Raw genomic sequence first — 140,644 nt, forward strand, 5'->3', positions numbered from 1 at the left:
TTTTGTATTAAATTATTTTCAATTTATGTTCTCAAATATTGAAACATATTAAAATGTACTTTTTGAAACGTTTTTGTTTATGAATGGTTTAACGTACAGTATATACACAGTATGTTTATTGTTACATTTTCTATCAGGGATGAAAACAGTATAGCTAACAGATTGGTCACTGAAACAACCGTTTTGTGGCTGAGATTACTATGGGATGTAGACTGTAGAAATATGTAACTTTTGTGACCTTATAATACATATATAGTTTTGATGACACAGACATTAATTTGCACAAAATCTGCTACTTCAGTGTTTTTAGATTTTTTTGTCAGATGGTATACTGAAGTATAATTACAGGCAAAGTTTTTAATACTAGATTTAAAAACACATAAACCACAGTGAGCTTTTTGCTTTGTTACATTTTTTTCGGCAGGGAGGCCAGCTTTAAGACCATCAAGATGAGCCGTAATTTCAACATAAAGACTGAAATATACTTTAAACATGTATTTACATTATCAGTCAGCAACATTGTGAGTGTACTGTATTTGTTCACATACTGTACTTGCCTATAGACTAACATGTGTTTCATGAGGATTCCAGTAGGGGGCACACTGGTCATTTTACCAAACATTTTAGCATGAACTACTGTAAGCACACATGGAGACACAGATTAGGTTATTGGTGATGCTAGTTCTTATCACCTCCAACTGTTTTCACACGTGTAGCAGTAAAGATACATCATACATGTGGGGTAATTAAAATAAAAAATAAAATACAACCAGACTCAGATTATCTCATTATGCCTATTTCTGTTGCGAGTGTCCTCCAGTGCATCCATCAAACCTACATCCATCCATTAGACAACTATATAGTAAAGCGTGATTCAGATTTTTTCACTGTTTGCTTCACACCACTCCTGGTGACATTTGCCATTGATCTTAGATCTTGGCTGCAGCTGCCCAGCTAAGGAAAACCATTTACAAAATATTTTAACAACTTCTTCCATAAGAAATAGTGAATGATGCAACAGAGGATCATACAGTCTGACATCTTGTATGGTCTATCTCTTCATGGCTGAGCTCTGTTGCTTCTATATGCTTCCATTGCACATAAATAACTCTGACAGTTGACCAGGCAGATCTAACAAGCCAGAAAATAGTTTTTATGAACTAAAGGAGCTCTGTGGTTCAGTGTTAGACTAAACAAGGCCTAGGTTTGTGTTCCAGGTAGTACTTCACACCCAGCAAGTGGGGGTGCAGGACACCCTTAGTGCAGGTCCTTAACCCTCATTAAAAACTAAAGGGGTTGTATTAGGCACAAACCGAGCCCATGTTTAAGGGGAAAAAATGCATGTGGTGCATACAGTTCTCTAATAAGAGCAACAGAGTCTATGAACTAAACAGCCCTGTGTGAACTGTTCCTCTGCCATGACAGTTTTTCTAGCTTACTCCTCTTACCACAGCGACTCCTCTTACCACAATGCTTGCCTCAACACAATCATCAGAGCATATGCACCCATGCACAAATGCAGGATATTGACCCCTTGTTATGTTGTAGGATCTCCAAAATGTTACATAATCAGGTTATTCAGTTGCCAGAGTCCATATCAGTTGACTTAAAGTCAAATGACTTTATTTTTTAGTTTATTGTTATTAGTCAAGTCATTATGGTGCAAAATACTTTAACAAAAACAAACACACACACCATTCAGTCTAGCATTTTCAGGCTGTGTTGACAGTCTATCTAGAAGACATCAATATGGCATCCAGGTTAAGGTGTCTTACAGAGTTCAGTAAAAAGTATTTAAAACACAACTATGGAATTCATTTGATATAATCACATTTATAACATTTGGAAGATGTCCTTATCCAGAGCGACTTCCTTTTTTTTTTTTTTTACCTCGTTATACATCTGAGCAGATGAGTGTAAAGGACCTACCTTGCTCAAGGGCCCAACGGTGGCATGTTGGTGTTGCTGGGGTTTGATCCTGGGACCTTCCAGTCAGTAGTCCAATGCCTTACCAGAAAAGGTAAAGTTTGCAAATGAAATTCTTACCACTTAACCGCTGACATCTGCCACTAAAGATCAATGGTTAAGACTTCATTCACAAGCCACACATGAGCATGTTGATTCTTACTGCTGATTGGATGAGACATCTGTCATTCATCTGTCATTTTCATGTGAAGCTGCAGTACTTCTTGTATGTCTTGAGTAACAGATGTCTTTTCCAATCTGCGATAAGAATTTAATTCACAGACTATACCTACCGTTTCCTTTTTGACTGAATTGTCATTGAGTTTTCTTAATGTATTTTGTTTCTGGATATATAATTGTGTTTTCTGATTTGTTATGTATGTATTTGGTTTTATTATTTTGTTTTTGAATTAGTTATTTTGTATTTGGTTTCATTATTTTGTTTTCGGATTTTTCATTTTATTTTTGGTTTCATTATTTTGTTTTCGAATTTATTTTGTTTTCGGTTTCATAATTTTGTTTTCAGTTTTCATTTATTTTTTCGTTTTTTTGTTTTTTTGTTTTTTTGTTTTTGAATTTTTCATTTTGTTTTTAGTCTTTTTATTTTGTTTTGAATTTGTTATTTTGTTTTTGGCTTTGTTATTTTGTTTTTGAATTAGTTTTTTTGTTTGTTTCATTATTTTGTTTTCAGATTTTTCATTTTGTTTTTCGGTTTTATTATTTTGTTTTCGCATTTATTATTTTGTTTTCCGTTTCATAATTTAGTTTTTACAGTTTTCATTTTGTTTTTCAGTTTTGTTATTTTGTTGTTGAATTTTTAATTTTGTTTTTGGTCTTTTTATTTTGTTTTTGAATTTGTTATTTTGTTTTCGGGTTTTATTATTTTGTTTTCGGTTTTGTTATTTTATTTTTTAATTTGTTATTTGGTTTTGTTAAATTTTTTTTTTTTTTCGGTTGTTGCTTAACAGAGTTAAACTTTAACTTATTATGTTATGTATTCTTGACGTATTAATTAGTCCCTCTTCTAGTGTGGGCTGTGGAGACTTGGCAAACTGCCAGGGTAGATAAACAAACCCAGAGTTATGGAAGGACTTTAATCAGCGTCTTATATATGAGATTTGCCCGCAGCAGGGAAGCAGCAGGTATAAGCTGTGAGAATGGTGGGCTTCTGGCATCTAGCTGTGTTTTGTGTCTGCCTCTTCTTCCTCTTTATGAGGACCGAGAGACTTAAGAACTTCTCTCCTGGAACTACAAACAACTATCAACAAACTATCCCTATATTCGGCAACCTATTGCAAGTCAACATCGACAATGCTCTGAAAGATTTTGAGAGGGTATAGTATCATTCTGTTTTATCTCAAAATCACACACTTATTGTATAGAAGTGCATCTCAAAAAATAGAATTTCATTCAAAACTTTATTTGAATGTATATTTTAGATTCATTAGATAAAGTGAAATTTTTGTAAAAAAAAAAAAAGTCTTAATTTCAATGATTATGTCTTACATCTCATGTCTTAAAAGTTCATAGGAAAGGAAACTACCAGTAGAAAAAGTAAACAAGCAACAGGGATGACCGCAGCCTTAAGAAGATTGTGAAGCAAAGCCGGTTCAAGAATTTGGGAGAGCTTTACAAGGAGTGGAGTGAGGCTACAGTCAGTTGGTGTTGGTCCACTGTGTTTTATCAAGTCTAAAGTCAATGCAGCCATCTACCAGGAGATTTTAGAAGACTTAAAGCTCCTGTCTGCTGACAAAATTAATGGAGATGCCGATTCCTGTATATTGGGAGACCAGCTGTTGTTCTTAATGGTTTAAAGGCGATTAAAAAAGCCCTGGTGAACAAATCGGAAGACTTTTCTGGACGTCCAAGAAACATCCTGGTCACCCATCTCTTGGAAGGTAATGTTCACTGAAGTAATTACACTTTCACCTTCAACTAGCAAAGATACAACTATGGTGTAAAATTCTCAGCCATAACGCAGTACTGGTACTGATTTTATTTTTTTTGTTTTACATATGATACAGAAAATGTATGTGCCAAAGAAGCTACTTCTAAAGTTTATGCAACATGAAAGTGACCAATTTTGCTTTTCTTAAAATTTTACTTCGGCCATTTTGGAGAGATGGTTTTATATCTGCCCTAGAAATGGGTATTTTTCAGCATTATACTTTCTTGCTTCAAACAATAAGCATTAAAATGTACATTATTCATATCTCTTAAGAAGTATTGATCCTAAAATGGCTTGTAATGCCCTATAAAAAAATAAAAAAATGAAGAATTTTTTCCCCAAAAAAATCTTCAGTGTTCGTAACCATGCCAAATTCATGTTGCAATATCTTAACAATTAAGCATTTTAGATTAATGCACTTTTTTCAGGTTTATGTCCTTTTATTTAAACTTTAAATTGGGCAGATTTCATCTGAATTACAATTAGAATCATTGAAAGATTTGAATAAAAAAGAAAAAATTACACATTTTTTATCTGATAAAAATATAAACTTTATGGATATTTACAAAAAAAATGAAGCATGGATCTGGAGATAAGAACCTTTAAGTATTATGAAAAATGGTGTTACATGATTCTTCCTTTAACTTTTTTACCTCAGTAAAACATTTTAGCACCAATACCATGTTTTGGTGTCTCAGATTGGTCAGAAGATGTTTAGATCTGATAGTAGTGCCAGGTGAAATTCACATCACAGGTTGTAATGATTTGCACACATGAACTGTATATGACTTCCTGACACAGAGTCCTGAGTTTAACCTCATTGAAGAGTGGTTTGATTCTCCGTCATTAATACAAGATCTTGGCCACTGATTGATGCAACTCTGCTTTCACATTACACAAAGTTGTTGAAAGTCTTAATCGGTGCTAAAGAAACTTTATGTCTGTACAATAACCACCATATTCAGAAAAGAGCCACAAACATACTGTATTTATGACTTTTTTTCCTGCAGATTTATGATGCTATTCCTGTGGCGAGATATCTGCCCCCTCTTTTTAAAAAGGCATTTCAAATACCAAGATATTAAAGCAAAGGACAGTAAACATGCTGAACAAGCACAACACAACAAGAGTGCCCGGACAGCCTCGAGATTTTGTCGATTGCTATCTGGACGAGATTGATAAGGTGTGTGTTTTGGCAGCTCTGTGAACTTGCATGAACTGTTGAGTAAATACGGTTTCCACCCTCTCAGCACAACTTTATATGGAAGGTAGTGCTGCTCAGACTAAGATTTTCTAGTAGGAGTTTCTAGTTTCAGTGAGATCTGATGCCACTGCTTGGATTAATATTAATCTTTATGTATATGCATATGAACTTGAGTAACATCCAATTTTGGCCCACCCTTTGCAGCTATACCAGCTTCAACTCTTTTGGGAAGGCTTTCCACAAGGTATAGGAGTGTGTTCACGGAAATTTTTGACCGTTCTTCCAGAAGCGCATTTGTGCACTGTTCCATGGTCATGTTGGAACAGGAAGTGGCCGTCCCCAAACTGTTTCCACAGAGTTGGGAGCAGGAAATTGTCCAAAATGTCTTGGTATGCTGAGGCATTAAGAGTTCCTTTCACTGGAAGTAAGAGGCTGAGACAAACTTCTGTAAAACATCCCCACACCAGTTCCAACATGATTGCACACCAGTACATAAGATGTTTAAAAGATCCCAAATTTTAGTCATAAAGACATGGATGAGCGAGTTTGGCATGGATGAACTTGACTGGCCTGCACAGAGTCCTAATAAGAACAGCCTTGGGATGAATTAGAGCGGAGACTGCAAGCCAGGCCTTCTTGCCCTATCGTGGTGTCTGATCTCACAAATGCGATTTTGGAGGAATGGTTAAAGATTCCCATAAACACACTCCTAAACGTTGGGGAAAGCTTTCCCAGAAGAGTTAAAGCTGTTATAGCTGCAATGGGGGCGGGGCCAACATCATATTAAACCCTATAAAATTTGAAGGCAGGCGAGATATATCACTTGGGATCAATCAAAAATAATGTACTCTTTTGTGCTACCTATCTTAAAACAGATAGGAAATATCTTACCCATATGCAATTTTACAAAATCTGATGTTTTTAACAGAAAGGTGAAGGCTTCACTTTTAACCAACTGCAGCTTGTGATTCATATGCTGGACCTGCACTTTGCGGGGACCGATACCACATCAAACACCTTACAGCCTTCTTATACCTTATCAATCACCCACACATTCAAGGTCTGGACTACAAATTAGCCTTTTTGTCTGATACAGTTTAATCTAGTTTTTAGCATGAGATTTAAGAAAACTGGTCGTATTTTTGTTCAGAGAAGTGCCAGCAGGAGATTGATGTTGCTCTGGAGGGAAAAGATCACTTATCGTTTGAAGACAGACACAACATGCCGTACACAAAGGCTGTGGTTTACGAGTCTCACATTTTTTATGTTGTTGGATGTTATTATGTATAAAATCAATTTTAACAAGACCCATGTCTGTATCTGTAGGTCCACGGGCATGTTTAGGTGAAGGTCTGGCTTGCATGAAACTCTTCCTTATCTTGGTCACCTTGCTGCGTCACTTTCAGTTCACTTGGCCTGAAGATGCAGGAGAACCAGACTTCACTCCTGTATATGGAACTACGCTTACCCCCAAACCTTACAAGATGGGGATCAGGCTGAGAAAGGCGGCTAGAGAAATGCAGAATTAAAATATCTGTAAACCACTCTGATCCCGGGTTTAAAAAAAACAAAATGGAAAAAAAAGAAAAGGTTTTATTCTAATCAACAATTAATAAATAAAGGAACTAATTATTTTCTTGGTTTCTCTCCACTGGCTTCATGTTCAATTTTTACTCTAAACATAAAATTTTTTAATAATTTTGATAATTATATAAAACAATATTCACAACAATTTGTGGCTGGAAGTGGAACAGGGGCAGCATTCATCCATTATTGGGGAGGAAAATGGAGAGGGGGAGGGGGAATAGACAAGCCTTCCTTCTTCAAATGTACTTCAAAGTGTGACTTACACCCATTGGTGGTTCTGTTGGCCTTGATTTAACAAAAAGGCCATTTGCATAAAAGCAGATTTTCTTCTCTTTTTTATTTTTAGGTCATTAGCAGTTGTTTAAGCATTTCACTCCATATCATACTGTGTATGTGACAAATAATATTTGATTTGATTTATGTATATATATATATATATATATATATATATATATATATATATATATATATATATATATTTCCTAGATAATTGCTGACATTTCATTATACGTAGGGTATAATATACAGGGCTGGGTAATCAACTTGATTAAAAGTACAGAAGTACTTGCCTTCAAATTTACTTAATTATCAAAACTATTGAGCTTGTATTTGCTCAGCGCAACCTTTAAGTCACAATTAGAGTCTCTCTCTCTCTGTCTAAATGATGTTTCATTACCGTCTCCAATCATCTCCATTTCTGATTTTAAATACCTGCTACATGCTAAGATAATAATGCAGTTATGCATAATAGCCAGCAGGTGACATGACCACTTCAAATACTACTGTACGCACCACTCTGGTTATGTTATGAGACACCATGATGAAATGTAGTAAAGCAGGATATACATATATTGGTTGTATGATGTATTCGAGTAACAGTTAAAAAGTATCCGCTAATAAAAGGTTTGTTAAATAGTATGTGCTTAAAAACAGAAACAAAGAAAATGCACTAATACATACAGAGTCAGCCAAAAAAAAAAAAATTATACACACTTTAGGAAAAAAAAACTTAAATATAAATATTTTAATACTAAATGTATTGCTATACATTATACAGTATATTGAGATATATAAAACTATTATGATAAAATTATTTTATATTACTATAATATAGTATTTTTTTAAATAATTTTTTGGGCTAACTCTGTGTATATATAATATAAAACAAGCTGCAAGCGTTTTGCAAGACAAGCTAAGTTTTTAAATATATTGTAACTTAATAAATGAGTGAGATCTTGATATATACAAGTAGTGCGCATGCGGTTTGTCTGCCCAGCATCACGTGATCACATCTGAGCCTGGTTCTTTTCTCTCTTGTGCTGTGGGATTGTGGGTAATCATCTCCCATGCTCAGTCTCAGTGCGCGTAGGTCACTTGTATAGTCAACATCCGTGCATGCGTGTGCTATTTAACATTGTGACCGTGTGTGTGTGCACGCATAAAGCAAAAGCAAGTGTCAATAGAGAGGTTCCTTGTTAAAGATAAAGTTTCTAGAGTCTCTCTCCCTGTCAGTGTGTGCATGTGTGCGTGTGTGTGTGTGTGTTATTAGAAATGTTTCTTGTTAAATAAGTTTCCTGAGTTTTATTTTTACTTTATATTTGTGGGTTGTGAACATATCATCTGAATGTCCATTACTTCTTATGGGGTAAATTTGCTTTAATATACACACACACCGGAATGAATTATGCTCACAATCCGAGGTTTACCTGTATATCATGCTCAGATACATTATTTAGTAAACATGTACTATACTGCTTAGATTGTTAGAATTCTAAACAAACACAAAAAATCAAAAACATTTTCAATCTCCAATGTGGCATAAAATTTATTCAGCAGCATATTTTTATAAAACATTCATAAATATAATCTGATCATCATATTAAAGTTACAGTTAAACAAGTAAAAGATCGTGCAGCATTCTCAAAGATCTTTTAAAATCCAGACGAAAATTAAAGGTTTATATCACAAATAAAAAAAAATTCAAGTTTGGGTTCTTATGTTCAGTGCATAAACATCTGCTGGTTATTACTGGCTTTTTTTATTTTATTTTTTATCATAATGCATGCAGATAACTTCAAGAAACATCTAGTGAAACAGTCAATGCATCAGTTAAAACAACAATAAGAAGAAAGTTATACAAATGATCCGCGGCTCTAGAGAAACTGTTTTGTTGAGAGGAAGAAAAAAAAACTTGAATTAATCTGGGGGTGCGTACAATCCTGGAACAAGTGTAAAAGTATGCTTTACATTTAAAAATAATGCAATGCGCATCATCTGGATATTTTTAATTCTGGAGAAATAGATAAATAAGGAAAGAAATTCGCTTCTTCTTAATCAAAGTTAAAAGACTTAGAAGAGCTGTGGAAATGGTGTTCTGGATGTAAACTTGTGATTTATGATATTATTTAATCATTTATGTCATCATGATGATAAGCTACTTGGGTAATTCCAGTGCTGTATTAGGATTTTCGTGCGAGTTTGTTGCCAGCGCTGTATGGTGCTCTTTTTTTTGTTGTTGTTTATTTTTCAGTTTAATTACGTGTAGCGTGTACACTGAACCACGCCAAACAAATAAACTAAGTAAAGGTATTAGTTTAACTTTCAACGCCTACTACAAACAGAGCTGTGGAACAGGTGTGGAAATGCCTCAAAATAGTACAAGATATAATAGGCTCATGGTTCAAACAGCCATTGGCTATGGAAACACCCAAGTAATTATACAGACTTTTCATGCCTTTTTTTTTTTTTTTTTAAAGCCTAAGCACTCTTGACGCTTTGATTACCTGAACAAGATCTCAGTGGAAAAAAATATAACTTTTAAAATTAAGTAAACAAAGGCTGTTGACCGCGCTTGGGTGTCTAGGGTGTAACCATTATTTACCGCAGAGTGATGTTCAGACGTAGAGGCAGCAGTGCACGCAGCTGGTTTTGCAGGTCCAGGACTCGGGAGCGGGACAGGGCGCGATCCGGTGACTGGTATGTTAACCTGTAGCACAGACTAGCGTGTCCCATGTGAGGGTGCCGGAACCTGTCTACCAAACGGATGTCCCTTACAGCTCCGCACGTGGCCACGCGGACCGCCTCGTGGAAGTCGAGTTCGTCAAACAAGTCCGGCTCCATCCAGAAGCTCATGTCATGGGTGTAGCTCGGTGGGTAGAGTGAAAATGGCTGAAATGGGGCGGGTACCTGGAGTCCTGGTTCGAAACTCGCCAGGAAACGCGGATCTGCGGTCCACAGTAAGCGCCAGTCGGGGATCGAGAACATCAGGGTTGCTAAGACGTCCAGATTTAGCAGCAAGGTCACAATGGAGCTTTTACAGCGCTGGAGTTCGGATCGGGGGATGGGGACGCAGGTTATTTGGCCGAGGTTTTGGCGCCCGTGGTGCCTGAGCCACACCCGATGCTCTTCGCCTGGTTCCTCCTTTTCGAACGAGACATCGTGATTATCGTGACGACAAAGCAGGGCTTCCAGATGATTCTGAAGGCTCTGGACTGGTTGAGAGTCGGAAGGTAAAACGGCGACGAGGTGAAGCTGATGGAAAACAGGGGAATGGTTTAGCGAGATAGGAACTCTTTGAAAAACCAACCCACTCAGCGCATAGATGGTCCCGGGGCTAAAATCCTCTCGCTGCATAATTTCCTTTGTGTGCATCAACAAAGATGGCCTTAGCATATAGCTACTGCTAGAGAGCTGCTGCTGAAGCTGCTCCTCCAATAGCTCAGTAGCTTCGCACCGGTCAAGGGGATGGGTCTCGATCGGCTTGATCCAGTAGACTTCAGAGGAGCTCAGGTTTGACACACAACCCTGGAGTTTGTCTTGGGAGCAGCTGAGCAACTCTGGGAAGTTGTCGCTCACTGTGCATACAGGCCATGAGGATTTGATCTCTCTGAGCAACTGTTCCAGGACGAGTTTCACAGGATGGTGCGACTGTCGTCCAAGGAAATCCCTGGCACAGAGAGGAAGGATTGACAGCACGACATGACTGTTAAGGCCGATCTGAACCACCTGGCTGGGGTAATTCAAGGTGGCTGAACTTAATCCTCGAGATGTCCCACATGTCCCTAGTTTACTGGTCCTGCTATAAACTCCCTGACATTTACACACTTATGATCTGGGCTGATAAACTTTTACACCAAACTCTATCAGAGGTTTTTACTTTACTATAAAAAGTATATATTATTACTTCTATAGAGACCAGTTGCTGGTTTAGAAGGAAATGTTTAACTAGTCACAATGCCTTTTCAAAGAACAACAGACTAGGACTAATAGTAAAGGAGAAGGAGAACAAGAAAAAAGTAGCCTAGAAATGATAAATTCAGCCATCTAGCCTCTTGCCACGTGTCCAACGTTAAAACTATACTGACATGATAATATTTTTTATAACCACTTTGCTGGACAATACATTTTTGACGGTGACCCTCATGTGACTCTCTTTATACCACAACATTATAGTACTGTAACCAGTTGGCGAATTTCTTCACGTGAATTCACAGGACGTGCATGAATAGTGTAAGATCTGAACACTTACCTGTTCACGTATTCGCACAACTCCTCGGGAAGCTCGAAACTAACCGCCTCCTTCCCGAGTGCAGTGTGCATTTTAAGTTTCTCGGGCGCCGTGTACGGCAGGCTCCGGGTAAAAATGTGGTTGAGTCCCCCTTCCACATGAAAACCTTTATCCTGACTCCTACAGAGAAGTTAAAAAGCATGTCAAAAGTCTCATACAGTTATTCACTTCTACATGCACACAAACACACATCTTTTATACAGTACTGTGCACAAGTCTTGAGCACCCCCATTTCTTATTTTTGTTAAGACTTCAGGAGAGTCAGACTTTATTGTATTTTTAATGTAATCTTGAGGAATAATTCTCCAGCCTGAGGAGTTTCAGAGGAAGGCTTTTTGTTTGTTAAACATAAAGAATAATAAAAAACTAACTTAAGGCATGAACCAGTGAAATTATGCATTGTATACTGCTAATGCTAAATGGTTGGAACAAGAGGGGACGAGAGGGGAAATGAGGTTGCTGCTGAGGTTGTTATATAAAGAACCATTTTTTAAAGATCATACATTTAGGCGTTTTTGCAGCCTGTCACAGTCAAAAACACTTGTTCCTATTTCTTTAATTTCACCTACAGTGGGGCAAAAAAGTATTTAGTCAGCCACCAATTGTGCAAGTTCTCCCACTTAAAAAGATGAGAGAGGCCTGTAATTTTCATCTTAGGTATACCTCAACTATGAGAGAGAAAATAGAAAAAAAATCCAGAAAATTACATTGTCGGATTTTTAAAGAATTTATTTGCAAATTATGGTGGAAAATTTCATCTCAACACTTTATTATATACCCTTTGTTGGCAATGACAGAGGTCAAACGTTTTCTGTAAGTCTTAGGCCCATTCCTTCATGCAGATCTCCTCTAGAGCAGTGATGTTTTGGGGCCGTCGTTGGGCAACATTAAATCTCAGGACCTTCAGTCATCCTGGTCCCTTTACAGAAAAACATGATGTTTCCACCCCCATGCTTCACAGTACTAATGGTACTCTTTGGATGCAACTTAACTTGTTGTGTTTGGAGGAGAAAACATGCTAAGTTTTTACCAAAAAGTTCTATTTTGGTTTCATCTGACCATATGACTTCCTCGCAGTCCTCTTCTGGATCATCCAAATGTTCTCTAGCAAACTTCAGATGGGCCTGGACATCTACTGGCTTAAGCTGAGGGACACGTTAGGGACTGCAGGATTTGAGTCCCTGGCGGGGAAGTGTGTTACTGATGGTAGCCTTTGTTACTTTGGTCCCAGCTCTCTGCAGGTCATTCACTAGGTTCCCCCGTGTGGTTCTGAGATTTTTGCTCACAGTTCTTGTTATCCATTTGATCTTGTGTGGAGCCCCAAATCGAGTGAGATTATCAGTGGTCTTGTATGTCTTCCATTTTCTAATAGTTGCTCCCACAGTTGATTTCCTCACACCAAGCTGCTTACCTATTGCACATTGTCTTCCCAGCCTAGTGCAGGTCTACAATTTTGTTTCTGGTGTCCTTTGACAGCTCTTTGGTCTTGGCCATAGTGGAGTTTGGAGTGTGAAGGTTTGAGGTTGTGAACAGGTGTCTTTTATACTTATAAGTTCAAACAGATGCCATTAATACAGGTTACAAGTGGAGGACAGAGGAGCCTCTTAAAGGAGAAGTTAAAGGTCTTTGAGAGCCAGAAATCGTGCTTGTTTGTAGGTGACCAAATACTTATTTTACCGAGGAATTTACCAATTAATTCATAAAAAATCCTACAATGTGCTTTTCTGGATTTTTTTTTCTTATTTTCTCTCTCATAGTTGAGGTATACCTATGATGGAAATTACAGGCCTCTTTCATCTTTTTAAGTGGGAGAACTTGCTCAATTGGTGGCTGACTAAATACTTTTTGCCCCTTTGTACAACATTTAATTTAATATGAAGAAATGAGCTGTGGCTCCAGAGACTTGCAGCACAGAACTGTGTATTTTAATTATTTGATGAATATGAAATATGAGTGTGTCTATACAAACCATGCTCAATACTGGGTGTATATGGAATACTATTCTTGTGCTTATGGATGGCAGGTTTGTGTGTGTGTGTGTGTGTGTGTGTGTGTGTGTGTGTGTGTGTGTGTGTGTATATGTCTTACAAACAATAAAGTATGTAAGAGATGAATGGCTCATTGGTTTTCCATTATAATCCTCTTGATATATACAAATTAGATTTGGGATATATGGTAGAATGGTTGCATTACAGTAACCAAGCTGGGTCAAGAAAACAAAACAGTAGTTGTTGTCAGTAGAACAACATGCATACACGCAAAAAAAAGAGTGGAGGACAGACGAGCCTCTTAAAGAAGAGGGGAAAAAAAAAAAGATACAGGCACTGCTCAGGGGAAACATTCTCTTACCTGTAACCAGTGCATTTGTAACCTTGATATCTGTCGCGATTGAAAGGACGGATCTCGCTGAGAATGAGGCCGGCCTCGGCTGCCATGGCGACTGCCTGCCAACTGTTGTGCCATTCTCGCATCGGGTTGTCACATGGAGTGCCTCCTTGACCGTTGCATAAAGCCACATGCACTTCTCCGCCAGCTTTGAGCACTTGTGCAGAGCTAGAGAAAAACCATCACAAGAGAACATTGTGAAACATTTTCAGCTTTTACGCAACCCATACACAACCCTTACATAAACTCCAAACACGGCTTTTTTTAAAAAAAGAAAGAATAATCCCACCTTATAAAGAATTTGGCCAGGAGCGTGCGGTTTCTCTTGACGCCACTTTTCCGCCCACAGTGAGGGAAATTAAAAATGATGCGGTCGTAGGCCCGGCGCCGGATGACCTCGTGCTCATTTAGGCACGTGCAGTCGACCTCGAAAAGCACCGTACAGCCTGAAAAACCACACACACACGCATACGTAAACACACAATAATCTCTATGCACTAATCTGCGTGAATGAGAGTATGCATTGAGGCTGTTTCATAGCAACTAACTCCAGGAAACACACTTCACCGGACAAAAGGATGCAAATCCTTGGGCTTATCAGCCTTCACAAGAGGATAAAAGAAAGGCAGTGTAATAAAGCCAATGCACGCATGAGTTTATGAACACGTATTGTACAAACAATTGAAATCACATTGCAAAAATTCCATATTTAAGTCCTTTCTTTTAATCTTTTACAAACGTTATTTTCAGGTAAGACAAACTACTATTTCCAAAGAGATACAAAATTCTGTGCTGTGAATAAATAATTGCCCTTCATGACAGTTTTTTTTTGCACATTTAAATAATTGAGGTCAAACAAACTTTCATATTACACAAAGATAACCCGAGTAAATACAAAATGCAGTTTTTAAATTATTATTTCATTTATTAAGGGAAGAAAAGCTGTCCAAACCTACAGTAACCTACATGTTCCTATGTGAAAAAGTAATTGCCCCCCACCTACTGCAACTGAATTTAAATTTCACTTGCCACACCTAGGCCTAATTACTGCCAGACCTGTTAAATAAAGACGACATTTACATTGAATCTGTCTGACAAAGTGAAGTGCGCTAAAATATCTAAAAAAAAAAGCAACACATCATGACACAATCTAAAGAAATAGTAAAAGTAATTTACATGTATTAGCCTGGAAAGGCTCACAAAGACATTTCCTAGGCTTGGGGAATCCCATCATTATCCACAAATTTCCTCCTAAAGCACAACGACGACTCGCCCAGTAGCTCATAAAATAACCTAGAACAACATCTAAAGACCTGCTGGCCTTACTTTCCTCAGTTAGGGTCAGTGTTCGTGATTCAACAATAAGAAAGACTACATCCATGGAGGAGTTCCAAGGTGAAAGACACTGTTGGCCAAAAACAACACAAAGACTTGTCTCACATTTGCCCCCCAAAAAAAATTCTTGATTATCGCCAATACTTTTGGGCAAATATTGTCAACTGATGAGACAAAAGTTTACCTTTTTGAATGATGTGTTTCTCTCGTTACACCTGGCTTTAAAATAACAAAAGCGTTTAATAAAAAGAACATCATAATAATGAAACACGGTGGTGGTAGTGTGATGGTCTGGGGCTTTTTTACAGCTTCAGGACCTGGATGATCTGCCATAATTGATGGACCCAAAAATTCTGCGCTCTCAAGCGCACTTGGGTTACGCAGTTGAAGATGACTGAATTAAAAGAATTTTACAAAGAAGAGCGTGCCAAAATTCTCCCACAGCAATGTAAGAGACTCATTGCCAGTTATTGTGAAAACACATGATTGTGGTTGTTGCCACCAAGGGTGGAAAAACTAGTTATTAGGTTTAGGAGGTTTAATCACTTTTCCACATGGGGCCGTGCAGGTTTGAGCACCTTTTTTCTTCTTAAAAAATGAAATAATGATTTACATTCTACACTTCATATTTACTTAGGTTATCTTTATGTAATATCAAAATTTGTTTGATGATCTAAATCATTCAAGTGTGACAAATATAAAAAAAAAAACAATTAGGAAAAGGCAAATACCTTTTTCACAGCAATGTATCCAATTTACAGTATACCAGAGTGCTTTTAAAACTCCTGCTGTGCTTAAGGATTGATTTTCCACCGAAGCAGCTCTGACTGTAGTTCTGGCTGGCTGTATTCGAGATGTATTAGAGAATAATTATTTGTACATAATGACTCCTAAATCAGATAAAATAGCTGTAGAGGAATGAGTTTAGAGCAGGTTCCACAAATTAAACACTATGAGCATATAAAAAGCGCTCTGTTATAGTGTTTGATTAATAAAACGTTGTAATTGTTTGCAAACCGATGGGGTCAAAGAAGAATAAAACACCTCAAAACCGTCAGTAAACAAGTCACTTCCTCTTATATGGATTTATGAGGATGTGAAGTGGCGCTCGGGTTTACAAACTCTTTTTTAAGCTTGTTTTAAGACCATTTATACTAATAAAAAAATGACGCATTTTAAATACTGAATTAATTTTTTTAAATTTATTAAAGATTCTTTCTTTAGTGCAAATCACACATTTACATTCGAATGCTGAAAATGTAGTACACAGAATAGAGTGTCACCATGGCAACTCACCTTGGTCACATACTGTGCCAGGTATTGTTTATTATGTTTATTAATAAATGTGATTTATAGTAAGTTTACTCCTTGCCTAAAACAACTTGCTACTAGATATTAGAGACAGAGGAAATAAAAAAAAAATCTATTCAGTTATTTACTGTTGTTCTTGTATCGCCACACTAAGTCCAAAAAAGATACAGTATTATTATACATAACTACAGTATTATTAATTTAATTATGACGACTTCTTGCGTTTCTACAGGTAATGCGCTCTGTTCACACACTGGCAGGCAGGTATGGTAGAAGTAAATTATATATATATATATATATATATATATATATATATATATATATATATTACACAGTGAGGTCAATAAGTATTTGATCACCTTGTGATTTTGCAAGTTCTCTTACAAAACAAGTCTACAATTTTTAGCATAGGTGCTTTTCCACTGTAAGAGACAGAATCTAAAAAGAAAAATCCGGAAATCACATTGCATGATTTTTTAACAATTTATTTGTGAATTACTGTGTCAAATAGGTATTTAATCACTTGCTTATCAGTCAGATTTCTGACCCTTAAAGACCTGTTATTTTGCTTTTAAATAGTCCAGCTACACTCTGCTCATGATTCTAAATTAGTAGCATCTGTTTGAGGTCGTTAGCTGTCATAAAGACACCTGTGCACCCCACAATCAGCCAAAGTCTAAGTAGATACATGAGGTATCAATGATGCTAAGAATGGTGAAGAATCAGCCCAGAACTACACTGGAGGAGCTGGTCAATGCCATGAAGAGAGCTGGGACCATCGTTTCCAAGGCTATCATGAGTAATACACTACGATGTCATGTTTTAAAATCTTGCTTCGCACAGAAGGTTCCCCTGCTTAAGTCAGCCCATGTCCAGGCCCGTCTAAAGTTTGCCAGGGACCATCTGGATAATCCAAAGTAGTCATGGGAGAAAGTCCTGTGGTCAGATGAGACCAAAGTAGATCTTTTTGGTCTTAACTGCATTCGCCGTGTTTGTAGGAAGAAGAATGATGAGTATCATCCCAATAATACCATACCTACAGTGAAGCATGGGGCTGGAAGCATCATGCTCTGGGGGTGTTTTTCTGCACAGAGGACAGGACGACTGCACTGTATTAAGAAGAGGATGAATGGGGCTATGTATTGTGACATATTGGGCAAAAACCTCCTTCCCTCAGTCAGAGCATTAAAGCTGGGTAGTGGCTGGGTCTTCCAACATGACAATGACCCAAAGCATACGGCCAGGAAAACCAAGGAGTGGCTCCGTAAGAAGCATATGGACTATTTAAAAGCAAAATAACAGGTCTTTAAGGGTCAGAAATCTGACTGATAAACAAGTAATCAAATACCTATTTGCCACAGTAATTCACAAATAAATTGTTAAAAAATCATGCAATGTGATTTTTTTTTAGATTCTGTCTCTCACAGTGAAAATTGTAGACCCCTCCATGATTTCTAAGTGAAATAACTTGCAAAATCACAGGGTGATCAAATACTTATTGACCTCACTGTATAAATACTGTTTATAATTAGGATATGATTTACAGTATACTGTATATAATTGGGATATTATAGAATTGCAACACAAACCATATCGGCCTCCATGTATGAACCCACAATACCACAAAAAAAACAACGTTAGAGTAATATACATAGAATATTAACACGCAGGCAGAAAAGTAATTGTTTTTTGTGCTTTAAAAAAAAAAATACTTTAATTAAAGAAATACTTATCTTACTAATTTTAGCAAAGCCATTTAAAGAGTAACCATTTAATGAGTCCATAAGGAAACCAAGTTTACACTACTATCGTTCCTTCTTTAGCCTTTTTTAAAATAATAATTAAAAAAATAAAAAAATAAAAACATTTCATGGCTGATAAGAGTGTATAAAAAAGAAAAAAAGATAAACAAGAAAAAAGAAAAAAGAAGTAGATGAAGCTCCAGGAGCTCAAATGCAATGCAAAAGTACATTTTAATTATGTAATTACTAAATTAATTAATTTTGAATTAAGATTTCAAACGAGACCAAATAAAACACATGACAATGCACAATTTTCATACACAAATGAATGTTTGAATATTTGCAGAATAAAAAAATAATAATCAGAACTACAACAACAACAACAAGAATGAATGAATGAATGAATGAATGAATAGTTGTTGTGGATGATTATTTAGTTGTTTATTTATTTCCATCTCTACTAGATATGGAACTAAACAGTAGAGTTGAGGCAAAAAAAATCTATTCATTTATGAAACTTAATTCTTATGTGTGGCGATTCACGATCTCCAAAATCCGTTAGAATTGTCTGCTTTTCAGTTTGATTGCTCATGACCGCTGATCGAGCGATCAGACTCATATATGAACAATTCTGTACCGCCTTTAAATGCTTTTAAATACTGTTACATTATCGAAAATAGGCGAAAAATTGTCGGAAATCGCGTGCGTTAGAATCCCTAAGAAGACGCACGCTGTGTTGGAAGACGCACGCGCCCATGCGCTCGCATCCACTCAACCCTTGTGCTCACTGTCAAGTTGAGTTTTGAGACTTTGGAGACGTTTGAGTCGGAATTTTTTTTCAGTTCCTTTATAATTCTACAGGCTTTATACTCTGAACTATTCACACATTTTTTTCATCCTCTGCGGCAGGAGTGATTTATTTGCTGTTAACGTTCGTTAGAAATAATAATTATAGGAGATGACACATACAGATACATGCTGTTCAGTTAGCGGGTGCTCTCACCTCGGTCCCGGAGGCGCTGGATGTTGGAGGCTGCGTGTTCCTGGGACACGGCTTGCTCCTCGGTTTGTAAGCAGGACGCAGTGAGGCTCTCAAAATCCCCCGATTCACACACAGCCACGGAGAAGGAGAAGTTCCCTTCTCCAACCAGGAGCACGTCCAGTCTGTCCGACATCTTCACCAGGACACCACTCTGACTGGGACTGCAGCTGGCTTCCCGAGCATCCTGTCTTACGGATTAACGTGTTTCTGAGAAAGCTCTGACCTGTTGAAGAGAACAGGATGAAAACAGGTTTAAAATAAGACTGTTACTGGTTAAGCTTTCACGGCTCAATTGTATGATAAGCCGATGGGGAGAGAGAGAGAGAGAGAGAGAGAGAGAGATGCAAATTCGCTACACGTATTCTCGTTACCTAGTTACCCCGACGCCCACGCGAATGTCGTTCTCCTTCAAATTAATTAAATGAAACAGCAAATGAGACCAAACCTAAAATACAACAAAACACAAAATGTTACAGTAATATAAATGAATTTACAAACTGGCTAAAAACTGTTTTATCGTTTTCTTTTCTTTCTTACTTTTTTTTCTAATTACTTTAATAATAATTGAAAAATAGTTAGCTTACTACTTTTAGCTAATACGTGAAGAGTAACTATGAATTGAATCCGAGTGGAAACCAAGTGTACACTTATATCGTTCCTTCTCATTATATATATGTATATATATATATATATATATATATATATATATATATATATATATATATATATATATATATATATATATATATAGCCTATATGTCTTTTTAAATATCTATTTCATCTAAAGGCACATTTTTTAAAATTATATTTAAACTCATTGAAGCGGCCCAGGCAGATGAAACGTCTATGACCGTGAATGGTCTGTGTCCCAAATGCTGCTTCATTCCTCCAAACCCATTAATGCTGTCAAGAGCACAAGTAGGCCTGTGTACAAGATACTGAATCTGGGTTTTTTCCAGACAATTTGGATCCTCAGATTGTAAGAATTCCACTGGAATTGCGATTAATTAGTTTAAATTCAAGAGTTACAGCGCAGTTCACTATGTAGTGAGTAAAGTTTGGTTTGGGACAGCACCCAGGTTTAAAAGGCAGAAAGTATTTTACAAATAATAATAATAATAATAATAATAATAATAGTAATAACAATTCCTCAGATGTTGTTTAATTCTCTGTAACCTTTTTTGCTTTTTAATGGATTATAAAATACTAAGATATAACATACAAGGTTGTTGTAAATATGTGAATGCAGAAGAGAGTATCGTTTTCACTTACAGGAAAAGAAAAGAGAATCCCGAAACGAAAGCAAAACTTTCCAGAAGTATTGGCACACACATACTACCGGCTGAGTAGAAGGACGGGGGACTGAAAACAGGTCGGTGTTTATTTTTATTTTTTATGACTTTCTACAGATTTTCTGTATGTTGTTCTCTGTAATAATCACTCAGGTATAATTCATTCCATTTTCTAGCTCAAGTTGTATTTATTCTCATGTACAGTCTTATCAGTTAGGGGTCTGTAAGGGTGTATACCGCAGTTTATTGTTTATTCAACCGGAAATCCTTTTAAAGTGTATTCGACTTATAGTTTAACCCTAAGAATCAAAGTAGAAATATATAACCGTTAATGTTTAAGCATTGATTATCATATTTATTTCATTTATTTAAGATAATTTGTATAACGCTCCTGAAATAAAAATATTAAGTTAAAGTTTCCAGTACGAACATTTTCCGGAATGTTCCCGAACTTTCCTCAACGATGTAGTCACGTGACGTCATTCGACATGTTGGAAGGTGAAACATGACTGAGAGTTGAAACGCAAGAGCCACAAGCACACAGTAACAGATTCTGTAAAGACACGTAAAGCAGTGATGGGAAGTTTGAATCATTTTAGTGACTCGGTTCTTTGAATCTCGTTCATCAAAATGAACGAATCTTTTTTTGAGTCATTTAGTTCATTTCACTCTTTTGATCAGAAATAAAATAAAATGTTGCATTTTTAATCAAAAAGACCCCCAATACGTCTACATACACAAATTTTGGCTATAGTCCCAGTAATGAAAATATTACAAAGCAGCTAAGGACATATTATAATAAACAGAATGAGTATCTCACCTCTTATATCTTCCAGTCTGAGTCGTTCGTTCTTTTGAATCTATTGCACCGCATAGCGTCTATGGGCGTCACGTGACAAAAGAACGAACGACTCGGAGTAGAAGAGTCACTGAGAACGAATTGCTCAATTCTGTTTACTGTACATAACTTACAGAAGTTTTGCGATGATTTGTGCATGCGCGCTTAGTAGAAAATGAACGAACCACTCTCCAAGACTACGCGTTCTTCTGAGTCACGTTAAGATTAAAAAGATTTTTTTTAAAAATGAATCTTTCATAAACGACGCATCACTAACGTAAAGCGTCACCAAATCAAACTGGAGTTTACTTAGTAGGCGGTGTAGTGGTTTATCACTGTCCTCTCGCACCTCCAGGGTCCGGGTTTGATTCCCGCCTCGGCATCTGTGTGCATGGAGTTTGCATGTTCTCCACCCATGCTTGATGCGTTTCATCTGGTTGCTCCGGTTTCCTCCCACAGTTTAAAGACATGCAGATTAGGCTCATCAGCGATTATCGCAATATTACCAACTTAATTGCCCATAGTGTGTGAATGAGAGTGTTTGTGTGTTTGCTGTGATGTGATGAATTGGCACCCCGTCCAAGGTATACCCTGCCTCATGCCCTAAGCCTCCTGGGATAGGCTCCAGGCCTTTTACGACCCTGAATACAGAATAAAGCGGTATAGACGATGAGTGAGTGAGTATATCATAAATGTATTTCATCAATTTTGAACCCAATGAAGATCACATGTTTATTATAAAGATTGATATGTAAGTGGGATAAGGTGGGGTTTTTTGGAAACTGTTTACTTCCTGTTAAAAAAAATCTGTTGTAGGGTTCTACTGTCTCCTAGAAGGATGACTAAAGGACACTTAAGAAGTGTTCTACATACAGTATGAAGAGCAGTTTATTCTACCCCCACCACAAGCATTTCACCATGTCCTGGCATACTGTGCACATAAGCAGATAAGCAGAGTTGTCTTGAACTCATGTAGAATGTGCAATGTTACCCTATTGCAATGACCTTTCATTTCTTTTGATGCAGAGAGAATAAGGGGGAGAAATATGTCTGTCACTTTCTATGGTTGGGAAGTGGACTACGATGAGGACCGCCACCTCAGAGCAGAACAAGAGCCTAAATCTGGTAAGCATTACACCATGTACCATGGTACCAACCTCAAGTCAGCAAGGACCATCATCCAAAGTGGCTTCCGTCAGTCCCCAGATGGGATGTTGGGGCCTGGGGTTTACGTAAGCCGCAACCAAAAGAAAGCCGAGCGCTACCCGCTGAACTCGTCCTACAACGACCGCGTGGTCCTGAAGCTAAGCGTCGACTGTGGAAAAGTTAAGAAAATTGACAAGGACAACCACCCTATGCAGAAGACCTGGCATGCCAATGGCTACGACACAGCCTGGGTGCCACCCAAATGTGGTATGAAGGCTGTTCCCAGCGGCCTGGAGGAAGACTGCGTGTGGGACCCTAAACAGATCGAGGTGATCGATGTGGTGCTTGCGCCCAACGTCACCATTTTGAATGAACTCAAGCAGTCAATCGCCCAGAAGTCTCCCCAAGCTGCTGCTGCCGCCGCCAACCCGCAGGTGTGCCAGCTGTGCAAGTGGAAAATAGTTCCAGCGCACAGCGTTCAGACCTGCTGGGGCTGCGGGCAAACCATCTGCACTCTGATGACCAAACACAAGTGCAATCACTGGGGCTAGGAAGCTGTTTTCCCGAAACCAGAGGGTGATGATAGAGCAATATGGCTGGATACCGTTAATGGGACATGACCTGATATAGTGATATATACATTTATTCATCTACAGTAAGCACTTTTCTCCTGGGTCTGAAACCAATCCCAGGGACGCCGAAGGATGTACCCCAGTTCGTTGCTGGACATATAGTGATTATGATTAAGTATAAGTGGCACTTCACAACTCTTCTATGACCCCAAAAGTATTGATGTCAAACTTTGTGTTCTTACAAGGCTATAATGTAACTTACTGTACAAATAAGAGAGGCTTACCTATGGCCAACATATTTGCATCATGCAAAAACCGTAGGCGTGAGTTGCAAAAGAGAATGCTAAGCTGGGATGACGTTGGAGAAGCATGCAAACCATGTTTTGCAGGATAGTCTAATATTGAAAAATCACAACCATGTTCTATGTATGTAACTGCTCTTAATCCTAGTGAGGTGTCACTTGCAAACCATTTAAATCTTTAAAGCACTACCTTATTTGATCCAAAGTTAAAAATTCATCATCATCTTAGGCTAAATCAAGCTCCATACATCTCACACCTACTGTAAAAAAAAAAAAATGTGAAAAATGACAGGATAGCCAAATATCAAAACCATATTTATCAGTTTACTCCAGAACTGATCTAACAGGTCATAAACCAGACCATACATGATGGGGGAAAAATCATACTATCACTATTTCAATTTATAATACCCTAGAAATGTAGTTATTTTTGTCTGTTTTTATAGATACATACAAATACAGGATAGATATCTGCGTGCATAAGTTTGCTTTTTTTTAAAGCAACATTAACAAATCTCAAGGAAAACCAGTAGGGAGAAAGTGTGATTTTATTTAACCTGTCCGTTTTATTCTAGCACTTAAAAATCCTTGAATCCTCCTAGCACTTTTATCTTTTAAGTAGTGATTTTAGATCAAATTCTATTACATTTGAAAGAATTGGATATGGTGCTATGCTGAAACATGTGCCTTTGGAGTTCTTTTTTTATGGTTTGGATGTGAATGCAAGTTTGTAACTGTATGCCTTAAAAATCTGTGCTTACTTGACTTCTACTCAAGCACATTTTACATTTAAGGGACTCTTCGAATCGCAGTCTCATAAATAGGAGTAAAATTTACACCCAAAACAGGGATATTGTAAATGTACAGTATATTGTAAATTCTGGTAACGGATTTGTGATTCGTCACTTTACGATGATGTAAATTTCTACTTCTTGGACTCCACTGTGTATTCAGACAAAGATGCAAGTCTAGAACTCAGGATGGTCGGACTGCACAACCTCTACCGCATAATTAGCCTTAAAGACATGTTGGGATCTGTGCAAGTTTTTTTTTTTTTAGTGTATCTCTGGGTTAATATAAAGTTTACACCAATTGTGTATACACGGACACTGAGAAAATGTATATATATAGAGAGAGGGAGAGAGAGAGAATTTTTTTTTTTTTTAATACTTGTTTTTTTTTCTTTTCACTGCCTTGTTAAATTTTGTCATGCAACAGTGATAAGCCAATAATCTTACAGCAACAATCTTTTATTCCTTTTTTTTTAATCTGATCTGTTCTTTTATCAATTAGGTTTTTGTCTTGACTGTTAAATGTAATGGATTATATCTTCTTTTATGAAATGATAATAAATAAAATAAATGTTAGAAAAAAAACCAGTGTCTGATCATTTTAGAAATGTGTGAAAATTCATGACAAGCAGCACAAGTCTAATTATAATGCATTTATCTTGGTTTAATCTGGTGTTAATAATTCAGCAAACATTAGATATTTAAAATTTACAAGAAGTCCATAAACTCGTCTGGTCCCGGATACAGGGTTTTTTTGTTGTTGTTGTTTTTTCAGTTACACTTTTACAGCTTCAGTGCATATCTGTGTGTGGGAGCATCGTCAAGCCGGTTAAGATGTTAAGACTGATCTTCAACACTTCAAGTTCTTCAGCTGCCCTGCTGCTCTTTGTGCTGTATCACCCCCTTAGCGATGAGATCCGGGATCTCAACAGCGAGCCACGGTCCGAGCTTAGGAGAGAAAACAACGTGACGTCACACGGATGAATAAATCAAATCTGAATCATATAGGTGGAATAAAGATGAGACACTTACTCCCAGCGCCATCAGATGAGCCAGGCCGAATTTCGGCACGTTCCTTGCCCACAACGGTTTGAAGTGATCCGTCAAGCAGATCTTACCTCCTCTTTAAAAAATTTACATTTTAAATTATTTAAAATATTAAAAATTGTTATTGTTAAAAGGTTAATCTTCGAAATGTTTTGGTTACGAAACAGAAAAAGCAAGCAGAACGAAAACTGACCTGTACATCTTTGCCGTTTTGCCGTCTAGCTCAGGGATGGCCACTTCAGGCGCTGTAGCTGGATACGTGACTGGAATCTGAAATGTTTTTTTATTTTATTTTAAATTATTTAATTAGAGAAACCATCAACTTATTCAGGATTTATGAAGGTAATCAACAAACCTACATCAAACTCTATGTCGAATTCATATTTAAGAAGCTCGTGGATGTACCAGCACTTTCCAAACCACCTGCAAAGAAATGTTCCTGTTACATACAGTACTGTGGAAAAGTTTTGACCCTTCATTTCTTCATATTCTGCTTCATATTTCAATGTTCAAGACTTTTAAAAGCTAAAATCATAAACCAGTAAGAAACTGGTGCAGATGATGAGGTCGGTGATTAGTATATTGCTGATGCTGAGTGGATGAAACAGACGAGAGGGGAAATGAGTCTTCTGCTTGAAATGAGGTCATTTCATAAATAATCACTAATAATCTTTAAATTGTACCCTCGGACATTTTGGAATATAATCTAAATCATTTAATTGAATTTATTATAAAGAAAGTGTAATGTACACAACAACTTTATCACATAAATCAGGTCGCTCTTCAAGTCAGAATGGTTTGATGGGTTTTTCCATCTGTAACTGCTTCCTTTTTTTGCCCATTTCCTGATTCTTCATTAACGCTGCTTCATTATGTCAGTGGGGGTTGTTGATTAAAAAAAATATATATATTTTAATATGTAATAGGTAATTTGTCGCACTGCTACTTCCATTTATAAGAAATGTCACGATGGTTTATATTCGGTTTCATATCTTGTATTCAACTCTAGTCATTTGTTATTATCTATTAATTTACATTTAGATTAAACTAGTCTAGGTATTCTACTCTGTTTTATTTCACCTATTTCTTAGCTATAATCTTTTATAAACATTGTAATACACCACAACTCCGATCCAACTGCCTTAAGATGGTCTTAACAATCCATGCTCAAGTAACACCATGATACTTGTGACACCATACGCAATTAGTATCAGTTTGATTTTATTTCTCTTCTTATTCTTTTCTACTCTTTTATTTTATCCTATTTTGTTATTTCTTAGTACAGAGCCCTGTGACCTAAAACTGATCTTGGATCTTACCAATCATAGAGGAGACTGAATTCTTATACCTGATCTAAATGCAAACGGTGGCATTTACTGGAAAAAGATGAGAAAATGCCCGGCCATAAATGAATAAAAAAAAAAAATCACACACACACTAATATTTTGTTGGACCACCATTTGCTGCATTATCGTTTCCGTAACCTTATGCGATGTGATAACATGTAATTCTGTCCAGTTGCACTCTGTGGTGGCCATATGTGAAAACGATGTCTTCCTGAAAGACTCTTTCCTGAATAATTTCTGGCATCCTTATGTCAGAATATGGTCGTGCCATAATGGAAGAAAAAAAAAAAACGGGTTGATGGATAAGCTTGATCATTCAGTATATTCAGGACCTCATTTTTTTTTTAACCTGCACAATGTAAGCAAACACCTGCACCAATGGATATTACCAAGTAAAGCAAAACTGAATATGTTTACCGGGGGAAGTTAATATTTACACTGCTTTCACAAACAACTATCAAGTTGTTTTAAGAAAAAAATGTAATCTTTATCCGATCTACTTTCTGTGATTTAATCTGAGTTTATTTGGCTGATGATAAAAGAAGTAGAAATTAGAGTAAAGAAGGCATAAACATATACAATCTTACAAAATTTTATTTCTTTGTATTAATAAGCTAGAGTTTTGCTGTACAGAAAGAGAGACAGAAGTGTACATGGGCTTAAACCTAAAATAATAATATCATTGATTACATTAACGTTGATCAGATTATTTTTAGCTTTAACCTTTTAACTATTTCTACAAACTACTAATTTCCAATCAACAAGTACTAACGCAAGTTAATAAAAGAATTTCTAAATAAACTGCCCCTGTGCTAGGATTCTAACCAATCAGAGATGAGAAATTGCAAAGAAATTAACAAACAAAATGAACAGTACTTGTCTAGCAGTGACTCGTCTTACACTGAATAATAAACTCAAGTAAGAAGAGATCAAAATTTTACCTTGTACCCTCCTTATTGGATTCTAGCCGAAACCAGTCGTTATCAGCTGTTTTGTTGTTTTCAACATACTGTAACACATGGACCATAGTGACAAGGTTAACTGTGTTTTAAATACTTTTATCTAACATAAATCTTAGTCAGCTGTTGTTACAAACACACTGTACATGTCAGTTAATAAGCCTGAGTCCGACAGCTAAATACAGTACATCATTAATTACTCTCCATGAGCACTACTCTGGGTTTACCATCTATATAACAGATACTGTATATCTTTATCTATAAATAAGACCATGAGCAGGTTGGCTTTCAGCCTGTGCAGGAATGACACGTATCTCTGACATGGTAGAGTTATTAGCAAAACAATACATAAATACGATTAAGCCTTACTTTAATTAGAGACAAATATTCCTCTCGCAGTCTCTGAACCCACAGCTCTTTGTCTCTTGGGCCGGAATTGGTCTTTAAAAGCGGGATTTGAGAAACTACTTTCCTAGTAGCTTCATCCGCCATGTTGACATGGAAACTACCGGAACCCGGAAGAAGCATCACAGGACTAGTCTTCCGGGTAGTTTGGGAAAACGTAAACAAGCAGGATAAAATGAAAACTTTAAACTCCTGTGTAAAAACGTACATTTGTATCCCCGTATTATATACAATATTTTTTAACAATAGTGATTGTGTATTTATTTTATTATTTCTTGATATGCAAAACCGGAAATATATTCGTAGGTTAATTTTCCAGTCGGGAATGTTTTATCGTCACACCCTGCCCCTGACGTCAATTCACAAGATTGGTCATCTGGGCTCAATCCTAAACAGCTCCATGTCTTCTATATTAGTGCACTACCTTGCCTTATATGTGGCAAAGGCTTTTACTACCTACCTAGCGTACTACCTATATACAAACATATCTATTTGGGAATGAGCCTCTGTTCTAGCTCAGAGCTCTGCATCCTGAATCTCTCAGCATCCTCTCCAGTTCAACTCGTTTCCATTGTATTTATTTTAAATATAGATGTTGTGTATAAATATATTTATGTTGTTAGATTATATAATGTTATGACAAATGGTGTTCCATGCTTAAATACAGTAAGTGGCACAAGTGAGTAGTTCAAGTGTTATTTTATGAAGGATGTCATATGTACTCAACCTTTTAATCCTGTTTATTATTCTGCTTCCTTTTTTGTGATTATAATTTTTTTAATTAGTATTAACATTTATTTGTGTATTCTTATGTACTGTATAAACAGTACTGTGCAGAAGTTCTAGACAGGTGTGTAAAATTCTGTATGTATATACAGAATATATATATATATATATATATATATATATATTATATATAACATTAACTAATATATATATATATATATATATATATATATATATATATTAGTTAATATACACACACACACACACACACATTAACTTCATATATGTGTATATTTTCATGGAAAATTCTGTATGTAAATATCTGTATGTATATAAAGATATATATATTAGTTAATGTGTATATATATAAGCAGCTCCAAAACTAATTATATATACATACAGATATTTACATACAGAATTTTCCATGAAAATATACACATATATGAAGTTAATAACACACACACACACACACACACACACACACATTAACTTCATATATGTGTATATTTTCATGGAAAAATCTGTATGTATATAAAGAATATATATATATATATATATATATATATATATATATATATATATATATATATATATATTAGTTAATGTGTGTATGTATATATATATATATATATATATATATATATATATATATATAATTAGTTTTGGAGCTGCTTTGACCCAGTTTTCTAGCCTTCACAATTTGGCCCTTCTCACAGTACCTACAGTTTCAATATCTTCAATATCATGCCAAGTGAACGTTTTGTCCCTGAAGTTGGAAGCAGAACGAATAGGCAAGCATAAGGATTTGAGTGACTTTGACAAGTGACTTTTGATTGTGCTGGCTAGAGAACTGGGTCAGAGCAACTCCAAAACTGCAGCTCTTATGGAATGTTCCTGATCTGCAAAAAAGGTGGTGAGAACTGACTAAAAGTAATGCAAGGAATTAAAACCAGTGAACCGTCAAAAGGGTGACGGGCAGCCAAGTCTCATTGATGCACGTGGGGAGCGGATGTACTTTGATCTGATAGAAGAGCTATTGTAGCTCAAATTTGCTGAAAAGGTTAATGCTGGTCTCCATAGAAAGGTGTCAGAACACACAGGTCACTGCTGTTTTGATGGCGCAAGAGGAACCTAATTAATGTTAAGCAGGTGGTCATAATGTTATGGCTGATTAGTGCATTGACTGTATTGTATATATATTGTATACTAATTTTTTTTATTAATTCATTAAATGCAAAAAAAAAAGCTTAAAATAATAACAGAACAGAAGGAAAATCTACATCAAATCAGTATTTGGTGTGTGACTACGCTTTGGCTTCGAACCAGCATCAGTTCTTTCTTAGGAGGCTTAAACCTGGGTGAGGAACAGCTAGATTCTGCTACATGTCACAGATCAGACGTCAGGAAAAGACCAAGCACAGCAACAAGATACTATAGGTAGTTATACTGCGTCTGCAACGTCTCTCCCATGCGGCAGATTGCAAGATGTGCTATTTTGAATAAGCACAAAGAAGACTCACTAGATAAAACACACATTATGCTTAATGTAGCCATAGTTTTATTTCTTTCCAGAATGTTTCAACATATTGTAAACAATAATTTGATTATTAAATGAATTTGTGCATTTATTCCGACAGGTGATTCGGCCAGGCCAGGCTGGAAGTGAGCGTCTCCTCATGGGCAGCGTGTTGGCCTTATCGTCTCGCCCCGAGCGCCAGAATTCCCCTTTCCCACAGGACCGACCGCTGTCGAGGTGGGACAAGAGGGATGGAAGACTTCCAAACCCGGGCAGCTTTGACGGCCTTCATCGCAGCTGCAAAGGTGGAACAAGTCTCTTTAAATCCATTGCATGTTATACAATCTCTTAATCAGAACAAGTGTCGTAGGAGGAATAAAATAACTGCCAATGTGTCTTTTAGACAGTTCCAGTGAAACGTTTTGACACACCTTCTGAATTCAGTGTTTTTCAATTCCTGCATTCTAGAACAACTATAAAATAACACGTATGAAATTATGTAATTTAGTAACAACAACAACAGTCAGTCGTTATTTTAAGACGTGAACGTCAACAGTTCTGGAATAGTTCCTGCAAGAACAGTATTGTGTCAAGTACATTGGCGAAACCCATCAACCTCCGTGATGAGATCAGATTATGAAGATTAGGTCTGTTATGAAGGATTTACAGAGCATAAGCCAGAGCAGACACATCTCAATATCAACTGTTCAAAGGTGATTACTCTGTATTTTAAATGTCTTCTGCATTTTTTAAAGGAATGTAGAAAGAAATAAAAATCAGTAAAGACCATAGAATTAGAGGGTGTGTCCAAACTTTTGACTGGTAGTATATTTAAAAAGAACCTGAAAATGAAGGAGGGGGATGGCAGGTTTTTTTTGGGGGGGTGCACCTGTATGCAATGTGGCCCTTTTTATATAATCCTACGTATAAGAATAAAACACTTCAGGATGTGCTGCTGTAGGAAACTAATCAACTTCGCACTGATGTTTGTCTCCAGCAAACCACCCTGTTGTTTATTCATTTCGATTTAAGCTGTGGATTATTTGAGATTTGAAATGGCATTTAGTTTTGTGTGTTTGTGTGTGTGTGTGTGTGTGTGTGTGTGTGTTTAGACGTTTTTCCACAGCAGGTCGAAGGAGTGAAAATGGTCATAAACAAAACCCTAAGCAGCTTTTTCAAGGTTCAATTTCTTGCATGTTTCACAAACATATCTGAAAGGACATAAAGTTTTCGTCACTTACTTGTATAACTTTTTAATATTGTTACTAACGACTACTTTGTGTCATCATAAATGTCGTCTTAATCATTTGTTCCAAAGAATTGTTTTGTGATCTGTGATTGTCTTTTTTTTTTTTATAATATCTTTAAATAACATAATAATAATAATAATAAATCCAGGTCAGCCACACATTTCACATCAGCGCTGTGGCGCCGTCGACGTACCGCTTCCATGTCGAGCACCTACAGTCAGATACAGACAGCAAAGACACGGTAAGCTTTGGTTTATCATCCCTTTGCTGGATCGCACTGATTGAGTCGAAGTGACCGAAGTGCCGTCGCTGCCCACAGGGCTCGCCCATGCTCATCGGAGAAATGGACTCCTCCGGCAGCTTGAACGCGCATTCGTTATTCCACCTGAGCGAGCGGATAAGAGCCAAAGCAGTATTTCAGGTTGGGAGCTGACACGGTACAAATGTGGTATTTCGGGTTTGATCCGTCGAAGCATTTCGAAATTCCTTTAATAACACGCTGGCATGTTTTCCAGACCGTGCAGTCTCAGTTTGTCACGTGGCAGTTCGAGACCGAGTACAGAGGCGCCGACTTCACAGCCGCCGTCACTATGGCCAACCCGGACATCTTCAGAGAGTCTGGTGCGTTTCACGATACGGATATCTCAAGGGTGACTGTATAATCTCAGTGAGGATGCTTCACGTGGACACTATTTATTTATTTATTTATTACGTTGTACAACGTTAATGGATAAAACAAATTAAGTTAAAGAACCTTTATCTATTCGATCAGGAACATAAAAGAAAAATTCCCCACATGCTATTATAGAACAAGAGCCAACTTCCTGATTCCGAACACTTAATATCGCACCACACTGGTGTTAATTATTTTCATTAATTTTATTCCTTAATTATCACTGACATGTCTAAAAAATTTTAATAGCTGACACTTGTTATTTTTAGCAAAACACAGCATACAGCCCTGGCTCGTACCAGTAAATAAATCATCATTGCCATCATTTAAAATGCATTCCTTGGTCAGCTTTAAAGGTCCCATATTTTCCCGTTTTTTTTTTTTTTGTGTCACAGCTCCCCTGAAGTGTGCTCCAGCTGAAATAATTGTCAGAAAATAAAAATATATTTTTCTTATACTTTCACTCCTCCTTCAAATGCACTGTTTCAGTGTCCATGTTAATTAACCACTGCTGAAGAACGGCAAAGCTGGGAAAGGGTTTCTTCTTACACTATATGAGGTCACATTAGGAGGGAAAAAAAACTAATTGGCTTGTTTAAGTGGCGACCAAAACAAAAGCTGAAAAGATTCACACATTAAGCCTCATTTAAACGTCCAAAAATGACGAAAACACGAAAAAAAAAGCACATCCCCTTTAAGTGTTTTTTTTTTTTTTCTGGGTCGTTCTTGGAAATATTCTTTCTTGTTTCTTAATGGGACAGTTATCATGGTGGCGCACTTCCTCCAGAGTGTCTCTCCACAGCTGGTTCTTGGAGGAGAGTTGGTTTACCACCGAGGGCGAGCTGAAGAAGGTGGCATCCTCACCCTCGCTGGACAATACTCAGGTCAGCATAACTGGACAGACAGTTGGAATTAAATGTTTGAAGCCCCTACAGAGTGTGAGTGAGCTAACATTCTGTGATTAACACTTATACATCTCTGAGAACAAATGTTTTACTGCGCCAGGCTGCGAAGTGCCTCCAGACACACACACACACAAATTCCTGTTTATGTAACAAACTCAGCAGCGACCTTATTTCACCTCTCATCTGTTCCAACCACTCAGCCCTTTAGCATCACCAGTATATTAATCACCGACCTGATCAGCTGTACCTGTTTATGCACAGATTGTTGTTGTTTTTTTAAGCTTGAATGATTCATAGGTCACTGTGTGACTTAACAAACAAAAAACATTCCTCTGAAACTGATCAGGTACAGGGACCCGACAGGGACACTTTGAAAGTAAAATATGAAGATTTAAGGGGAAAGGGGGGGGGGTTAAGACTTTTGCACAGTACTGTATCTTAGCAGGCGGCACGGTGGCTTAGCGGTTAGCGCTGTCGCCTTGCACTGCCAGGGTCCGGTGGGTTTAGGTGGGTTTCCTCCCACCATAATAATTGGCATTCCCAGATTGTCTGTAGTCTATGAGTGAGTGTGTGTGTGTCCCATGCGATGGATTGGCACCCTTAGCACATCTTAGCTATAGGATACAGTAATCCCTGCAATTTCCATCTAATTGTTTTTATTTTTTTCCAAAGTAATGAAATAAACTAAAGATTTCTCCTTTTTTTTATACTCCAGGTCGTAATTGGGTTGCCACGTTAAATGCTGGCAAAGGAGGTGCCCATGCCAGCTATTATCACAGAGCAAACAAACAGGTACAATGGTCTTTAATGTAAATTCTACAACTTCTTAATTAAGGATATAACAGAAAAACCTGGAAATATGTACTTGATCATGAGAATTATGATCTGCAGAAGTATCATAAAGCCAGTGATGCATGTCATATAAAATTAGTTTAATATACTGTACACACCTGACTCATATGTCACACCCATATGTGGTTCTTCCACAAGGTTTAATACGTGCAATTGGCCAGGTGTCACAGGTGTCAAATCATTCTCCAGAAAGAGCCGGTGAGTGCAGGTTATCATTCCACCCAAACAAAAGACACACGCAGTGATTCCACGTGTATAATTAATTGTTCTTAACTTTCAATGAACTATAATTTGTGGCTTGTGCTTAGTTGGAATGAAAACCTACACTTCCTACGCTTTCTGGAGAAGACTTGACGCCTGTGGTCTTGAACGTCTTTGTGTGCTGTAGAATTGTGGGATTTTCCTTCTAAGAGGCTCAAACCTGTTCCACCATAATGTCCCAAAGCGATTTCCATGAAAACATGTTTCGACAATAAAGGAGTAGAAGTGAGTTGAGTTGAGTGGGCTGAACAGAACCATGGCTGAACACCTTCAGAATGAACTGGAATACTGGCTGGACCCCTGGCCAAATATTCAAACTTAGTTATGGCTGAAGAATGATTGCAAATTCTTAAAGCCGTGCTGCAAAATCTGGCAGAAAGCCATCCAAGAAGAGTGAAAAAACTGGAATAAAAAAGTGGTGGTGGTGATGGGGGTTAAATCTGGAACAAGCACATATGACTGAGATGGTTAAGTGTCTACACCTGTTTGAACATGTAATGAATCACAAGGTATGACTTAAATGCAGCAGGTGGAAAGTAGTAGTTGGTCCATAATGTACGACTTTAGCATTCCACTACACTGCAGTTAGTTGTAATTGTCTTCCCAGATTCAGGTCGGAGTGGAGTTTGAGGCTAGCACCAGAACTCAGGAGACCAAGTTCTCTTTTGGCTACCAGATGGATTTACCAAGAGCCAACATGACCTTCAGGGGTAAGAACTTTCCATTAAGCATTTGCTCTACCACCGATTGCCAGTTCAAGTCCCCATGATGGTACAACCATCCCTGGCCGGGGTGAAACCAAGGGAGCAAAATTGGCCATGCTCTCAGAAAGCAGGGGAGGCAATACTATTGCTCGATCAGTCACAGTGATGCCAGCCAATCGCAACCATGCTGGCACAAGCAGAACTGGAAGTATAGTGCTTCTCTCACTTCTCAGAGTGTTTCTAACCACTCAGTTCAAAAAGACTCATGTCACTCAGAAGAAGTACCTGATAGCCTTCACCCCATCTTGGTTCCTACTGTAGCTGGCTGTATAAAATGTTCCTGTTGGGATGTTTTAGGAGAATTCTATGAAATTCTGCCTTCAGGTATGCTGGACAGCCGGTGTATCATCGGAGGTGTTCTGGAGAAGCGCCTGTGTCCTCTTCCGGCTACACTAATCATGGGGGCCTTCGTCAACCACCGAGGAGACAAGCTGCAAGTCGGCCTCGGAGTGAACGTCGGCTAGATCTCAGGTCGAAACGGGAAGGTTCCGGAAAACGTCCTCAGGTCTGTCCGAACGAACTGCTTCGCAGCCAGACGAGCCCGGACATTAGGCTGCATCTGATGTTTAAAGCATTATATCGATGATAAGCAGGGACGAGAATAATGTCCAACACTTCATTGTTGGTGCTGTCCTTCCTCACACTATGACATGTCTGTCTAACATCTCAGAAGACCTCGTTTGATCCTAGGAATATGCCCTCGCTGATTGAATAAGACACTGATTCATTCTGGAGGTTTTAGAGAAACATGAAGAAGACATATGCAGTTTTAAACATGCAGCGTTATTATTATTATTATTATTATTATTATTTATTTTTATTTATTATTACTTATGCAACTAGGTGTGTGCCAGATTTTCAATTTCAACGTCATTGTTTAAATGAGAGTAAAATACTAGTGTTTGCAAATTCAGCGTTGGTTATTTTACTAGAACCGCAGAACCGTTGTGTTTATCTTTACACATGCTGTTATTGTACGACAAATTCTTGAAGCCTTATCAAAACCAGCTCTACAAGCAAAGCAAATTAAACCACTCTACAGTATATTTAGATAGCATAAGCTGAACATTGCAATACACTGTATAGTGCAAACAGTTTTTGGCACGGGCCCAGATTGTACATTTGCACATGTTGTTGTTTTTGTGTCTCCTTCTTTTATTATGCATCATTTCAAATGTACTAGAATGCATAAGATTAATGCAATTAAGCGATGAAAAGTATAAAATATGTTTAGGCTGGTAAGCTGTAATGCCTTTGAGAAATAGTTATATATTTATTATACTGTGTACAGGCCATTCCTACGGAAGCGTATTGCATTTACAAAAGAAAAAAATGATTTCAACTCTGCGAGGATCCAGAATTTTAAGCAGGTGCCAGATAGTTCTCTAGATGCCTTTAAAATGCATAATTTTTTTGTACCCATGAAGCATTCCATATTGTTTTGTTACGTGGGGCGGTATGGAAAGCCGCACCACGAGATGTTATAATGTGTATAAGGGCCCTAACGCAGGGCTTTAGAGGAGGGCAATGAAATACTGTAGGAGTTGTGAGAGTGCTTAGGATACGCTCTCGAAGACCATTTGGAAATAGCGGGGATTATTAATTAGGACCCTAAAAGGAAACAAAATTTAACTGAAAACACAAAATGACCAGAGCTCTGTCATCTATGCGAGAACGGACGGGGCTCGGGAAACTAAAAATAACTCAAATAATTATGAGATAATTTCTGTGATTTTCTTTTCTTTTGTGAATGCCATGTGCTTCCGTACATTCCAGAAATATTGGCATCCTTATACAAAACAATGTACAACCAACATTCCCTTTACTACAAATAAAAATAATTAATATACAGTCAAATGCTGACACCACTAAAGCATATCTATTCATGCAAATTATTTATCCATTCAAAACTAAATGTATGTTCTTCCTGCTCCCTTTGACTTAACTTTGGCGAAGTTGCATGCATGAATTAATCTCTTTGTCTTCCATCAACACTAGGAAAAAACAAATCAGTAGGAAAATTCGGACGCATGAGCATCCCGAGGAGGACAGGCAAGAAGACAAAAGACCAAAGTTTCAGAGCTGCCCATTTTACAAGATACTCGGGGTTATGAAATTTCAAAATCATTTATCAGATAAGCTGTTTGGAAGGTTTGCATGAAAAGAAGTGACCCACACATTGCACCGTGGTTGGAACTATGGGTTTGTGGGGACATGAACACCATCGCAGGAGAATCGAACATCCTCTAGACAGTATTATGCTGTAAAATGTTCAGCTCAGTCTCAGGTCTATCAGTTGCCTCTGCCTGGAGGTCAAATCTTGACCGACATCATTAAAATTGTGTACAGGAGCACAAAATCATTTGCAACGACCATCTCTTACTGGATTTCTGGATTCGAGCTTTGAAGAGGGATGTCTAAATCTTAGAAACCTAAGAATCTTAAAACGCTTCATAAGAATCAGGTTTAGAGTTGATTTTTTTTTCAAAGACAGACTTCAGGGATTTGGTTGTGGGGTGTCTGTGGAAAAGTAGAAAAATTATTTATTTTTTAAAAACGAAAACAAAAAACGTTTGGACAAATAAAACTATGCAGCATCTGTATACAGTAGGTTTAACTTGAGAACATTGTATTTAATTTGATCGAGGGTGCCAATAATTTTGGAGTCGACCCTGTGAAGTTTGTTTTGTTTGATCTATCTTCGAATTGTATTACTTTTAACATGAAAAAACAGGATGTATTATGTTATACTACAGTGATCATTACCATATTTACTGTTTTATTGATTTATTGATTTATGTTATCAATACATCATATTTTTGGCTGTTAGCCAGTTTAGTGTAACCAGCCTGCCCTTTATATCATGCTCATTATTCTGGAGTTTCTATTTATACTGTACATGAATAAACTGGTAGAAGGTTTCTTTCTCAATAGGCGTAACGTTTTTAGCTCTTCTCAAACTATAGAAATGAGATAGATCTCATCCTCACCAGCACAACACGGACCTCTTTTGTGCCTCTTCAAAGAGGAATTATATGTTATGCGCAGGCCGTGCGCAAAGCCTGACTGGCGGGATAGTTGCACCTACCTGACAGGAAGTTCTTGTTTTGAAGTTTAAGCAGGATGCCACCAGGTGATCGTGACTCGATTGTTTGTTGCTGCTGTTTACGACTAGATCCTGCCTAACCAGAGGCTGAGGATAAAAAAAAAAAAAAAAAGGAGGGAGTTTGCAGGGAGATGCTTTCATGCCGTCAATGTGTTCGAAGGTAATGGATTACACGGATGTGAGTTAAAGGTAATTTCTCTTGAGTGCACGCTCCGTGTCAAATCAGAATCTCCTCCTGTTCGCTTGTTCTTCACGATGCAAATGAAGTCCTGGAGATCGTTTTCGATGGTAAGTGGAAATTTGCTTGACTCTAGCACTGAAAAAAAAAAAATACAGTATGTTTTTGTGTGTGTGTGTGTGTATTTTTGCGAGTGAGCGGTTGAACCAGAATCGTAGATCGTGTCCCCACCTGCAGAACAGACCAGCCTCAACATGCTGCTCGAAATATGCACGGATATTCTTTCAAAAATTTACACTGACATGTATAGTTGGACGGCAAGCAGGATTTAAGAAGTCGTCTAATTGCGTTTGGTGCATGGTATGTGTGTGTTGCAGAGAAGAAATTGTCCTCAGAGGCTCGATGGAAGCTCGACATGACGGCGCGTGTGGCAGCCTCTCTTTTGGCCCTGCTCCTGAATTATCTAGCATCATCTGAAGGTAATTTGGGAATAAGGGTCGGGAATAACTTGACGGAACTCCGGCGTTAGCTGGACGACTTGTGACTCGTGAAGTACAGAAATAATTAGGCAAATTTGGGAATTTAAAAGGCCGGGATAAAAGAAGGCTGTGAGGTTGCACCGTGTTACAGTATGTGGCCCACAATAGACCTCATTCAGTACGAGGTGAATTGTATATACTGAACTATTGGCTGAAATCAAAGCTGTGTAACATTGGGAACTGTAAACTGTAATTATAGCGCTTCATTGCTCTTACGCTCGATTAACTTCAAATCACTTTGCCAGAAATCTAAACCAGTTCACCAGTAACGAGCCCACCACACTTGAGGGATTCGACCATGTTTGTCAAGTTTATCGTTCACTTCCTCGTTTGGCTCTGACTAAACAATAGTTATAACCTGAAAAAAAAAAAAAATCAAATTCAGCAATGCAGTATTTACAGTCAAAACAGGTTCTGTGTCCAAAACATGGTAGTCTATGTTGGCACTAGGAAGCTGCGTATAAAAAAGCGCTAACGGCACAATCAATTCAGCGACTGTCTTCCGTTTTTTTAAACGAATGTCACATTTGCAGGACGTTTCTAATTACTGCTGACAAAATAGTACCCATGTTAAAACAAAAAAAAAAAACTGTTTATTTTTAACTCGCTTGTTGAAGTTGAAGGGCATTTTCACAATTATTTAAATGTAATTTGATATCAAAAGTGCTCGAGGAATCAAATCTGTAACAACAAAATAAATCGCTTCAGGGAAATAATCTGCTTCTAGGTGTAAACAGAACACTCTGATTTAATCGCAACACCTATTGTTGATTTATTAATATCATTATTATTATTATTATTATTATTATTATATTGTTTGTTTTTTTGTTTGTTTGTTTTTTGGAAGCGGGGGAGATTCAGCCAACTAAAAAACTAATTATCAGAGTAAAACTCTCTGGGAGCCCTTTTATCTTTAGCTATTTCCAGTTTAGTACTGTTCCCAGTACTGTTTCTGATTTTTGTAATTTGGTTGTAAAGACGTTGTAACCTTCTTGATGTAGAGATGACGTTCAAGGTTGTGAAAGCCTCGGGACGGTGATGTTTTTGAAAGTTAAAATGACTTTGATAAAATGACGTCGAGGTCATGTTGAATGAAACACAACCTAAAAAGCAACAAATTTTGAACCTTTACTTTATGTGGATTACATACTGTATGTGCTGTTTAACATCCCATGTGGTCCAACCACATCCACGGTCCCTTACGTTTCTAACAGGGTTTATAATTCTGATTGGAGATCGTTAACGACACAAAACGTTCTACCTCACTTTTAGTGTTGCGATGTTACCTCTCTGATTCATTATGATTGATGAAGATGAAGGTGAATCTTAGCTTCAAAAATACGCTAATGTACAGTGTGAATGTCGCTCAGGACATCGTCTTGGCATTAAGGTTTTGCAACATGCGACATGTGGGCAACCTTCAAAAACAACCCAATATCAACATTGTCCCAACATCAGTAGATTTTTTATTGATACTGAGGGAGATTTCAAACATCCAGTAGCAAAGATATTCAAAATTGAAAACCGTCAATTAAAAATTGTCAAAAAATATTTTTATATGTATGCAGATGACCTACGCTTTTACAGATATGACTAAGAGAGAAACCAAATATAATATATAAAATAGATATAAATGTATGTAAAGACCCAAATTCCCTGCCACTCCCAAATTTTTTAAACGATTTGAAAGCAGCAGATACTGTAGACTATTCAATCGAGTGAGTGCGTTCCTCTGAATGTGTCACGCTGCCCCTTTGATTCATATTTGTCATGTACAGTAATACAGGTTTATTTAGCCCTGAGACTTGATCGTTCTCAGCAGTGCCTTTTAAAGACTTTTCACTCACAACCTAATGTTATTAGTGGGAAACCTCAACCAAGCAGAGCTAACACACATGAAAATATGCAGCAAAACAACACCTGACATCATGTAGAAATAGAGTGAAAAGCATAACCGAGCGATGGTTTCTCATGGTTTCAGGGTTGTGCACGATAATTCATAAGGTAAACGACTCTTCAGCTTAATGACTCGAGTGACAGAACTTGTCAGAGAAAAAAACAGCTCATACTGTGTCGCTATTTCTTGTGTTTTTTTTTTTTTTTATGCGACAGGTGAGCTGTCTCCTCCCCTCAACCTGAGTGTGGAGTTACTGGACTTCAGGGCCTTGGCTCGCTGGCTTCCCGGCCCAGGCAACCCAAAAGGAACCAGATACTCCCTTGAGTTCGTAGAAGTTGCACATTAGTAAGTACAAGTCCTTTTTTAACACCACGCTGTTGTTGATTCTTTCAGGTCTCGATTGATCCTTAGATTTCGTTAATGAGTCATAACTATGACTAACTGGGTGAACATAAATTGAAAAACTATTTTTATCGTTCTCATAATTAATTTAATAACTTGGCTATGTGATCTGTCAATCATTAGAAATTGAATTTTGATTTTCAAACAGTCATTATAGACAACGTATTTAAGCTTTGATGGTTTCCATTCTATTTCTATAGAAATTGTCTGGTGACCATTAGAAAATAAACATTAGCCGTCAGGAGCGAGTCCGAACAATGCATTCTATTAAACTACCGTAAAAAAAAAAACACCTTTAAATGCATGAGAGAGAGCAATGGAAATCTCATCTACAGTTTGTAAAGTGAAGATTTGCCTTTCTTCCTCTATTATTTTAACCCTCGATTGCTCTGTCGTATCTGTTGTAGGTCTTGTTCTTTTAACAGAATGTAAGAAAGTTATGATTAATGCAAAGCAAAAATTTTTGTAGCTCAAGGTCGCCATGGAATCAAACCAAAGACTGCACGAACATCACCTTGAAGCAGTGCTCCCTGCTCCTTAACCAGATGATTCTCAAAAACTATTATATGAGAGTCAGGGCAGAATGGAGAGCAGAGCAGTCGAATTGGACGTCCCTGCAACGTAGCTTCCAACCGTATGAATGTGAGTGTGAACGCACACATAACACAGACATGGTAATACTTAAGTGCTGGTACTTAATAGTGGGATCCCATAAGGACACCATTATCATCACAGTGAAGCATGGTGATGGTAGCAGCGTCGTGTTTTTTATTAGCAACAGGTCAGGGCAGAGGACACGATTCATGGTTGTTCTTTGGTATTTTGCAGCTCTCCTGAGTGCACCAAACTTGAACTTGAATGTTGAAAATCATTCCATCTGGATTTTCCTCAGCCATCCACTCCAGTCGCTGACGGAAGTGCGGATCAGATTCTCTGTTGACCTTTACCATATGCTCTCTAGAAACGCAACAAAGGTAAAAAAACAAACAAAAAAAACATGATCACATGATCACCTTTTTTTTATATATATATATCAGTAATAGATGATATTCCTAGAACACATGCTAGTAAGATATCCAGTACATGCAGCATTACAAGGGACATTTAACTTCCTTTCCTAATTGGTGAACAACTTTCTCAACCTGGGCTTTACTTCACACTTTCATCCAGAAAAGGGTACTGATTGGCTCGCCATTTTATAGGTAGTTCACTTTTGTGTTCAAGTCTACTTTTCCCCCAGTCACTGCTGTGCAGGTGTGTACGTGTTACATCACTTCATTTGTAACTGCAGTGCCAGCCGAAGTGAATGCCCTACTTGTTATTTGCATGAAAGAGAGCAGCATGCAGTGATTCTTTTTTCTTGCGCTCTGAGGTTGCACCTGGTGTTGAAAAAACTCACGAAAGAGCATAAACCGAAACCTTCGACTATCCTCAAACAGAATTTGGAGCGAGACTCCTAAAGAAGACATGGATTCTTCACTACTCCATCAGACTTTCACCTGTTTGGTCTCCTGAAAGCAGCTCTACGAGGATGAAGATTCACTTCTGGCTTGCAGATCAAAGTGTATTGAAAAGCAAGGAGATTATGCCGGAAAATTATGCATTTGTCTTTTCTAATTAAAAAATGAAAATAATTCTACAGCCAGAATTTGAAGAGTGCAAATTATTTTTGACTTACCTGAATTCTTGCAAGCAAACATAACGCAGAAGGCTGGATTTGTCATGAAAGATGGAAGCCTAACCTAACCTCACAGTTCTTCTGTTTTTTCCTGTTATATTTCCAGCAGCCTAAATGCATTACAGAGGGAAGAGCGACTTCATGCATGTCAGAACAAATTTGTTCTGATAACATGCTTTTGGCATATGAACACATCCTATCATATCTGCATCCATGTAAATAGGAAATTTGAAATCCCTAATCAGAATAGTTTAATCAGATTGAAGAAATATCATCAACCTACAGGGGTTGGACAATGAAACTGAAACACTGGCCGGTTAAGTGTTGGAGGTTTCCATAGCTAAATTTGACCAGCCTGGTGGCCAATCTTCATTGATTGCACATTCCATGAAGAGCAGAAGTTTTAATTTTAAGCAGAAGGTTTATTTAGCAAAGTAATAGTACAGTTTTAGGGTCAGGGGTACCTCAGTGGTTAAGGCAATGGACTACGGTTCGGAGGATCCTAGGTTCAAACCCCACAACCACCAAGTTGCCACTGTTGGGCCCTTGAGCAATGCCCTTAACCCTCAACTGCTCAGATGTATAATGAGATAAAAATGTATGTCGCTCTGGATAAGAGCGTCTGCCAAATGCCTAAATGTAAATTGTTGGTGCGTGTCTTGCTGGCGCATCTGCGACCAAAACAGCAAGTCTTTGTGATGTATCAAGAGCCGCGGTATCCAGGGTAATGTCAGCATACCACCAAGAAGGACGAACCACATTCAACAGAAGTAACTGTGGACGCAAAAGGAAGCTGTCTGAAAGGGATGTTCGTGTGCTAACCCGGATTGCATCCAAAAAACATAAAACCAAAGCTGCCCAACTCATTGTAGAATTAAATATGCACCTCAACTCTCCTGTTTACACCAGAACAGGTCAATGTACATGGCTGCGCTGCTATAGCCAAACCTTTGGTCACTCGTGCCAATGCCAAACCTCGGTTTCAATGGTGCCACCAGTGAAAATCTTGGGCTGTGGACAATGTTAAACATGTATAGTTCTCTGATGAGTCCACCTTCACTGTCTTTCCCACATCCGGGAGAGTTACGGTGTGGAGAAGCCCCAAAGAAGCGTACCACCCAGACTGTTGCATGCCCAGGGTGAAGCATGAGGATGGATCAGTGATGGTTTGGGCTGCAATATAATGGCATTCCCTAGGTCCAATACTTGTGCTAGATGGGCGCGTCACTGCCAAGGACTACCAAAGCATTCTGGAAGACCATGTGCCCTCAATGGTTCAAACATTGTATTCTGAAGGTTGTGCCGTGTATCAGGATGACAGACTGGTGACAGAGTGGTTTGATGAACATGAAAGTGAAGTTGAACATCTCCCATGGCCGACACAGTCACAAGATCTAAATATTATTGACCCACTTTGGGGTGTTTTGGAGGAGCGAGTCCGGAAACATTTTCCTCCACCAGCATCACGTAGTGACCTGGCCACTATTCTGTAAGAAGACTGTCTCAAAATCCCTCTGGCCACTGTGCAGGACTTGTATCTGTCATTCCCAAGATAAATTGATGCTGTGTTGGCTGCAAAAAGGAGGCCCTACACCATACTAATGAATTATTGTGGTCTAAAACTAGGCATTTCAGTTCCATTGTTCAATCCCTCTAACCATAGATATTGTTGAGTGTGCTTGAGTCTGATTAGTTCTTTAGTACCCTTGTTCTAAGGTGTCATCATTTCTAGATTAACTAGCTCACGAGCTAGATGTAATTCAAAAGAATTAGCCTTACTCCATTTCTCTTGCAAACATTTTTTACACCACACTTACACAATGCATTACAAAGGTTCCAAGATAATGAGGTCATTATTGAGTGTTTTTAACCTGAGTACATAATAAAGTGTGTATTTCTATAATAATTTTTTAGTTGCACCAGTACATTTAATACAAAGTGGATAGTCAGTGATCAAACCAGTCAGTGAGACTTAACGGAAGAATGATTTTATGAGCAGGATTATGTTTTTTTTTTTTTTATCCTAGAAGCATATTGCACACAATATAACTACAGAGTCTTCCCGATTTCTGCATCTGCCATCTGGGAACTACTGCGTCGATGCTTCTGCCTTCTTTACAGCAAACTCCAGATTCAACAACAACACCACTATGTGTGTTTTACTGCCTCAAGACCATATAGGTAAAACTGTGGCTGTGTAGTCTCTCTCCAAATTGCAAAATTAAATTAATTAAGCATTAGGGGTATTCAGTTTGGTAAGGATGTGATATAGAGGACAGAATTATGCCCTTATGCCCTTGTTCATTTTTATAAGGGGTGTTCAAGTTAAACAAGGACTTTGGATGAAATGAAAACATAAAAGCAGTTTACTTTTATAAAAGACTTCAAGCAAATTGTGGTGATGATACTCTTAAGTTGCAATAAAACCTTTGAACAGTCCAAAGTGTTAAAGATGTCTGCATGTCAGCGAATGGCGATCCCGGCCGAGGTGCTCAGCCTAGGATTGGAGCCCAATCAGATGCCTCGGGTTGACTTGAACACCCTTTGTATATAACCAGCTTACTCAGAGACTTGCACGACAAATAAATCCCAAAAAATGACTTATTTTTTAACATAGTGATTTTTGGGAAGGAGGCATTTTTTGGAAGGAGTCTCCAGTGTAAGATTAAGAGTTAAAGTCGTACAAGCCCCTGAGTAAGTGTTCTACCATTGGAATGTCTCTATAATGAGTGAGTGAGAGAAAGAGAGAGAAAAGAGAAGTAACAAAGCGTTATGTTTTTTTAAGGCTAAAGATTGTTAGGGTTGAAAAATGGTACTATTCAGTGAATAACCAGAACTAACCTGTTTTGCAAACGTTATGCACCATTAGTTATAATTACAAATTAATAGAAAAGTCATCCTGTAATGTTGTGTTACAAGCAAATTGCGGTACTCATGGAAATGAGCGATTCTGGTTGCGTGCTGTTGTTGAACAGGATTACACCAAGTGTTTTTTTTTCCCTAATGCATCTATTAAAAGAATTTAACCTTTAAGCACCTTAAAATCTATCCTCACGGCCATGTTCCAAATAGATAAATGTAGGCTGTACCACTTATCACTGCTTCTCACATAAACTTCTCTCATTCCAGAAGGAAATTTATGGGTGGTAGGTATGGGTGTCCTTCTGCTGGTTTCTATTGGTGCTGTGATTGGATTAATTTTTATATACTGCTACATCAGACCGAAGAGCAACAACATTCCCAGTGTCTTGGTAAGTTTAGTACATTCCTCCTAGAATTATATATATAATTATGACATCTTTAAGAGTAAAAGTTAACTCAGGTATGCATAAATAAAAGATCCCTGACCGTGTGTTCCTTCTTGTGTACCTCACAGCGCATTATAAAAAGAAATGGACAGGTCCTAATACCGATCTCTGAGGAACCCCACAATCTTTCACTTCTGCATATTTACCCAGATGACTGCAAGGCCAAGTATCAGGAAAAGGATGATAACTTATCTCATGGATACCATACAGGAGTCGCGAGAATGATGGTCAGGCGTGAGTCTGTTAAAAAGATCGAGGATGGTCTTCTTTTCCAAGTCGTGGACGTGAAAGATCAGAACAAGCCTTCAGTCGTTAATTTGTATAGCACTGCTGCAAAGATGGAGGAGGCCGATGAATGTTTGTCTCTGTCAGAATGTCATGCTTGTGGCGTGACACCAAGAACCTCATTCCCAGGCTTAAGTCCAACATGTAGTAAAAATGCGGATGTTGAAAATACTTTAGACTCTGAACCTAACGTGTTCGATGAAGAAAACTTCTCTAGCGATTATTTCGAAGAAAGTAACTCATCTGATGGAATGATGTTTAATTTTGAAAGCAACTATGAGCCCAGACCGGACCCATGCTGCATGTTGGAGGCCCAAGCAAGGTTAAAACATTGAACAATGAAGAGTCATTAAAACTTTCACATGGTGCTTTTTTGTGCTAATCTAACAACCCAGCAAAAGTATGTAGCTCTAAATGGAATCGTGGGGTTGTTAAATAGAACGTTTAAACGATGACTACAACAACAATGTTGAAAGCGGAACAGTTTGTACTTCACAATTAAACTGTCACTTTTGTTTATTTTTTAATAGATGATTGACAGCTTTTAATTAAATAATATGCAGAGCTATTGTAGCTCTAGGCGTGTAGTTAATACCTGTGCATATTTCGTTGGTAAGGAAGTGACTCAACACTAATCTATAATGCGGAAGTTTCTTTTAAATTCAGCTACACAGCTTCACAACTGGTCATGACTTTACATTTTTTTATGTCGTATTTTGAAAGTTTTTCCTTCATATGCGAGCGACTTGGAAGTGCAAACTTATGAACCAAAGCTACGGAAGTACCAACTACACCTTTCAGTGCATTTTCAACCTGATAAATGTGGGAAAGTGCGAAAAAGTTGGAGAATGATTTCCAAACATGTTATTATGAAGGAATGTGGACACTTAAAAAAACTAAATGTTTGTAAATCGCCTTTTTTGTTTGTTTGTTTGTTTGATATCATAACCCAGGGTGCTACGAAGTGTCGATTACCTGCTACCTCTTTATGTCTGAAATGTATATGAAATGTATGATCTGTAGACTATGACTAACGACTCAGACATTACATCTTTCAAGGTGTTTATCAACATTTTCATCATAAACTTTAATGTGTCATATATTATACAACAAGAATGGATGTAGACAAAATAAATATGGTGTGAGAAAAAATATCACACTTGTTATTCACTATGTTTAGTCTGCTTTATATTATTTACAGTCCTGGATGGACTGTAAAAGCGCTATATAAATACAATTGAATTGAAAAGTCTTTAGCCTTGTTTTTGTTTTTTTTCCATCATCGTCAACTTTTCTTTAATTCTCCACCAAAGAAAGAAGCAAAGAAATTCTTCTTTCCCTCCTCCCTTGATAAACGGAAAGACTTGCTAATGCGACTGTTTCTTTGCAGAGGCGATGCTGTCTTCTCCATCTCCTTCTCCTTCTCCTTTGCTTTCTCCCTCTCTTGTACCTGTTGCTGCACCTGCTGGCATATCACCAGGCGCATGTCCTCCTGGTGGAGAGAGCAAACCGGAAGATTAAAAAAAAAAAATAAATAAATTATATATATATATATATATAAATATAAACGATAAATAACTCTAAGAATGTCAGCATTTCACAAATAAGTGATGGTATCTCCTTATCTATGGGTGCGACACTGTGCCAGCATGGCGGTATGGAAGAACAAAGAAAAATGAAAAAAGGTGCAGGGCTCATGGTATGCTTTTTAAACAAGAGGAAGCATGTTGTCACGAAGGCTGTTGATCATATCTGGCTGGGTTTATTTTGTTTTTGCATAGTGTTAATGGTTTCATCCATACATTCACACACTGCAGCGCAATTCTGCAATGGCAATTAGCCCAACCTGCATGTCTTTGGACTGTGGGAGGAAACTGGAGTACCCGGAGAAAACCTACCAAGCACAGGGTGAACAGGCAAACTCCATGCACACAGACCCCGAGGCGGGAATCGAACCCTTGACCCTGGAGGTGCAAGGCAACAGTTCTAACCACTAAACCCCCGTGCCATCAGGGCTAATAGTTAGCACATGAAATTGTGGTTCAGACCATTGTAAACACTCCTATGATTTATTTATTCATATTCTATACTCCTCTTTCCTGTACAAGAGCCTAGAGCCTATCTTAGGGGACATAGGGCATAAGGTGGGGTACATCCTAAATAGGGTGTCAATCTATCGCAGGGCACACACACACACACATACTACAGGCAATTTGGGAACACCAGTTTGCCTAATCTGCATGTTGTTGGACTGTGGGAGAAAACCGGAGTACCCGGGGAAACCCACCAAGCACGGGGAGAACATGCAAACATGCAGGAATCGAACCATTGACACTCCAGGCGCCACAGTGCGCCATCTTGCGGTCTACTACTACTAATAATAATATTAAGTAGTATTAAGAAGAAGAAGAAAAATAATACTTATTCAAGTAAATAATGGAAAAACTGGTCTAAAATTGAGTTGCATAAGAAAAAACAAATAAGGGAGGTGCCACCTTGTGGAGTTATTTGGTATCACATTTTGTTTATATTTTAATTGAAATAAATTGGTAAATAAAAAGCTTTAATGAAGAGCAACCGTTTTCTTCCTTATAAACGTTCTGTAAAGATTTGGTCAAATTGTGACACCGCCGTACATGGGTGCGATAGTGATCCCTATATGTTGCAGGCATGTGACACAAAAACATTAAACAATTCCTGATCAGTGCTGATGCATTACAAAATCAGTGAAAAATTAATTTATTTTAAAAATGTTATAGAGTTTGGGGTTAACGCAGGACAAAAATCTTCTGACACCAAATCTGCGAGAGAGTGTCACAAAGAGCAATAATTCTGTTTATGATCATACTGTATGCAGGAGTTAATGTGAACCTTAATGCACAGCCAGTTTAGCTTGGAGTGTCAATAATCTGGTTATAAAACACAAATGGATTACATTCTAAGCATTACTTAGCAATATAGTAACCGGAGTGACAGGTACACAACATACATGTCACATTTTGTTTACCGATATTTCAGCATGGCTTAAAATGTTCATAAGAGTTAAAGAGTTGCACTTCTACTTCTCAAGCTACTGCAGCATTATAACTCATTTAAGAAGAAGAAGATACCAAGATCATCAACACCAATTACACAACTTGGTACGTTATAACATCATACTGTACATTTCCACAAAGCTCCATCTGCTGTCTAAATGTGGTATTGGGAGACAAAAAGTGACACACACCTGCCACGATTCGACTTCCTGTGAGAGCGCCACCTTGTGTCTGATGGTGTTCAGGAGCTGCTGGTTGAGTGTGTCGCGTTCCTGCCGGGCCGACGCCAGCTCTTCCTCCAAAGCACTGCGTTGATGAAATAGTAGCGGTATAAAAACCACAGTCTGGCAACACCCTAAACTACACCTACTGTACATCAGTGCAAACAGTGTTATCTGCACGTCTGTTTCAAAGCCGGCCTACTGTAGCAATGTTGTGCAATGTTTTCGCAATGTGTGAGAATGTTAGAGCACCTGGAAGGAAATTCTAGACATTCCTAAAATCTTTGAAAATAGAAACAGTAGTGATTACAACAACAACGACGAAAAAAAGTCTCATTCTTTTTGTCTTGTTTTTCTGCACTAACCGATCAGAAATTTTCAAAATGACATTTCCACCACAATCTTTTACCTGTATGGTGGTTTGCTGGGATCGCTGAACAGCTTCAGTTCCGCTCTTACTGTCACTAATTCATCCTGGCTGGATTCGAGCTATGGAGAAAAAAATAAATCATTTTCAGACACGAACTGGCCACCACATTGTATGCTAACTGTGATTGAATTAAAAGTTTTGAATATGCATTTTTGGCCCAGCAGCATATAATACATCATATTTGTAAAATAATGGTTTAAACATAAAGCTTCGGGAATAGAACACGTTGATTTGCATCATTTCTACACCAGGATGGAAGTAATACCCAAGTTAAAGTGCTAGTTAGTCAAAACCTTAACGGAAAGTGGAAGCATCCAGCCAAAAATAAAATACTCCAAAAGACACATATGACCATAACCATAGTACATTAATATAAGAGGCCATTATTAACGTTTCTCGAGATCTATTTTGCGGCTTAAAAGGACTTTAGTATCGTATTTTAAAGTAAGTAAGCCTGAGAAATCAATTGAACGAAACAATAGAGGTGACACAAACTCGACCATGGAGAAAGTTGATAATATACTTTACATCCATCTTGGAATGATACAATAAAACACCCTGGAGTCACTAACGTTGGGGACATCAATAGCTCAGATTCCCTTGAGTAAAGACTTGTTTTTTTCCTCTCTTTTTTTAGATATTCCAACCAAATAATTAACTGAAGGCCACCATGTCCTGCAAGTAGAGGATGTTCCACAACATAACATGTCATGGCCTTAAATGACCAAGCAAAGTACACTAGTGGCAGTTAATTAGATGCACATGGAGGTTACAGGTTAGTTGTTGCTCACTGAATTGCAATAAAAAAAATATTTAAAAAAAATTAAGTGAACCAACCTCTTTCTTTAGCCTTTCTATTTCTTCCTCCTTCTCCTGCAGGACAGAAGAATGGGCTAGGATGCTTTCTTTGGCCTGTTGAACCAACAGATAGTCAATAAGTAAATGGTTCCAACTTTTTAGACATTTGAAGCACTGAAATAAAAATGAAACATTTCACATTTTGCAAGAGCACCCAAGGCAGATATCATATATGGGTATATACAGCTCGGCTCAGTTGAGGAACCCATCAGTCACCATCACTGAGACTATACACATTATAGACTATAGTTCTTGTTCTTTAGGCTGCTTCCATGGAAGGGTCGCCCCATCACACCATTCAGCTCACATACCAGGTTTTCCGCCTGGTGCTCTTCATGACACAACATCCCAAAGCAAAGGAATGGGATATTCTTCAATGCCAAGTCAGTCACCTGACCATACGTTTTACTTCCTGAGGATGTGATCGATGGCAGAAAGACCCACAAACAAGCAGCAGCTGAAACCAGCTACAGTAAAGAACTGGCAAGACATCTCAAGGGACAAATAAAACGTAGCATTTGTTCATGTCTGTAGGTTCCAGACTTCAGGGAGTCGTCAACTGCAAAAGATTTTTGCAATCTCTATGTTTATGCATATAATCTCTAATTATGCTGGTTTGTACCATTATGAGTCACCAAAACATATGAAACTGGCCGTTATTACTGAATAATTAATACCACAATTTTGTCAAGCCTCTTAAATTAAAGCTGAAAGTCTTGACTACCCGAGTGTTTTTCTGCAGTCATCCACTTTAGTTGTCGTCTGTGGTCTTTGGCCGTTGCCGAGTTTGCCAGTCAATTTTATTTTTAAGTATGTTCTAAACCATCTTCCGGATGGGTTTATTTAAGCAGTTGCATGGACAGGTATTTGTTGTCCCTAGTATACGTGTGTGTTTTAAAATGGCTATAATTCCTGAATGGTTAAAACTCTTTCTTTTGTCATTAAAATCCATTAAATTAAAGCTGAATGTCTTGAGCATTTCATTACATTCAAATGTGGTGGGTTACAGAGGCCAAATGCATTCACCCACCCCACAAAAAATGAAATGAAACAAAAATACATCTTCAATGTCTGAAACATAAAAGTAAAAAAAAAGAAGAAAAAAAAAAAAAAAAAAAAAAGACACAAGCAGTGAGATGACCAACATCCTTTTGTATATGCTCGTTTTCGTTGCACTTTCGTGATCTATAAACACCACATATTGCTGACACTCCCATACTCCCTAGTAAAGAATAAATTACCCAACATCAAACCAAATATAACTAATTTGTATTGACACACAAATAGTGCTTCATTAATAATGCCTTCTGCTGTTAGTCTTCCTTAGATCACTGTGCTCCAAGTATGAAAGGCGTCTCTCCAGTGTTTTGCAATATTCAAGAAAAGCATATTTATATTTCTTTCTCTGTAACAAGCTGCACAATCTACAAGTGATAAAAACTGTTCCATTCGTACACTTTTGTTTTTTCCTCACTCGTCATGTAACAGGATTATAAAACTGCAGTGCTACTGTACCTGAGACTGTTGCAGTTCATTCTGGAGGGACAGAGGGAAACATGTCATCTCCTCGAGACTGGCCTCTTCTCCGAATGCCTGGACCTTCTGCTGGAGGCTCCGGTTCATGGTGCGCAACTGGAACCCCTCACTCTGGTGCTGCTCCAGCTGTGGAAAAGCCACAGACAGAGCAATTTCATCAACAATACTTAACCTCTATTTTACCTGGATTTTTTTCCCCCAAAATTTATATGCAGTGATGAACGAAGGCATTAAAAAAATGGTGTATACTGCCAAGTACGAGGGGTATCAAAATTTTTCGAGACTAGTTTTGTAACACACCAGCAGATGGCAGCACAAGGCTGCACGCACAGCCACAGGGAGCAAAGACCTTCATAAGTCAGTGTACCAAAATACATTGTCTTGTGTACATCAGGACCTGGTACTATCCTGCCCACGTCTGCTATTTCATAACGGGCAGCAAGTTAGAACAAAGAACAAACGTGAAATCCTGCGTGAAACTGGGCAAATCTGTCACAGAGATGTTTGAAATGATTTAGGAGGTTTATGGCGATTCTGCGAACATCACTAGAAGACGCCGAAAGATCTGGAAGACCTTCAACAAGCTTAACACGTGGGAAAATGTCAAAACCATTCGGCAACTTTTGTATGATAATCGTACGAGAACAATCGACAACATTGCTGTCATCGTCGGTGTGTCATACAGAACCACACCCACCCTACTCGTCAGATTTATCATCTAAGGACTTCGCTTTCTTCCCAAAGATGAAGATCGAACCCAAATCGGCTCAAAAGTTTCTCTGAGGCAGATGTCAATAAATATAAATGACCAACTGCCTCATAAACGTTGGAGTGGCACTAACAGTAGTAGCCGTCTGTAAAGAGGTTAACAATTCCACAGCATTTTATCAGGACTTTTCTAACCAATACCCACTGATCCTGCACTTCTCTCCTCACCTCGCTCTCCTTTTCCTCCAGGCTGGTCTGTAGTTCAAGGAGTCTTGCACGCAGTCCATCCCTCTCCATCCTAATCCGCTCGTTGTCCTGATCAGCTGATTTCAGCCGCTTTTCCATGTTGGAGCATCGCTCTTTCAGGAGTCGATTCTGTTCAGTAAAAAGACAATCGCTGTGTGACATCTAATGCAGCAAGGAACTAGTTTGTTATAGAATTTCTTTGGCATTAAAAGTGGGGATTAAAAAAACATGCGTGTGTGAAGTGAGCTGGCGTTTATTTATTTATTTATTAATGAATTTATTTTAATGGGTTTCACACAGCAAGGCTAAATACAGGAACTGAAAACAAGAGTAAATCAAAAAAACACACCAAAAACAAGTTTCGTGTTTCAAAATACATTTTTTTTCCTTTTTTAATTTTTCTATTATGTTTCTGTAACTGCACGTGTTTTTGGTTTTCTTGGTGTGTTTCAGTGTTTGTGGTTGTGTTTTTGATTTCACAGTCATGCTTCTGGTTTTATTGTCCATTTTTTTTTTTTTTTTTTACAATAACCTCATAATGCATTCAGCATTCATATTAATGTAAATATCTCCCGGTTCTTGGGGCTCTGACTGATGAGATTTGCAAATTTCCTGATGCTTTTTGTTGTTTGCTTATGCTGTTGTGTTTTTCGTTTTGTTGGAATTTTAGAATTTGCTTTTGTGTTGCTGAACTTACTGTTGTGGTTTTTTATTCATGGTTCATGCTTTTAGTTTTTACTGTATGTACATGATTTAAAATTAGTTTTTTTAATTTGATGATGTGATTTTTAGATTTGTGTTCATGTTTTTTCAATTTGAATGCGTGTCTGCTTTTGTCAACACTTTTCATAATTAGCTTTTTAGTTGCTGAACTTGCCATTGGGTTTTGTTTTCCTCATTCATGGTTCTCACTTTGTTTTCTGAACATGTTTTTGAATTTGCTGTTGTGCTTTTAGTTTTCCTTTTTTTTAATGAGTTTTTTTTTTTAGCTTAGTGCTCATGTTTTTTAATAAGGTCTTGTTTTTTTTAGTTTTGTGCTTATCTCTCTCTCATCTTCTATACGGCTTTATCCTGTATTCAGGGTCGCGGGACCTGGGTCGAGGGTGCCTGGACAGGGTGCCAATCCATCGCAGGGCACACACACACACACATCCACACATTTATTCACACACTATGGGCAATTAGCCTAACCTGCATATCTTTGGACTGTGGGAGGAACCCGGAGAACCCGAAGGAAACCCACCAAGCACGGGAAAAACATGCAAACTCCATGCACACAGAGACAGGAATCAAGCCTGGCCGGGAATCGAACCCAGACCCTGCAGGTGCAAGGCGACAGTGCTAACCACTACGCCAGCATGCCACCGTTTTTTTGTTTTGTGGTCATGTTTTTGAATTTGAAGTGATTTTAGGTTCGTGGTCATGTTTTCTGTTGTGTCTTTAGTTTTGTTGACACTTTTTAGAAAAATTTTCTGATGCAGGTGTTGCTATTCTGTTTTTCATGTTGCAGTCATTTAAATTTTAACTCATCACCCATGATTCTTGCTTTTGCTGTTGTGTTTTTAGTTTTTAGTCAGTGAGAATTCATGCATTCAGTGTAATAAATTGATTCATTTTGTTTGTAAAAATGCATGTAGATTAGACTCCATGTCAGGGACATGTCCTACGCCTGTGTAACGTACCTCTGCTTGCAGACTGTCCAAGCGAGCGGAGCTTATTGACCTGCTGAAACTTGTGTCCTCCATTTCCTCTCTTAGTGAGCGCAGCTCAAGGCGCAGAGTGTGCTCCAACGTCACTGCCTGGGAGTGAGAGATAGACAGATAACAAGACTGTGACTCTCAGATCTTTAGAAAGGGGATTGAAAAACTGGCTTTCGTGCATTCTGGTTTCTGTTAACATGATTCGTCAATCAGTGACTGAAGAGGAAGGTGTATTGTGTGGACATGCAAATGCATCCACCAGCTGTGTATTATTTTTAGACCATCACTGTCTACAAACCCTTTCGAGATTTCTGATTGCTCACCTCGGCCAACTGCTCAACAAGCTTTTGATTGTGATTGGACAGCTGGGTGAGCTGCTCATTTTCTTCTCGCCGTCGGTCTCGACCCTGTGTAAGCATTACAAGGGAAAAGTGTTAAATAATATTTTACACACAGTATTACCAAAACAAAGATGCTTAATGTTAGTTAACCTAATTTTTTTTTTAAGTACCTTGACATGCCCCTAAAACACAGTAAAAAAAAGCACTTAATGGAATGGTTATTGTAAAACCATACTGTTATGCTTACCTGGTTATGATGCTGATCGAACTGTTGTCGTAGTGAAGTGATATCAGCCTGCAGCTCTGCCTCCCGCTGCCCTGCCTCTAGTTCGTGCACCTCCAGCCGTCTCTGTAGAGTGTGCTTCTCCTGCTGCAATGCCTGAAAGCATAAAAATTAACATGCTTATCTTTCCTGACAATTAGACCATTTGCACATAACTTTGCATCATAGTCCTGGAGACATAATATTTCATTCCATTAGGGTAAATTTTACTCAACTTGCAAATACAGTGGAACAATTATTGGCACTTCTTGTAAATATTGGTTTAAAAGGGTTGGGGAACTTTATAATTTCCAGTGGTGACAATAATTGCAGCACATGTTTTTGTTTACTTGTTTTTAAATATTATTATTAATGAGGGATTTGTTTAGTTTAGTTGGATTTTTCACATTTTGTCAGAGTGAGATCAAGCTACTTTAGCAAAAGATGTTTTGTTCTTCCCTAACCATGTTCCCTAACCTTTACAAGTGGGTGGAGGAAAAGGGAGTATTTATAGTATCTGGCAGAACGGTGGCGTAGTAGTTAGCACTGTCGCCTTGCACCTGCTGTGTCCGGGTGAGATTCTCGCCTGTGGTCTGGAGGGCCGAAGACTATCACGTGTTTCCTTCGAACCACGTGACGCCAGCCGACTGCATCTTTTTAAATTGCTCACTCACGCACCGTTGGGGGCGTTGTAACGCACTTTGAGGACAGCGCCATCTGCTCCTTCCGCTTGCGCAAGCTCACAGACAGATTGGCTGTAGAGCCATGATTAATGTGGGAGCACCAAGTACCTCTCATCCCTCCCCTGTGAGAGAGCTTGGCCAATCAGCTCTCTCTGGACCTCCAACTGTGAGAGGTTACAGCATCACCTGGGAATCGAAGTCGCGATCTCCGGTTAATGGGGCCAGAACTTGCACACAATCAGGCCTCTGAGTGGCGCAGTGGTAATGTTAACTGGAAGTTCTACAGGGTTTCTGCAGGTTTCATAATGTCAAATTTAAGACTTTTTAAGACCTTTTTAAGACCAATATAAATTAAATTTAAGACCTATATCACAGCATCAAAAACACAAAAGAAAATGCAGAATTGCAGAATCACATACATTTATCTTTCCCGCACCTAAATGATTTAGCGATGTCGGAGTCCGGAAACATTGTCTGAAACAAAATTACAGATTTCCTCATTCGCACTATAGGACTGGTGTCTAGTCACGACGTGGGGGACCCAGGGCACTTCTGCTCTTAGTGTTGGCTCTGATCCAAAAGCGACACATAGGTCGCTTACGGGGGTCGCGGAGCTGCAGTGTGGGCCTTGTCTAACGTTAGGCAGCGTGGAGCCACCAGATACTTGGCAGAATTGGCTGATGGCTGTCGTTTGCTGGAGACCCTTCACAGCAGTCAGATGTTTCTCACTTTTTGCATGAGACACTAGGGCTCGTACACCTAACGTTCCCAGTTTAATTGTTTTCTTGCATAATAAACAGTATGCTTCAAATGCATTGTTAGCAACTGGCCTTAACCAATCCTTATATTAATTTTTTTCAAGCCAAGTATCGCTAAACCTGCACTTCCCCATAGTTAAAACATAAACTCGGTTTTACGTCTGTGGGAACATACAATCCGAGAGAGACTCACGCCAATAACAGAAAGCTGAATTGCATGTTGGTCTCATTTGTAGTCGTAATACAGCTAATTATATTTGGACTAGTGAAACAAAAAACTACAACACCACCAAGCAACAACAAAAACAGAAATAGAACTAAAATGAGCTTTACATGGACATCGGAAAAATAAGACCTGTGAAAAAATATTTAAGACCTAGAACAGCGAATTTAAGCCTTTTTAAGGCCTAAAAATTCGTTTTTTAAATTTTAGACTTTTTAAGACTCCGCGGAAACCCTGTTCTACGAGGACTGTAAATATGTGAATAAATACATTGGTCATCATTAGCCTCCAAGGTCTCTAGTTGGACTACAGAGGATTCTAGATGGATGGATGACAGCATGTATATGGACAATGTGTGGACAGATAATATGCAAGCGGGTGTATTTGTATTGCGATTCCCATGAGAAATAATGTCAAAGCCACCCCAAAATATTACTGTTTATTATTATTATTATTATTATGATAATAAAAAATAAAAAAGATGGAATTGAAAATAAAATAACTTTTGAGCGCATGCCAAAGGCAACATTGGTATTGGGGTGACTTTTTTAAAACAGCTTTCATTTACTGAAAAAAAATTATAAAATTGGTAAACTCGCTTCGCTTGGCTTTCAACTGATGCAAACAAGTTTTAAACAGCTCCTGGGCAAACATGCAACTAAGCCAATATTTAGTTTTTTTTTCTGTTCGTTCGTTTGTATGTCGAAAATACTTTTTATGCGGATACAAATTTTCAGCCAAATTTAAATTCTTAAAATAAAAATTTGTAAGGGAGGACATTCGCTTGCTGAGGTTCCACTGTATTTGTGATTAAATTACATGAATTTTGAGGTTCAGGCTCTTCTTAATTACTTGACACTACATAATTATAAAAATGACTAGCTGCAGCTTCTACATTTCAGGTTAGCTAGGCCTTGGCTAATACATAATAAAAAAAAAACTTCCACAAAATCCACAACTATGCTTATTAGAATGTGATATTATTTAAGCTTCCTAACATGAAACAAGGCAATAAAAGAGTCAAATATAAGTTAGAGTCTGACTAGCTAGCTAGCTTGCTAGATTCTTAGCCATTGCTGTGACAAGATAACAAGAGTTAAATGGGCTAATATTGTGCTGAAGGCTTGTAAACCACTCCTTTCTTTTATACACAAAAGGTGTAGTCTAAAACACCTACAATAACATTGTATTATTCATGTCTTGCTCACTGTAGCAAAATAAGTGCTTTAAAACTAAATATGCAGCGTCACTATGAAGTGACTAAATCCAGTTTAGTCATGTTATTGTTCACTGGGCATGAAGGGAGGTTGTAAGCAGGTGTACCCATTATCATGTATAAAAATCTCAACTTTTTTACCCTCAGGTATGACTAAACATTTTTACAATTCACAGTATTTCCGCTCTCTAACACCTTACTGTAACTGTATACCACTAGCAAAGATCAGGTTGCTAATCAAACACACTAACTAGCAAGGACTCCTTGTCAGCCGAAAGCACTGCCACTTTGGAAAACCCAATTTTTTTAAAACTGGGCACACTTGAACCAGGAGCTCTGAATCAATGTTTTCGCAGTTTTGCACAGCAGCACTCATGAGTGCTATCATAATTGTGAGTGTATGAATGAATGAACCATCTCCCTTACTTCTACATCTCTTCTCAGCTGTTCCAGCTGTGCTTCCAGCTCCTCGTTCCTCTCTAGAAGAGCCTGCCCCACCTCAGCTGCCAGGATGAGATCCTTCTCCAGCATGGTCGAGCTGCTCTCATGGTCTGTGTGGGATCCCAGCAGGCTGTTTGTTCTGACCCCTTGGCCCATGATGCGATGCCGGGAAATAGGAGTGGATGATGAGAAGGGAAAGAACGAATCTTCCAGACTGGGCGAAGTTACACTTTCCTTTCTTGTTGAGAGCATTTTGGTGGATTTCAAGCTGGGCTGCTTCTTCTTCTTAAGTTTGGTCAGGACAACATCTTCAGCTGTCAGTGAAGCATGAGGGCTTCATTGTGGATTTGGTACATGGCAGGTCAAAACCCTGAAAAGAAATCAACCGAACAACAATGATCTTAATTCTCAAACATACAAATCATTCGGGTTCAGTGCTTTAATACTTAGCTTTAGGTTTCATTCTGTGACCCAAAATACCTGAGGGAAAAAAAATCCCCAGAGTCTGTCTATTGTCTTAACTGCTTTTGTAAAGCGAATAAAATAACAAAAGCTGTAGTGTTTCCTACACATTCCACAAGGCATTCGAGTCTGCCAGACTGGTTTTGTGTTTCTGACAGTATCCATGCCTTTTCACAGCTGGTGCGACTCTTAAAGAAGCCTAACAATCATTACACAGCTGACCATCCAAACGAACCTTTTTACCTATTAATTAAGGAAACTGACTTTTGTAGATCAAAACCTCTAGGCTTATTTCCTGTATCCTGATATTTCCCAGATGAAATCCTTCTTTTACGACTGTTACAATATCAGCCTTGATGTTCATACCACAGCAACAAAATAGTCTTTGAATAATCAAATTTCAAATGTCACAAGGTAAGAAGTAAAAACATGTTGTACTGCTTTCAAATAACAATATTAATAAACCTAACCCTAGTTTTTCTGTTTATGATTTCTTACCTGGCAAGTTCCTGCTTTGCTGCTGTCGTATATAGCTCAAGGGAGGCACTGGTGGTTTCCTTGGAGTCAAAGTTCGGCAGTTAACACCCAAGCTCCACCCTCTGTTCATGTTCTCGTCAGGTGGGAGGGTTTGAAACTGGTCATGCAAAACAGTTGGGGAGGTGCTCCACACAGGTGATGCAGCATTGCAACAGCCTCTTTCAGGTAAGCATGTTCTGGGTGTTGAAATCACCCAGCTATAAAAAAGAACCAGTTGGTTCACACCCACAAATCCTTTTCACAATATTTGTCAACATTTACACATATTTGCTTTGCGTTCCTTTATCAGGAACACCACTACAACTGTCATCCAGTCATGTTACAGCAGTGCACTGTAAGACAAAATAAGCAGATAAAGCTTAAAGAGCTTCAGGTAATGTTCAGAATGGAGGGAAGAGGTCTTAGATCTTAGTCGAGATGGGTGTTGGCACCAGACAGGCTGGTTTAAGTAGTTTCTGGATTTCCTGGAGTTTTTACAAAACAACAACCTCTAACATTCATATAAGATGGTGATGAAATGTAATTCCATTGAATCAAATGTTGATTGGAAGCTTTTAAAGGCCTGAACCTTAAACAACCCATGAACCTGGAAACTAACAAATCAGCTGTGTTTAAACAAAAATATCACCAAACTACAGTATACAGTACAGTTAGTATAAACTAACACAATTTGAGTCCCACCTTCATTCGCTAGGTTTCTAACCAATGATAGACAAACCAGAATTCTTATAAACAATCATAATGGAGAAGGCAGATTTTTTACAAAAGCTTCCTAATAAAAGCATGCTCACAGTTTTGTATTTTTATTTTCATTATTTTAATAATCATAATCATCATCATTATTTATAAATCACCTAATTAATTATGTCTAAATGTGATTTACTAATTCACAAATATTCTGCCCAAATGAGCTAAAAACGCTAATGCCTTTATGCTCAAGTTTTTTGTCCAATCACAGACGAGACAGAATTCTTCAACCAATAAAAATGCATACATTGAGATCATGAAAAACTTATGCCTTTCCTGATAGTCACACGATAGCATCAACAATGGTGCGACTATTGACATCTTTCCCATCTATCCATCCATCTAGGAACCTCTGTAGTCTAACCAGAGACCGTGAAGGCCAATTGTGACCAATGTATTTATATCCATTTGTACAATCGTGGTAGGACCTCCGGTCAACATTCACACCCTCATTCACACACCACAGCCAATTTGGAACCCAGAGAACCTGTAGGAAACCCACCAAGCATGGGGAAAAAATGCAAACTCCATGCACCATGCCACCAATTTAATGGAAACATAATACTAAACATTGCTGCCATAATTTCAATTAAATTCAATTCAGTTTAGGGCCTAGATAACACCTGTTGATGTGTGTATACATTTTTGGGTATCTCTGACTAGATCCGAATATACTCTCACTCGTCACACCCATTTCGTCTATGTATTGTTTCTCCTTTTATCTGTCTTCTGTATTTATTTTCTTCTATTTCCTTGTAGTAAAATGTGTCCTATTTATGGCATTAGGCAGATTCCCGTATCCAGAGCAGCTTATATTTATCTCGTTTTATACAACCGAGTAGCCTGGTAGCAGCTTAATAGTAGCGAGATGTGAACTCATAACCTCCCAAAAAAAAAGACTAATGGTTTAAGCACTTAGCTACCACAATTAATATAGACTTACAGTATATATACTGTACATATATGATTGGGATAAACTACAAGATCATCTTGAATGTTCTGCTTCTTAGTTATAATGAATTCTATGCATTTTAGTTTCTCAATGTTGCCATTGAGACTGCGTTAGGAATTCGGTCTGTTTATTTTCTGTCCTGGAAGGTGAGTAGTTTGAGTCTTGGCCTAACATGCAGACTGCCTGGATGTAGGAGCTAGGAGACTTTGAACAGTGGTGCGAGTGTGTGGAGTATCAGTACACAAGCAGGAGCCTGTGGGACTCCCCCCTCGCCAAGTCCTCTCCTCAGTTATGGAAAATGAATACTTATTTTAATTTTAATACTTCTGCTCCAAAAGAAAGACTTGGATAAAATTTTGTATCCTTGGTACTATATGATGATGTGCTGGATTTAGGATGTTCCAAAAATATTAATTTTTAGTGATAGTAAGAACAAGCCTTGGCTATGGCTTTTTCTATGCCACCAGGCAAATATTTCTTTTCCCGGGAGCACATTTAGCCATCATTCCACCCTGTATTTGTTTTCAGTAGCTGGTGGGAAGGGGTGTGGAGGCAAGGCTTTAACTGGATTTCTTTCACTGCCCATAGCTCTGCACCTCACACTCATAGTAGACTCCAACGATATTAACCATGAAGAGATGTTACACTCTCTGGGCACTGGTCGTGGTGCTATGTGGATTGCTGCCGGTACACACAGAGGCTGGACGACAGATGCCAAAACTCTCGGACAAGAAACTATGCGCTGATGCAGAATGCAGCCGTGAGTATTAATTTTAAATTTGATGCCAAAAGCGTGAAAACATTTTTTGCATCGGTATACTGCAATGTTGCATGATCATTAGAGGTAGATTTACTAAATGTCACCAATCATACTAAATAAATGCAGACAACAAAATCCAGTATTTTGTCTGTTGCAGAAATCTATTGAGTTATTAAGGGGGAAAAAAATAAGCTCTATAATCAAGATGTAATCTTTAGTGGTAGCCAAGATTTATTTTGTAATGAATAAATCTTTAATCGAAAAAAGGAATTGTGTATTTTATCTAACCCTGAACTTAAATGTAGAGTTTCCTACATGTCTTCCATAACTTGGTGAAAATATTGAATGAGTAAAATCACTATGACTCTTTTTAAGGAGCTAACAAAAGAGATTCGTTCATACCACATAGGTATTGCAAATTACATACATCACAGATTATGCGATATAAACATATTCAACAATGGTGGACCTTTCCATTAATAGTCTAACATAGAACAAATTTTTTCCTCCAGATCCCATTCTTATTGCCAGAGCCATCCAGGATTATTATCCACAAGACTGTCGTTTCATTCCCATCCACCAAGGCCAACTCGTCTACGTCTACGCCATGCTGAAAGACCAGGGCAACCTCTTTTGGTCTGGAAGTGTAAGTTTTAGGAATGCTACAGGACTTCCTTCATACAGGACTTCCTCCATATGAATAACCAAATAACTGTATGTACGTATATGTATCAGGTCCAGGGATCGTACTATAGTGAGCAGGAGGCTCGGCTTGGCCATTTCCCCAGCAGCGTAGTCGAAGAAACCCATGCTTTAATGCCGGCCGAGGTCGAGGTCAAAACCAATGTGTGTAATCAATATCAAAGTACTGCTTGTGTGTTTTCAAATAATTTTTACATTGAAATGATGTGAATATTTATATGCAAACTGTTTCCTTGTTTATTTGTTTACTAGAAATGGGACTTCTACTGTGCTTGAGATGCTGACGCCTTCCATGGAGACATTATTTTCTTGCACTTTACAGTACAAGCTAGCATGCATTTACAAATTAGCACGCAATATTTTTCTAACACATTGGTGTATGAAGAAGTTTCATTCAAAAACATTCTAGAATAATTTAGAAAAAACAAGTTTTAATTACAAGTAGCCACACACTGTTTAAATTGTTTAGTGTTAAATAAACGCCAGCTGCTACTACCAACTTCCAGGTTGTTTTTTGTGTCACATGATGATCATCATGTCACGATCATCAGCGGCAGCAATAGCAGCAACAACCATGACACCAACCATCACCACCAATGGGTGGTGATGGAATGAATAATGAACCAACACCACCAAATCATCCAGGGACAAAGGATGAGTTTTAAATGATGTTGTTTTAAAATATTGCACACTATTTTATCTGTAAAAGCAGTTCCAGTGTGCCCCCTATGTAATTGCAACAACATAATTCTACATCTTTATTTTGATTAAATATTACATTACTTTATAATAAGTCCTAGTCATGTGACAGCCTTCGTAAACATTAATGGGAAATTTGCATATAAAATGCACTATAATGCAGTTTATATATATAAGGCTATATATATTTGGTCCGTCCAAGTCCATTCGACACCGCGCAACGGATACTTCCCACCCTGGAGATATATTCATTGTTTCTGTGGCAGTTACTTAAGAGGACAGGTTGCCAGTTTGGCACCCGATTGTCACTCACACACTACGGGACATTTGGGAACGGCAATTAGCGTAACATGTATGCCTTTGGACTGTGGGAGGAAACCGGAGAACCCAAAAAGAAACCCACAAAGCACGAACTCGATGCACACAGACCTGAGGTGGGAGTCGAACCTGGACCATGGAGGTGTAAGGTCACAGTGCTACCACTAAGCCCCTCCATGCAGTGTTATCTATATATATAGATTAACATATTTATTTACAAAAATTTTTTTGTATATTGTATAACAAACTCCTGCAAAAGAAATGGTCCCCAAAATAACTATTATAAGCCAATTTTTCACGAATGGGCTTGATGACTGTCACGTGACTATGTTATTATAGTAGTAATGTGGCCCTACAGCGCTGATCCCCTGTAAGGCCACTTATATAGGAAGGTGGAAGCTGCCACGTGAGCAGCACGTGAGCTTCTGTGGTAACCATAGGAACGAATGACTACAACGCAAGGTGCGCGAGAGCTTTCTTCTTCGTTAGGGGGAGTCTCAAATCCAATTAATCATTTTTTAATTATTGTTTATCTATAGCTATTTAATTATAATATTAAGTAACTTTAACAAAATAGCCGGTTCAGGGATGGAAAGCAGCACACCTTTTTACTACATGACTCGCGCTTCCGGTCACGGTGAAGTCTGGACTGATTTCACTGAAGACGCCAAGTTCGCTCAGTATGGCTGGCGCTGCACTAGGAACGAGGACGCCTATTCAGTCGCTACACTGGTCGGAAACTGGTCAGAAAAACGCTTCGACATCGGTAGAGCAAAAGCATTACGGCGCCCTCTGCCGTCCCAGGTTTGTAAGTGCTCTTAACTGAACATTACCATAATGTACAGTACAGCCGTGGCTGTATGACACTAATATAATTTTTCCTATAGCTGCTAAAACAGTGAGCTGCTTCACTGTTTTTAGATCTTTTTGGCAAATGTTACTCTGGTATACAGAAATTTGTTTGCAAGCATTTCATAAGTGTCATTGTCATAATGTTTTACATTTTTTAATAGAGTCAATATTTGCAGTGTTGGCCTTTCTTTTTAAAGATCTCTCTAGTTCACCCTGACATGCTGTCAATCAACCTCTGGGCCACATCCTGATCGATGGCAGTCCGTTCTTGCATAATCAATGCTTGGAGTTTCTCAGAATTTGTGGGATTTTTGATTGTCCACCCGCCTCTAGAGGATCAACCACAAGTTCTCACCAGGATTAAGATCTGTGGTGTTTTTTGGCCATGGACCCAAAACATCAAGGTTTTGTTCCCCAAGCCACTTTTGCCTTATGAAAAGGTGCATCATCATGCTGGAAAAGGCATTGTAAAATTTCTCTCTCAGGATGTTTTTGTTCCATTCTATATTCATGGCTGTGTTCTTAGGCAAAATTGTGACACATTAATGATCTCAGGGTGCTTTACTGTTGGCCTGACACACAGGACTAATGGTAACGGGCACCTTAATCATTTCAAGAAGTGCAGCAAAGAAGCCAGGACAAAGATCAGAGACAGACTCAGACAGTCATTTTCTCTGATGAATCCCCTTTCTGATTGTTTGGGGCATCTGGAATATAAGCTTGGCCAGAGAAGAAAAGGTGAGCGCCACCATCAGTCCTGTGTTATGTAAAGTATTCTGAGACTATTCATGTAAGAGGTCGGTTCTCAGCCAAGGGAATAGGCCCACTCACAATTTTGCCTAAGCCTTTGACACTTATGAAATGCTTGTAATTAAACTTTAGTATACCAGAGTAACATCTGGCAAAAATATCTAAAAACATTGAAGCTGCAGACTTTGTGAAAATTAATATTTGTGTCATTCTCAAAATTGGCCATGGCTGTACTGTATATGTGGTTCTTCCCTTAACTGCCACAAAGTTGGAAACATACAGTGTGATTTAGCATTACAGTTTTCTGTAAATCCTGTACCAGCATGAAAGATCAATCAAGATCCAAGGTTGGAGTGGAAGAGCCCAGGCCCGAGTGTTCACATCATTTGTTTAAACTTTTGGAATACCAATTTCATCCCCAGGTCTCCTTATCTAAAAAGAAATAGAAAAAATAGGGGGGAGATATATCTGTTGTTTCTGTAGCAGTTACTTACGGGGTCAGGTTGCCAGTTCGAACCTGATTATATCTGAGCACTTGGGGTGAAGAATCCTGCTCAAGGGTCCAACAGTGGCTCGAACCGGGAACCTCCTGATCAGCAGTCTAAAACCCTAACCCATACAATAGTAAGGATTAACTGATTTAATAAAATTTATCAAGCATCAAACTTATTTAGCATTTATATTGTTAAGAGATGTGGTTCATGGTGGCTTTTCAGCAGAAAGTAGATTCACATCATGATTAGTCTTTTAATAATGTACAGGATTTGCCCTACAAGTCTCTGTGTGAATGTAGTTGGGTTTTACTCTAGAAACAATAATGATATAAAAACCTGTGGTTTTAATTACAGCTGGGCTTGGCATTGAGATTGCTTTCATGCCAGATTAATTATCGTCTCCTAACTGCTAGAGATTTCAACAGCACCATGCCATAATATTGCCTAATTATCATACTGTAAATGCTACAGCTAGTGTTTTGACCTTTGAGTCTTGAATGAAATGGAATGGGGTGTATAAATTAAATTATAAAACATTAATGCATGGCACAGTATGTACTAAGGCGTTGTTGTAGACTGTCCTTCTGATTGTCATTTCATTTTGTATAGGGCTATATAAATAAATGTTGATTTGTTGATTTGATTTGATTATAAACGAGGAGGTGCAAGTCTTGTGACATCACAGGCCTTTGTGTATAAATAGCAGGGGTTTTCCAACATCTGAGCCAAATAAAAAAAAACAAACAAACGAATGAGTCATGATAGGTATTGATTTATTCCCCATGTCCACTCATCAAGGCTTAAACACCGTGAGACATTTAACCTGACGTGCTTTATTAATATATTTTCTTTTTTATACACATATTGTTTTATTTTGTTTCGTTTTTAAAAGATTCACTTAAAATCTCTTCCTGCAGTTTTCTCACTACTATGACACCACATACTCCTCCACCTACAACAAGGAAGATAAAACACCAGTTTACAGTGGTAAGCATTAACATGTTTTATAAGTCTTATTATTATAAAAAATTATGTTTAAATTAAACAATCAATGGTTTAACTGACGAATAAATATCACTAGTTAATTAAGCTTGTTTCCTGATGTTACAGCTTTTAAGAAAGAGCCCAGAAGCTTCCCGGGTCACCAGCCTGAATTGGACCCACCTCACACCAAGTGTGCGCCAAACTCCTGCTACAGATTGGACTTTGGTAGGCATCACTCACCCGGGAAGCCCTGATCAGTTATCCTGGAAATTATTATGAAAACCAGTTGTAGCCTCTTGATAAAGTCACATCTTTCCTATGAGTACACGTCTGTATTGCGTCAAGAGCAAATAAAGATGTTAAAAGTGCAACAGTTGATTATTAAAATTTTTTTACTAGGAAAAAAAAAATCTTGGAAATACAGATGTGTCTGAAAGCCTGTTTGAAAAATTGCAGTCCGGTCTGTTTACACGAGCCTCCTATCAGTCTTTTTATAGACACCACCCAAACAGCTTAATTTCACCTCCACCACAAGCTGGCAGAGAGTGTAAGCAAAAAAAAAAGTTGCACACACAGTCATGGACACATATGGACAGTAAATTCAGTTTGTATAAAGTGTTTGCTAGCTAACGTTTCCATGTAGCCACTCCAGTTATATTAAAACTCCTGTTGGCCGCGCTGTCTTATCAGCACTTTCCATTCAAGGCTACTGTCTCCCCATGTGAATGTGTTACATCAGTTCATGTGTAACTGCGGTGCAAGCAATAATGGACGCCCCACTTGTGATTTGCATGATCAATTTGTAGAGTGATAATTGTAGAGTATTTAGAATCAATTTGTAAAGTATTAGCCTTAAAAATTCGTGTGCATTGTTCGGTCAATAATATTGGAAACTAATTAGCATGCCATTAATAATGACATGGTTCTTACTATAAAAAGTGCTGTAAAAAAGTATTTGCCCCTTTCTGATTCAGTATTACATGATGATTTCATTTATTAAAGGAACAAGCTGTCTAAACCTGCCTGGCCCTAATATTTTATGAAAAAAATAAAATAACTAAAAATCAGGAAGGGGGCAAATACTTTTTCACAGCACTCAATTTCCTTTCTCTGGTTAGCTCTTAATTAAGTTGGTATACAATACTTGTACTATCATTACTTCTCATATCATTACACATTGTGATGTGTTAATAATGCATTACACGTTACCTACCCACAGACTGCATCGCTTACTTTTTAGTATTGGCACCCGTTAGTTTTTACACGTTTATGTATAGAAATAAAAAAAAGAGACCCACTCTAGTCGTGCTTCATCTTTAAATGACCACAGGATTTATTAATAGCTTGCAGCCATAAGTATACACACAGAATTAAAAAGTTATAGTTACATACTGTATTGCTTAGTGGTGTGGTGTGAAAAGTCAGGAATGTTAAAGCAAGAGATTAAACAAAACAATAGTATTTAGGCCTTTTTTGCACCAATCTGAGACCAGTTTAGTGATTTGCTCTTATTATGACGTTTCATACTAAAATAACATGGGAAAGCAGAAGAAAAGCCATGTTGACTCAACCTCGACTTGTGTGCTCCCTCACATTTGTTCCTCTTTAGGTATTTAGTATGTCATGTTGAACACAGAGAACTTGAGAGAAATTAGCTGTACGAAATCCTGGTTTTAGCACAACGTTGTGACAAAAACAAGTGACTCAAGAACGGCCTTTGTTTTTAGCAGCTTTGTCAGTGATGCTATTATGAGGTGGTGCTCTGGCAAAAGTAAAAAAACCTTTAACTCATAAGCACCATCCCAAACGTGTACACGGGACAAACACACCACTCAAGTACTCGTTTTAAGTTACGCATTTTAACGAATGCCAAAAAAGTGAGACATTATTAAAAAATCTTATTAAATCTTCTATTTAGTTGTCATGCTTTCAAAACCACTATCACTACAAGGTTTCCTCCAAGGTTCCATTCCTCATACAGAGCCTGTTTGGAGCAGAAAGATGTCATTTTCTTCACACCAGCATTTGCTCTTCCCCTCACAACCTGCATCTGATCTCTTTGTAGTGTCTGAGACATAAGACATGAGAACATGAGACATACAGTAAGATCACTGAATAAACTTCCTTTTTCTAATACCACAGAGCTCATCTCCCGTTCTATTCATTCGAAACACAAAAACGTGGACTTCTTTTGAGAAACGAGATTATAGGTTTGGAAGTTCTGTCATGCTATTATTTCTCGTTTTCATCACGACGATTGCTCTGGCTTCCTACACGCAAACCCTCACCAGCTCTATGCAGCCATTGTTTGGACAATGGGCCTTTTGTTTGGCGGATGCCGTCTATGACTAGTGGCCGTGCAGTGTAAACAAAACTCCAGTGGTTTAAATCAATTTAACATCAGGTTGTAAAAGAGAAACCTTTTAGCCATAAAATGAACAGGTCAATCTTTATCTCCTAATAGTGGAGTGTAAGTGCAGGGGTGCGCAGTGGATCAGCAGGACGAACACCACACCGGTAACAGTGTTGAAGACGTTGGAGCTTTACTTCTTCTGTGAGCCAGACACCACAGACTTGTCTTCGCGAGTGATGGTAATAGAGCGCTCGGGGGCATCAGAGGGCTTGCGAGGTGCCGTGATGGTCAGGACGCCATCAGAGGACAGAGATGACGTGATGCTGGTCGGGTCAACGCCAGACGGGACACGGTATTTCCGGTGGAACTCTCGTGAGACGAACCCGTGGTCATCCTGCAAGACATGAGACACATTTGGAAATCTCCGTTAGTACTATTCATATTTTGAAATATTCATCTTTATCGCTTTAGGCTGGCGATTGTATTTTTTAGCTTGTAGCTTTACCTGGCGATCCTCATGTTTGGCGTGAACTTCGATGTAATCTCCGCTGACCTTTACCCCCAGTTCCTCGGGTGTGAAATGCTTCACGTCCAAATTGATGGTAAAACGGTCCTTTTCCATTTTCATCTAAAAATGAGAAAATGGAAGGTACACATGTGAAATCGCATAATTATGCTAGCACATGCCACAGTGGAATCATTTAATTTGAAAGAATGATTGATCTCAATGTTGACCTTTCTTTTGTAGAAAGAAAAGCACTGCATGTAACTAAGGAGAAAATGTTTGAACAATACAACCTGAATGCACTGTTATACAGGAAACCATTCCATTATTGTAATATGTTGTAGAATATAAGCGTTGCTTCAATGACAGGAAGATCCACAAAAGAATCCTTCTTAAAAACATTTCCATATTAGTTCCTGTAGTCAGTTATTACCAGAACCAAACCAGAGAGGAAGGGGAAAGAGAGAGAGAGAATACATATTGGATTTTAAACTCACCTCAGAAAGCCCACTCTCCACCCAGCTGGGCCAGCGAAAGAAAGAAGGGCGTGGACAGTATACCGAAGGATAGGGTGCCAAAACCTCGCTCTCTGAGACGTGCTCCCCAAAATGTTGATCGAAGATCCGGCTGGGAAAGAAGGACTGCCAGAAAGAGCGGCGGAACCAAGGATGCTGGATGGCGATGTCCATTTTGTATCTAAACAGCACCTCAGATACAACCCGGTGCCTGTCCTGAGTTTCCGCTTATATACACTACTGGTGACAGCAACAGAGACGTGGCCTGGATCTTTCTGGAACAATGATGTAAACTGTTTGCTTCTCACCCCCCCCATCCCACCCCATTCTGCCTGTCCCACACTCCTCTCTCAGTTGTCTTGCCCCCCCTCGTCTTCCAAACACCTCTCCTGGTATTTATCTAAACCAGCGGTCCGATTTCATTCGAAAAAGACACTGGAGGGATTATGCCACAGGCTTTAAATAGGAAAAACTTTGCCATGTAGGATTGAGAGTACCCAATGGACTTTGGCTTTCTTGGCACAAATACTGTAAACCCAGCAAGCTTGCTCTGTGCCAGGGAAGATTAAGCTGTCGGTGCCCTGACATAAGGTCTGAGCTCCCTTTGAGACCTTTTGTTTTTGGCAGAGCACTGGTTGCGAGGCATGTTTGTTTGGTCCATGGTGCTGGGATCATTCTGCATAGTCACCCTCCACAGAGTGTGAACTCAGTTCCAAAGAAGCATTTACTGATGCCTGACAGCTGCAGAGGGCTTAATCAGTCTGGCACAAGCACCCAGGATAGGGCCAATGCCCGATCAGCTTTACAAAAGAATGGAACAAATGTTCTAATTTAAATTTCAAGTTAATTGTATATAAATAGATTAACCAACTCCCAGTGACTTGTATTATTTAATATTTTAAATATTACGTAGCTCATACAGATCTGCTGTTGATTTAAATACCCAGGTATCACAAGAGCTCCCATGGTCCCATGTGACCAAATCTGGTATTTCTGTGACCCATATTTTGAGTCTTAGCCAGCTTCTTTAACTTCAGAACTACTGCTGGTTATCATAACATTCAATGTCATTAATTTCATTGCCCCAATTTAGTGGTGTGTGACTGCACTAAGACCCAACAAAACAGAAGCAGGTGGGCTGATATGAACGTGGCATGCAATGATCCTTAAGATAAAATCATGCATCCTAAACAATTTTCCAAGGATACATATTAAAAGTCCCCTACAATATTCTTCTGCTAGGAGAACATGAGGAACCAAGTCTGTTTGGGTTTCCAGTATCGTTCAGCATCTGCCCCCTGTAGGCCTTGCTGTACAAGCCACAACCTATTTCTAGACCCGGTTTGTCACCCTTACCGAGTCACAAGCTTACAGTCTCTTTGCCCTGCACCTTATCTGCACCCTCTTTGCCATCTTGCCTCACTGTCAGACTTCCCGAATAACCAGAAAGATCTTCTTCTTCTTTCTTTCACAAAGGATACCTGCGTTTTGTTTCAGCATGGCTGACCGCACCGTTCCCCATGCATACCCTATGAGTGTCAATTATGAGATGTGCACTCCGGCTCGGATATATGACCAAAACTTTGCAGAAGGTAAGCGATCCATCATGGGATAACCAGCGCTTATAAAAATGTACGGGAACAGCATGAGGCTTTGGGAGTACATTTGGGGAGGTTTGTATTACGCTTATATGCAATAAAATGTTTGAAAAGTAACTTGTAACTTGTTCTTTCTAGTAACCTGTTCTAAATCTTGTTTTTAGAAGGTTGCTTTGAAAAGCCAACATCGATTATAAAATGAGACATTGGTGTCTAATAGGTACACACTTGTATGCTTCTTACCACAAACGACAATATTCCATGATATCCTGCCAATTTAATACAAACAGAATGCCACTCATAAAACACAAATTGGTGCCAAAGGATCTGCATAACATGCGCCAAATTAAATAACAAATGCTTAAGCTGCCATCCACCATGACAGTGTGTTATACTTGAACGAAATATAACCCCTAGACTGTGGCCTATATTTAGTTCTACATGTGACCGTACAAAAATAGCCTTCTATCTAGTGCAAGTTGACATATCAAGGCCTGAACAAATATTTAACTCAAGCCTGTAAGGCAAAGTCAAAATTGAAATGGTGCCAATCAAGCCTGATTCCTGATCTGTGGCAGACAGCAATTATTGTAAATAGATCTGACCCGGGTGCTTCCGGTGACATAAGAGAGGCAGGAGTTTCTGTTTAGATCGTGGTGTCAGGCTCCAGCAATAAACAGCTAATCTGCATCTTACAGCATGGTGTTCACTGACCAGGGTGTCACTGTTTTCAACATCAGCTTGTGGGATGAAGTATTTCTTCATGTGGCAAACCTCCTTTTTTGCCAGGATACATTTTTTCACTCCCAAATTCCTCCATCCACCAGGGAAGTATGTGTGGAATGTGTTACCTAATAAACCTAGTCAAAGCAAGTGCTATGAACCAGAAACAGTTTGAATCCTGTTTGACGAAGCAGATTAAACATGATGAACTCGTTAAAAAGTATGTGGTTTAGAGCATCTTTTGACACGGATCCCAGAAGATCTAGTAGACAACAGGATATTGTCTTTTGTTTTTTTTTTTTTAGATTGATTCAGACTATTACAAACATGGGTGGCTTAGTGGTTAGCACTGTCGCCTTGCACCGCCAGGGTCGGGGTTCAATTCCTGCCTTGGTTTGTTTTCTGTGGGCACCAAAAGACATGCAGATTAATCTAATCGGCGTTCCCAAAATTGCCCGTTGTTTGTAAATGTTGAGGTCCTACCATGACTGTTGTTGTCGTTAGTCTTTCGGGTGCTCCCGGCAAGGGCTCGCCACAGAGGAATACCCGGTGCGCACAACAACTTGGCATAGGTTTTATGCCGGATGCCCATCCTGACGCAACACTTCCATTTTATCCGGGCTTGGGACCGGCACTGCATCCAGTGGCTGGGGGGTTTGGGCACTGGCTGGGAATCGAACCCAGGCCTTCCGCCTGGCAGGCAAAACACCTACCACTGAGCCACCAGTGCAGGTCCTACCATGACTGTAATAATGGAAATAAATACAATTGGCCTTCATGGTCCGTAGTTGGACTACAGGTCATTAGATAGATTAACAGTTTAGTTTAAAGGTCCTGCTTCATATCACTTACTATCTTTCTTGTTAGTCTATCTACCTGGGTGTGGTGATCCAAATTACATAATCTCTAATAAACATAAATCAGTGCTTCGAGATAAACTGACTGTTCGAGCTAGGATTAAGCATGATCTTTGTCCATAATGCAAAATCATGTATTTTACTGTAGTTTCACTCTTCTCTTCTGTACAGCATTAAGTCCTCAGGACCTGATGGCTCCGGTGCTGTACCACGGATACTACATCCGTCCCCGCATCAACAAACAGCTGGACAGGGGGTTCTCGCAGGTGGACAGCGACGACGACTGGTATCGCGTTCTACTAGATGTTTGTCAGTTCACGCCGGATGAGCTGAATGTGCGAACAGTGGATAATCTCCTGGAGGTGACTGGGAGACATACGCAGAGGATGGACCAACACGGCTTTGTTGCCAGAGAGTTCACACGCACCTACATTCTTCCTATTGGTGTCGACCCCCTGCTTCTGCAAGTGTCTATATCTCATGATGGGATTATGTGTATCCAAGCACCAAGGGAGGTCCAGAATCTAGAAGCTAAAGTCAATCAGCTCAAAATCAGAGTGGACAAGAAGGGAGGAAAGAGCTGCTGAAGCGGACTGATACACCCTTACTGAAAAGGGATCTAAATTTGACAATGCAGTATTGTACTGTAAATGTTCTACAGTCTTTATTACATTAAATTTGTACCTCGATCCATTGGATTTGAAATTAAATAATTGCTTTGGGTTTAATTCAAGTACATTTTGGTCTACATTCATATTGACAGAATATTTATCTAAATTCTTGAAGTTTCCTACCAAATTTTTTTTATTAAAATTGCCTGATAAATCTTTTTTTAAAGTGCCACTTTTACACTTGTAATACAGCAATGCGTGAATAGGTCTTTCCTTTCACATCTTACTAATGCATGAATCTACAGAAACTCTATAGAAAACTGTAGTCCAGATTTTCCTGTTTGACCTGTATGCAAACAAACTGCTTTGTTATCTGGTCAGAAAACACCTCATCTTTTCAAGAAGCAACAAGAAGTGAAAAGTCTATAAATGCCGTGGGAACTTCGGGTTAAAATGGGTCCGGGAAAGAAACAGGAACTTTTGGGCTATACGAACACCACAGACAGGCCAAAAATCTAATTAAATGTATAAATTACATTTATTATAGTTGTAGCATATAGTTGTGGCACTAATACTGTATATACACTAAACAATACAATTTCATATAATATTTCTTAATGGTTCAGAACTGATGTTTGGTACACATGCAGATGTTCTGATAGACTATGGAATTCAGATTGATCCCAAAGAAAGAAGTTGAGTGCTGTTAGGTCTGGTTTCATCCATTCATCTGTTGTTAGTTTTGAACCTTTTTGGGTCTGAAATGTTGTTGGTCTTTCAGCTGCTCCCTTCAAGAGACTACAGCTGACCATCCGATCCGCACAACGACTTGGCGCAGGTTTTATATTGCATGCCAATCACAATCCTGACACAACCCTCCATTTTTATCCGGGCTTGGGACCAGCACTGCAACTAATGGCTTTACTATGGGCATTGGAAGTTATCCTGGGCCTAATAAATAAATAAAATAAAATAAAATAAAATAAATAATCTTATAGATCAGACTTTTTTGCCATGCTGTAGAATTTCATGATCTCCTGAAATTCTAAAATTAATTTCCACTCTTTGTCTATACCACTTTAACTGTATACAGGGTAGTGGGATGCGCTGGAGCCTATCCCAGGAGACCTAGGGTGGGGGGGGCAAGACAGGCTACACACCATGAATGGGGTGCCAATCCATCCCAGTGCACACATACACACACTCATTCACACACAATGTGCAATTCAGGAACACCATTTAGCCTTATCTGCATGTCTTTGGACTGTGTCGGATTACCTTGAGAAAAGCCACCAAGCACGGGAAGAACAAGCAAACTGCATACACACAGACGAGGTGGGAATCGAACCCGGAAACTGGAGGTGCGAGGTGACAGAGACATGGTGGCCATTAATCCACTGCCTTCTAAAAAATTAAACAAAGAATTTAACATAATTAAACAAGTTAAAAAAAAAAAAAGGTGGCATCCCATCCAGGGTATACTCTTGCCTACAGTACCACCCAGTGCTCCCAGTATAGAATCTACAGTACCACAAGCCTGAACACAATTAAGTGCATCAGTATATAGTGGCATTTCTGTAAATTTATAATTTTATTAGATTTCTGTTCATTGTAAAAGGTCTTATAGTTAAACGTTGAACTTTAAAAGTAAGGTCAAAGGGACAGACATTCATAGCGCACCTGCCGAGCTTCACTTCCCTCCGAACAAGGAAATGAAGAAGCTCATAAAACAGAGCTGCTCGTTGTTCGACTCTTCAAACATGCGCAGCCATGGGAAACCGAGTCACCAACACCTTGGATAAGTGAGTAACACAACTCCATTGGATTTATCCACTGCATGCGGGGAGATTCATGTATAAATATATATGTGGGGTATTCTCTAGATTCTTCTGTATGTTTAAAGCTGTTCATACTGTAGATTTTAGACTGACTCTAATATGTTAAATATTAACGTTTGTTAAAGCATGGCTTATGGCATTCATCTGACTACACTGTGTACTGTCTAGAGATTTAGTTTTAAAAACATACATTATATAATATTGTATTGTATATACTATTAAAATATATATTAAGTGATTTTATAAGATTGGGCTGTGGACAAGGAAGTGAAAATGAAGAAGGATATTTAGTTCACTGGAGCGAATAGCAAAAAAAAAAAAAAAAACAGGTTATATAACACTGCACATGTATAAGCTTAGAAATATCAGGTATAAATATATATAACGCGTGTGTGTGTGTGTTTTTTTTTTTTTGGGACGCGGATATTTTCCGACGTTCTGTAGTAAACTGGAAATCAAAAGAAAAGCAGCTTTCTCACACACACACACACACACACACACACACAGTTCAAAGTCCGTCCGAAACCACAACAATAATGTAAAAAACAGGGTATAAGAGTTTCATAAAGAGATTTATAAAATACCGTCAGTGCTCTTTTTTTTAGGTCGACATGTCGCATTTATTTAAAGTGTTTTCGCTTCTTACGTTAAAGCCAAAAAATTAAAAGGATCAAAGCATGATTCTTTTCCCGTTGTTGCACACGCACCGCTCTGAAACTCTTTGAAGTACGCTCCACCCACTTCGAACGCTTACGCCACCCATCCCTAAAAAGTCGTTTCCTGTTCTACTGCTTTATCTTTTTTATTTTTTTTATGTCTTCTTAATTTTTAACAAACATCTATGACGCATTATAAACGTTATATTCACCTAATATTATAGCAGAAAGAAAAAAATACAAAAATACAAAAGAAAATAATAAAAAGTTATATAATTATCATAACAAGGAGGATGAATTTAGCAATTTGAATGCATCCATAGTTCTGAAAGTCCTTGTGATGTTTTAAAATAAATTCTTAAATTAACCTTGAATTGTATAGTAGACATTGGGCATTATTTCTGTCCGTTTACATATGTCTGTATATCTCTATAATGGATCACAGATAATGTTTTTTTCAAGGTTGTCGAGGAAGCTTACAAAAGGAATTAATAACATTTAATGGATGATGGGGCGGAGATCTCCAGGACTCTAAACTATTTTTATTGCAACTTTAAATACAAAAGGAAGAATAATTGGTGGCACAGAGGCATAGTATTTAGTACTGTGGCATTGCACCTCCAGGGTCTTGGGTTTGTGTGCATGGAGTTTGCATGTTCTTCCCGTGCTTGGTGGGTTTCCTCCAGATACTCCGGTTTCCTCCCATAGCCCGAAAACATGATTCGGTTAATTGACAAATCTAAAAACATTGCCCGTAGTGTTTGTGCACACCCTTTGATAGATTATCACCCTGTCCGGGGTGTACCTTGCCTCGTGCCCAAAGTCTTTTGGGGTAGGCACCCACACATGGATGTCTGCATGTGTTGTCAGAATCACAAATTGGTGACTTGTGCAAGTAAGAAAAAATACTTTCTTGTTGGACTAGGCAACGAATCACCTGGAATAAATAGGTTTGGATAATAGGTTTGAAAAAAAAACCCAGCAGCCCTGAATCATATCATAAACTTTAGAGGACCGACTGTCTGGATAGTGATTATATTTTTGTGTTCCATCAGACACACGCACAAAATATGCTCCAGCAATATGTTTTTGGCTTACCCCTTTTTGTAAAAAAAAAAAAAAAGTATTTTGACTAGCTTATCAAGCTGATTTTTTACTGTATGTAAAATGTGGATCTTAATCGTGGTTCATTTTTCTATCTTAGGTGGGGTATAAATCCAAGGAAACTGAGTCTAAAGAAATCAAAAAGAACATGTAAGAAAACCGCTGATCAATATTATCTTTATTATTAAAACATTCAGATACAACATGTCCTGTCATAAATTATTAGTTTATTCATTTATCTAAGCTTGTGCATTGCTGAACAAATATGACCTCGAGCTACTGGATTTGTTGCAACCAGCGTTACATTTCATATCATTACACACATGGATTTTAGATTTGAAACCGGTTTACTGCTTACAGCTATGTATACATATAAACAACACAACACGCTTTAAGCTTTCAAACACCATCACATCAATGTCATTAGAATTCATGATGTTTCAGTAAGAGAATAGAGTTTAGTTCAATAGTCTACTGTTTTTTTTCCCCTATTTCTGATCCCAACACTCATGACAGTTATGCGCTGATCACTAGGATCAGATGTGTAGGAAACATGGAGTTTTATTGTCATAAAAACAGGGTTAGGAATGTCAGGACTGGGTTGAATTCTTATGTATTAATTGCACTCTTTAAAGCAGAAGTGTCAAGTTTCGAGATATTATCAGTGTGTGTTTAGTTTTCATTCCAACCAAGCAGACCACTCCTTCTTGTGGATTTTTTTTGTAAGATATTAACCACAGCCTGAACTGAGGTTAATAGAAAAGTTAATAGAAAACTATAAGAAATTCCATTGGAATGTCTAATAGTTCACTTTTCTAGCCGCGTTTAAGTGCAGTGATGTCTCCATGGTTAAAAGTGGACTACTCGTCCTGCACATTTAGCAAAGAAAAATTGCTTAAAAAAAAAAAAAAAAAAAAAAAATTAAGGTAACACCTAAATTACACATCAGATCTCGATAAATAAATGATTCAAGTTTAAAATCTTTGCTAATGTACATTGTATAATTTGATTAGAACAAAGTGACATAACAACGATCAATGGAAACTAAAATCATCGTATTCAAAATTTACCCCAAAAATCAAAATGAAAATTTTGAAGATTTTCTACTATGAACCAGAGGTGTCTACCACCCTGTGTGCCTATATGCATGCTGCTGATAAGTGGGTGAATGGTGTCCTGGGGTATCTCCTCCTACCTGTAGACCTGGATCGTGGCAGCTCCTGGACAGTTTGTAGTGGTACTTGGTGAAGTCAGCTGCACAGATACATAATGTCCCATAGGTGTTTAATTGGATTTAGATTAGGGAAACGTAAGGATCAGTCAGTGGCAACAATGACGCATCCAGAAATGATCTTTAATTCATCTTCAATCATCCAGAGACTTTTAGACCACATGAGGCAGGTATTGTCTGGCATCAGGCGAAACCCAGGGCTCACCGTACTTAGGGTTAGGTCTGACAATCGCTCTAAGGATCTTATCCTGGTACATCACAGCTATCATGGTATTGTTGGCCATAATATAGAGGTCTGTGCGGCCCTCCACGGATATGCATTCTCACACCATCACTTATTAATGCTGTAGGCAGTGTAACATTCAACATGATGTCTCCAGGGCCTCTCATGCCTAACACTTGTGTGCCAATGGCGGACATATCAATTCTGGTGTTCTCTTGTGAATACCAGATGAGCTGCACTCTGCTTGACTGTAAGACCAGGTTCTACTAGAGGATGTCTGGCCCTTTTACCACCCTCATGGAGTCCTTTTCTGACAGTTTGGTCAGAACAAAGAAGCAGATCGCGGTTTTTGTAGCTGGGTTGTTGCCCTGTTTAGCTTGCTGGTGTAAAAGACAGTCTATTGGTATCTCCTCCATGCACTGTGCTGGGAGATCATTCAAACGTTCTTGCAACTGCACGTATCGATGTACCATCTTAGAGTTACTGGACTACCTGATTTAGTTTGCTTGTACTGCCAGATGCTAACATTAGTGACAAGGACACAAAAAGCGGAACACAAAACTTGAGAAGAATCTGTTAAGAAAAATAAGCAGAATGCATTTGTCTGTGGCCACTACATGCAAACCGTTCCCTTTTTTTAAACCTGTCTAGCTTTTGCATCTTCCTTGCACTTATTGTCACTTTCAATCGTGCCAAAGGTGGTGAAACCAATTCACAACCACTAGTGCTTTCTAAATGGACAGATTGATATTCCTGAAGTTTAACTGACTTAGTGTTATGCTGTGATGATTGAGTGCGCTATTATTATTATTATTATTATTATTATTATTATTATAGCAGTTTAGATTGTACTGTCCTGTATGTGTGATTAAGGCCTGCTTTACATGATGCATATTCTGTGTTAAAAAAATTTATAGTAACTGTAAAATTTACAGAATTTCTTTATTTCTTTTCCTTTCTTTTCTCACATCAGCTCAACCTCCAGCCCCACCTCATCAGGTACTGTACCAATTTGTTAAAATTACAGCAGGAACTACATTTTACATAATTTAATTAAACAGATTACAAAAAGTAATAATATATGAGTATAATGAAATCTGTTTTCACCCTTAAAACACATGATTGTACATAATTATATGGATGCAGGAAACTTATCCTAGATAAGATAAGCCATTTTTAAAAGAGCTTATACAGATGTTTTTAATTAAGAGCAATATGCGACTATTTTTCTACTCACTTTAAGTTTTTACTGTCTGTCATCTCTTTCGGATTAGACCTTAGATCCCCACATATATGACAACGTGGCACCCGATCCCCATTACGCCATAGTGAACAAGAACAATAAGACGCCGGATTCTGATGGATTGCACTACGCAGAAATTCAGGTGCTGCAGTCTGAATTCACAAGCAAACAGAGGACCGCACCTCCTACCACCTCTAGCACGGAATATGCAACCATTGACTTTCTGAGAGGCACTAATCTGAAGGAGTCTGCCGAACCTGCTGATATACTTATTCCACCTGGAGAGCTGCAGGGGCTGATGGTTAAGTCTCAAAAAAAGAGGCGTGTTTCCTCACATCGGGGTGTCCTCGTTTAATTAAATATACATATATAATTTGTGTATAGTTTTTTATAAATCAAAATTTTCTTCTTTTTTTTTTTTAAAAGAAAGATCAAATGTATGTCGTATTTGTTACACGTTTATGCTGATTCATCATTTTGAGACCTGTGCATACTGGATATTCTTAAATCTTAGACAAAAATGTAAGAGGACATGCTGTCGGGTGTTTTTGGTCAGTTGATTTCACAGTAACAGTAGTGAGTATCTACTGATCTTATCTCTTACACTAGGCTTCCTTTGCATATCTTTGCATATTCTGGAAACAACAATTAGAAACAATTAGTTTCAGGCAGCTATTCTGGGTTCTTATCTGCTTTATATTTGGATTTAATCTTGGAAGTGGGACAACGCCCATGATTGACTAGGAGGGTCAAGTTTTCCCAAAGATAAACATCAGTAGGGTTAAATTTTGGCATCTATGCCGTATTATGTGCTGCTTAATGTTTAAAAGCAAATTATGGAGCCCAGCCATTTTCATTTTAAGCAAAATACACAGAAGGGTATGAAGGAGCAAGGATTAGGCTGATTTTTTTCCATAGTATTGAGATGTCACATGTAAAATACAGTCATGAGCATAATGAACATGACAATAATTTCTTTCTTCTTCTTATTTTTTTTTTTAACTCTGTTGTCATTTTTACCCTAAATGCATTTGAAGTAGAAATAAAATTAGGTATTGCACATAGAGTTTAAATTACAAAACATCTTCCTTGAACTTATTTTAACTCCTTCTTTAAATTCTCAGAAACCACAACACATGGAAAGTTTTAATATACTGTATCATCTGTATCTAACTCATGAATTTGTGAAGTTGTTGTGTAATAATTGAAGTGAAATCACTGTGAATTTTTTTAATTACATCTTTATAAATTTAACATCAGAAGGACTGTTTAAAAAATATTTACAAGCTATATAGGTTTAAAATTTTATTAAAGGACATAAATAAATGTATAAAAGTTCGATTTCTGCCTCAGGGTCTGTGTGCATGGAGATTTGGAGTTTGCATGTTCTTCCCGTGCTTGGTGGGTTTCCTCTGGGTACTCCGGTTTCTTCCTACAGTCCAATGACATGCAGGTTTAGCTAATTGCCGTTTCCAAAAATGTCCGTAGTGTGCGAATGCCCATGTGACTGTTGACTGGAGGTCCTGCCCCGGTTGGAAATAAAGACTCCACAGTCCCTAGCTGGACTACAGAAGTTTCTAGATGGATAGATGAAGTCATGAATTTTTTTTTTGCATGTGTGTGTATATACAAGTGCATATTTGTAATTCTGCATGCAAGGAAAGGAAATTGTGATTACTGTAAATGTTTATAATAAAAAGGAAAAGAAGTTGATATTTTTTCATGCTTTCACACACACACACACACACACACATTAACACATACACACAGAGCCACACAGCATAAGTCAGTTAACAAATACAAATCTGTAATCATACAAAATTGAATATAAAATGTATGAGGTTTAAAAATATTCTTTACATTTGATTGCAGCGCCATCTTCCGGTTACGGGCGATAGTGCTTTCTCAAATGAGTGAAAAAAAGGAACAAAAACACAAATTTTAAAACTTTAATGAGATTTAAACTAAAAATAAAAAAATAAATAAAAAAATAAAAGTGAAATGTGTTACATTTAATATTTATATGGCCTTTGATGACATATTTGCTGCCCAGGTTTTTTTTTTTTAACATGAAGCAAGAAGTTGATTTAAAAAATAATTTTATGTCTTATTTTTTATAAAAAAAAAATTAAAAAAAACCAACCTTTTGGTAATTCCCAATGATTAAATATTAAAAAAAATAAACGTTTTAAAAAATATTCTGAGGTAAAGTTGATGAAAGTTGCTTCATATGATTTTCACTCAGTGCTTTATTGGAGAGAAAAGCTAGCTCTTAATGATTAGCTAACACGATAATTAGCTTAAACACGTTTTACACGTCTCACAGAAATCAACTCGAATTAAAACTCTAAAACATGCCGACGAATGGTGTTTCTTCACGTCTGATTACAGACCCAGAGGAGCGCCGTCGGGGTGGAATACAGGTTACAAAACACACAAACACACACAAACAAACAAACAAACAGGCTAGTCATTATAGCTAGTTACTGAATCTCCAGATTTCTGTCAGTAAAGTAATGTATTAGTGGACAACTGTATTAGCTGCTATTAAAAGCAGTTTTAACCTGTTACAGTGGATGCAAACTCATTTTAAAGAAAGGTTTAGCATTAAAACTAAACAAATTGTTAAAAACAAATCCATTTTATCCAATTGAATCCATTAATAACTTTTATTTTTTATTTAATGTTGTGTTTGTTGACCCAGAGAGTAAAGCTCATGATCTATAAACCAAATGAAAATGCAGTCTGAAATAAAGTGTGGTATCGAAACCTGAAAGTAGAATTCGCTATTGAAGGTCAACAATGATCATGCATTTGGTCACACACTTGTCCTTTTTCAGTCTTGGACATGATGGGCCTTTTCCTCTGTAAAGACTGTTGCTTCCTCTCAGGGTCGTACACATACGCCATCGGTAATGATCCTCAACATGAAGGACGGGTCATCCCCAGCATGCTGACGAGTTCGTGGCAGACTTCGTTGTGATGTTCCTTCTGCTCCTGGGTCAGCATCCTGGGGACCTGGATCACTGTGCAAGTTGTGCAAATCACACTAGAGGATTGCCTTGACTTGTTAATTGTTCTCCGATGATCATCGTGCACTAGTTGCTGAATGGTTTTGACGTTGTCAGGGTCTCGTCATCTTCCAGTGATGTTCTTCCACCCTTGAAGTGCATGTGCCACTCAAAACACCTAAAAAGGACTCTTAAACTTGCTAAATCATGTCAAACTTCTCTGTGGCAGATTTGCCCAGTTTCACACAGAATTACAAATTTGTTCTTAATTGCCGTAAATGCCGTCCATGATGTTGTAACACACATGGTCAGAGTATGTAGGACCTTATGAAGGTCTGCGCTCCCTGTGACTGCGTGCAGCTTTGTGCTGCCATCTATTTGCGTTTTAAAAAACTAGTCTCGAAACGTTTTAATACCCCTTGACCAAACTTAGATAAAGATGGAGAATTTGGTAACATCTTGTGTGTTGTTACACTGTAGACACCTTTCCAGCGTCTTGCTCAGCACATGCAAGATGTCTTAGGAGATGGGGGACTTCTCAAGGAAGTGATGCATGAAGGAGAAGGCCAACTCGTACCGAGAGACGCTTCAGTCTGCAGTAAGTATTCGGCACATTGTTGTTTGGCGTTCGGCTAGTCTGAGAATTTCTAAATGAAAAGAGTCGTTCAGTTTTTTTCCCCCTGTTGGGATGGTAGTGGTGAGATGTTTGGTTTGAACTGAACGCCTTGTCAAATGTCAAGGTTGAGGTAAGTGTTTACCTCACTGTTGATGTCGCAACATGGCGAACAAACATATTTCCATGCAGAAGAGCACTATGTAGTCGTTAATCCTAGTAAATTATTTTTTTGTCAATTTCCTTGCCAGCCATATTGAATAAGACTAAACCAGTGTAAGAATAATCAAATACAGTACAAACATTGCCATGCTGGCCTCTAACACCAACACCCATATCACTTAACATTTAGAGCATGGTCTAGGACATTTGTTATACCAGAATTATTAAGTATTTGACTATCCATGTTAATATCATGCTTAACTTGTCAACAGTCCACTTTTCTGGATTCCTGGAGTATTCAGATGAGCCTTTTGACTCAACAAGGAACTTGAAATTTCCCAAAATGATGAAGCTAGGAAAAGGTAATCCAACCCCTTCCTCATCGCTGTGATACTGAATGACACAATCCTGTCCTTAATTATTGTCCTAATCAGTGTTCAGCATCATTTTTTTTTCTGTTTTGCTGATCAGACATGACTGCGTGGGGCCTCGACCTCGGCCTGCGTACCATGAGGAAAGGAGAGCTCTCTCGCTTTCTTATGCAACCCAACTACGCCTTTGGAGAGAGAGGCTGCCCTCCTATCATCCCACCGTGGACCACGGTCCTGTACGAGGTGCAAGTTTTTGACTATCTGGACTCTGCGCAAGTGGACGAGTTCTTTGCGCTTTCTTTTGTAAGTTTTGTAATTTTATGTGCTTTTTGCGTTGCTGGGTCTGTATTTGTTCTATTTTGCTAGTTGTTATAATACACTAGCTCACCAAAATCACTTATGATACCTTTAATACAATGTGAACCAAAACAAGTCTATCAGTTTTCTAAGAAAAAAAAAGCTTTTATTACAGTCTTTACCTGTCTATTTAATGTGATACTGAGTAAAAATTTTGTTTGTTTGAATCTGTCTGTTAAACAGGATGAGCAGAATTTGGCTCCTTTGTCTACACTGCTGAACGTCATCGACACAGAGCGAAGCTTCGGAAACCGCTGTTTCAACCAAAGCCGCTACGAGGACGCCAAACACAGATACAAGCGGGTGAGCTCAGTGATTCAGGGTTTATTTGATAAGAGTTAAATGTAGAATCATCTGTGTATAATCACACACATGTTTATCAGAGACCGCTAAAGAGGATGCAGTTCAGATTTTCAGAAAAACTCTTAGAATAGACATTACTTGAAATCAGTTAGCAAAAGGAAAAACAAATTCCTGGTTACGAGCCGGCAATCTGCTTCTCGTCTTTGTCGCTGTACAGGCCATGACGTTGCTGACGAACCGCGAGCCAGCAGACGAAGACGAGAGGAGACGCTTGGAGGAGGCGAGTCTGCCCTTCCTGCTCAATCTCTCCCTCACTTACTTTCGCCTGGAGAGACCTCACAAAGCGCTGCAGTTCGGCCAGAGGGCTCTGGAAATCAGCCCTGGTAACACCAAAGCGCTGTTCCGCTGTGGTCAGGTCAGCAACTGTTCATGTCTGCATCCCTTCTCTATCTAATTATTTACTCTATGAGTCAGGTCCAATGGTTAGATGGATTTTTTTTTTTGTCAGTTGCCTAATGCACATTTTAAGACCTTTTAATAACATGTTGGACGTTCAAGTCAGACCGGGCGCTTTGATTGTGCAGAATAACTGAACACTGTTATGAGAGTAAAATCTTCTTTTATTTCTCTATATAATCCCCTGCCACACCAATGCACTTATAACGGTGTTTCATTAGTGCTTGATGGACACCATCAAGGTAGAAAGTTTTCTCAGTACGCTGGAGCCATGATCAGACTGCCTGCTTCACGTCTGAAACACTGGCCTTCCAGGAACTCCTTTAATGGCCCAAACATGTGGAAATGGCTTGGAGCGAGGTCAGGACTGTATGCTGGATGTGGCAATAACTCCCAATCAAGTTCCTGCATAATGTGCAAGTGGTGCAATGGACAGTATGAGAAAAATACAATGCCTTTGGTGAGCAAATTAATTTTTTTTTCTAACACAGCTGGGTTCCAAATTCCAATGTTTCACTGCGGCTGAGAGTCTCATCACCGTACTGTGCTTGGATTAATTGCAGTAATTTTATGCCTTAATTCACAAAATTCACAACATATTTCATCACATGCCCTGGTTTGACTTGAACGCCCCTCATAGGTTTGAACATACAAGAATATCTTAAATGCATTTAGACTTCTATTGGTCAAAGGTTTACGTAATGACCTCATAGTTTTTCAAAACTAAAACTAGTGAATAACCTTTTCTTGCCTTCTGCCTTTATCAGGCATGCTTGGAGATGAATAACTACGAAAAGGCACAAGATTACCTCACCACAGCTCAGGCCAAGAAACCGTTCGACACCGATATCAACAACTTGCTAAGAAAGCTGGCCCAGTGAGTCGAATTATGCCAAGTGTTGCTGTCTAGCTTCGTCGACATTAAAAGAAAGTCTAAACCTTTTCTTTTCTTTTGGACGCTTCGCAGGTGTTACAAACAAGACCTGGAGAAGGAAAAACACATGTGCTCCAAAATGTTTTCTGCCTTCAAATTTGACAAATAAGCAGTAAGTGAAGAACCAGGTTGTATCAAATGAAATCCACCACAAGGGGGCAGTGTGAGAGTAAATGTAGTGTAAAAAGCTCTGGCATCATTTTAAGTCTCGCCACACTTACAGGATGTCGCAAATCTTCAAATCACAAATGTTTTGTCTTCTGCTTAATTAAAGTAAATTGTCATTGTTAGGTTTTACGAAGCCAAAGCATTTAGCTGTTAAACAAAATAACTGGATAAGCATTCTGTAAATCATACTGATTATTTGATATCGCTTACATATCAACATAAAAAGGAAATATTGATATAATTTATTGGATGCTTTTCTGAATGATAGAAATTAATATATTCTATATAAATATTATATTTAATTTGTTTATTATAGATTTTTCTTTTTTAACAAGGAGACATATGTCTAGTGATAACTTTTTCTGTTTTTTTTTATCTAATTTTTGGTTACAGAACATTCATTAAACCTGTTATCGCAGTTAAAGTCGTTGTACCTTTAGCAAAATCTTTCTTCTCTCAACTTCTCTCCTGAAGTTTAAAAAAAAAATCATTGTAAAGACAAACTTAATGTTATAGTGCTCTGATACTGACTCCTACAAAAAAAAAATTCAGCATTAGGCTTAGATTGTATGGCCTGATTTCTATACAAGCTGCTGCTGAGGCGATTGAGCTGTTACCATAGAAACATACCATGAATAAAAAGGCCCAATATAGCAGCCAGCGTTCGACAGGCCAGTGCTGATTAGCATACAATCTAAAAGTGTGTATTAGTGTGTTGGAGTGATGAGAGACAGTGTTAAAGAAGGGGTGAGGAACAGCTGTGAGGGTCAGAGTGGATCCTCACAGCTGTGGAGGCCGACTGTGGAGTTTAATAACTGAGGTGCTCTTCCTTTGTGTGTTACAGGGCTCCGTCAGAATGGTGTGAAGTCACTACCACCCTACAGCAGCACGTTGTGAAATAAATTAAATTTAACAAGATACATGATTTCAGAATGTCGTGTTTATCAAATTTCTGACCCTTGCATGGCTAAAAAAAGATGTCTGTGCAGAAAGTTTCACCATTTTGCTTCAACAATGTTTTTCTTTGCTTAAATATCAACATCAGGTGTGCTTAAGTATCCTGTAGTTGTCAGTATTGTTTCAGTTCTGTTGGTATTCACAGTGTTGTTCCACTCCTTTTTTCATTTCCGTACTGAAATTGGTGATTTATATGTAATTTGTTTGTATATTCTCAATACACGTAGCATGTACTATAGCAAGTCATGTGTAACTTGATCACTTGTCCACCGGCGCAGAAGCCGGTCTGAAACATGCATGGGTGACCTCTCGAGTGCCACCTGTGGTTTATTTTCTAAAAGAAAGTCAAGGCTTTAATTATCCCTAAGCTCCACAGCAGCTGGCCCAATCCATACAACTTCATCAGCCAAGGTCTTTGTTAGTAAAGCTCTGAATCAAGCACACCACCTTTACACTGACTAGCATCAGCATAAACGTGGCATTTTTATAAAATCCCTTTTGTAATGCCTGCATCATATAAACCTTTGGCTTAACATATTTTTCTAAATTAATATGTCAGCTATAATTACATTCTCCATAGTTTTAGCCTTCTCTAGTCACTTCTACAATCTTTGGTGAGGTTCTCCTTGATGGTTTCACCTGTAGTTAAGTTCCCTATGAATCCTTCATCTAAAGTTACTTTCTTTATTGATCTATCATCCATAGTAATGCTCTCTACGAATTCTTCACCTCTGTAGTTTCTTTCTCCAAAAAGCCTTAGTTTCTTCATGGATCCTTCACCCACAGTTACTTTCTTCATAGATTTTTTACCCACAGTTATCTTCTTAGTGTCTCTTTCACCCATAGTTACTTTCTGCATTGATTTGTTTCTGTAGTTACTTTCTCCAAAGATCCTTTACACATAATTATTTTTTCAAGAATATTTATCTCATAGTTATTTTTCTTCACCAATAGTTACATTCTCCATGGATCATAAAGTTAATTTCTTCATGCATACTTTACCCATATTGACTTTCGCCAATGATCCGTCACCCATAGGTACTTTCCTCATGAATCCTTTACCCATAGTTAATTTTCTCAATGGATACTTCACTCATAATTACTTTTTCCCATAATTTTTCACTCATACTTATTTTCTTCATGGATCAATCACCTGCAGTTACCTTTTCCAAGGATCCTTCACTCATAGTTATTGTCTCCATTTATTCATTCGCTCTGTTTATTTTCTCAATTCAGCCGACATTTGAATTGCACGGCGGTGAAGCGTGCGGCTCCAGAGTTTTTGCTTTAGTCCTGAGTTTAGGTTACTGTCTTTAAAGTTTCACATGTTTCACATCTCCCTATGTGTCTGTGTGGCTTTCCTCCAGGTTCCTTTAACCTCCAAAAAACTTGTGTGTGAATGAGTGTGCTTGCACCATGCAACTCAGCATTCTTTCACCTCAGAAATATTGGCAATAAGGAATATATTTTAATTCAATTCAATTTTATTTATATAGCGCTTTTAACAATTGTCATTGTCGCAAAGCAGCTTTACACATTTAAAAGAATTATTTAAGCTTGTACGGAATGTGAATGAACCAAAATGGTCAGTTTGTCCCTGGTGAGCAAGCCGAGGGTGACAGTGGCAAGGAAAAACTCCCTGAGATGGTAATACCGTAGGAAGAAACCTTGAGAGGAACCGGACTCAACAGGGAACCCATCCTTATTTGGGTGAAACAGAGAGCAGGAATTGATCTGCATTCATACAGTGTGTTAGTTGGCAGGCAGTTCAGCTATAATAGCTGATGTTAATTGATGTTAATATGGAGTCCAGTTAGTTATTGAAAACTCAGGTAGACTTGTAGAAAGTTCCAGTCATGAACTATCGAACTGTCAAGTCCTCAGAGAAACAGCTGCCAACACCAGTCGAGGCCAGAACCGTCTTCTAGGTAGAGAGAACCATCCCCAGACACGAGACGCATCCCAAAGAGACACACGGGGCATCCATGTGACGAGATCTTCAAGCAGAAGCGTAGGACCAGGATGGGTCAGACAGGTCCAAAGGGCAATATATTGTCACTAAACGATGCAGAAAAACTAGCTCATGCTTTTATCACCTCTAGGTTGGACTATTGTAACGCCTTACTGTCTGGTTGTTCGACTAGGTGCATAAACAAGCTTCAGCTAGTCCAGAATGCAGCAGCGAGTGTCCTCACTAGAACCATAAGATAAGAGCACATCACCATCTTGTCGCATGGATGCCCAGTGTGGTCTGCCTGAGATGCGTGTGGTGACAGGACCAGCCCTCGGCTGATGCTGACAGCTGTTCTTGGAGGACTCGTGACTGCAGTTGCTTGATAGTTCAGGACTGAAATTTCCTACTGTCTACCTGAGCCTTCAATAACGAACTGGACTCCATATTACCTTAAACACTTGTTATACTGAACTTCCAGTCTCCTAACACACAGTATTATCAATCCCTGCTATTTGTTATCAACCAAACGAGGATGGGTTCCCTGTTGAGTCTGGTTCCTCTCAAGATTTCTTCCTATTGCCACCTCAGGGCGTTTTTCCTTGCCACTGTCCTCGGCTTGCTCATCAGGGACAATCTGATCACTTAGATTCATACACATTTACATTTCATACAAACTTCCATATTTCTTTTGATTGTGTAACAATGTCCATTGATAAAAGCGCTATACAAATAAAAACGTAATTGAAGTTGTGCCTGGAGAATAAGTGTATCCCTGCCTCATACTGTTTTCCTAAGATAGGCTCCTTATCCATCTCAACCCGGACCGGGATGAAATGGTTACCACTAATGAGTGAATGAATAAATATCCAGTACCTACTGTTATTTCCTCCCAAGTGTTGAGTTGTAGTCCATCATTTTTCCACCACACAGTGTTTCCAAGGGTGGCCTTATTAAAATAGTGATAATCAAAAAGCAAATATTGATGTCTACAAAGCAGGAATTCCTGCCCTGACAAATCAGCTTTTCCAAATAACCATTTGTTGAGATGTTCTCGGAAATCCATCCGTTAATGTAAACAAGCAGACCTCAGCTCCTTGGCTGTGTAACTGACGTGAGTTCTTCGTTAGGGCAAAGTTTTCATGATTAACCTACTGTTCATCTCTAGATACAAGATTATATAGATAAACATACACAGCACATCTACAACAGTAGGGTGAAAAGAGCCAAACTGTAACAGATCTTAAATACAGTGTGTGTTTGACTGCTTCATTCTTTTTCCATGAGTAAAGTACAACACTGCGTAGTGTAAATCCAGTAATCTGGACATCTTTGTGGGAGTGGTAACACTTATCCGTATCTGTGCTCTCAAGGCCGTGTGTAATCCCTGCTTTATAAAAAAAACTGTGTGATCCTATTTCTGCCAGTAGCGCCCCCGACACACAAGCGTTGATCTTACTGTCCTTGTGAGGACCATCTTTTGGATGTAGATGCTTATCTTTTCAAGGAAAAAAAAAAAAACTTTCCCTATGGATCACAAGGTTCTCACAAGGTCCAAACTTTTTACTAGTGTAAAAGCTATTCTATACAGTATTCGGCCTCATTAAAGAAAGGAAAAAACATGGCCACACACACAATGCCTTTCCCTCCTTTGCACACACACATGCACAGACACACTGAGTGGCTTGTCATGGAACACTATCTGATCATATCACCTTTCATAGACGGCTGTTAAAGAGTGTCAAAGTGTGGGAGTGTGTGTGTTGGGGGAGGGGGAGGAATAGGAAAAGGAGAAGATGTGCCATCTAACTTGCATCGGTGCCAAAGAAGACATCTTCCACAACACTGAAATAATTTGTCTCCAATCGGATGAAATCATCAACAATGAAAATGTCCTTCAAAAACGTATGTGAAGTACACAGTCAGATTCTCAGTGGACGTAACATTCAAGCTGTTTGAATAATCCTCCCCACCAAAACACACACACACACACACACACTCGTACAATTTGGCAAACCTTCTGATCCACGCCATGTGATTTAATGATTGAAGCACAGTTAAAGCGTTGACATAAAGCCTGAGGAATTCTAGGGAGAGCGTTAAAAGTGCTGAAGTATGTGATTCTGGCATCCTCCCTTCTGATATAATACGTCTTATAATCAGAGGAATTTTTTTTTTCATCCAGCAGCTGTCTGGAAACATGTGCCTAGAGGAGAGAAAATTGAAACTCTGCGTTTAGCGACAACTGCACATGCTGGGCCAACCTAGTAACACACACACACACACACACACACACTCTTCCAAGCCCAGTTAAGCACAGTCACCAAAACACCAGCCTTGGAATTCATTATAACGGGTGACAGCCGTCGGTTTTCGGAAATGTTTTCTGGGATCACAAAAAAGAGTCACTGTAAAGGGGAAACTTTGTCCTGTTAAACAGTGCTTTGCATAAGTATTGAAAAATTTCTGGTAGACCTTGTAGATATCAGATTGTATACCATAAATCTACACCAAAAAGTGGAAGTGATAAATTCCATACAGTTTGCAAAACTTATTAAAATGTTCAAAAGATGCCATGAAACATGGTACCGGTGCTAAAAAGTGTCTCACCTAGGCCGAAAAAGTGAATTTTCAGATAGAATCATATAACACCTTTTTTTTTTTACAATACTTACTGTAATGCTTCTTACAGTATCTCCCAATCCACGCCTTATTGTTTTTGTAAATATGCATACACATTTATATTTTTATCAGATAAAAAGCTAAATACTATTTTATATCCTTTTATGTCCGTAGTGTCTGTAACTTCTTTGAATTCAAATCTTTCAATTATCTTAATTGTCATTCAGATAAAACTTGGCCAATTTAGATTTCAAATGGAAAGAAAAAGTGTATTATTCTAAAATGCTAAATGGTTAAGATATTGCAACATGAATTTGACATGGTTACAGACACTACAGTTTTTTTGCTTTAAGCTTTTACCAAAAAAAACTATTTAAGCAACAGTTTTTACAGAAGCTTATGTCAATTTTAATATCAATACTCATTAAAAAATAGAAATCATTTACATTTTAAATGATGATTATTTGACGTGAGACAGAATAACGCTAAAAAATGGCCATTTTTAGCGCACCAATAAAATCATCTCTCCAAAACGACCGAAGTTAGCAACATAAAATTTTAGGAATTTAATTTTACATAAACGTAGCTTCTTTGGCCAAAAACATTTCCTGTATTATATGTATAACATAAAAAAAAGCACCAATACTATGTTTTGGCTGATTGTTTAGATCTTTTATGTATACACTATTTTAAATTGCTGTGGTGGAAAAGGAATAAAACACATAATAAGCTTTTGTCCACATTTTGTTTCTTATAAGATTCTTGGAGAATTATTACCACTTGCGAGACCTTCTGCCTGAACTGGACTCCTGATTACTTGTGGTCCTGGTGAGATCCACAACCACACATGCTCCCTCCATAACAGATTGGTGTGTTGTATTAGCCAGCTGGCCAGACAGATTGCTGAGAATGCCCATGAGTCTAGTGGAATGCTGTGCTGTGGTTAGCGTGGTCGGCTTTAGCTTATTCAGCAAAGTGTGTGTGTGTGTAAGAGAAAGAGAGAGAGAGAGTATCAAACTATCCTGAGTATTACCCTTGGTCGCTGCTTTGTGTATCCAGAGATTGCAACCACACCGGCGATTCTAAGCTTGTCTCCCAGTTTGAAAAAGCAATTAGTAGATGTACTCTTTCTGTAAATTGTATAAAACCACCATGAAGCTAATAAGACCAATTTTAACAACATGAGGAAGCAACATTTTAGGTCAGAAACCCATTCGAAGATAATCTAAAGTTGTAAGGGTTCTTTTCACTTTTTGCTATATAATCAAACTAAAAATAAACCCAATATGTCGAATCCACATGAACGGTGCACCATAATGGACAAACGGTGTGTGTATAATATCTTTTAAAAAATGACCACGACAGAAAAGCTGATGTGTTTAACAAAGTTTACATTATGAAAATAAGTGTGTTTACAGTTTATTATATGGTGCAGATGGTGTGAAATGCTTGAGCATGCCCTGAATACACACCTACAGGCCTAGACAGAGCAAAATACTTGACAAATTAAAGTAGTCGATAAACCCACATTTGACTCCATAAGTGACGTGCATAAGTGATTTGACTCCATATCGCTTCTCAGCCATGGGAGTGGGCTCATTTAGAATTTTGCCTAAGAACACAGCCATGAATAAAGAATAGTACGAAAAAACATCCTCCGAGAGCACCTTCTCCCAACCATCCAAGAACAGTTTGTTGACGAACAATGCCTTTTCCAGCATGATGGAGCACCTTGCCATAAGGCAACAGTGATAACTAAGTGGTTCTGGGAACAAAACATCGCAATTTTGGATCCATGGCCAGGAAACTGCCAAGACCTTAATGCTATTGAGAACTTGTGGTCAATCCTCAAAGGTGAGTGGACAAACAAAACCCCACAAATTTTCACAAACTCTAATCATCGATTATACAAGAATGGACTCAGAAGTTGACTGACAGCATGCCAGGGGTGAATTACAGAAGTTTTGTAAACTCAGCGTAAACTTAATGTAATTGTCAATAAAAACCATTGACACTCATGAAATGCTTGTAATACTTCAGTATACCAGAGTAACATCTGACCAAAAGATCTAATAACATTGAAGCAGCAGACTTTGTGAAAATTAATATATGTGTCATTCTCAAAACCTTTGGCCACGGCTGTACTTCACCGCAATGGATTCGACATACAGTAAAGCAAGATTTGATTTAATTGTAGCCTTTTAAGTGTTTTATTTGCATTTGTTAGCCGTTCATGGGGATTCTCAATATTTAGTCCAAAGAGGTGCTGATGGAAGTGAAGGAGGCCATCATTAGGCTGAAAAAAAGTCCAATCAGAGAGACAGATTAAAAAAATTGGAGGGACCAAATCAATAATTTTGCTCCATTTTCATGTATCTGAAAGAAGAAATGCACTGGCGAGCTCAGCAACAACAAAAGGTTGTAAAGGACACATTTACTGTTTATTTACGCATTTAGCAGACACTCTTTTTTCCCCCTCATTATACATTTGAGCTGTTTAGGGTTAAGGGCCTTGCTCAAGGGCCCAACAATGCCCATGGGGTTTGAACCTCGGACCTTCTGTATAGTTCAATGCCTTTACCACTGAGCTACCCTTGACACCTAAGGTGGATCATCATAGTAGTTATTCCTTGGTGAACAAAAACACTTCAACACATCTAGCCAAGTGATCAAAACCAACTTCAAAGCATACGATCAAAAGACGTCTTTAGAAATGTAAATATAGAGGGTTTACTTCAAGATGTAAACAACTGGTAACACCCAAAAACAGGAGGACCAGATTAGACTTTGCTAGGGAAAAAGAAGTCTGATTCAAGATTAAGTTACCAGAATGATAATAAAAGAAGAATATGAAGATGAAAAGAAAGGGCTCATGTTCCAAAGCATACCAAGTTATAATCAGACATGGTGAAGGCGGTGTTATGGTATGGGTGTGTGAGTGTGTATGTGTATGGCTGCCGATGGAACTGGATTACTGGTGTTTATTGATGATGTGACCGCTGATAAAAAGTTAGAGAATGAATTCTGTAGTCTATAGAGTTATACTTTCTGCTCAGATTCAGTCAAATGTGGCAAAACTGATAAGAAGCGTACACTTCAGTCATATCTTGATTGCTTTGTTCCAAAGCCTTTGTAGTGGTGTACAAAGGAACAAAAAGAAATATGAAAAATGAAAGTCGATATGAATGTGACGGTATGTACATAACTGGCAGCAAACTTGCTGGCAGCAAAATTACCCCCCCCCCCCCCCCCCCCATCAACCCCAACAAATCTTGCTTCTGGTCCTTTGAGCATGGAGTTTGCATGTTCTCCTTGTGCTCTGTCTGTGTCCCTTACCTCATCCAGTTTCCACCAACCGTCCAAAGACATGCACTGTAGGCATGTCTAAGTGTTCCCAAATTACTGCTAGTGTACTATATGTTTGTGTGTGTGAGGTGTGTGTGCTTGACTTCTGTACTTTTCTACCTCCATTATCAAAGCACCAAAGGAGGTATAAAACCTTTTGCCGGAACAGAATTCATGCCTCCAGGACGGTTCCAGAGAAGCTGGTGGATTTGGAAGCTGGTGGAAGTGGTTTGTGGTGGCCCAACATCATATTAAGGCATTTTTTATATCTTTTTTTCTTTTTCTTTAACTGTAAAAGCAAATAAGAAAAAACGAATTGAAATGAACAGGATGAGTGTTTATAAGTGACACCATTAGTAAATTACAAAGTCCTTGGTATTATTTTAGATTGGTTGGTTATTAGAAGGCAAGGGCAGCTGTCCGTCTGTCTGTCTGTCTGTCTGGCTCTCAGTCTGTGTCTATGTGTGTATGTGTGCATAAGAGGAACGTAATGACAGCAAAACAAACAAGACATGACCCCCTGTGCTCTTAATCCAGGTCCAGGAGTTCCTGCTGACAGATGGGTTAACAGGAAAAATGCAGGCCGCGAACACTGGCGCCAACCCGTTTTATTGCCCACTGGGTACGATCATAAGCTTCCCTTGGCATAGCTTGAGGGGAACAAGGCTCTAAGAGCAAACCCCTTTGACCAGTTTGGGGAGGGCTGGGATTGTTTTCTCATGAGACCTTGGCACACGTGCTCCCTTCACATAAACACTTAAGCATATGGAACCTCTCTTTGCCGCGATGGATGCACATGTGCTTTCACATAGGACTTGCAGTTCTATTAGAATTGGACTTGCATGTCCAGAAAAACATGTCCTTGCTTACTAGTGTTTGACCTTAAACCTGTCCAGCGTCCACTGTCAATCACGGCAGCGATTAACATCACAGTTCTGGTATGGGTGTTCAGCATGGCAGCAGCAGGGGAGTACAAATACACTTCATGTCATCACATGCTCAATAAACACTTTAAAGTAAAACAACAACAACAACAACAACAAAATAAACAATTAAAAAACTGTCAATGCTATTGATCTCTATTTAGGCTGGTAAATGGTTGTAATTTATGTAAAAAAATTTTTAAAAGGTCACATTATTAAGAGACATCACTTACAGTAACTGTTTCCCTAAATGTCATGTTGTAAAGTGAAGCAGGGTGTACATTACATTTCCAAATAGCATTATATTGACATGCACAACACCTTTTTGTTTCTTTTTTTTTTCTTATCATAATTTATTTTTATTTAGCAAATGACTATTCAAAATGTTCATGCACAAAAACTGTTCATAGGGTTCCTTAGTCTGTAATTTTGCTAACAATCAAAACTCAGAAAATCACAAATATGATTAGTAATAAGTTTAACCAGTTTGTCAACAAAATGAGATAACTCCATTAGTTCATCCGTAAGTAAGCAATTTTATTTATGTATTTATTTTATATTAAAACTGATGGAGAATATTTTGTGCATGCTTTAATTACAAAAGTATTTATAAGCACAAATATTACAATATTTTGTCAAAATTGCTTGAAGTTTATCCCAAATTTTGTGTAATTTTTCAAAATGCTATATATCCACCTTCAACAGATTTTACAGTCATAGTCGACAAATCAGCCTGCAGCTGCGTTTATGGTTATTGAAGGATAGAGTATTAGTATCAATATTATGTTAATTGAGTTTTAATAAAAATATAGCAAATTTATGCTTTAATTGTGTCTTCAATTACTGGAAATAAGATCAAGGAAAGTTATAATCAATACAAAAAAAATCACTTTACAGCATCATCAGCCTCTTCTTTAACCAGTTTAATTCAGTAAAACAGGGAAGAAAAACCCAATGAAAAACAGCCTGTAGTGGATTTAACCAGGTAACCAGATGTAGCAAACGCAACAGCTTCCACTTGTCACAGGTTTTGCACTGGATCCCCTTCTTATGCAACCCTCCCATTTTATTCGGGCTTGGAACTGACACTGGCAATCCAGTGGCTTGGATTTTGGGAATTGGCTGAAAATCGACCCGGGTTATTCGCATGGCAGACGAGAAACCTACCGCTGAGCCACCAGTGACCCTTTTCCCTGCTTCAGTATTATTCAATAATCCACCGAATGCAGCTACTGTTTTGCCCAGGTCTTAGTTTCACTTTACTGTTTTTTGTAACAGAAAGTAGCAATGCCATTGGCTTTTTAAAAAGAGTTGACTTCTCATATCTGTCAATGTCTTCGTTGATCATAAGAGTGGAGGATGTGAAATATTTGACTTTTTCAATCTAATTATGCACATAAAATATTGTGGCGTGGGCGGGGCGGCGGCTGACGACCAGCATGCCTTGCGGGGATGTCGGTGTGTGTTCACCATGTTGGGGAAAGGTGTTTGGGTTGGTGGCTTCGGCCCTGTTTGTGTAAGGGGTGTGTGACGTGTGCTCCAGTTCAAGCTAGTGCTGAATTGGATGTAGGCTCCTGAGTGAAGGTGCTGCTCATGCCTTACATGCTGTGTGCTTAATAATGTACTCCCAGCCATTGCATTGGGTAGCAAATAAGCTCACTCGTCTCTCCAGCATTCTTCCCGGCGTAAAAACGCTACAATATTATTAACCCCAAACCACAAGCAACAACAGCTGACACTGTGTGAAGGTCTTAGGGATTATATATTTTTTTCAATACAAATTTTATACTAGACTGTTATTTAATAGTTTCTGCAAATTCACATGCATTACTAAAAAAAAAAAGTTTATATATCAGTATAGAAAATATCATATTATATATTAGTCTATTAATTCATTATAAAAGACAATGAAAGTGTTAAAAGTATGACTGTTTCCCTTACATCACAGCTTTATTAAATGAATACGCTTACACTTAGAGAAGTGTCTGGTTAAATTGATGAATTACATTATATTTGGTTTAATGTTGTTAATCTTTACTACAAACAAAAGCAGCAGCCAAAGGAGCACACAATCCTGAGTGAAGCTCACATCAGTAAAGTTATTTCCAGCAGATATTTGCAAAGTGATGCAGCTCTTATGCTGCTCGATGAATTTCTAACCTTTTAAGGAATGCTTTTGTGTGCTTTTCTTTTTCTTTCTTTTTTACACTGACACGCACAATTTTTGTTCCCTTCTAAAATAAAAAATAATTGCAGTACAGCTTTTATTCTGTTATTCTGGTACCAACGCTTCAGCTAGCCCACAAGCATTCTGTTATAACACGCACCTGTATGTAAGTCTAAGGAACAAAGTCGAAATGTTCCGAGCCCTTATTCAAGTGCACGCATGTTTGTCTAATTGGACTTTGCTGATTTTCTCATCCAAGCGTAATATTCCCTCCGTTGCTCGCTGAGAATCTGCTGGGAAACGGATCAGATATAATAACAGCAATCGCACGCTACACCCGGAGATCTCGCTGATGCGGTTTGCTGAGATTACAGACATGTGTGCTTGATTCAGCCAAACACACACACACACACACACACACACACACTGTTGTTCTCGCCACTCCAACCTGGCTTTCTTCCTCCCCACAGTTCCACTATTCCCAGTTAGTCAGCAGTGTTCCTGCAGCGAGGTACGAGAAAACCACATCCTGTTGGAGCAGGTCAGCCTGGAGCCCGGCACCTGTAAGAGACCGAGCTCGCCTTCCGCCTTGCATTCCCACTTGCTGCGCTCCCACACATGTGACTAACAGCGAGTTCACTTCCTACACAGTTCTTCTGGCACCAAGCATAACGTACACATCTTTTGAATCTTAGCAACGTGTTATGCAAAGATTATTCATAACCGAGGTGAGGAAAACCACTCACATGATCTAACACCAGGGCTGTCATACGTACAAATGTTTTTAAAACATCTTGTAGTTTATTGATCCTTTCTCAGTAGTATGTCCAGAAATACCAGTTTTTACTTCGAATGAACTGTGGCTCATCGTTCTCGAAATGTGGTACGAATGGGAAGGTAGGGGATTGTGTTGATGTCAGCCAGCAGCAGAAGGGACTTTACAGGACGTGGCACTCTTCCTAGCCAAGGATTCTTAAGTGTATTTGACTCTTTCATGAGTCAGGGACTGCGTCTTTAATTGTCTATTTAGTCTTGACAAATAGTGTCTAATAAAGTCTGTGAAAGTTGAAAGGCAATTGTAATTTGCGATGGATGTGAGTCTATCATGGACAACCTTGAACACACATATTCACACCTGATATATAATATATATATTGCCAGTAATGTGTAATTAAGTGTGTGTGAGTGCATGTGCATTATTATGAAATAAGCACAACGCATAACATATACAGAATACTGTTTAATCTATAATATATACTACAATTTTAGGATGCTTATTTCATACTGTATATGCATATTTTTTTTTACTAATATGTGATTCATGGAAAAAACTGACACAAGCACCAAAATATTCATGGAAGACAAATAACTTTTCGCGCTTTTCCCTCTACAACAGGTCATTCTGACCCAAGATCAACATAATAGGTAAGAAACTTTGAAGAACTTCCAGCCATTGTGTTAAGCTCGGGTCAAAATACGTGATTAAGATGGATTAGAACTCAATGGATGGACCACACTAATAAAAGAACGGGAGCATGTTCACCAATCATTTACAGTACCGAGCCTCATACTTTCAGCATGAGTGGGAGGCCCTTTTTTTTTGTCTGGCTTGTTTCAGAGATGGATGAATCAGCAGCCGCAGCTGCCGAGAAAATGTGCACGGTCTGGGTGAGCTCTTGGGTGAGGTTGTGTACTTGGGTTCACTGCAAGAGCTTCAAAACATTCTGCTTAGATGAAGAGGCATGCAAATAGATGGAGCAGAAATGGACAATCCGATCAACGTTCACTCTTATTCATTCTGACCTCAGTATAGGTTCACAAAACCTAACCTGGGACTATGTTTTAAGATACAAAACAAAAATGATCTCCAGACAATTTTAAATTCAGGACGAGAAACAATTCAGCAATGCCCAGAGTCGACTTCAGACTCCATTAAAAGTTGAGTTGAGCTGCTATGAACCCAATGTGACAGGAGGCCCCAAGCCATATGGCTTAGAGCAGGAGATAACAACTGGCGCTTGGAACAAATACTCAACTACTACGCTTATTTCAGACCTTAACCATAGCAGGACAACATTTCCACAAAGATCTTTAGCTCTTTCCTAAATAAACAAGCGCTGGGGTGGTTTTTATTTCTACCATAGCTGAGTTATATGGGATTTAAAACATATTGTGTGAATACGATTCATGACGAGTTAAATTCTAACATCCTCTCAAGGCTTATTATTAACACCCCTACACTCTAAATGACCATGGAAAATGTAATTACAGTTCGCCGCCAAGAGAACAAGCCTCCACAGTCCTCTCAGCTGCTGTTAAACTGACCGGCACGCTCATTTTGAGACACCTTAATTACCTTTATGAGTTTCCTTACGCAAGCCAGCAGTCTGCGAGGAATGTTATCCGAGACACCGTTAGCATGATCACCCGACATGAGTGAGTCATAAGGCAAGCAAGGTGACGCCAGCCAGGCCCGAGCGGGGAAAGTTGGATGCCAGAAGGACAGGCCGCTAGCATGGCTAGCGTGAGCGGGAATAACTAGCAGCACATGGCTCAGCTGGGGGCACTGAGCTTTACTAGCCTTGAGCGTCTCATCTCACTAATAACAGGAACCTTGATATGGCCGCCATGGGACAGCCAGTTTTACAAGCTAAGTGCTTAAGCTGTAAACAGATTTCGATATAAAAACCCAGTAGGCTATCGCTAATCTTCCTAATGAGGCCCTTTTCCTTTCCCATGGACTCAATCGGTTTTAGAAGGTTTACGGCGTACTTTGCCAGGCTTAAAAAAATACCAATAATCAGATAGCCTTCAATATATGAAAAAAGTTTAACCAAAATTAAGGTTTCTTCCTTGATGTTTTGTGCAGAGTTCATGGGTTTTCCTTTACAGTGGTATGATTCCGATTCAACATGACAGCCCTGAAGGAAACAACCTGATTAAAAAGGATGGCTTGCGCAAACCAGAGAGACCTGACAGTTTGGCGAGCAACAAGACACGGTGTGTCTCCGACGTTCAGCCACAGCACAAAGCCGTCTCTGTGCAGCCCATGTCTGAGCCAAAGCCCAGCAAAGGCCCTTTTGTCAGCTTGAACTGTCTGGAGGTTTGAGGATTGCCTGAACCAGACAGTGGGCCTGCTCTTGACTGTCACATCTAAACAAGCCAGGCAAGAGAAGCTAAGGCCTGATTTAAAAAAAAATAAATACTATAAAAATACAAAATGTGTTTCCTGGCACACATGCTCCGGAAACTATTCGGGCTAGTTGGGCGATTTCCAGTGCTAATATACAGTACTCATGGTATGAAGTTTATATACAGTATATTTCTTTTTCTAAATGGTGCAGCCTTGAATTCCAGGTGAGTAGTCGTCGAACGAATAGATTTTTCAGCAGATTTAACTTGCTTTCTTTGGATGTGATGCAAGTAGACAATCAGCGCTCACGAAGTCCATCATAATTTATAATTTTTTTTTTACATGCCAAAAGGTACCACTGGAGAGGAATGGCAACAGTGCAATCCAACTTCCAGTCATCTTTTTGCATTATGGCTTCTGATTTTAACAAGGTCCTTGGTTTAGATCCAAAGCTTTGCTTAATAACGGCCATGAATCTAAGCAAGTGCCATCATCCTGTTTAGAAAAAAAAGACTTCCATCCTGGAGTTTCTCAGCATTTATTAGATTTCTTTTTAATTTACAGAAAGTCTTACAGAATTGTTAACACTCCAACACACCCTTGAGTGCATCTCATGCAGTTGATGTGCTGACTTGAACAGCTGTAAATGGTTAAACTATGTAGATACTGTAGAGGTAGAAAGTTCTTTGGTGCACGGCATCCAAATACACCTGTTGCGCAAGAAAGTTGACATATTACAGGATGTTACACATTACCAGGTTTGCAAATAAGCAGACATGACTCAGTTCCAATGTCAATGTCTTCTATTTCCTGAAAAAACTAATACTTTGTTTAGGTGTGTACAGAAAGTGAGTGCAGGTAAATAATGCTCACAGTTTAAAATAAGGTAAAAAAAAAAAAATTGGGTGGCAACAGCTTCTCAGTGTGCTTTTAAAACGACCCCTTATTTACACTTCAAACACCCAGGGAAAGAGATCCTACCTGTGGGGTAACAGGTAATGAGCACTATCCCTTTATCCTTTTGCTCTTATTCCTCCTTAAAAGAGGAGGGGAAAGTCCCTGGTGCTTTAATGATCCTCTTGTTAAACATACACACGGCTTCTCGTCCGAGTTACGGGACAATTACAAAACTGTTCTATCTTGTCCCGTTCTCAAGCTCACTTACAAGGCCATTAACGGTCACATTATAACGGGCTGGGATGGCCGGAAAGGAGGCTTCTTTGAGCAACGTTTTGCCTAAAATAGCATTAAGGACGTTAAACATCTAGGTGTACAATGGGGCCTTTATGCTCAGGGTTCTTGATGGGCCGTATAATGAAGGCTGTTTCTGTATAAACCGAGCGCTCTTGCGGCACAGGCGCTGCATTGTCGCACCGACACTTCGACCTAAAACCATTTGTGTGGGACGAATCTGCATGACAATCTTTGTGACAAATATCTTTTAGTTTTGGGTTTAGGAACATGATATAGTTGAGTGTTAAGTGAAAGGTGTTTTGAAAGTTCAGAAAAGCATCAATCCAATCAAACATTTACTTTACTTTTATGTTTGAGAAGTAATAAATCTCTCTAGTTCTTCTATACTAAAAGGTCCCGTAGTTTGCGGTCTGTCGAAGCGTGTGTTATTACTCCAACTAAAATACCCTTCAGATAATGCATTTTAACATACTGTACCTTAAACTCCTTTTATTTCCCTCCTCCACCAAATGCACTGTTTTGGTGTCACCAGAGCTGCAGCACCAAGCCAGAGGAGGGGCTCTTCTTATATGAGGTCACAGAGGGTGGGAATGTTTTGTTCCTCATGATATTTGTTTGGACATACACTGGAGACCTGAACAAATGGCTGAAAAGTGCATTTTGCGTAATGATAACATGGTCAATAATGATAACAAATGGTTTGGGTCAGAATGTTATAGGTAGGAATGTCTCACAGTTCAGGACAGAACCTTAAAAAAAAACTTATCTTAGAGATAAAAAAGCAAAAATCATGTTGTAAATGCACAGTTGCCAAGACTAACCATTTTTTTGGACACATGTATTGTAGCAAATCCAAAGCCTGAACACTGTGATGTAGAAACAGTTTGTACAATTAAATATAGAGCTGCTAAGAGAATGCACAATAAAACTAGTTCGAATAAATATTTACATTTTGGATATAAAAAAAAACCCTTAATTAATAGAGTACATATTGCAGCAGGACAGTTTTATGGACACATATTAATCCTTCATTTGGACAGGGAAATTTGTCTCTGCAAATCCTATTTACTCTAGACCTGGGATTAGCTTCCATCTAAAAACTCTGCAAAATATGACTAATGGTGTTGGCTTCGACGATCGCCTTTTAACATGTACACAGATGTCACCGGTCTAACAGTATAAAGCTCTGAATATGTACAAAATGTAATTCCTAAATATCTTCCATGCTCTCTGCACTGTTACTCTGCACTGAATCCAGATGCACTTCATAAACACGTCAAAAAAGGCATGCGAAGGCACAGCTGCCCTTGAGGACAAGCAGCAGTAAAAAAAACACACAAGTACAAGCACATCAGTAAACGTGACCAGAGCCCTGGCCAGAGCTACTCTGATCTCACGTCTCTTTGCAGTCGCGCAGTAGCCAAGACTGTGATCAGCTGACAGCAGCCTGGTGGAACACATACGGAATTAAAATAAAGACCCTGCAATAACAGCTCATGTCAGTTAGGAAAGTGTGACTGGGCCTTCGAGACGGATGCAAAATAAGCAGAACGTTTTCAAATAAAGCTGAAATTTACTGCGTTCTTATTAAGAATTATTTTTAATGCAGTTTCAAAATGGTCACATGACCAGCGTTATAAACGAAAGGATGTAAAACGAAAAAAATTAAAAATTAAAAAAAGCAGTATTAAATGCAAAACTCTAATAATTGTATTGTTGAATTTCCAGAAGCTAAATTTCAGACTGCTTTGGCTCTCCATCTTTTTCAGGTGGCAAAATTTAAATTTCTTTAAAAAGTGTGATCAAAGGAAAACATTTCAAATGTCTACAGTCATGTCTACTGAAGTAACTGTAAACATAAAAAAGTAACTGTAAACGTAAAACTTAAACCTAAATCTTTATACATTTTACAAATACATTCCACATCATGTTTTTCATAAAAATGTCAATCAATAAAGATAATTACACAAAGTCATTGCAAAAAATATATATAGAATTTTTATTGTTCTTCCATCAAAAAAATTAAATATACAATATTTCCAAATTCTTACACCCCGCTATTCAGAGCATCGATTTTTATGTACAGTATAGTGCATTCAGTGACAATACTTAAATAGCTGCAATAAATAAACATTTCAGCTTGAACTTACTTGATGCCTATATTTACATTACATGTTCACCACAAACCTGTGCCATCAACTCAGCATGACCTGTTAAAGCCTTTGCCTTTATTGTTTCTTCTCTGGCTAAAATGTCTACCTCGTTCATCCAAGCTGCCACCACTTTTTATCAAACCCTCGTAGGACTGTCTGCCAACGAATCAGTTTTGTTTCCATGGAAGGAAGTCACTTTGTAATGGCAGTGCGAGCTGCTGCAGTTGATGTTAGGACAGGGCTTGTGCGTCGTCCTCATCGACAACCTCCTGGTGCATAAGCCTTGCCAAGTCTGGAGAGTCTTTGAGCTCCACACCCAGACTCCGCTGGTGATGCCCACCACTAAGGACATGAATATCTTCAGCATGAACACGGCGACAGCAGGCACGGAAGACTCCAGAGAACAGTCCTCGACCCTTCGCCCGGGAAATGAGACGCACTTGCTTTCCAGAGCGCTAAACTTCCAGTAGTCCGTGTTGAGTCTCTCGTAGAAGTAGCAGATGATCACGCATGTTGCAGGGACGGTGTAAAGGACCGAGAAGATCCCGATCTTAAACATCAGCTTTTCCAGCTTTTCTGTGTTGGTGCCCTCGGTTTTCATGATCTTACGGATATGGAAGAGCGCAACAAACCCGGTGAGGACAAAAGAGGTGCCAATGATCAGATAGCAGGACAGAGGGATGAGAACAAACCCAGTTAAAGCATTCGTGTCCATACTTCCGACGTAGCATAGTCCGGTCAACTCGTCGCCTGCCACTTTGCGCATAGTGAGAATGATTATGGTCTTCAAAGCCGGGACGCCCCAGGCAATCATGTGAAAGTAGCTGCTGTGAGCCTCAATGGCTTCATGCCCCCATTTCCTGCCAGCTGCAAGAAACCAGGTAACTGTCAAAATGACCCACCAGATAGAGCTGGCCATGCCAAAGTAATACAGGATGAGGAAGACTATGGTACAGCCTGTGCTCTCTAAGCCCTCTTGTATGATGTAAAGCTGCCCGTTTTCTCTGTCACAGGCGATGTTCTCAGCTCCTGCCACAGAGCGGATAATAAAAGCCACAGAGTATACGTTGTAGCACATGGAGAGAAAAATAATAGGCCTCTCAGGGTACTGGAAGCGCTGTGGGTCCAAGAGGAAGGTGAGGACTGTGAAAGCAGTCGAGACGAAGCAAAGAGTAGACCACACGGCCATCCAGATAAAAGCAAAGTCCTTGTCCTGTCTGGACCAGAACACGTCCACGGTTGGGGTGCATCGTGGCGCACATGACTTGCTCCTCTCAACATACTGGAACTTTTCCTGGTTCTCGCAAGATCCAGATGTTTGTCCATGCCCGCTGCCTGACTGCCTGGGTCTGGCGGGTACCGGCAGCATGCCCTCCCCTTTCCTAGTCTCAGGCACTGTGTCATTCTCTGGAGCCTCGATGCACAGTGAATTAGGGTCATTACTCTTTGGCAGCTTTGAACAGTCCAATGAATCCGGCCAGCTGAAACTGAATTTCTCCATAATAGGCGAGCACCTCTGTCTCGCTTGCTCGCACATAGGCCGGCATGCAGGGATAGTGTTGGACACTTTGTCCGTACACATAGGCACATACAAAGAACACAGGAAGAAGCGAAGATGGGCATCACAGCCATATTCCACCAGAGGAGCAAATTCTCTGAGTTTTATACTTGCCTCCACTTGGCTATCGTATTTCAAGAAGTTAGGCATCCTTGTCATGTTGTACCCAATTCCTTGGCACATGGGAATGGTGATCGGCTCGCATTTTGCCGGCCTGCCCCACTCGCCATCGTAAACGCCAATCTCCAGCGGGAAAGCTGCAGCCACAAGTTGGCACAGGAGCACCTCGAATATCACTTGCCATGCCATGGGAATGGCACGGAATTTAAAACTCCCACAAAGCATCATTAATCACAAGTTCATAAAGTTCTTCATTTTCTAAACAAAAAAGGATTTGTTTAAATCCTAGGAAATAAACCTGAACGCAGAATATGCTCGAGCTGTTTGTGGTGTTTTCATTCCTTGGTGAAATAGTTCACGTCTCTTCACATGTGATCCAGAACAAGTTCAAACTGGAAGTAAACACACGCGCACGTGTTAAACTTTCTCCCTGTCTAGCGTTTCCGTTCCAGACCATAAATGCACACGCGTGCCGTCTCGTGCCGTCACAGCCTGAACACACCGCAGCGTAGCACGGCTCTCTCACACAGCAGAGCGCTCTCTCACACTGAACCCTCTCTCACACACTCACACACACACACTCTCTGTCTCTCTGTCTCTCTCTCTCTCTCTGTGTGTCTGGGCAAGCTGGGCGGGAGCCACAGACTCCTCCTCGCCTGAGGCTCGCAGCCAAAATACCACATGCTTACAATCGCCCTGAGAGGGAATCCATTTATATGGCTGGAGTAAATAGAGCTGTGTGTGAAATGAATGCACGATGAGAACCAGTGCTAGATTTATTAAAATGCTCAATGAGTGTAATCAGTGGCGTAGTGGTTAGCATGGTCACCTTAGACGTTTAGGGTTAAGGGTTCGATTCCTGGAGTCTCGGAGTCTGTGTGCATGGATTTTGCATGTTCTCTCCGTGCTTGGCGGGTTTCCCCCAGGTACTCCAGTTTCCTACACAGTCCAAAGACATGCAAATTAGCCTAATTAGAGTTCCGTAGTGTGTGAATTTGTGTATAAATGTTACACTACTATAGCCATAATGGAAGTCCATGGTGTGTTGGACTAAAGAGGTTCCTACACTACAGTATATGACCAAACCTGCAATGACACTGTATCTAAACACATACAGTTTACTTTACACCTCCAGGACCTGAGTTTGATTCCCACTTCAGGTCTGTGTACATGGAGTTTGCTTTTTCTCCCTGTGTTTGTTGGGTTTCCTTACAAATCGCCCGTAGCGTGCAAATGTGTGTGTGCCCTGTTATAGATTGGGCCCCCGTCCAGGGTGTACCCCGCCTTGTGCCCTAAGTCTCCTGGGATACCCCACGACCCTGTATAGCAGATAAAGTGATATAGACGATGAGTGAGTGTAATAAAATTTGTTTAATAAAATTTTTTCGAAATCTGATCATATTACATGACAAAAAGATAAAAAAATAAATAAATATTGTATGTCTTTAGAAGCCTGTCACATGACTAGGGACTCTTTATAATAAAAATATAATATTTGATCATAAAAAATATACATTTTTGTGGTAATATAATATTAAGATATGTGTTATGTGTTAATTCATTAATTAATTTATTTTTCATTTTGTTTGGGGTTATATTTTGGCACATAACACCGGATTCCTACCACAAACTAATATCCTTGATAAAGTAATGTTACATCTTTGAATTCCATTAACCTATAAAATTTTATAAACGAACAAAATTAAAAGTAGATAAATATTCCAGTACACCCTAGTTTAATTATTCTTGGTAAATTATTGTATCTACACCAAATGAAGAAAACATCTAATTAGCAGAGTTTTCATGTTTCATGCTAACATTTGGGTGAGCAAAACTGTAGCTAGCCATAGCTAATGTTTTTGTTTTCTTTATTTCCTTTACTCTCAGAAACAAAAGTACCAAAATGGTTGAATGTGGTGCCTTTCACAAAACATCTTTTGTACATTTATTATCTGTCTTTCACCTAATAACATAAAGTCACCATTAAGATTATTTTATACCTTTAACACCTCTGATATGACAAGATAACTTCAGTCTAAGAGCTAACATGAACTACACCACTAAAACACCCTGCACATGCTTAAAGTGCAAACGATATTCCCCCAGCAACAATTTATTAAATTTAAATTATTTCTGAACTTTATGTAATGTTAAATCTTACTGTATCTAACCCCTGATACGTTAGCTAGCATGATAATAACTGCTAAAGAAGACCTGAAGAAATCCAGACAGCATGGAGAATGGTAAATATGAAGAGCTAACACTTTTTTTCTTGGGGTCGGTAGTTTGTCAGAATTGAAGCAGAACGGTGGTTGCACTTAAGGAGGAGATTATGTCTGCATGGAACAATTGAAACATTAAGAATTGTTCAGCATTCTTGTACTCGGCATATACACAGATGCCACGGAGTCAGAGACCGTCAATTCGAGCAATTTGCCGTGATTTATAATTCTAAACAAAGTGTTTGACTTCGTATCCAGACTATTGGACTGGTGTTTGAAAGCTTTTTTTTTTTTTTTTTGGTCAACTATCCCAACCTTACCGTGACAAGAAAAGTTTTTACTTTTAAATTTTTAAAGTACCAAATCAATAACTGTAAGCATTATGCAGAGTGACCTGATTATATATGGTAGATGTAGTTAATAGAGAGGCTAATCCAGAGTACAGAAGCCTGCTGTTCCCATCTAGTGGCCGTGAACCAAGCAGCATTTCGCATTCTCTCTGTTGTACCAAAAAAAAAAAAAAAAACTTTCCATGAGGCTTTCCAAACAATGCTACTGATTTGTTTTTTATGTTAAAGTACCACAACCATTAGCACCCACCCACCCCGGTTTCCCCACACGGAGATAGACTTCCACAAAAACGCTCCCAGAAATGAGTCGACTCTGATTTCACTAGTTCCATTAGCCTTGTCTCTTTTTGTTTGGCAGCACCGGTGTTATTTCCATATGAATTCTCCCTCTCGTCCCAAACACGACCCCGAAGGTTCAGCCTTAGCTCTGTGCCATTAGTATGCCATCTATGCCATCTGCCCCCATTAGTTAGTACCTGCTGGCATTCCACCAGTGTGGGTTGAACTTGAGGACATCAGGCCCTATGCTACGATGACTGTCTATAATCTGGCCATGTAGTGCTGTTATTATGCATATATTCACCCCCTAATTTGAGGCTTTTGCCATGATAGTCAAGAGGTTATAGGACACATTAATATCATTGTTGCATAAACAAAGGAATGATTTGTTGTTGTTCTTCTGAATGGCCAGTGGTATGTATAAATAAATTAAATGGTGGAAAAAAAGAACACAAAAAAATAATAAAAATACTCTAACCCTACAAACTTTATATTGTCCACAACATGGACTTAAAGTCTGGTGTATTGCTGTAAAAGTACTAGTTCCACTAAAATCCAATGGCTCACAGCCCATGGCTATCAGATTGGCATTTGGTTAAGAATGTTAATTTGCCATGGCCTCTTCATAATGTTTTCATAATAGTGCCTAATGAAAACATGCATTTCGTACTTTATTGGGCAGCCTTTTTGGAAATCCTTGATATTTACAAGAAGGAAACATATGTTAAATTATAAGACAGTGGACTCCCAAGATCTAATACCCTCCCAAGCTTGAGTGACAATAAGGGCACTATTTGTGGATAAGCACATACTGTAGAATAGTATAATCCATATATTAGCACTCCTGGTTCTCTGGCACTGGAGTGAAATCAGTACCCTCTCTAGAATTATGAGCATAGCGTGCAATGCCAAGGAAAGCAAACACTCTATAAAAAAAAAATGGTTAAGGACTCCAAGCTCGATTATTCTGTCTAAACTGGACAGTCCATGAAAAAGAAATTGCACTGAACCCCAAGGAATACAGATTGCATTGTAATGCCAAAAACGCAACTGATTGTGTGAAACAAAAGTTCAGAAACTGGGGATTAAAAAAAAAAAAGATCCCCACATTTTTACAACTGAATCATTTGATGGAATTCCCCTTTGAAGTTTTATCTCTGATATCTGATCCCAACTGTCTGGCCCATCGTAGCTGTTCTCAAGTGAGGGCCAGTTTGAGGTGCACTGTCAAGATGCTTTGCATTCCTTAAGAACGTCATATTCCCATGCTTTCCCATGGCTTGTCAGCATTACAGCATCGGCACCCTCTTGGGAACCGGAGGAGCCAAGATTTTCAGCATCAAATACGCTCACACATGCTCACTTGACACTGCGGTTGCTGGTTTGTCGTCTTCTGATTAGGTTTCAGCCAACAGACAGACACAAGAAGGACAGGCAGTGTTATTTATTCACAAGTGGGAGACATACTGAAAGGATACTTGATGAAGAGTCATATGCATGCTAACTTAGGACTATTTTATTTTAGCAATAAGCATGCAAGGGTCCAAGGAGTCTGATGTTTTTGGATGCCTCTGGTTCCTTGGTTGACGAAAGGCCAAATAGTTGAAATGATTTAGCTTGCAACCAAATAGAAAATCAAACACCAATCTAAAAAAAAGCGGGACAAAAAATTGCATTGGTCACACACACCTGGGAGCAAATGATCAACATTTGGAGGACAGCTGAAATGGAAGATGAGTTTATTGGCTGGTTAAAATGAACTGAACAGCTTCAACTCGGTTGCCACCCCACCCCAGCTTGGGTTACCAGCAAGTCTTTGGACATAACAAGTCCTATTAATACAGCATAGATGCCATGAGGAGTCAAATGGTATCTTGTGGGCATCGATCCAGTCGTGTTTCCAGGGGAAAAAACTGAAGATAGGCAATGGGTAAGTTTCAAATATGTGTTGCAGCTGCAGTGGGAAATCAAACTGGTGTAGGGTGTAGTGCAGTAGGTAGAACTACTAGGGATGGTCCTGGTTACTTTATGAGATGAGTCAACTGCACTAAATAAAACACACATTTGACCAATTTTAACATCAATGTCAATAAAGACGCAGTAAGGAGAGTAATCTTCATGAGTACAAACACAGACTTTACATTTTTCTTACCCAAATGTTATGATATTCCCTGACCTATACTTCCCGCACCATTACAAATATTGGATTTGGAGAATTTCCTTCCTGCCTTTTCTGGGTCCAGCTTTGAGCTGCAGTTTTGAAATTTAGCACCTTCAGGCTCAAGTACAAACAGTAAGACATAAATATGAATTAAATCAAACCCTCCAAGGGGCTGTTTTTTATCCTAAGCGGACAAAAACATGTTGGATATTTTTTATTTATATTTTTTGCTAGGACATTTCCGACAGTATTTCTGGCTATAATTAAAATAACAGGTTTACATTAATCATTCACTCACTCATCGTCAATAACACTATATCCTGTGTACAGGGTCACAGGGGAGCCTATTTCAGGAAACTTACTGTAGGTACACTCTGGACTTGGTGCCAAACCATCGCAGGGCACACACATACACTCATTCACACAGTATGGGCAATTTGCAAACACCAGTTAGTCTAATCTGTACGTATTTGTACAGTGGAAGGAAACCGGAGTGCCTGGAGGAAACCCACCAAGCACGGGTAGAACATGCACATTATATGCACACAGACCCAAGGCAGGACTTGAACCCGGACCCTAAGGGTGTGAGACGATGTGCTAACCACTAAGCCACGTCAAGCTTACAATTCATTATGGTGAAGCTTTGTGCAAAGACACTTTTATATTTAAAATTTAAGGAAGGAGTCTCCAGTTTAAGCACTTCCTATTAGTTTTCTCTAAGAATCTTCAGGACACAGAAAAAAACATGCAGTAAATGTGTTCTCTGATAAATAAAAACAATCAGAAAATCAGGGGGAAACATTGCTGTGGTATAAGAGGAATAAAAAAAAAAATCAGTATGCACTGTTTTACTTCAGGCCAGCACTCATTCACTCATTCGATTGTCACATTATTATTTTTTTTTATTTCCAGGATAGACTTTACGTTTTATATTTGCTTGGCGCCTTTAAGCATAAACATTTGCTTTTTATGCACAAGGTTCTGATTTATGTCTTCCTCATAGCACAGGAAGACAGGAACACAGAAGAGGAATAAACAGCATTGTTTTTGCCAGAAGCCAAGGCGTCCCCGTAACATCAGTCTGTGTTCATCCACAGTGCAGAGTGGCGTCCTTAAGGAGTTCTGTTGTACAATTAAACAAACAGGAGCTGCCTAAAAGTGAGAGCCACCCCTGCCGAGTCCCTACCTGGAGACCAGCAGCAACAACAGCAAGAAACAAAAAAAAAGAATTTATGCGAAAACCTCAGACATGAAGACGACAACAAAATAAACAAAGAATAAACGGAAAAGGAACCACACACAAAGAAATACAGTACAGTGCAGAATGAAGACCATAAAAGTCACGTAAAGAAAAATCTATCCTGTCCAAACATGCTTAAGATGGCAGCGATGTCTCCTAACTGTTTAATCTTCATGGAGATGTAGATAGCATCAGACATGCATTTCTTCCATGAAAAACACACTGGCTAATGTGCAGGGATTCAACTAGACCTATAATTCATGCAAGTAAATAAACCTGAATCTCCATGTAATAACAGTCCAGCTCTAAATCGCTTACAATTTCTGGGCCAATTTCAGGATTTAAAAAAAAAAAAAGAAGAAAGAAAACCTTTTTTCCTTACGAACAACCAAAAATGTATACACACTTCAGAAAAAGAAAAATCATTATATATTTGAATTTAAAAAAGGAAGTTGTATATTGATATGGTTTATGATAATAGGATAATATACATATATAAGTATATGTACAGTAAGTATATATAGTGTATATATATATATATATATATATATATATATATATATATACACACACACATACACTATATATATATATATATATATATATATATATATATACAGTATATATATATATATATATATATAAATATATATATATACTGTATGTGTGTATATATATATATATATATATATATATATATATATATATATATATATATATATATTCCCCTTATATACTGTATACCAAGTCTACTTGCTTTTTAAGAGCAACAGAAATTAGAGTACAGCTTAAAACATAAATCTAAAACTCTATAACGTGGTTATATTTAGATTTTATTATTGCTTATGTTTTTGTCGACTTTGTTACGCTAATTCAAATTCAAATCACAGTTTATGTTAAAAAGCTTGTTTTAATACACTATTGTTCCTATAGTAACAGCTGATTTTTTATCATCTCCATAAACCCTTTAACTAGCAACCAGGGAAACATCGACGCATCATTAGTGCGGGCATTTCAAAAGGATGGAAAGCAACCAGACAGAGAATTTTAAATAAGCAAGTGACTTAATAACATACGCGTCCATGCCATGGTCTCCACTGGCTGGTTAGAACTTCCCGGAGTAGCTGGCACTTAAGCAGAGTGACCAAGTGGTGCCATAAAAGCAGAGACTGTAAAAGGGGTTTTTAACACGTTTTCCTTTCGGGATCAATAAACTAGGGTTGCATTTCAGTTCTCCCACCGTGATTTTTCCGTTCAGGCTGCTCACTCAGCAGATCTTTGAATGCTTTAATAAATTACAAAACGTTTCTTAGATAATAAGACAAGGATTATAGATTTTATCAAGACAGAAATAAAATACAAAATTACCTAAATAGTAATCCGTAAAAAGTGACCCGTCCATCACTCTGGAATAGGGACAATCTGGACTCATCAGACCACATGATGTAAGGTTTTTTTACTGATTAGTTTCACCAACAAGTGCTTATCTTATGCCACTGCTAAGCTCTCATTTTCACTATTTTTTTTTATAACGCAAAAAAGTTTAAGTGATCACTATTTATTGTTTATGACCATGATCAATGAATTTTATGATTTAGCACTGTTTTTTATAAGTTTTAACCGTGTTTTGGACTGTTCATAATTCCAAACATCCTTAGTTGTTTTCTTTGCTTGATGAATAATTTGACCCTTTTAAAGTGTAACTGTTTGTTTGTGCACGCATCAGGTAAAAACTACAAAACAAATATTAATGGGGTTTTCACAGGATTATTTGGCAGAGCTTGCGGTAACATCTAGGCTTTGTTTCATCGCAATTGGCCCACGAGAAGAGAAGATATGCTATTTTGAAATTTAAATAGAAAATGCCTTTATATTAAAAAAAAAACTCAACCTTGAAAAAATTATTAGTTCTTCCAAAATTTCAACTGATGGCGCTGTACATTTTTTAAAAATATGTGCTTATGAGTGTGCAACTGAAATATACTTCATAAACATGATCTCACACCTTTATTCCATGCACTTTAAGGTAACAGTAAATCCAAAAATTCAAAAAATGGCATTGTACATTTTTTAAAAACGCGGTTATGACTGTGCAGTTAAATTCCATCCAAACAAAGCTAGTGATTAATTTTTTTAAATATGTTTCATAAAATTTAAATAGAAAATGGCCCTATATAAAAAATAAATCAACCTAGAAAAAAATATTAGTTTCAACAGTACATTTCTTTAATATGCGCTTATGAGTGTTCAACATCAACTTATACCACTTATTTTTTTTTCAGCCAAAGGAGGGGTTAGAACAAATATGAATAAAACTGGCTTGATTTAAATACAGGACACTACCTAAAACTGCAAATGTCATGACCAATAGAAAACGTTCTTGTGAGTTCTTTGATCTTGATTTAACTTCTTTCTTGTTAAATAGAAATTGTTCACTGTTTATCCGACTAGCTTCGTCAGTCTGGGGTCGTCACCCCCTGTCTGAAAAGGCTCGGTACATGAACAGTGGAGAAGGTGAGACCCCTCTCTCGAACCATCTATATTCTATGTCGAAAAAATGTGTAGCTTTTCATTCTCAAAGTATGTCTTTTTTATCCTTGATGGAAAGGCATATTGCTGATTCGGGCCTCTCTGTTGGTACTGTACATCCTCCTGTGTAACTGTTGTTTTGTCTCCACAGTGTAGAGCTCTGAACACTTTAACATCTCCTCACTGCACTTCTGTTTCGTTTTGGAGAATTTGAATGTTTAATGTTAATCAAACCCAACTAACTGCTCATTTACCTATTCCTCCATGGATTTCTACTGCATCATGGAGCATCCCAGAGGCCAGGATAAACAAGCCCAGAGCTAGGCCTTTTAGGCACCATTAACAAAGGAGCACTGTGCCCTACTAGGTGCCTCTGCATATCCCATTAAACCATCAGCACTCTTAAATGTTCCTGGAAATTCCTTGAACAAATTATTTTGCCATTAAAAAACAAGAAAAAAAAAAAAAAAAAACTCCCAACACATTTCTCTCTTTATCCAAATAAATGAAAAGTGAGCCAGAGATAAATCCATTGAGGGATGGACCTTTAATCAGAGGTGAGAAAAGAAAGAGGGAGAAAAACCAAAACACTATTTGTACAGGGGGAAAAAAAAATGACCATAAGAGAAGGGAAGTAAGAGAAATGTCTTTCAAAACACAGAAGGGAACGCGAAGGCCAGGCTCCTGCTGTCAGTGGCGATGATGTGAATGAGGCATTGATCTGCCAGGCCGGAGATGAGGGAGTAAATGGAAAGCAGCGTTTGCTGAAGTTATTGGTGCGTGAATCATATTAACTGCCACACTGAACAGATTTAAGAGCTATGATTTTTATATCCTCTTCTCTCTTCCACCCCATCTGCATCTGCACCAAATGAACTCACCGGCACGTGGCCCGACGCAGTCTACGCCACTTCTACCACCATCTGCAGACATGATATGTGCTGTATGCATGAAGTGTAAACAAAACTCGTGGTTAAAAAAAAAAAGATAATAGTTATCCGCGGCAGGGTTTGTCCAGTCTAAGTTGGGTCTTGTATTTTGGATTTGGTTTTTACTGGTGCATAGCTGTAGGTGTAGAAGATATGCAGCAGCATCATCTTATCAGATCAAACTTTCCTCTGGATGTTCATCAGACTGTAGACGCACAAACCATCTCTGTTTACGGGGTGAGATAGGCCTAGCAGAGACATCCAGGTTCAATGCTATCTCATGTCTCCATTTTTTTTAGATGGTATCAGCTTGAGGTTTGCACGCAGAAGGCTGCAAACACTATGGTGCTTTTGTCTGCTGTCGCATTAAAATTTCCCTTCGCCGGAGCCGAACCTGTTCCAGCACGACGGCGTGAGCTCCATGAAGACACGGATTGGAGTGGAAGAACTCGGACCCTGACCTCAGGAACATTTAACACCTTTGGGATGAATTATAATAGAGTTAGAAACGTCTTTTGGGATCAATGAGGTAAGTATGGATCTATCTTTCGATACATCCGTTCTCTCTAACACTCTAGTGGGTAAATGATCACAAATCCTCACATCCACACCTAAAGATTCACCGGAAAGCCTTCTCAGAAGAGTGAAGAGAACATTATAAGAACAAACAGAAGATAAATCTGGAATGAGCAATGATCATGGCTCAGATATCCACAACTTCTAGACTATTTACCACACGGATGATCGTCATACCCTCAAGTTTGTATACTTAGAGTTCACTCTTTTCTCTTTTGAGAACCATTCTTAACAATAGTGGCACAGCTTGAAGCTATTACTTATGGTTTACAGCCCCTAAAACAGCGATGATAATGTGATAATGCACTGTCCAGAGATTACTCGCTGTCAAAGCGGTGAGTAAACAGGGTGCGAGACACGAGACCTGCCAGAAAAGCAGAATGGAAAACAGACGGAGGGCCAGATAAATGCATGTTTAGGAGAAAAGGAGTGCATTTAACTAATAAAAAAAAAACAAAAGCTGTATTACAACATTTTGACATGAAGAAACTATTGCAAAATTCCAACTTTCATGGTCACAGGGAGCCTGGAGCCCATCCTAGGAGACTTAGGGCACGAGGCAGGGTACACCATGGAGCACTTCATACGTCTCAAAGGCTTTTATCGACAATTACGTGACATTTATGCGAAGAGTCAGTATTTGCAGTGTTGGCCCTTCTTTTTCAGGACCTTTGCAATTCGACTGCAATTCCACCCGCCTCTTGAGGATTGACCACAAGTTCTCAATGGGATTAAGATCCGGGGAGTTTCCAGACCATGGACCCAAAATTTCAACGTTTTGGTCCCCGAGCCACTTAGTTATCACTTTTGCCTTATGGCACGGTGCTCCATCGTGCTGGAAAATGCATTGTTCTTCACCAAACTGGTGTTAGATTGTTGGAAGAAGTGTTTTGGTACCATTCTTTATTCATGGTTGTGTTTGGGGGCAAAATTGTGAGTGAGCCCACTCCCTTGGATGAGAAGCAACCCCACACATGAATAGTCTCAGGATGCTTTACTGTTGGCATGACACAGGACTGATGGTAGAGCTCACCTTTTCTTCTCCGGACAAGCCTTTTTCCAGATGCCCCAAACAATCGGAAAGAGGCTTCATCGGAGAATATGACTTTGCCCCAGTCCTCAGCAGGTCTTTGGTGATTTTTTTTTTGGAGAGAAGTGGCTTCTTTGGTGCCCTTTCTTGGCACCAGGCCATCTTCCAAGTCTCAATGTGCGTGCAGATGCGCTCACACCTGCCTGCTGCCAATCCTGAGCAAGCTCTGCACTGGTGGCACTCCGATCCCGCAGCTGAATCCTCTTTAGGAGACGATACTGGCGCTTGCTGGACTTTCTTTGACACCCCGAAACACTATACCACAATATCCTTGCCTGTCAAGCCATTTTTATGCAACGCAATTATGGCTGCACGCGTTTCTTTGCAGGTCACCATGGTTAACAATAGAAGAACAATGATTTCAAGCATCACCCTCCTTTTAACATGTCAAGTCTGCCATTTTAACCCAATCAGCCTGACATAATGATCTCCAGCCTTGTGCTCGTCAACATTCTCACCTTAGTTAACAAGACGATTACTGAAATGATCTCAGCAGGTTCTTTAATGACAGCAATGAAATGCAGCGAAAAGATTTTTTTGGGGATTAAGTTAATTTTCAGGGCAAAGAAGGACTATGCAATTCATCTGATCACTCTTTATAACATTCTGGAGTATATGCAAATTGATATTATAAAAAACTTAAGCAGCAACTTTTCCAAAACTTTTGGCCACGACTGTACACTACAGATTTCAACGACGTGACATGGTTTTGGCGCCCTCTGCTGCCCACTGTGTGGTCGTGCTAGTTGCCTAATGATTTCAAGGATGATTATTTTGGTCTCAATTGTTTTTTATTACCAAACAAAAAAAAAAAAACTGATAAAAGGGGAAACCATAATAGACAAGTTCAAAAAATGAGTTTATGAAAAATTAATGAAACTGTACATTAGTAAGCATGTTGTTTTACAAATTAAATATGTACACAGACAAAAACATCTTAAATCGAAAGAGCACAAGATGTTTATGCTGAAGATTCAGCACTGCGTGCTTCACTGGTGTTGATCAGATCTCTGGGCAGACTCTCTCTGGCTTCCTGCATCCGCTTACGAGCCCTCTGGAACGCCTCTGCACACACACAACATGCAAAATATTAATTCTATACATAGATAAAGCCGAAGACTCTGATTGGCTTCTGTGTCTGATGCAGCTTTGGTAATTTGTTTTGATTTCAGGCTTCACCTAGGACGTTATAAACGGATCCTTTCTGACTGTGGCCCCCGAGCTGGTCCAAAACGCTCTGTCGCCTTTTCTTCAGAGTGCTGGCCTCCACGAACGCCCTGCGATAAAACCAAAAAGGATATTAGACTTGTATTATTAAGATAAAGGATATATTTAATGGACTAGATAAGAGCGTGTTTACTAACCGTGCATGCTGGATGCAGTTCAGGCTGAAAGTGACGCTCCCTGTCGTCTGGGTGCGAAACCCGAAACGGCTCAGACGATCCCCCTTTACAAAAATATATACAGTATATAATATAATCAAGTAGACACGTTTAAACACATTTAAGTAATACTAAAATTGTAACACAAAGAATCACGGTATGTAACTGAATAAAATTTTCTCTGCCCATGTCTAATTTTCTGTCATGTCATCATTTATACAACATTTATATCAACGCATTAATAAACATGTCTATTGTAATAATCTTTTTAATACAGCGTCTCTGACAAGAATTCTACCTACAAGGCGTGTCTTTTATTTAACATTTATGTAAGGAGCCGTCCGTGTCAGTGATTTTGTCAGAGATCAGTCAGAAACAGTTTTTCCACCGCAGGAAAGTCTTCAGGATGAAAATGTTTATTGAAAACTTCTCACTGGTGAGGGAAAGGCTTCGTTTAAAGCTGCTATGACATAAATTATACCAGGAACCCATCTAGCCCAGGTCCTCATTGCATCTGGCTGCATTACCATCACAGCACACACCCAAGTGAACCATATGGTGTCACTCCTACCTTAAATGTTCCTGGAATTCTCACATCACTGATGTCTTCGAGTTCGGGAGCGCCGCCGATAAAGAAACGTCTGAGTTCAGCCACGGTGCCGGTCTGCAGGGGCCTCCAAGTGTGGCAGGTCACTCTGCGAGAGCCTGAGACGATATACACACACAAACATTTTTGAACAAGATCAAACTGTTAAAATTTTTCCAGGTAGTAAAGTTCAAGACAAAGCATTAGTCAGTTATAGGAATCTCTTACCAGGTGTCGAGGGCATGACCAGGTGGCCGTAGCCCTCGGTTCTGTAGCGCTGCCAGTAGTCCAGCGAGAGAACCCTGAAGTACAGCACGGGCCATTGAGGCAGTGACTCTACAGACAGGACCAGCACAAATGATTACATGTGATTGTGTGTGTTCATGCAGGCTCCATGCTGTAAAGCCATACATACAATTTACAATTTACAGCACTCACCCTCGGAGTCATCCTCTTTCCTGAAGAAAGACTCGAAACTGAAGGGGTAGGAGAAGAAAGCCACATTTTCCTGAACAAACAACACACACCTAGATTAGTGTCTTGACTGTTTTTCTAAGACTTTAAATTCTATACGATCCTCAATGTAAACAGCATTTACACACACACACACACATTACATATGTACTTAAATCTTATTATTGATTTAAAAGATTTCTTCTTCTGCCACTTTAAAACCACCAAACCACACCACTTCCATACAGTACTATGTGAAGGTCTTAGGCACCATATTATCTTTATTACAAATGAACAACTCCGACATACAGTATTCTCCAGCACACTCAGTAAAACCTAACAGCTGTTTTACTTATAAACCTGAACACATTTGATTCTAACACTGCTATTTTTTTCCAAACTATCTTAACTTATGGCATTTGTATTTTTATATTTGTACAATATGTACCCAAGACATGTCCACAGTACTGTGAATAAAACAGCTGTTGGAGAACATGAGTTCTTCTGGTAAGTTTTTCACCACTTGCTCTTTTGTATTTTTATTCAAAACCCAGGAACCTACATACTGTAAGGTTTTTTTTTTCCATCTGAAAACTGGTCCCTCAAATATAATATATATTATAGGCATGAAAATATTCTTCTGTAATGCTATTTATTTATTCCTTTTTAAGCTGAAATAGTGCATGATTTTGTAGATTAAAATGCAGACATGCACACAAATTTGTACTAAAGATAATATTTTACTACAGACTTGTGCACTGTACTGTACTGTATATCAGGCAACAATATTAAAATCCAATGAATCAAATCTCTCAACATGTTCTTGTTATATTTGACAGTTTTAAACATTTCACCTTGCCCACTGATCGCGTTCGGCATGTCTGAGTCACACCCGAGAGACTCTGAGACGGCACACTGGACCAGTCTGAAAGCAATTCCAATACATACATAACACTACACTGTTTAACCGAACCCCAATCATATAACAGATAGAAGGGTTAAAATAAATCTTGTGTTTGGCACACTTACTGTTTGGCAACTCCAGGATGAAGTGAATATATAAATTATCATACTCATAACCCTGTGCAGAAACTGGAGAGAGGAAAAAAAAAAAGAAAATGAAGGTGGTTGGTTAGAAAACTGGTATTTCTTTCATACCACAACATTTTATTTTTTTTATTTACTAAAATTAAAAATCACACGGTGTACTTTTTATCCGTACTGACCTATCTCCCCGTTAACCATCAGACGAAGAAATCCTGGAGGTGGCTGTAATACAATAAAAATGCATATGTAATACTCTGGCAACTCATGCAATCACAAATAACATTCAAATGGAAAGCATGGGAAATCATTAAGAAGGCGCACGCTCTATACTTCTCAAAAAGTCGGCTGTGAATTTTAATTTTTTCTGTACCATTTCAAAGTCCTGGCCGACAAGGCTGCTGAGATAGTCGTTATGGCGCATGTATAACTGCGGAGAGAGACAGAGGCAATGTTATTTTCTCTCTCACACACACATACACACGCAAGTTTTTACCTAACCATCTTTTAATCAAAATGCCCAGTATAGAAATTATACAAGGTGAAACAATATTAAAAGCAATATTATTATTATTATTTCCAAACATAAATATAAGATAAATATGTACATACATTGGTATCACTTGTATAAATAAAGAAAATGACTGAACTCAGTCACTTTTCCTCCACCTCTTGATTCTACTTTAAACATTTCCTTGAAAACCATTTCGAGGGTGAGCCAAAAATGATCCGCACTCTGGCTGTATAATTTATTTAATTTACCTTTTCTTGCTTTTCAATACACTTTGTCCATCCATCGACAAGCTTTTGTTAAAAAAATGTTTATGGATGCACTATTGCCTTCACGTCTTCATCAAAAGTTAATCTTCATCCTCGTAGGGCTGCTTTCAGGGGACCAAACAGGTGAAAGTCTGATGGAGTGAGATCAGGACTACAGGGAAGATGCTTTTACACCTCAAAATGAAGTTTTGGCAGAGAGTCAACAGTGTGGGCAGAAGTGTGCATCGCCAGTCTTCTCTGTTTAATCCAAAGTTTAGTCCTTAGCTCTACAATAAGCGTCTCAGTGTAACGAGCGTTGTTGACTGTTGAACATTTTTCCTGATAAAGTTCCAATACTGGCCCTTGAGAATCCCAGAAAACTGTAATCGTTGATAAATTTTCCAGCTGATGGTTGACGTTTGAACTTCTTCTCTGTCAGTGATTGAGGAAGTTTCTTTTCCATACGCTGCTGTTTACTCAGTATTGTAGTGATGAATCCACCAGTAATAATTCTCTTTAAGAAACTTTTACCTGCCTTAGAGTATCAAAAATCCAAATTGTGTTATATGCAGATATCCAGCTTCTGTTTGTGCTCTTCCCTGAGTAATTTCTGCACCAGGTACACCCTCAAAAAAAAAAAAAAACTTTTCTTTCGAGCAAATCACAAGTAGGGTACATGTTTTTGCTCGCACCGCAGTTACAAATGAAACTGACGTAACACGTTTACACCTGCAAAGCAGTGACTGGAGAGAAAGTGAAAAGCGCTGATAAGAACCGGATATAACTGGAGTGCGGATAATTGTTGACTCACCCGCATACTTTAAACATTCTCACGAAAAAACATCTCGAGAATCAACATTTAACTTCCACTGTACATGCTTACATCTTTGTACATGCGCTGCTCTCGCTGTTTCTCCTCTGCGCTTATGGGAATGGAGGCGTTCTCCAGGTAGAGACGCCACACTTCTCTTTTCTCTCCCTCTGTCTCCAGCCTGCCATCAGGTTCAAACCGGTCAAGTAATGCCCACCCCAAACATAAGCTTAGTGTTTTGTTTTGTTTATTTTCTGATGAGAGCAGAGCACTTGCCTGTAGGGTCCTTTACCATTGTTGAAATCAGGTTTCATTACAAGGACTCCGTTGCTGTTGGCTTTTATGGTGCACAAGACATATTCGTTCTCCTTCAATCCGTGCCTGTTTCCAGGGAATTAAAACCAAACCAAAAAAAAAACATGGATCAAATCTGAAACTTCAATGACGTGATGTTAAAAAAACCTGTTAACACTGTAAACTACCGAACACGCTCACCCTCCAGGAGGTCCCAAGTCCGCCATGATGTGCATGGTCTGCATTACCGTGTTCACAATGTGGCTGCTCTTCACAAACTCTCTGGACGGCTCCCATACTACTAAGCGGGCCTTCGGAATGTTGGAGTCTCTACAGAAAAGGATATGGTCAGTTGTTATACATAATGTATTGGCAATTTAAAGCGTTCTGCTTGACGTTTTTTTTAAAGAAAGTGGACTCACGCCGGTCGTCTGTCTTGGCGTCTGTGTCTGATGTTCGCCATGCGCTCAGCAAGGAAGGTCGGCCTGCCCTGCGCTGGAGTGAGCAGACTCTGAGCCTGCTGCTCAAAGTATCAGGGATACAGATAAATAAATCAGCCTTTATGTGAAAGTTACTGTTCACTGTTATGATTTACAGTCCATTAGAGCTCAGTTCGGCCAGTTTCCCCAATTTAATTGCTTTACCTAAAAAGAACTCTCAGTATCATGTTTTCTTATAATAATCCTTGGTAATCAACTCTGTTCCAAAGGGTTAGTCAATACAGAAGTCAGTTCCCACCTCTTCCCAGTTGGTGAAGCGATCAAAGTCTGTGTAGGTAAAAATGCGCCGATTTTGTCTTCTTTTACATCGTTCCATTTCCACAATTTCTGCGTGATACTGTTTTTCCAGCGGGGTCTGGCACACTGACTCAGTCTGGTAAAGGTCCACTTCATACTACAGGCCAACAGGATGGGAAAATCTGAGCACTACAAATAATGTTGTGTAGTGCTAGGATACATAAAATCCCGGCTTGTGAACTCGTACCTGACTGAAGAGTTTCTCTTGCCAGCCGACCATCAGCTCTTCTTCATCAGCTGCTGTATGAAAGTGATCAGAAGAAAGTTCCATTTTATTAAACCAAGACTGAATGCAATACGGTATGGTCTTGATCTCTTGCTTCTTTTCTACCTGATTGTGTTTGTGAGATTAACGGGTTGAGTTCGAAGATGCCTCGCTCTGGTTGATGCTGCTGTTTGAGATGATCCACAAGAGCTGCTGCTGAGGTCACCCGCTCGATCCGGACTCTACAAAAGAGGCTAAGCTCTAATATCTACTGCAGCCTTTGTAGACTTTGAAAAACAAGGCTAGAAAGAATAGGTCCCTCTTTATTGACCTCTTTTTACTCTTATTGCTTTTTCCTTTATACAGGGTGGTCTGGTTCCTATCCCAGAAGACTTATGGCATAAGGCCGGGTACATCCTGGAGGGTGTGCCAACAGGCAATTTGGGAACAATAATTAGCCTAATCGGCATATCTTTGGACTGTGGTAGGAAACCGATTACCCTGGAGGAAACCCACCAACTAGGGGAGAACATGCAAACTCCACGCACACAGAGACCCGATGCGGGAAGTGAACCCAGATCCTGGAGACGCAAGGCGACTAGGCCACTGTGCCCGCCCAGGGTTATATACAGTACCAGTCAAAAGTTTGGACACGCCTTCTGATTTAGTGTTTTCTGTTTAGTGATTTATTTTCTACATTCTAGAACAATGTTGGATTTTTTCAAAGCGATGAAATAACACATATGGCATTAGGTATTTAATAGGGATGGGAATCATAACTAGGGGCCAGGTGATGATATCACGATACCTAAGTGCTGATTCAATCCAAATTCTATTCAATTACAAGCATCACTATTTTATATACAGTATACACACATTTTTTTTTATATACATTTTGTTACAATTCTAAAATAAATAATAATAAAAAACCTTTCACTCTTATGTTTGGTCCTTAACCCTCAACTGCTTAGATATACAGTATAATGAGCTAAAAATGTAAGTTACTCTGGATAATGCCTAAATGTAAATGTACCACACAGTGTGTTTAGAGTGCCAATTGTAGGATTATAGAGGAACTGCAACAGTTTACCACCTCAGATGCAAAACATAAATTTGAAATAATATTTCAGAGCTAAAAATGTTCTATATTTTGGATATTGTATAATTTTTATTATTATATTCTCATTTAATATTTTATATTTCTTATTTAGATATTTTATTTTTCATACTCTATTTTTCTTTTTTTATTATCATATTCTTTATTTGAATACTCTATTTTCTTTAAAAGATTTTAGGTCATCGGCGACTGTTAAAACATTTCACTGCACATCATACTGTGTTTGACTGTGTATGTGACAAATAAAATTATTTTAATTCGATAATAGTAAAAAAAGAATTTTAAGTGAAGTGCCGCACAAAAGAATTATGATACATCACTGAATCGATTTGCAAACCCTGATGAGGATAAAACACTTACTGAAGATGAACTGGTTAATGAATAAGACGTGATACAGTACATGAACTGTATTAATAGAAAAATAAGAGCTGTAGTGTTTACTTTGACAATGGATTATCCAAATATACACTTTATAAACAAAAGGTATTTGGCTGAACCTGCAATGACATTGTATCCAAATACTTCAATATGGAGCTGTCCCCCCCTTTTGCAGCTATAACAGCTTCAACTCTTCTTGTAAAGCTGTTCATAAGATGTTGGAGTGTTTCTGTGAGAAATCGTGCCCCGTTCATTCTGTAGAGCATTTATAAGGTCAGGCACTGATGTTGGACGAAAACGCCTGGCAGTGAATCTCTGTTCCAGTTCACATCACAAAGGTGCTCGATGAGGATGAGGTCAAGGCTCTGTGTTAGGGCCAGTTAAGTTCCTCCACTCATCAAAACATGTCTTTACAGTCCTTGCTTTGTTTTTTAGTATTTTTTTTATGCTGAAGCATTACAATATAAACTAAATTTACAGATTTGGCCAAATACTAATGTCCTTAGAGTATAGTATAAGGTTTTAAGATAAATTATCTATACTGCATTCCTTGATAACTCCCTGTTTTTTGGAACCAGTATTGTAAATAGTGTTGTAGCTAGCTTTTTTTGGATATAGAAAAAACACAGCAACTTTCTACAATCCGAAAGTTTAAAAATACTATATATAAAACTATAAATCACCTTATTTTGAGGTTTTTCACGGCATCCCGGGAGCGGTACACGGCTTCCCCGCTGTCAGTACACCATCCGTCCGCCATAACACCGACCAGAGCTAGCTACTGTAGCTAATAAACCTGCTTAAAGCATTGCTAAGACTAGTTTACTCAAAACCCAGCATAACACATTCTACAAAATATAATGCTATTTAGCTAACATACTGACTTAAATTAAGCGGTAATTACAAATTAGCTAACGAGTTCGTTTTCATTTTCATAAACTCGCAAACAGCGTCTCGTTGCGTGGTAACTAAGGCTAGTATTCAATAGCGGGTAAGAGTCGACTCACAAGGATTTGGGACTCGATTCCAAAGCTTTGCACGCGGATATTGGTTCATTTTAAAAATTATTTAAAGCGACAAATAAGAAACGCTGTTATTATAGTTTGCCACATGATTCACGGTACAAAAAAAAAACAAAACACCAACAATAGTCACTCTTTTATAGAATTTCAATATTTCGTTGAAAATTAATAATATACATAATATAAATAAAATTATGAGCTTTTAATATATTTTTTAAATTGATAACTTTAACTCTATCTCTATCTTCTATCTAAAATGAAAAGTTGTCATGATGGCTCAAATGAAGACTTTAAGGTAGGCAAACATTTAAGGTGATAAAGATGTCCAGAAAATCCAGGAAATCGACTCATCGAACTGGTTCATTGAATCAGCATCTGAACAGGATTCAGCAGATTTTGTACGCGGAAGTGTCAGTGGCGCATGCGCAGCAATGGCGACCACGATTCCGAAACGTTCTGTTTGCGTTCTCACAACACTGGCCCTGGATCAGTATTGATGAAGCGCGACGCGATTAGTGAGTCTTGGAGGCTGATCCAGGAACGGGACTTGTCCAAATCAGCGCGCACGTGGTTTTGAAATTTGTAGCTGAATGAGAAGGGAAGTAATATGCAACCTTATGCATTGTTTTGTGTTTATTTAACCTGTAATCTGATGATCTGATTTTTGTAATTAAACGACAGTGATCGTGTTACTGAAGATCAAATGCTAGTCACACTGTATGTTTTTTTTTAGACATGACATTAAAGCTTGTATCAGTGTGACATTGGTGGTTTTGTTATTGCTGCATCTCAATGATGTTGTTTCACTTAAAAATGTGGAGAACTGCCAGTAGATTCTCCCATGTTGTGAAAAATAATACAGATTTCAAGATTTTTACATTCCCTTTCTTGGACTGCACTCAACATGCACTGTATCACAACTCCAAATCTTTCTTCTCCCCAAAAGACACTAGTGTTAAAATTTGTCATCGGGTAAGACGCAACCCTTTCAAATCCTCAGATCATCTTTCCAGGGTCATTCGTCCTTCTGCGAAGTCATCAGGTCCTGAAAGGACGTCTGGACTTGTGCGCAGAGTCTCATCTGAACTCCAAAAACTGAGCTCAGAGGACATCAAGAAGCCCGATCCAGAACCTCAGAAGCTCCCTAAGAGAGCCAAGGACAAGATCACAGGCGTCCATCCCCAGAGACAGTCTCAAGATGAGTTGGTCTTCGGGGTGACCCCTTGTTTACTTGCCCTGACTCAGGGGAAACGCAAGCTCACCCAGCTATTCGTGAAGCGCAGGGAAGGAAATCAGAGGGAATCTGTGGAGAAAGTGTGTGAGGAGGCAGTCAGACGAGGTGTTCCCATCAAGCACATCACTAAGAGGGAGATGGAGAAGATGACCGGTGGTGCGGTCCACCAGGGGCTGTGTCTTCAGGCCAGTCCGTTGAGGTTTCTCACCAAGGAGAAATCCAAAAGTCAGCAGGGAAGCTGGAGCACCGTTGGAAGCCCGTGTCCACTGTGGCTCGTCCTGGATGGAATTCAGGATCCGATGAACCTTGGCGCCGTCCTTCGCACTGCGTATTTTCTTGGAGTGAACAGAGTAGCAAGTAGCATTCACAACAGGTAAAGTTTTTTTCATTTGTTTCCAGTCACATTTCTCTAACGTTACAAATAACAATAATAATGCTGTTCTCTCTCTCTCTGTCAGCTGTCCGTTAACCCCCGTGGTGAGCAAAGCCAGCTCAGGAGTGATGGAGCTCATGGACGTCTACGGCTATGAGAACTTGGCTGATGTGATAAAGGTGTTTTTTCTCTTTGATTTTACCTTTTAAGTGAGATGCAGTCAATAGGCTTGAACATCCTTTTGTAGCCTCTAGAGGGCAGGCACAAATCAGGCATAACATTTTCCCATATTGTGGCATCAAACAAATCCCTAAACGCTAATTTTAACCTGATGATAAATCAGCGCTATCTCTGTAATTTGCAGATAAAGCTCAAACAAGGATGGCAAGCAGTCGGCACCATCGGCTATGACGAGGCCAGTTCGGGAGTATCCACTGTTCCATGTTCTGACTTTAAGATGGCCAAACCTACACTGTTGCTGATGGGTATGAGTCTTTTTAGATTTGTTTTGGATTAGATTTGACACAGTTTCAAATCTAATACAGGTATGAGAGGCATTTTTTCTGACAGAACAAGTGTTCCCAATTCAATCATAATCTTGAGTTACTGTCTTGTGCTTGAACACGCAATGAACCGTTCTCCCATCCAGGGTGTATTCCTGTGTCTTACCCAGTGTTCATGGAATAGATTCTGGCTCCACTAGAACCCCAGCTGACCAGTATAAAGTGTTTACTAAGATTGTTTTCTATCACAGCTTCCTGCTTTGAACATAAATCAAAAAAATTTTTTGGCAAAAACTTGAAATATTTGGACGAGGATTGGGCATTGGTAGATATCCCAAGCTCTGATATTTATATCAAACCAAAAACAGGATACTTAAATACACTCTCACTATTTAGCAGGAGTGCCACATTACTGTAACTGTACAAGCAACACCAGGAAATATATACAGTATTACTCACCTATGGCTTGTTTTTGTAGGTGGTGAGGGGTTCGGGTTGTCCTCCGAGCTGCGTGAGCTTTGTGACATTTTCCTCACTGTTCCTCCTAGAAGAGAGCTGCACCCCGCCGTCGACTCGCTCAACGTCTCCGTAGCCACAGGTGCACGATTATGCTCTACATTATCGCTTAAGCATTTAGCAAAGCAATAATAGACATTACACTAACAAAACCGGTGTTAAAAAGAGGATTTAAATTAATAATGATTGAAAATGTGTTTAGGACACAGTCATCAAGAGCATGAATGGTACTTAAAAAAGAATTCTGTTTTTACAGGCATCCTTCTGCATTCTCTTCTTACATCATGTAGAACTGGCCAGTGAGAGGAGGAGGAAGATGATGATGATGATGGTGGTGGTGGTTTATTTACTTGTATTGCCTCCCTGTGCCACTTAATGACTGGATTAGTTTATCAATTAGCTAAGAGCTGATTGACCCCAGTGAGCTCATCGATCAGCAAGCCAAGCCTGGGAAAGGCTTTTGGAACGCCGCTTGGTCCGGATCCTGCTCCGCGGGAAAGAACAAGAGGATCAGAATTATCCCGAGTTGTTCTGACCAAAGTGCATAAAATTAATAATATAATAAATATTTGAATCCCCCTAGGTGATGTTTAGTTCGAATGTTAGTTTAGAAGTCTTTCTTATGTTACAGACACTTGGCGCTTTCCCGGAGCGTTCGTCCGTCCTTGTGTGCGTTGTAAACGATAATGCGTTAGAAAAAGCGCATTAATTGGAAAGGTCCCACGGGAAGAATTCTCAGAGAAATTCACCACCTGTTTCTGTGCTCTTTTATTTGGGAATACTCCTACCATTTCAGCAGGTGGCACTATAGGTCAGGGCTCCTCTAATAAAGTCAACAGACATCTATCCTGGGTATCTTTTTCATTTCCCCTCTGTGTTTATGATGTTTAAAGCTTAGCCAGGGATAATCTCAGACCTCCAATGAACAAAAAAAAAAAAAAAAAAAAAAAAACTTAATCTGAGCAAAAACTTGCTTCATGTCACGCTTCATGACTTATCTGCCGACTTGGGGGTGTTACAGAACGGGACGGTTCACAATTAAAGTAAAACGGGCGAGCGGGACAGGACGATTAACCCGCTAATGCTATAGACTATTAGACCTCTCCGTCTTACTCTCTTTTTAGCCTCGAGCCAACTCTGGGAGAATGGGACATTAGATGAGACGGTTTAATGTAATGACCCATTCTGTGATTTTTACAAGGCAGAATGATTTGCAGCAAAGAGCAGGGACGAGACATCCTTCTCGGATTTGTCAAGATTTGCCAAAAAAAAAAAAAAAACTGACCTTTTTATGAATGCAGTGTGTTAAGCTAGATGTCAGAGGCATTGCTATTAAAAAAAGAAAAACATATACGCCAGAATTTAAGTTTTAATTCAAGTTTATCAAGACGGCTAATCTAAACTGAAAAATCCGAAAGGCTACAGATTTGTAAAAGTTCTTAAGTGACTAGCTGTCAAAAGGATAAAGGGAAAAAGAAAAGGTTTTAAGAGATGCTAATATAATATATGTACGTTTGCAGGTTTTAGGCTGCAAATCTTTATTTTACTTTCCAGCTAAAATTTTTACAGTTAATTTAGGTTATGTATTTAAATGCACCCATTTATTCTTTTTCTTCTTCTTCTTCTTCTTCTTAATAATAATAATAATATCACATTACTATTAAATTCCCAATTCTGATTAGTAAAATCAAAATCAAGGCAAAATCTATGGCTGAAAATTAGAATCCATATTTATCACTATGGAAAACTTTTCTGGGAATATAATGCGTTGAACTGACCTGAAACCAATCAGGGAAGGAGTCTCCAGTTTCACTGTGCTTTCTAACAGCCTTTAATGTCAACTTGTCCACCATGGAGTCATCAGGAGAAAGGACACAGCATTAAAAATACCTTATATTGCCAAAAGTATTCGCTCGCCTGCCTTCGATGCACACAGTAAGAACTTGAGTAACATCCCATTCTTAATCCGCGCAAATTTATCCCACTAATTGTTCTATCGGGTTGAGGTCAGGACTCTTAAAATGAACTCTTAATGCTTCAGCATACCAAAACATCTTGGACAATTTCATGCTCCCAATTTCATGTTCGGGGACGGCCCATTCCTGTTCCAACATGACTGTGCACCGGGGCACAAAGCAGGGTCCATTAAGACATGGATGAGAGAGTTTGGTGTGGAAGAACTTGACTGGCCCCTGACCTCAACCTGATAGAACACCTTCAGGATGAATTCGAGCGGAGACTGCGAACCAGGCCTTCTCATCCAACATCAGTGTCTGACCTCATAGATACGCTTCTGGAAGAATGGTCAAAAATTCCCATAAACACACTCCTAAACCTCGTGGAAAGCCTTCACAGAAGAGTTGAGGCTGTAAAGGGGGCGGGGCCAACATCATATTAAACCCTATGGATTAAGAAATGGATGTTTCTCAAGTTAATGTGTATTTGAAAGCAGTCGAGGGAATACTTTTGGAAATATAATGTATATATACTATAGTGTATAATTTAAACGTATTAAAGGGAATGTGAGGGAATGGCTGTTTATAGTTGCTAGAACAACTGACAACTTGTTTATTGTACTTTCCAAAACAAAAAGAAAATTTGCCTATAAATTAATAAAAAGTATATAATGTTCGTTAAGATATAAAAAAGTTGGAATCATTAATTAATTTCTGCGGTGTAAAAGGAATTGCAATTTAAAATAATCCACTTCACTCTGAAGTTGATTCCTTTCCTATAACAGCATACCATCTGATTTTTTTCAGTTTAAATGTACAGTAGTTAAAGTTCGGTCCTGGGCATCATTTCATTGATGAAACCACTTCATTGACATTAGTACCAAGGCCATTGCATCATTTAAGCTTTAAACTTGTATGCATAATGTGATCCAAGCCTCTCAGCAACATCAGAACTGAACATAAACATACAGTATGTATAACAGCTCCCATGTGTTAAATCCCTCTCTGGTTTAACCGCGGCACAGGTTTTTTAATCAAGTTTAATTTGCGGCGAGGTAATGAAAGAGTGCTGCGTAAAAACAGAATGGATCCTGGTTTAGAGTTTAGCAGCAAGTGAGCTACAGCTTTCAGAATTTCTCTTGAACAATGTGGCGTTTTCCAATGAAGGTCCATGACATGACATTTTAAAGTATCGCTAATCAAACCAACAGTGTTTCAGTCTTGTTTCAGTATGCAGTAATCTATATAATCATACTGTTGCAACACTGTATACTTTTACACATTATTTACAAATATAATACATGTTATTGATACAGTGGCTCGTTCGGAGAGGATATTATTTTTGTAAGGAGTCTCCAGTATTAATGATTTTTTACCCAACAAAAGACAGTTTTCAAGAATTGCTCTTTCATGGTTTCCCAATAACACAGCGAGATTTATTTATTTATGACATTTTATTTTATTTATTACTGTTGATAGCTGCTATAATGTAAGTCAAACTAGTTTCGCTGGCATCCCCTAAGTAACATGCTGTCTCTAGAACGTATCTAACATTTTGTGACATTATCATCTACTGTATAGTTATCCGAAATGAATTTAGATTTCTTAATCACGATATACTGTCATATCAATATATCACCCCATTCCAACCACCCCCCCCTTCTCCCTCCATCTGCCCCCTCCACCCCCCCTCCCCGTTCTCACTCATGCGTTCGCACCTCCCTGTTTTTTGCGCCTCGTGTGCTAAATGAGGCAGCTCTCTCCCGCAAATAAAAATTCATCATAAATTTCCAATGACAGTGTTTTAGTTCATTACGGATGGTGAGTTATTAGCTAATTTGCCTGAGCGAAATTTCTTGGGAGGATTGACGGAGCCGGCGTCTCATTATTGTGCTAAACGCAGGGTCCAGGCTGAAAGGGGAAATAAGAGTGATATGTGAGGTGCGAAGCTTTCTGGTGCTGCAATTTTTCCTTTTTTTTCTTTTTTTTTTTGTCGAGTTAGTAATTCCAGATACTATATATTTTTTTGCTTTTGAGAATCTCTTGAAAGTCAAATTCTACGATTCTAAGCATGAATACAAATTTCAGCTTACCAAAGTTTAATTATAAATATAAATCAAAAAGTTCAGAGTTTTGTGTGCCATAGAGCCGGTCGTCTTTGCCGCATGTCCTCCCTCAGACACCTTAAAACCTGCCAGTGGAATTCACTTTTCTCATTATACATCTGACCAGTTGAGGGTTAAGGGCCTTGCTCAAGGGCCCAACAGTGGCAACTTGGTGGTTGTGGGGTTTGAACCTGGGATCTTCTGAACCGTAGTCCAATAACCTTAACCACTGAGCTACCACTGGCCCACTGGCCCAATTCTCGATGCACAATGCCGCAAACAAGATCAAGTAAAATCATGTGCATTGACTTGGCCGAACTGTGGACCTGCCTTGCCTTTTTCAACCGTTGAGATGGCGTAATTCATCCACTGTGAAGACTTGGTTCGTCTCAGGGTCGTACCAGTACACCCAAGTTTCATGACTGGTAATGATCCTGACATGAAGGACAGGTCATCCATGGCACGTTAACGGAGTTCCTAGGCAGACTTCTTTTAACTCCTGGTTCAGCAACCTGAGGATGGGAACTTGACATCAACACAGTGCATGTTCAAGTCGCACATGAGGTGTGCCTGGACTGTTCTGTATGACACAGCAGCAATGGCAGAAATGTCGTGGATTGTTTTCTGCCAATGATTGGCGAATGGTTTTGACATTTTCAGGGGTTGAGTTCTGCGAAGGTCATCCTGATCTCTTGTCATCTTTAAGTGATGTTTTTCCGTTCTTGAAGCGTGCAGGCCACTCAAAACTCCTCAAACGACTCAATGCACCATCACCGTAAACTTGTCAAACATCTCTGTGGCAGATTTGCCTGGTTTCACTCAGAATTTCACGTTCGCTCTTTGTTCTAACCTGCTGTCCATGATGAAATAGCAGACGTGGTCAGAATAGCCCCAGTTGCACAGGTCACACTGTACAAAGCATGATGTCTTTTGGCAAACTGGTTTATGAAGGTCGGAGCTCCCTGTGACGGGTTGTACAACCTTGTGCTGCCATCTGTTGGCGTGTTAAGAAACTAATCTTGAAACTTTTTGACCCCTCCTTGTATTGCAGGCAATTTTCTGTTAGGGTTCGTGGCAAGCTTCAACAACCTCATGCGATTAAGAAAGAGTGGTTCTGGAAGAATGAGGAAACCTTTATTTTAGTCGTTTTATTGCAAATTGTCATCTCATAGCCATCTTATTGTAAGTTGTAATCAAACCTAAAGGTAGTTAAACAAAATAATTTTATCGTTATTTATTTATTTATTCATTTATTTATTCATTTGTGTGTATGTGGAGGGCGGGTTGTGCAGACACTGGGTAATTCGATTTTAAAAAAGCTACATTTTAACATATATTCTTTCTATTTCTAAGTGTTTTCATTGTTTGTTTTATATAATCTTTGCCTTAACCTAAGAAGATACGAAGAAGAGATATCTCCAGATCATTGTCTGTCTAAAAGATGTTTCAATATATTACTTCATAAGCTTGTTGTTAATAAATGGACCTGGACTGATACGAGTCACTTGGGACTCTGTTCCTATCCTTCCCTACAGGGGCTCCATTATTTTATTTATTCCAGTGTTTTTTTTTCCTTCTTCCTCTCTTCATCGTCATGTCTGAAGTGTTCTTTAATTTTCTCACCCTTTTCCTCTATAAATCCAGGTTTAAAGTTTTACCCAGTGCTCACCTCTGCCTTATTTTCCCCAAGGCTTTGGATTAGAGCCGTGAGTGCGGTGCTGCTGTTTGGCTGTGTTTGGGTGCTGTCACTGAGAGCAGCGGTCCAGGGAAGCCATTTGGCACAAAACAAAGAAACTGTTGGCAGTCGTTTCCTCTCTCTCTCTCTCTCTCTCTCTCTCTCTGTCTCTCTCTCTCTCTCTGTCTCTCGCACCCTCCCTCTGTGTTTCGTGCCCGCAGGAGGTGAGGTCTTCCCTAATGTGCCAAATTACTGAAACACTTGTAAACAAATACTGGCTGGATTGATGCCATGCGGCAGGGTTTTAGCACTAAAATTATACTCTGCAGCTCACATGCTGCTTTGCGACTGTACAGACCATTAGTTATCATTTCACCATGACATCTTTTCTTCATTAGATTAATTATGTCTATCTATCTATCTATCTATCTATCTATCTATCTATCTATCTATCTATCTATCTATGCATTATACAGGACAGATCTGTTGTAATTTCTCATGAATCTCATAAACGTGAAAATGTATGCATAAAATGTTTGTGTTTACAAAAATATTCAAGAAGTACAAAGACACCCATGGTGATAAAAATGATAAAAAATGTATGCACTAAATTATGTTGCCATTATTATGACTACTATTTGTTTTATTCTTTTCAGATTTGAATATGCCCATCTTTAAGCATGCCTAGAAAGGAAAACAGACTCAAAAGCCCTTAACTACTATTAATAGAATTATAGTTTACTTTAAAGAAACAGGAAAAAAGTCACTACTTGGTCAATCCAAGTCTTCTAAAATTCATTATCTCTTTGTTCAGTTCAGAGATCTGCTAAGATGAAAACGACCCTATGATATACGTCTAGGCGAGCTGGTAAAGGAAAGTCAACAAAAGTATTAATAATACATACATGTAACATATTTTGGTTTTATATATATATATATATATATATATATATATATATATATATTAATAATACATACATGTAACATATTTTGGTTATATATATATATATATATATATATATATATATATATACACTGTAGTATCAGACAAAAAAATTATACACACTTCAGAAAAGCAAAATAGTATGATGTATAATATATTAATATGATGGTAATATTATTATAATATATAGTTTATAATATAGTTGTAAATATACATTATATATATATATATATATATATATATATATATATATATATATATATATATATATATATATATATATAAAACATATCAAACAATGGATTATAGCTTATCACAGTATACGCTTGCTTAAATATTAATCAATAATTTATTTGTATTCAAAGTTTTTGAAGCATGCAAAGCACAATGTGTGTGTGTGTGCGCATGCATGTGATGGTTAGACAATAATGCAGCATGACACCTCTGAAATGAGACGGTGGTTGCCATGGCAAAGAGCCAGAAGCCCTGGCGGAGGGTGACCGGTGTGTGCCGTAAATGATGTTTGATTAGTATTTAGATCATGTGCCTTTACACTTCGCCGTCTGCGAGCCGCAGTCCGAGAGCCCATGTCGATGCTAAATAAAACAGTAAACCACACTTCACAACACAACAATACAGCCGCCCTGGCACTGTTAAGATTTAAGAGGTGTTCCTCAAGGGTTAGTTAAGGTTTCATTGCTTTTTAAAATGTAAGCGGTCCATTGTATGGACATCACGCAGCATCACCCTGCCGTTGCTTGTCTTCCTCTAGCTGGACACCCTGTCTCCTTGAGGATTTAAACTCATTCCTAATGCCTTTTGAAATGCGTTATATCACTGGAATCATCCACTCCTGAGAAATTAACCCTTGGGAAATGCGATTTCTTTTGTGCTAGCTGTCCTGTATCAGAATGCATGCTACCTGACTAAATAATGTAATGTAATTAAATCAGACAGGGAGGCAGCGAGAGCAAACTGGAGCTCTGCTGGGTGGAAGAGGAGCGGATGGGACTGCAGGTGCGGTGCAGGCTGATGGGGTTTGAGTGTTTGACAAATCGATGAAGGACACGGTCAATAGTCATAACAGAGACTCCGCAACACACACACACAAACACACACTGTGGCCAGAACAACTTGAGCTGAAGTGTGTGATTGTATGTACAATTATAAAAGAAAAATGACGACAGATCTGTCCTGTATAATGAGATTATAGAGAGGTAATTTACTCACTATCACCTGATATTTTTTGCAGCTATATTAATAAAATAATTATATCCAAAATAATTACAAAATAATTACATCCATCCAATATGAACTGATATATATATTTTTTTAAATGTTGAGATGATTCATAACAGGTTACCGTAATCCATTATTGCTCAACTTTAAAGAGATACAGTTGGCCGATTTGTCCTTTGTCCATCCATCCCTGTCCCTTTCTCTGCCCCTGTCTGCCACTCCATCCTCTAGTGGCATATATCATGATTCCTCCATAATAGCTCATCTGTCCACTGTACAGAGAAACGTGTCACCGTTATCGATCTCATCCCCTGTGCTGTTTAACATTCTTCAGCGGCTTTGCACTTAAAATGCCAGCGTGTATACAGTACATACACTATTTGTTTTTGTCTTTTTCGAAATGTCAGTCAAAAAAAAAAAAAAAAAAACATGATTTGATGATGATTGCTACAAACGGTTGCAGGCATTGATTTGGGTTGCAGATTATGAGTCAGGACACGTAGAACTAATATAATCTGAGGATGGGATGTCGGTATTGGTTCTCCACTGTTGTAGCCCGTCTGTCTGGAGATTTGACCTGGTACATGTTTGTAAAGAGTTTAAAGGCTGTTGGAGTTACTTTAATCTTCCAGTCAGCTCAAATCAGCAAGTCATTTCTACTGTTCCTTTGGAGATGCTGCTCACTAGATGTTTTTTGTTCATTTTTGATATTTTGGGAAAATCTACAGCCCATTGGGTACCAATAACCACAACATGTTATAGTTACAGTCCAGGGTTACAGTTACAGTTAACATGTTATAGTTACAGTCCCTTAATCTCTAACTAATATTTCAGGTGATGGGTGATATGTAGGGTGATATTCAGGTGATGTAATATGATGTGAACTGATGGTTTTGGCCTGTATCCGCATTATTTTCTGCACTGTCTCTGATGATTGGCTGAATGAATAATTGCATGAAATATATCCATCCATTCATCCATCCATCCATCCACCCTTCCATCCATCCATCAATCCATCCATCCATCCATCCACCCTTCCATACATCCATCCATCAATCCACCCTTCCATCCATTCATCCATCCATCCACCCTTCCATCCATCCATCCATCCATCCATCCATCCACCCTTCCATACATACATACATCCATCCATCCATCCATCCACCCTTCCATCCATCCATCCATCCATCCATCAATCCACCCTTCCATCCATTCATCTATCCATCCACCCTTCCATCCATCCATCCATCCATCCATCAATCCATCCATCCACCCTTCCATCCATCCATCCATCCATTCATCCATCCATCCATCCACCCTTCCATCCATCCATCCATTCATCCATCCATCCATTATCTTTTCCATGGAGAGCCTGAAGGCTATCTCAGGGAACTCAGGGCACAAGGTGGTGTTTCCCAGATATCTTTGAACTGGAGTACCAATGAGGAACCCTCCAAGCACAAGAGGTGAGATTCAAACCGCTAGCTAATTGCATTTACTAAAATCAAAAATAAAATGAATCAATACAAAAATAGAGGAAGTACAAAAAAACATTTACTGTAACTATGCAGAGCTCGCTTAAAACAACATGAAGTTTTACAGTTTTAAAGCATAGATACCTAGAGTGTTTTGAACCTTTCTTATGCTATGCTACTTACCATGGAATATACTGTGCAGCACTTCTTGTCAAAAAGTACACACACACAAAAAACATTTTTAGTACATCCTCTCACTTCCTCCCAATTTCCACCTTCGCGCTGACTTCAGAGGGGGGCACCTTTGACCAGGTCAAGAGAAAGTGAGAGACAGATGAACTCAAAGGTGCCTGTGTCCAATTACTGCTCACTGTACTCACACTGAAGTGCCAGAGGTGTGGGACACTAATGGATGTAGCTGCTGCACGATTTCCTGGCCCAATTTGAGCCCGCGTGAGCCCGCAGTGTGACCACAGCATGAAACGGCTAATGCTGCTAATGGTCCAGGAGGTCACGCAGAGAGGGATGTGGTCACCTCCTGTGCTTGATTCACTGCTAGGATGTGCTACAATGGTACAGGATTACTTATATATCTTTTTTGATGCGTAATCCTTTTTAACGAGGCTTTTTAATCTTGTGTGTAGTAGCATTATGCTTTCCTTTGCTTAATGAGCTAACTGGATGTATTTAGCTCAATTTGTTTATTCCTATGAAGAGAAAATAAGTCGTGTCTAATTGCAATTTTTATAAAAGGTGACCGGTTACGTATGAATGTAATCAAATACCGTCGAAGTTATTGTTTGCCAAACGAGTCCAAGATGCATGACTGTTCAACGATGGTAAATATTTCATTCAGCTAATTACATTTCAATATTGAACACGCTCGTCAGCCGGCAGTAAGAGAAAAGGATTCTTTTAATCGCTTTGATTAATTTATCCAGATTCGGACCCTCTCTGTATTCTGGTCATTTGTTTTCTGTATTACTTACATCGGTTTTTTTATGCACACTGTGTTTAAATCAATGCACATGCTCCAGTACAATCATTTCTGTAGTAAGAACGCATACAGGGACTTGTAAGGCAGATGCTTCACTTAAACAGAATCTATATAAATACAAGAAAGGTTTTGTCTGTATATTGGTCAGAACTCGCTCTTTCAATGTTATCTTTACATTTCATACATTAGAGAACCAGAAACCAGTCCTGTCTGTACGTCTGTCCAGCCAATTTTGTCACAGCAATTTAACTTTGCCAGTTCTTTGGTATTTGCCTGAAGTTAAACCTGCTCAATAAATAAAAACTGTTCAAATGTTAAGTAGAATGTTGAGATTATGTCACAGCATCTAGCATTTTTTGGATGAATATAGTAGCACTGTTTCCCTTGAGGTGGGCATGGCTAAACGTGCCA

At 38.7% G+C, this 140,644-nt stretch overlaps 15 protein-coding genes and 1 pseudogene across 22 annotated transcripts; 10 read left to right on the forward strand and 6 right to left on the reverse strand.

Moving 5' to 3' along the window:
* The first annotated feature begins 4,928 nt into the window (after positions 1-4,928).
* LOC128512597 (cytochrome P450 2J4-like) lies at positions 4,929-6,465 on the forward strand (annotated as a pseudogene).
* A 1,987-nt stretch (positions 6,466-8,452) lies between these two features.
* On the reverse strand, positions 8,453-21,426 carry fdxacb1 (ferredoxin-fold anticodon binding domain containing 1). Of its 4 annotated transcripts, XM_053485027.1 has the most exons (7): positions 19,624-19,700; positions 19,458-19,531; positions 19,048-19,309; positions 13,946-14,102; positions 13,621-13,824; positions 11,233-11,391; positions 8,453-10,650 (listed from the first exon to the last, which is right to left on the reverse strand). In XM_053485027.1, exons 3-7 carry the CDS (start codon positions 19,217-19,219, stop codon positions 9,582-9,584), a joined length of 1,761 nt encoding a protein of 586 aa, XP_053341002.1. In that variant the 5' UTR covers positions 19,220-19,309; positions 19,458-19,531; positions 19,624-19,700; the 3' UTR covers positions 8,453-9,581. The 4 variants fall into 4 exon arrangements, with proteins under 4 accessions (XP_053341002.1, XP_053341004.1, XP_053341003.1 ...); XM_053485029.1 differs by lacking the exons at positions 19,458-19,531; positions 19,624-19,700 and adding an exon at positions 20,809-21,426; XM_053485028.1 differs by lacking the exons at positions 19,458-19,531; positions 19,624-19,700 and adding an exon at positions 20,359-20,409.
* gig2p (grass carp reovirus (GCRV)-induced gene 2p) lies at positions 20,372-24,600 on the forward strand. Its single transcript, XM_053485030.1, has 2 exons — positions 20,372-20,458; positions 22,243-24,600. Exon 2 carries the CDS (start codon positions 22,263-22,265, stop codon positions 22,911-22,913), a length of 651 nt encoding a protein of 216 aa, XP_053341005.1. The 5' UTR covers positions 20,372-20,458; positions 22,243-22,262; the 3' UTR covers positions 22,914-24,600.
* A 70-nt stretch (positions 24,601-24,670) lies between these two features.
* On the reverse strand, positions 24,671-27,890 carry ufc1 (ubiquitin-fold modifier conjugating enzyme 1). The gene is made up of 6 exons (XM_053485031.1): positions 27,749-27,890; positions 27,362-27,429; positions 25,434-25,497; positions 25,268-25,344; positions 25,060-25,150; positions 24,671-24,975 (listed from the first exon to the last, which is right to left on the reverse strand). Exons 1-6 carry the CDS (start codon positions 27,869-27,871, stop codon positions 24,895-24,897), a joined length of 504 nt encoding a protein of 167 aa, XP_053341006.1. The 5' UTR covers positions 27,872-27,890; the 3' UTR covers positions 24,671-24,894.
* Positions 27,891-28,179: 289 nt separating this feature from the next.
* On the forward strand, positions 28,180-37,492 carry si:dkey-71l1.1 (uncharacterized protein LOC569883 homolog). Of its 3 annotated transcripts, none has more exons than XM_053485765.1 (10): positions 28,180-28,463; positions 30,148-30,331; positions 31,139-31,206; positions 31,425-31,517; positions 31,596-31,697; positions 31,792-31,897; positions 32,711-32,833; positions 33,570-33,646; positions 34,575-34,677; positions 35,056-37,492. In XM_053485765.1, the coding sequence occupies exons 2-10, from the start codon at positions 30,187-30,189 to the stop codon at positions 35,193-35,195; spliced, it is 957 nt and encodes a 318-aa protein (XP_053341740.1). In that variant the 5' UTR covers positions 28,180-28,463; positions 30,148-30,186; the 3' UTR covers positions 35,196-37,492. The 3 variants fall into 3 exon arrangements, with proteins under 3 accessions (XP_053341740.1, XP_053341739.1, XP_053341741.1); XM_053485764.1 differs by having other exon boundaries at positions 28,180-28,450; XM_053485766.1 differs by lacking the exon at positions 28,180-28,463 and adding an exon at positions 29,736-29,947.
* A 370-nt stretch (positions 37,493-37,862) lies between these two features.
* Positions 37,863-47,295, forward strand: crfb12 (cytokine receptor family member B12). Of its 2 annotated transcripts, none has more exons than XM_053485763.1 (8): positions 37,863-38,125; positions 38,393-38,494; positions 40,667-40,796; positions 41,323-41,495; positions 41,682-41,827; positions 44,562-44,712; positions 45,661-45,782; positions 45,908-47,295. In XM_053485763.1, the coding sequence occupies exons 2-8, from the start codon at positions 38,431-38,433 to the stop codon at positions 46,457-46,459; spliced, it is 1,338 nt and encodes a 445-aa protein (XP_053341738.1). In that variant the 5' UTR covers positions 37,863-38,125; positions 38,393-38,430; the 3' UTR covers positions 46,460-47,295. The 2 variants fall into 2 exon arrangements, with proteins under 2 accessions (XP_053341738.1, XP_053341737.1); XM_053485762.1 differs by having other exon boundaries at positions 37,868-38,125; positions 44,559-44,712.
* bicdl2 (BICD family like cargo adaptor 2) lies at positions 47,219-59,808 on the reverse strand. The gene is made up of 11 exons (XM_053485761.1): positions 59,743-59,808; positions 58,768-59,152; positions 55,447-55,578; positions 55,182-55,265; positions 54,841-54,957; positions 53,141-53,287; positions 52,184-52,330; positions 50,648-50,722; positions 49,790-49,869; positions 49,351-49,465; positions 47,219-47,616 (listed from the first exon to the last, which is right to left on the reverse strand). Exons 2-11 carry the CDS (start codon positions 59,032-59,034, stop codon positions 47,410-47,412), a joined length of 1,371 nt encoding a protein of 456 aa, XP_053341736.1. The 5' UTR covers positions 59,035-59,152; positions 59,743-59,808; the 3' UTR covers positions 47,219-47,409.
* A 2,255-nt stretch (positions 59,809-62,063) lies between these two features.
* mia (MIA SH3 domain containing) lies at positions 62,064-63,417 on the forward strand. Its single transcript, XM_053485980.1, has 4 exons — positions 62,064-62,240; positions 62,753-62,886; positions 62,976-63,086; positions 63,195-63,417. Exons 1-4 carry the CDS (start codon positions 62,111-62,113, stop codon positions 63,216-63,218), a joined length of 399 nt encoding a protein of 132 aa, XP_053341955.1. The 5' UTR covers positions 62,064-62,110; the 3' UTR covers positions 63,219-63,417.
* Positions 63,418-64,431: 1,014 nt separating this feature from the next.
* cfap68 (cilia and flagella associated protein 68) lies at positions 64,432-67,410 on the forward strand. Its single transcript, XM_053486004.1, has 3 exons — positions 64,432-64,763; positions 66,973-67,042; positions 67,166-67,410. The coding sequence occupies exons 1-3, from the start codon at positions 64,548-64,550 to the stop codon at positions 67,291-67,293; spliced, it is 414 nt and encodes a 137-aa protein (XP_053341979.1). The 5' UTR covers positions 64,432-64,547; the 3' UTR covers positions 67,294-67,410.
* A 938-nt stretch (positions 67,411-68,348) lies between these two features.
* On the reverse strand, positions 68,349-70,643 carry cryabb (crystallin, alpha B, b). Its single transcript, XM_053485573.1, has 3 exons — positions 70,395-70,643; positions 69,898-70,020; positions 68,349-69,786 (listed from the first exon to the last, which is right to left on the reverse strand). The coding sequence occupies exons 1-3, from the start codon at positions 70,584-70,586 to the stop codon at positions 69,583-69,585; spliced, it is 519 nt and encodes a 172-aa protein (XP_053341548.1). The 5' UTR covers positions 70,587-70,643; the 3' UTR covers positions 68,349-69,582.
* Positions 70,644-71,778: 1,135 nt separating this feature from the next.
* Positions 71,779-74,318, forward strand: hspb2 (heat shock protein, alpha-crystallin-related, b2). The gene is made up of 2 exons (XM_053485921.1): positions 71,779-72,004; positions 73,762-74,318. The coding sequence occupies exons 1-2, from the start codon at positions 71,911-71,913 to the stop codon at positions 74,175-74,177; spliced, it is 510 nt and encodes a 169-aa protein (XP_053341896.1). The 5' UTR covers positions 71,779-71,910; the 3' UTR covers positions 74,178-74,318.
* Positions 74,319-75,907: 1,589 nt separating this feature from the next.
* zgc:193711 (uncharacterized protein LOC569781 homolog) lies at positions 75,908-82,209 on the forward strand. The gene is made up of 4 exons (XM_053484854.1): positions 75,908-76,003; positions 77,900-77,949; positions 80,227-80,252; positions 80,528-82,209. Exons 1-4 carry the CDS (start codon positions 75,972-75,974, stop codon positions 80,849-80,851), a joined length of 432 nt encoding a protein of 143 aa, XP_053340829.1. The 5' UTR covers positions 75,908-75,971; the 3' UTR covers positions 80,852-82,209.
* Positions 82,210-82,760: 551 nt separating this feature from the next.
* On the forward strand, positions 82,761-88,070 carry fkbp6 (FKBP prolyl isomerase 6). Its single transcript, XM_053485842.1, has 9 exons — positions 82,761-82,919; positions 83,988-84,105; positions 84,555-84,644; positions 84,754-84,956; positions 85,194-85,313; positions 85,531-85,728; positions 86,537-86,646; positions 86,737-86,815; positions 87,716-88,070. Exons 1-8 carry the CDS (start codon positions 82,851-82,853, stop codon positions 86,810-86,812), a joined length of 984 nt encoding a protein of 327 aa, XP_053341817.1. The 5' UTR covers positions 82,761-82,850; the 3' UTR covers positions 86,813-86,815; positions 87,716-88,070.
* A 17,068-nt stretch (positions 88,071-105,138) lies between these two features.
* On the reverse strand, positions 105,139-107,561 carry fzd9a (frizzled class receptor 9a). The gene has a single exon (XM_053485514.1). It carries the CDS (start codon positions 107,220-107,222, stop codon positions 105,453-105,455), a length of 1,770 nt encoding a protein of 589 aa, XP_053341489.1. The 5' UTR covers positions 107,223-107,561; the 3' UTR covers positions 105,139-105,452.
* Positions 107,562-119,214: 11,653 nt separating this feature from the next.
* Positions 119,215-127,169, reverse strand: mks1 (MKS transition zone complex subunit 1). 2 transcript variants are annotated; one of them, XM_053484819.1, is made up of 18 exons: positions 126,880-127,169; positions 124,828-124,943; positions 124,684-124,733; positions 124,438-124,593; positions 124,122-124,219; positions 123,901-124,029; positions 123,682-123,786; positions 123,478-123,586; positions 122,209-122,265; positions 122,018-122,060; positions 121,821-121,883; positions 121,646-121,716; positions 120,777-120,846; positions 120,567-120,674; positions 120,324-120,457; positions 119,735-119,817; positions 119,550-119,647; positions 119,215-119,435 (listed from the first exon to the last, which is right to left on the reverse strand). In XM_053484819.1, the coding sequence occupies exons 1-18, from the start codon at positions 126,954-126,956 to the stop codon at positions 119,332-119,334; spliced, it is 1,671 nt and encodes a 556-aa protein (XP_053340794.1). In that variant the 5' UTR covers positions 126,957-127,169; the 3' UTR covers positions 119,215-119,331. The 2 variants fall into 2 exon arrangements, with proteins under 2 accessions (XP_053340794.1, XP_053340793.1); XM_053484818.1 differs by having other exon boundaries at positions 119,216-119,435; positions 124,684-124,736.
* Positions 127,170-127,663: 494 nt separating this feature from the next.
* Positions 127,664-131,147, forward strand: mrm1 (mitochondrial rRNA methyltransferase 1 homolog (S. cerevisiae)). Its single transcript, XM_053485617.1, has 5 exons — positions 127,664-128,825; positions 128,911-129,004; positions 129,190-129,310; positions 129,807-129,926; positions 130,101-131,147. Exons 1-5 carry the CDS (start codon positions 128,011-128,013, stop codon positions 130,145-130,147), a joined length of 1,197 nt encoding a protein of 398 aa, XP_053341592.1. The 5' UTR covers positions 127,664-128,010; the 3' UTR covers positions 130,148-131,147.
* Positions 131,148-140,644: the final 9,497 nt, after the last annotated feature.

Source organism: Clarias gariepinus, chromosome 24 (assembly GCF_024256425.1).
Source record: "Clarias gariepinus isolate MV-2021 ecotype Netherlands chromosome 24, CGAR_prim_01v2, whole genome shotgun sequence".
Classification (NCBI taxonomy): domain Eukaryota; kingdom Metazoa; phylum Chordata; class Actinopteri; order Siluriformes; family Clariidae; genus Clarias; species Clarias gariepinus.

Bases quoted from the DNA above. Each gene is read 5' to 3' on its own strand.
- crfb12 (XM_053485762.1), top strand. From the start codon at position 38,431: ATGACGGCGCGTGTGGCAGCCTCTCTTTTGGCCCTGCTCCTGAATTAT. The intron at 41,496-41,681 runs GTGAGTGTGAAC...GGTATTTTGCAG, and splicing joins TAGCTTCCAACCGTATGAAT to CTCTCCTGAGTGCACCAAAC. The intron at 41,828-44,558 runs GTAAAAAAACAA...TTTTTATCCTAG, and splicing joins TCTCTAGAAACGCAACAAAG to AAGCATATTGCACACAATAT.
- ufc1 (XM_053485031.1), bottom strand. From the start codon at position 27,871: ATGGCGGATGAAGCTACTAGGAAAGTAGTTTCTCAAATCCCGCTTTTA. The intron at 25,498-27,361 runs GTAAAATTTTGA...ATTTCTTTGCAG, and splicing joins TCCAATAAGGAGGGTACAAG to GTGGTTTGGAAAGTGCTGGT. The intron at 25,345-25,433 runs GTAGGTTTGTTG...AAAACATTTCAG, and splicing joins AATTCGACATAGAGTTTGAT to ATTCCAGTCACGTATCCAGC.
- hspb2 (XM_053485921.1), top strand. From the start codon at position 71,911: ATGGCTGACCGCACCGTTCCCCATGCATACCCTATGAGTGTCAATTAT. The intron at 72,005-73,761 runs GTAAGCGATCCA...TCTTCTGTACAG, and splicing joins TGACCAAAACTTTGCAGAAG to CATTAAGTCCTCAGGACCTG.
- fkbp6 (XM_053485842.1), top strand. From the start codon at position 82,851: ATGCCGACGAATGGTGTTTCTTCACGTCTGATTACAGACCCAGAGGAG. The intron at 85,314-85,530 runs GTGAGCTCAGTG...GTCGCTGTACAG, and splicing joins CCAAACACAGATACAAGCGG to GCCATGACGTTGCTGACGAA. The intron at 86,647-86,736 runs GTGAGTCGAATT...GACGCTTCGCAG, and splicing joins TTGCTAAGAAAGCTGGCCCA to GTGTTACAAACAAGACCTGG.
- mks1 (XM_053484818.1), bottom strand. From the start codon at position 126,956: ATGGCGGACGGATGGTGTACTGACAGCGGGGAAGCCGTGTACCGCTCC. The intron at 124,220-124,437 runs GTGGGAACTGAC...TACTTTGAGCAG, and splicing joins GCTTCACCAACTGGGAAGAG to CAGGCTCAGAGTCTGCTCAC. The intron at 123,787-123,900 runs GTGAGCGTGTTC...CCCTGGAAACAG, and splicing joins GACTTGGGACCTCCTGGAGG to GCACGGATTGAAGGAGAACG.
- fzd9a (XM_053485514.1), bottom strand. From the start codon at position 107,222: ATGATGCTTTGTGGGAGTTTTAAATTCCGTGCCATTCCCATGGCATGG.
- cfap68 (XM_053486004.1), top strand. From the start codon at position 64,548: ATGGAAAGCAGCACACCTTTTTACTACATGACTCGCGCTTCCGGTCAC. The intron at 64,764-66,972 runs GTTTGTAAGTGC...CTCTTCCTGCAG, and splicing joins GGCGCCCTCTGCCGTCCCAG to TTTTCTCACTACTATGACAC. The intron at 67,043-67,165 runs GTAAGCATTAAC...CTGATGTTACAG, and splicing joins TAAAACACCAGTTTACAGTG to CTTTTAAGAAAGAGCCCAGA.
- zgc:193711 (XM_053484854.1), top strand. From the start codon at position 75,972: ATGGGAAACCGAGTCACCAACACCTTGGATAA. The intron at 76,004-77,899 runs GTGAGTAACACA...TTTCTATCTTAG, and splicing joins GTCACCAACACCTTGGATAA to GTGGGGTATAAATCCAAGGA. The intron at 77,950-80,226 runs GTAAGAAAACCG...TTCTCACATCAG, and splicing joins AAAGAAATCAAAAAGAACAT to CTCAACCTCCAGCCCCACCT.
- mrm1 (XM_053485617.1), top strand. From the start codon at position 128,011: ATGATGTTGTTTCACTTAAAAATGTGGAGAACTGCCAGTAGATTCTCC. The intron at 128,826-128,910 runs GTAAAGTTTTTT...TCTCTCTGTCAG, and splicing joins GCAAGTAGCATTCACAACAG to CTGTCCGTTAACCCCCGTGG. The intron at 129,311-129,806 runs GTATGAGTCTTT...TTGTTTTTGTAG, and splicing joins ACCTACACTGTTGCTGATGG to GTGGTGAGGGGTTCGGGTTG.
- cryabb (XM_053485573.1), bottom strand. From the start codon at position 70,586: ATGGACATCGCCATCCAGCATCCTTGGTTCCGCCGCTCTTTCTGGCAG. The intron at 70,021-70,394 runs GTGAGTTTAAAA...TCTCATTTTTAG, and splicing joins TGGAGAGTGGGCTTTCTGAG to ATGAAAATGGAAAAGGACCG. The intron at 69,787-69,897 runs GTAAAGCTACAA...CATGTCTTGCAG, and splicing joins CCAAACATGAGGATCGCCAG to GATGACCACGGGTTCGTCTC.
- bicdl2 (XM_053485761.1), bottom strand. From the start codon at position 59,034: ATGCTCTCAACAAGAAAGGAAAGTGTAACTTCGCCCAGTCTGGAAGAT. The intron at 52,331-53,140 runs GTGAGGAGAGAA...GCTTTTCCACAG, and splicing joins TGGAGGAAAAGGAGAGCGAG to CTGGAGCAGCACCAGAGTGA. The intron at 47,617-49,350 runs GTGTGTGTCACT...TCTCTCCACCAG, and splicing joins AGGAAGTCGAATCGTGGCAG to GAGGACATGCGCCTGGTGAT.
- mia (XM_053485980.1), top strand. From the start codon at position 62,111: ATGAAGAGATGTTACACTCTCTGGGCACTGGTCGTGGTGCTATGTGGA. The intron at 62,241-62,752 runs GTGAGTATTAAT...TTTTTCCTCCAG, and splicing joins CGCTGATGCAGAATGCAGCC to ATCCCATTCTTATTGCCAGA. The intron at 63,087-63,194 runs GTGTGTAATCAA...TTTGTTTACTAG, and splicing joins AGGTCGAGGTCAAAACCAAT to AAATGGGACTTCTACTGTGC.
- fdxacb1 (XM_053485029.1), bottom strand. From the start codon at position 19,219: ATGTCGGACAGACTGGACGTGCTCCTGGTTGGAGAAGGGAACTTCTCC. The intron at 11,392-13,620 runs GTAAGAGAATGT...ACTTCTCTGTAG, and splicing joins TACAAATGCACTGGTTACAG to GAGTCAGGATAAAGGTTTTC. The intron at 10,651-11,232 runs GTAAGTGTTCAG...TCTCTGTGCCAG, and splicing joins TTGTGCGAATACGTGAACAG to GGATTTCCTTGGACGACAGT.
- gig2p (XM_053485030.1), top strand. From the start codon at position 22,263: ATGTCTGTCACTTTCTATGGTTGGGAAGTGGACTACGATGAGGACCGC.
- si:dkey-71l1.1 (XM_053485764.1), top strand. From the start codon at position 28,283: ATGAGCCTCTGTTCTAGCTCAGAGCTCTGCATCCTGAATCTCTCAGCA. The intron at 31,898-32,710 runs GTGCGTTTCACG...TTAATGGGACAG, and splicing joins GGACATCTTCAGAGAGTCTG to TTATCATGGTGGCGCACTTC. The intron at 32,834-33,569 runs GTCAGCATAACT...TTTATACTCCAG, and splicing joins CCTCGCTGGACAATACTCAG to GTCGTAATTGGGTTGCCACG.